Raw genomic sequence first — 113,812 nt, 5'->3', positions numbered from 1 at the left:
ATGTGAACATTTCAACAGGACGCTACTTAATATGCTTGGAACCTTGGATGCTAGTGGGAAGAAGGACTGGAAGAGCCATGTAGGTCCACTTGTACATGCATACAACTCTACAAGGCATGAGACGACTGGATACTCACCATTCTTCCTCATGTACGGTAGACATCCAAGACTTCCTGTTGACCTAGCTTTTGGACTGGAGATCGACCCAAGCAAGGCCAAGTCCCTGTCGGAATATACTAAGTCCCTGAGAGACCGACTGAAACAGGCGTATGAACTTGCTGCTGACAAATCCCAAACAAGACAAAAGACTAACTATGACGCTAAAGCTAGAGCTGCCATGTTGGACGTTGGAGACAGAGTGCTTGTAAAGATCGTCGCTTTTGATGGGAAACACAAGATCGCAGATAAATGGGAGGAGGATGTTTACGTAATCCTCAAACAGCCTGATCCTGCGATACCTGTGTTTGTGGTAAGAAAGGAAAGAGATGATGTGAAACAGAGGACTCTCCACAGGAATCTACTGCTCCCCATAGGATCTCTGCCACTACCAGTTCCAAAGGCACCTGTCCCTACTGAAAGACCCTATCAGAAATCCAAGACATCAAGTGCTCCATCCGGATTATCAACCCAGGATGTTACGGAGAACTTGTGCCAGGATCAAGAGGAAGATTCAGATGATGATATTTGTATTGGGCCCGTGACCTCATCAGAACCCTCAGTTTCAGCTGGTGTACCAGCTGATGGGCCACCTGAAGGTGAAACTGAAGTTGTTACAGACGTCGCTCTGAATGAGGATCACAGGTTAGACGACCTACAGAGAGCCAGAGATGACGTGGATGTGACTGTGGGTACTCCAGATGATGTCGTGGTTTCTGCACAGGAGAATGTGCAGATTTGAAACCGAAGCTCCTGGACCGCCCATACCACCTGTCGACTTGTTGCAAGAAGATGTCGATGCTTCTCAACAGGAGAATGTGCAGATTGAAGCCGAAGCTCCTGGACCGCCCATACCACCTGTCGACGTGTTGCTGGAGAATGTAGATGCTTCTGCACAAGAGGATGTGCAGACTGAAGCAGACACTCCTGAGCCACCACCAACAGTGACCACACCTGACGACAGACCTAGGAGGAGGATGCTACATACCCCACCACTTAGGAGGTCACAGAGAGAAAGGATGAAACCGCACTGGCAGACGAGTGGGAAGTATGTGATGGCGACGATAACAAAACCAAAGCCAGACTGCAAATCAAGAGCAGATTACCTTAGTTCACTCATAGCCACAGGAGTCGTAGCAAGCAGATGTGACCAGGCATCAGAAGCTCTTGTGAATCTGGTAACAGGAAAGCTATGATGACGAGGACGTCATTTGTCGAAGGGGGGAAGTGTGTGGCAGTGTCATTTCAATAATTTATCTGTATATATATGGTATTGGTTTTAGACAGTGTAATTAGTGTATTTTATTAGATCATGTACGGTACAAGTTTCCAGCCTGATTGCTCCAAGCTGAACTTGGGCTGGCAAGTTCTTTTGTTTATTGTGAGGGGCGAGAGTATTCTTTTGTCTTGCTTTTAGAGGGCAAGCTTCTATACTAACACAAGCACTAAGTCAGTCTACTATATACAGCTCTCTCTGGACAGTCACGACATGAGAGTCATATTTTGACATGTATTGTGCCCAGGACTTTTACAGCTTCATCTTTACTATAAATCTCCAAAGGTTAGTTTTAATACTAGATTATAAACATTATGTAGGATGTAATATTTGTTTTAGTACAGCATGTATAATTTAAACATTATTTTAGTGTAGATATACTTGTGTGATTTGAGTGTATGAATGTAATTTATGTCATAAGTACAGTAACGATAATAAACACTCCATTCATGGTTATGATTCTCTGATGTAATGTACTATAATATGTTTTTATGATAAAGGCGACAGATATAAGTATTTGTGTCCGCCATATTGTTTGCCATGAGAAATGTGTGTTGTTTATAATCATGAGCATATTACAGCACAGGTAATGTGTATATTTATGTAGGTTTATCTATGACATTCTATTTGAGATAATGTTGGTAGTAGGTTTAGATTGAATTAATATGGCAGTAGATTACTATGTATATTATTTTATGATATTTATATTAAAGTTAGAATGACATGTGTATGTTATTTATAGATGGATCTGAGTGACGAGTGATTTGGCCTACTATCACCTGAGTGCCATACATTCGGTAGGCATAATAATTTAGTTATTCATTGTTTATATTTCATGTATGTATTATATACATCTTGTATATTCAAGTGCATTGATGCAGTTGAAGTAATATGGAAACCATCATATAATATTGTGGTGAATGCATTTTAATTATTATATAAATAACGGTGATAAGTGCAATGTTTTAATGAGTATAATTATTTATTTATTATTTGTTCAATTATGTTCCAGGGTGAATATTGGTATGGAAAATAAACTTGTGGCTTTTTGGTCGCAACTCACCCCCAGCAGGCGTTGGTCTTAACTGTAATATTTGCACCACCCTAACCTGCTACAAACAAGGATTTTGTCTGAAAATATTTACGTGTATGTGACATGGGTGCATAATCAAAATTCGCCGTCATTCGCTTGCTGTTCAAACATGGCAGAAAAAGGCCGAGAAGAGCGGTAGCCACTTTACCAATCTCGCCATATTTCGCAATCCGTAGCATTGTATAAAGTATGAGTTATACGATGTTAAAGCTAAGATGATTGGGGTGATGATGGTTATAGTTTTGACTTTGCGCACTGAGTGTTAAATATCAAAATTCACAGTTTAAAAAGGGCATTTTCTCGGGACCGTATATGGTCCCCTGGCACTATGCGGGTGTGAAAAGTGAGGGACCATATATGGTCCCGTGGCACCAAGAGGGTTAAACCTACAATGGTCTTAAGTCTACAATATTCATGAGTAGGCGTGGCTTGTGTATGCACGTGACACTATCTTCCTCAAAGCTGTTGATGTCTAACGAACGCATCGTTGTCTCGGCTGTCATTGCGCGATACGATGTTTCCCTCACAATCTGTACATCAGGTATATAACATGTAGTTTATGTGTCTTTGAATATTGTGCTGGACTATATTTGCGAGCCTCGACTTCGGAAAGATCGAAAGTTCCGAGAATTACAGAGTCAACCCAATTCGCCTCACTCCGAAACATTCGGTGGTGTACATTAGCCCTGATCGAAACATTGACATGTCATGCTATTACTTGCAGATCCAACACATTAAAAACCTCTTGTCATCATGCTCCATACTTATACAATATACCTTTCTCTACTTGTTATATTCAAGAGCAAAGCAATCTCTGCGTGTGGCAAAAGTTAGTCAACTACAAGATGCAACTATATATTTTTTATTTCCGAAACCCTGTAAAGATTCCAGGGAGTATATTCACATGGTGTCCCAGAAAAAGAGTTATCATGCTTGTGATATAAATATATAAAATAAAATCCAAAAAGTGCCTAGAACAATGTTTATTAATCAGGCCCATGGCTCAGGCAATTAGGACTTGCCAAATCAGTCTAGACTTGAGTTGGCTCCCTTTCTCCATTTATTCTAATGTGTCTGAGAGACAGGTTCATGAATGTGCAATCTTCTTTCTGGATAGAAATAACCATATGAACAGATTCTGAACAGAAAATAAAGTAAAAAGTATGAAATTCAATTCCGTGTATTAAAGTGACACAACTTTAATCTCCAAACAAAAAATATATGATATGATGCCCTATTTGTATAAAATCTGTTTGGAATTTATTTTTCAAATTCAATATACATCTATGAATAACCATTTGGCAAATAATAAAATTAGATAAAATACATGATCAGTGATGATATTTTCCATTATTCCAGATAATAATAGATGAGCATCTAATTGGATCTTATTAGATATGAGCACATGCAGTTTAATGTTACTCAAGATGGAAGATCTGTCGAAAAGTATGAACAACATGAAAATTAAAAAACCCAGGTAAAATAGACATAACCGCATTGATCATGATCTGACATTTTCATCAGAAATAAAAACAGATTTGTTGGTATTAATCATTGCAGAAGTCTTTACTGGAAATTTCTAAGTCTCAAGTAACTTGAAATACTTTGACATAAGTTTAGTCCCAGTCAAGACTACTATTTTTGTAAAGGTGCAATTTTTTCATCTATATTGTTATTATGACATTCACTCTCTCTCCCATTTCAGCAAAAAATGGTGGCTTCCTTGGCGTATCAACGGAAACCCTTGAAGCTACAGAAGGTCTAAAGTCTACAATGATGGGGTGGCCCCTTAGTGGACCCCCCAGGCAGTCATGGGCTGTTGCATAGGCCCCTCCTGATCCCTTTGACCATGCAAAACCCCATCTTGGCTGAAAAATTTCATTCACTCTCTCTCCCATTTCAGAAAAAATGGGCGGCTTCCTCGACGCGTCAAGGCAACAGCCAGTGTACACCTCAGAGGTTCTTCCAGCTTGCCAGGTGAGCTTCAAACAGCCCAAGGCAACCTAGGAAACTGGTCAAAAATCAAATCCACCTTCTTTTGCTCTCTGTCTTTTTTTAAAGAGCTTGTGTAGACTTAAGACTTTCAGCAGGTTTAAGGGCAGCTTTAGGAGCCCTTAAAGCTGCTGAAAGTCTTAAGTCTACAATGATGGGGTGGCCCCTTCCTGGACCCCCCTGGCAGTCATGGGCTGTTGCATAGGCCCCTCCTGATCCCTTTGACCATGCAAAACCCCATCTTGGCTGAAAAATTTCATTCACTCTCTCTCCCATTTCAGAAAAAATGGGCGGCTTCCTCGACGCGTCAAGGCGACAGTCAGTGTGCACCTCAGAGGTTCTTCCAGCTTGCCAAGTGAGCTTCAAACAGCCCAAGGCAACCTAGGAAACTGGTCAAAAATCAAATCCACCTTCTTTTGCTCTCTGTCTTTTTTTAAAGAGCTTGTGTAGACTTAAGACTTTCAGCAGGTTTAAGGGCAGCTATAGGAGCCCTTAAAGCTGCTGAAAGTCTTAAGTCTACAATGATGGGGTGGTCCCTCCCTGGACCCCCCAGGCAGTCATGGGCTGTTGTATAGGCCCCTCCTGATCCCTTTGACCATGCAAAACCCCATCTAGACTGAAAAATTTCATTCACTCTCTCTCCCATTTCAGAAAAAATGGGCGGCTTCCTCGACGTGTCAAGGCGACATTCAGTGTGCACCTCAGAGGTTCTTCCAGCTTGCCAGGTGAGCTTCAAACAGCCCAAGGCAACCTAGGAAACTGGTCAAAAATCAAATCCACCTTCTTTTGCTCTCTGTCTTTTTTTAAAGAGCTTGTGTAGACTTAAGACTTTCAGCAGGTTTAAGGGCAGCTACAGGAGCCCTTAAACCTGCTGAAAGTCTTAAGTCTACAATGATGGGCTGGCCCCTTCCTGGACCCCCCAGGCAGTCATGGGCTGTTGCATAGGCCCCTCCTGATCCCTTTGACCATGCAAAACCCCATCTTGGCTGAAAAATTTCATTCACTCTCCTCTCATTTCAGAAAAAATGGGCGGCTTCCTCGACGCGTCAAGGCAACAGCCAGTGTACACCTCAGAGGTTCTTCCAGCTTGCCAGGTGAGCTTCAAACAGCCCAAGGCAACCTAGGAAACTGGTCAAAAATCAAATCCACCTTCTTTTGCTCTCTGTCTTTTTTTAAAGAGCTTGTGTAGACTTAAGACTTTCAGCAGGTTTAAGGGCAGCTATAGGAGCCCTTAAAGCTGCTGAAAGTCTTAAGTCTACAATGAAGGGGTGGTCCCTCCCTGGACCCCCCAGGCAGTCATGGGCTGTTGTATAGGCCCCTCCTGATCCCTTTGACCATGCAAAACCCCATCTAGACTGAAAAATTTCATTCACTCTCTCTCCCATTTCAGAAAAAATGGGCGGCTTCCTCGACGTGTCAAGGCGACATTCAGTGTGCACCTCAGAGGTTCTTCCAGCTTGCCAGGTGAGCTTCAAACAGCCAAAGGCAACCTAGGAAACTGGTCAAAAATCAAATCCACCTTCTTTTGCTCTCTGTCTTTTTTTAAAGAGCTCGTGTAGACTTAAGACTTTCAGCAGGTTTAAGGGCAGCTTTAGGAGCCCTTAAAGCTGCTGAAAGTCTTAAGTCTACAATGATGGGGTGGCCCCTCCCTGGACCCCCCAGGCAGTCATGGGCTGTTGTATAGGCCCCTCCTGATCCCTTTGACCATGCAAAACCCCATCTAGACTGAAAAATTTCATTCACTCTCTCTCCCATTTCAGAAAAAATGGGCGGCTTCCTCGACGCGTCAAGGCAACAGCCAGTGTACACCTCAGAGGTTCTTCCAGCTTGCCAGGTGAGCTTCAAACAGCCCAAGGCAACCTAGGAAACTGGTCAAAAATCAAATCCACCTTCTTTTGCTCTCTGTCTTTTTTTAAAGAGCTTGTGTAGACTTAAGACTTTCAGCAGGTTTAAGGGCAGCTATAGGAGCCCTCAAACCTGCTGAAAGTCTTAAGTCTACAATGATGGGGTGGCCCCTTCCTGGACCCCCCAGGCAGTCATGGGCTGTTGCATAGGCCCCTCCTGATCCCTTTGACCATGCAAAACCCCACCTTGGCTGAAAAATTTCATTCACTCTCTCTCCCATTTCAGAAAAAATGGGCGGCTTCCTCGACGCGTCAAGGCGACAGTCAGTGTGCACCTCAGAGGTTCTTCTAGCTTGCCAGGTGAGCTTCAAACAGCCCAAGGCAACCTAGGAAACTGGTCAAAAATCAAATCCACCTTCTTTTGCTCTCTGTCTTTTTTTAAAGAGCTTGTGTAGACTTAAGACTTTCAGCAGGTTTAAGGGCAGCTACAGGAGCCCTTAAACCTGCTGAAAGTCTTAAGTCTACAATGATGGGGTGGCCCCTTCCTGGACCCCCCAGGCAGTCATGGGCTGTTGCATAGGCCCCTCCTGATCCCTTTGACCATGCAAAACCCCATCTTGGCTGAAAAATTTCATTCACTCTCCTCTCATTTCAGAAAAAATGGGCGGCTTCCTCGACGCGTCAAGGCAACAGCCAGTGTACACCTCAGAGGTTCTTCCAGCTTGCCAGGTGAGCTTCAAACAGCCCAAGGCAACCTAGGAAACTGGTCAAAAATCAGATCCACCTTCTTTTGCTCTCTGTCTTTTTTTAAAGAGCTTGTGTAGACTTAAGACTTTCAGCAGGTTTAAGGGCAGCTACAGGAGCCCTTAAAGCTGCTGAAAGTCTTAAGTCTACAATGAAGGGGTGGTCCCTCCCTGGACCCCCCAGGCAGTCATGGGCTGTTGTATAGGCCCCTCCTGATCCCTTTGACCATGCAAAACCCCATCTAGACTGAAAAATTTCATTCACTCTCTCTCCCATTTCAGAAAAAATGGGCGGCTTCCTCGACGCGTCAAGGCGACAGTCAGTGTGCACCTCAGAGGTTCTTCCAGCTTGCCAGGTGAGCTTCAAACAGCCCAAGGCAACCTAGGAAACTGGTCAAAAATCAAATCCACCTTCTTTTGCTCTCTGTCTTTTTTTAAAGAGCTTGTGTAGACTTAAGACTTTCAGCAGGTTTAAGGGCAGCTATAGGAGCCCTTAAAGCTGCTGAAAGTCTTAAGTCTACAATGATGGGGTGGCCCCTTCCTGGACCCCCCAGGCAGTCATGGGCTGTTGCATAGGCCCCTCCTGATCCCTTTGACCATGCAAAACCCCATCTTGGCTGAAAAATTTCATTCACTCTCCTCTCATTTCAGAAAAAATGGGCGGCTTCCTCGACGCGTCAAGGCAACAGCCAGTGTACACCTCAGAGGTTCTTCCAGCTTGCCAGGTGAGCTTCAAACAGCCCAAGGCAACCTAGGAAACTGGTCAAAAATCAAATCCACCTTCTTTTGCTCTCTGTCTTTTTTTAAAGAGCTTGTGTAGACTTAAGACTTTCAGCAGGTTTAAGGGCAGCTATAGGAGCCCTTAAAGCTGCTGAAAGTCTTAAGTCTACAATGAAGGGGTGGTCCCTCCCTGGACCCCCCAGGCAGTCATGGGCTGTTGTATAGGCCCCTCCTGATCCCTTTGACCATGCAAAACCCCATCTAGACTGAAAAATTTCATTCACTCTCTCTCCCATTTCAGAAAAAATGGGCGGCTTCCTCGACGCGTCAAGGCGACAGTCAGTGTGCACCTCAGAGGTTCTTCCAGCTTGCCAGGTGAGCTTCAAACAGCCAAAGGCAACCTAGGAAACTGGTCAAAAATCAAATCCACCTTCTTTTGCTCTCTGTCTTTTTTTAAAGAGCTCGTGTAGACTTAAGACTTTCAGCAGGTTTAAGGGCAGCTTTAGGAGCCCTTAAAGCTGCTGAAAGTCTTAAGTCTACAATGATGGGGTGGCCCCTCCCTGGACCCCCCAGGCAGTCATGGGCTGTTGTATAGGCCCCTCCTGATCCCTTTGACCATGCAAAACCCCATCTAGACTGAAAAATTTCATTCACTCTCTCTCCCATTTCAGAAAAAATGGGCGGCTTCCTCGACGCGTCAAGGCAACAGCCAGTGTACACCTCAGACGTTCTTCCAGCTTGCCAGGTGAGCTTCAAACAGCCCAAGGCAACCTAGGAAACTGGTCAAAAATCAAATCCACCTTCTTTTGCTCTCTGTCTTTTTTTAAAGAGCTTGTGTAGACTTAAGACTTTCAGCAGGTTTAAGGGCAGCTATAGGAGCCCTCAAACCTGCTGAAAGTCTTAAGTCTACAATGATGGGGTGGCCCCTTCCTGGACCCCCCAGGCAGTCATGGGCTGTTGCATAGGCCCCTCCTGATCCCTTTGACCATGCAAAACCCCACCTTGGCTGAAAAATTTCATTCACTCTCTCTCCCATTTCAGAAAAAATGGGCGGCTTCCTCGACGCGTCAAGGCGACATTCAGTGTGCACCTCAGAGGTTCTTCTAGCTTGCCAGGTGAGCTTCAAACAGCCCAAGGCAACCTAGGAAACTGGTCAAAAATCAAATCCACCTTCTTTTGCTCTCTGTCTTTTTTTAAAGAGCTTGTGTAGACTTAAGACTTTCAGCAGGTTTAAGGGCAGCTACAGGAGCCCTTAAACCTGCTGAAAGTCTTAAGTCTACAATGATGGGGTGGCCCCTTCCTGGACCCCCCAGGCAGTCATGGGCTGTTGCATAGGCCCCTCCTGATCCCTTTGACCATGCAAAACCCCATCTTGGCTGAAAAATTTCATTCACTCTCCTCTCATTTCAGAAAAAATGGGCGGCTTCCTCGACGCGTCAAGGCAACAGCCAGTGTACACCTCAGAGGTTCTTCCAGCTTGCCAGGTGAGCTTCAAACAGCCCAAGGCAACCTAGGAAACTGGTCAAAAATCAAATCCACCTTCTTTTGCTCTCTGTCTTTTTTTAAAGAGCTTGTGTAGACTTAAGACTTTCAGCAGGTTTAAGGGCAGCTACAGGAGCCCTTAAAGCTGCTGAAAGTCTTAAGTCTACAATGAAGGGGTGGTCCCTCCCTGGACCCCCCAGGCAGTCATGGGCTGTTGTATAGGCCCCTCCTGATCCCTTTGACCATGCAAAACCCCATCTAGACTGAAAAATTTCATTCACTCTCTCTCCCATTTCAGAAAAAATGGGCGGCTTCCTCGACGCGTCAAGGCGACAGTCAGTGTGCACCTCAGAGGTTCTTCCAGCTTGCCAGGTGAGCTTCAAACAGCCCAAGGCAACCTAGGAAACTGGTCAAAAATCAAATCCACCTTCTTTTGCTCTCTGTCTTTTTTTAAAGAGCTTGTGTAGACTTAAGACTTTCAGCAGGTTTAAGGGCAGCTATAGGAGCCCTTAAAGCTGCTGAAAGTCTTAAGTCTACAATGATGGGGTGGCCCCTTCCTGGACCCCCCAGGCAGTCATGGGCTGTTGCATAGGCCCCTCCTGATCCCTTTGACCATGCAAAACCCCACCTTGGCTGAAAAATTTCATTCACTCTCTCTCCCATTTCAGAAAAAATGGGCGGCTTCCTCGACGCGTCAAGGCGACAGTCAGTGTGCACCTCAGAGGTTCTTCTAGCTTGCCAGGTGAGCTTCAAACAGCCCAAGGCAACCTAGGAAACTGGTCAAAAATCAAATCCACCTTCTTTTGCTCTCTGTCTTTTTTTAAAGAGCTTGTGTAGACTTAAGACTTTCAGCAGGTTTAAGGGCAGCTACAGGAGCCCTTAAACCTGCTGAAAGTCTTAAGTCTACAATGATGGGGTGGCCCCTTCCTGGACCCCCCAGGCAGTCATGGGCTGTTGCATAGGCCCCTCCTGATCCCTTTGACCATGCAAAACCCCATCTTGGCTGAAAAATTTCATTCACTCTCCTCTCATTTCAGAAAAAATGGGCGGCTTCCTCGACGCGTCAAGGCAACAGCCAGTGTACACCTCAGAGGTTCTTCCAGCTTGCCAGGTGAGCTTCAAACAGCCCAAGGCAACCTAGGAAACTGGTCAAAAATCAAATCCACCTTCTTTTGCTCTCTGTCTTTTTTTAAAGAGCTTGTGTAGACTTAAGACTTTCAGCAGGTTTAAGGGCAGCTATAGGAGCCCTTAAAGCTGCTGAAAGTCTTAAGTCTACAATGAAGGGGTGGTCCCTCCCTGGACCCCCCAGGCAGTCATGGGCTGTTGTATAGGCCCCTCCTGATCCCTTTGACCATGCAAAACCCCATCTAGACTGAAAAATTTCATTCACTCTCTCTCCCATTTCAGAAAAAATGGGCGGCTTCCTCGACGCGTCAAGGCGACAGTCAGTGTGCACCTCAGAGGTTCTTCCAGCTTGCCAGGTGAGCTTCAAACAGCCCAAGGCAACCTAGGAAACTGGTCAAAAATCAAATCCACCTTCTTTTGCTCTCTGTCTTTTTCTAAAGAGCTTGTGTAGACTTAAGACTTTCAGCAGGTTTAAGGGCAGCTACAGGAGCCCTTAAACCTGCTGAAAGTCTTAAGTCTACAATGATGGGGTGGTCCCTCCCTGGACCCCCCAGGCAGTCATGGGCTGTTGTATAGGCCCCTCCTGATCCCTTTGACCATGCAAAACCCCATCTAGACTGAAAAATTTCATTCACTCTCTCTCCCATTTCAGAAAAAATGGGCGGCTTCCTCGACGCGTCAAGGCAACAGCCAGTGTACACCTCAGAGTTTCTTCCAGCTTGCCAGGTGAGCTTCAAACAGCCCAAGGCAACCTAGGAAACTGGTCAAAAATCAAATCCACCTTCTTTTGCTCTCTGTCTTTTTTTAAAGAGCTTGTGTAGACTTAAGACTTTCAGCAGGTTTAAGGGCAGCTACAGGAGCCCTTAAACCTGCTGAAAGTCTTAAGTCTACAATGATGGGGTGGCCCCTTCCTGGACCCCCCAGGCAGTCATGGGCTGTTGCATAGGCCCCTCCTGATCCCTTTGACCATGCAAAACCCCATCTTGGCTGAAAAATTTCATTCACTCTCCTCTCATTTCAGAAAAAATGGGCGGCTTCCTCGACGCGTCAAGGCAACAGCCAGTGTACACCTCAGAGGTTCTTCCAGCTTGCCAGGTGAGCTTCAAACAGCCCAAGGCAACCTAGGAAACTGGTCAAAAATCAAATCCACCTTCTTTTGCTCTCTGTCTTTTTTTAAAGAGCTTGTGTAGACTTAAGACTTTCAGCAGGTTTAAGGGCAGCTACAGGAGCCCTTAAAGCTGCTGAAAGTCTTAAGTCTACAATGAAGGGGTGGTCCCTCCCTGGACCCCCCAGGCAGTCATGGGCTGTTGTATAGGCCCCTCCTGATCCCTTTGACCATGCAAAACCCCACCTTGGCTGAAAAATTTCATTCACTCTCTCTCCCATTTCAGAAAAAATGGGCGGCTTCCTCGACGCGTCAAGGCGACATTCAGTGTGCACCTCAGAGGTTCTTCTAGCTTGCCAGGTGAGCTTCAAACAGCCCAAGGCAACCTAGGAAACTGGTCAAAAATCAAATCCACCTTCTTTTGCTCTCTGTCTTTTTTTAAAGAGCTTGTGTAGACTTAAGACTTTCAGCAGGTTTAAGGGCAGCTACAGGAGCCCTTAAACCTGCTGAAAGTCTTAAGTCTACAATGATGGGGTGGCCCCTTCCTGGACCCCCCAGGCAGTCATGGGCTGTTGCATAGGCCCCTCCTGATCCCTTTGACCATGCAAAACCCCATCTTGGCTGAAAAATTTCATTCACTCTCCTCTCATTTCAGAAAAAATGGGCGGCTTCCTCGACGCGTCAAGGCAACAGCCAGTGTACACCTCAGAGGTTCTTCCAGCTTGCCAGGTGAGCTTCAAACAGCCCAAGGCAACCTAGGAAACTGGTCAAAAATCAAATCCACCTTCTTTTGCTCTCTGTCTTTTTTTAAAGAGCTTGTGTAGACTTAAGACTTTCAGCAGGTTTAAGGGCAGCTACAGGAGCCCTTAAAGCTGCTGAAAGTCTTAAGTCTACAATGAAGGGGTGGTCCCTCCCTGGACCCCCCAGGCAGTCATGGGCTGTTGTATAGGCCCCTCCTGATCCCTTTGACCATGCAAAACCCCATCTAGACTGAAAAATTTCATTCACTCTCTCTCCCATTTCAGAAAAAATGGGCGGCTTCCTCGACGCGTCAAGGCGACAGTCAGTGTGCACCTCAGAGGTTCTTCCAGCTTGCCAGGTGAGCTTCAAACAGCCCAAGGCAACCTAGGAAACTGGTCAAAAATCAAATCCACCTTCTTTTGCTCTCTGTCTTTTTTTAAAGAGCTTGTGTAGACTTAAGACTTTCAGCAGGTTTAAGGGCAGCTATAGGAGCCCTTAAAGCTGCTGAAAGTCTTAAGTCTACAATGATGGGGTGGCCCCTTCCTGGACCCCCCAGGCAGTCATGGGCTGTTGCATAGGCCCCTCCTGATCCCTTTGACCATGCAAAACCCCACCTTGGCTGAAAAATTTCATTCACTCTCTCTCCCATTTCAGAAAAAATGGGCGGCTTCCTCGACGCGTCAAGGCGACAGTCAGTGTGCACCTCAGAGGTTCTTCTAGCTTGCCAGGTGAGCTTCAAACAGCCCAAGGCAACCTAGGAAACTGGTCAAAAATCAAATCCACCTTCTTTTGCTCTCTGTCTTTTTTTAAAGAGCTTGTGTAGACTTAAGACTTTCAGCAGGTTTAAGGGCAGCTACAGGAGCCCTTAAACCTGCTGAAAGTCTTAAGTCTACAATGATGGGGTGGCCCCTTCCTGGACCCCCCAGGCAGTCATGGGCTGTTGCATAGGCCCCTCCTGATCCCTTTGACCATGCAAAACCCCATCTTGGCTGAAAAATTTCATTCACTCTCCTCTCATTTCAGAAAAAATGGGCGGCTTCCTCGACGCGTCAAGGCAACAGCCAGTGTACACCTCAGAGGTTCTTCCAGCTTGCCAGGTGAGCTTCAAACAGCCCAAGGCAACCTAGGAAACTGGTCAAAAATCAAATCCACCTTCTTTTGCTCTCTGTCTTTTTTTAAAGAGCTTGTGTAGACTTAAGACTTTCAGCAGGTTTAAGGGCAGCTATAGGAGCCCTTAAAGCTGCTGAAAGTCTTAAGTCTACAATGAAGGGGTGGTCCCTCCCTGGACCCCCCAGGCAGTCATGGGCTGTTGTATAGGCCCCTCCTGATCCCTTTGACCATGCAAAACCCCATCTAGACTGAAAAATTTCATTCACTCTCTCTCCCATTTCAGAAAAAATGGGCGGCTTCCTCGACGCGTCAAGGCGACAGTCAGTGTGCACCTCAGAGGTTCTTCCAGCTTGCCAGGTGAGCTTCAAACAGCCCAAGGCAACCTAGGAAACTGGTCAAAAATCAAATCCACCTTCTTTTGCTCTCTGTCTTTTTCTAAAGAGCTTGTGTAGACTTAAGACTTTCAGCAGGTTTAAGGGCAGCTACAGGAGCCCTTAAACCTGCTGAAAGTCTTAAGTCTACAATGATGGGGTGGTCCCTCCCTGGACCCCCCAGGCAGTCATGGGCTGTTGTATAGGCCCCTCCTGATCCCTTTGACCATGCAAAACCCCATCTAGACTGAAAAATTTCATTCACTCTCTCTCCCATTTCAGAAAAAATGGGCGGCTTCCTCGACGCGTCAAGGCAACAGCCAGTGTACACCTCAGAGTTTCTTCCAGCTTGCCAGGTGAGCTTCAAACAGCCCAAGGCAACCTAGGAAACTGGTCAAAAATCAAATCCACCTTCTTTTGCTCTCTGTCTTTTTTTAAAGAGCTTGTGTAGACTTAAGACTTTCAGCAGGTTTAAGGGCAGCTACAGGAGCCCTTAAACCTGCTGAAAGTCTTAAGTCTACAATGATGGGGTGGCCCCTTCCTGGACCCCCCAGGCAGTCATGGGCTGTTGCATAGGCCCCTCCTGATCCCTTTGACCATGCAAAACCCCACCTTGGCTGAAAAATTTCATTCACTCTCTCTCCCATTTCAGAAAAAATGGGCGGCTTACTCGACGCGTCAAGGCGACATTCAGTGTGCACCTCAGAGGTTCTTCCAGCTTGCCAGGTGAGCTTCAAACAGCCCAAGGCAACCTAGGAAACTGGTCAAAAATCAAATCCACCTTCTTTTGCTCTCTGTCTTTTTTTAAAGAGCTTGTGTAGACTTAAGACTTTCAGCAGGTTTAAGGGCAGCTACAGGAGCCCTTAAAGCTGCTGAAAGTCTTAAGTCTACAATGATGGGGTGGCCCCTTCCTGGACCCCCCAGGCAGTCATGGGCTGTTGCATAGGCCCCTCCTGATCCCTTTGACCATGCAAAACCCCACCTTGGCTGAAAAATTTCATTCACTCTCTCTCCCATTTCAGAAAAAATGGGCGGCTTCCTCGACGCGTCAAGGCGACAGTCAGTGTGCACCTCAGAGGTTCTTCTAGCTTGCCAGGTGAGCTTCAAACAGCCCAAGGCAACCTAGGAAACTGGTCAAAAATCAAATCCACCTTCTTTTGCTCTCTGTCTTTTTTTAAAGAGCTTGTGTAGACTTAAGACTTTCAGCAGGTTTAAGGGCAGCTACAGGAGCCCTTAAACCTGCTGAAAGTCTTAAGTCTACAATGATGGGGTGGCCCCTTCCTGGACCCCCCAGGCAGTCATGGGCTGTTGCATAGGCCCCTCCTGATCCCTTTGACCATGCAAAACCCCATCTTGGCTGAAAAATTTCATTCACTCTCCTCTCATTTCAGAAAAAATGGGCGGCTTCCTCGACGCGTCAAGGCAACAGCCAGTGTACACCTCAGAGGTTCTTCCAGCTTGCCAGGTGAGCTTCAAACAGCCCAAGGCAACCTAGGAAACTGGTCAAAAATCAAATCCACCTTCTTTTGCTCTCTGTCTTTTTTTAAAGAGCTTGTGTAGACTTAAGACTTTCAGCAGGTTTAAGGGCAGCTATAGGAGCCCTTAAAGCTGCTGAAAGTCTTAAGTCTACAATGAAGGGGTGGTCCCTCCCTGGACCCCCCAGGCAGTCATGGGCTGTTGTATAGGCCCCTCCTGATCCCTTTGACCATGCAAAACCCCATCTAGACTGAAAAATTTCATTCACTCTCTCTCCCATTTCAGAAAAAATGGGCGGCTTCCTCGACGCGTCAAGGCGACAGTCAGTGTGCACCTCAGAGGTTCTTCCAGCTTGCCAGGTGAGCTTCAAACAGCCCAAGGCAACCTAGGAAACTGGTCAAAAATCAAATCCACCTTCTTTTGCTCTCTGTCTTTTTCTAAAGAGCTTGTGTAGACTTAAGACTTTCAGCAGGTTTAAGGGCAGCTACAGGAGCCCTTAAACCTGCTGAAAGTCTTAAGTCTACAATGATGGGGTGGTCCCTCCCTGGACCCCCCAGGCAGTCATGGGCTGTTGTATAGGCCCCTCCTGATCCCTTTGACCATGCAAAACCCCATCTAGACTGAAAAATTTCATTCACTCTCTCTCCCATTTCAGAAAAAATGGGCGGCTTCCTCGACGCGTCAAGGCAACAGCCAGTGTACACCTCAGAGTTTCTTCCAGCTTGCCAGGTGAGCTTCAAACAGCCCAAGGCAACCTAGGAAACTGGTCAAAAATCAAATCCACCTTCTTTTGCTCTCTGTCTTTTTTTAAAGAGCTTGTGTAGACTTAAGACTTTCAGCAGGTTTAAGGGCAGCTACAGGAGCCCTTAAACCTGCTGAAAGTCTTAAGTCTACAATGAAGGGGTGGTCCCTCCCTGGACCCCCCAGGCAGTCATGGGCTGTTGCATAGGCCCCTCCTGATCCCTTTGACCATGCAAAACCCCATCTGGGCTGAAAAATTTCATTCACTCTCTCTCCCATTTCAGAAAAAATGGGCGAGAGAAAAAAAATGGGCAGCATCAAGCTGGACAGTGATTGTACATGTCTATGTTTAGTTCTCCATGTGATGTGATTAATATTAAAACTAAAAGTTTTAATGTTAGTTATTTCTGTGTTTGATTATTGATTTACTGCAGACTGAATGGATATTAAACACAATTGTCCTTGTGCCTTATAATGGTTCAGGTTAAACTTTACTTTATTAAACTATATATGAGGATAGAGCAACCTTTATATCTGAAAGACATGCTCCATTTGCTTTATCTGCGTGGTTGAACCTTGGCTCTATTAATATCAAAGTTGGCAGTGTAGCAGAGGCTGACATCAACCACATATTAGAATGGATCCCCTACTCTTTTACAATCCATCCACTGGTTTAGACAGAGGGGGGGTCAATTCTCTTGTGTATGATGTTTCTTTGTCCCAATTTCTCCGACAGATTGATTTTTTATTAATTGTGCATGTACATCTTTTATGCATGTATTCTGGTGAAAAATTTTGCAGAGTATTACACCCAGAGTGAGCCACCTTATCGCAAGCACAGTCAGCGATGTAACCCACTGAGTCTTCCACAAAATGAAAGTCCAACAACTGGTAGTCTGATTTCTTCCTTCATGTACACCCCCCACCCTATCACTACCTGTATTTGTCAGTTGAGGTATTATTAGATCTTACCCTGATTGTAGGAAAAAATGTTACAGGAAAGACAGTTACAGAAATAAAGTTACATGACCAGCATAGCCTGCTTGATACCCAACATGGAATACCTGTTTCCTGTGCTATTATGTTCTGTCAGTATTGGATGAAACACATTGTGTAGTAGTATGCTACCAAGAATGACTTCCTAGAAGAGAACTTAATTGTGAGGCAGTTAACATTAAGTATAACATTACATGCTAATTACTCACTCAGAACTAGAAATTATGAAATAACTTTTTCATGTTAATTATTGTGGAAAGTATCTTTTTATCTTTACATGAATATATTATGCCTTATTTCGTGTGGTTTCTCTAAATTCTTATATTCAAAACTACAGGGTAAATGTAGAAATAGAAATAAACTTTAAATTTGAAAAATAAATAAATGCCATTATAAATGCATTTGTGAATATGACACATGAAAAAGTTACATCCTTTTCACTATTTACCAATTTTGTCAAATCCTGACAGACTTGGTTCAAATATATTTAGATTTAAAAATGTAATTAAAAACACGACTTTATATCTTGCATGCCATTGCAGAATATTGTAGAATATCATAAGGACTGGTAATTTATATATTTATTGGGGGGTGATCATAAAGAAATTACACAGCAAATAATGGAACGGGTTGGGGAGGGCCGTTTTAATGACAACATGTAGGGGGTCACCAAAATTTATCACAAGTATATTTGGGGGAGTGTCTACGTACAACATAAATGACATGGTTCTGTATTATTTTCAATAAAAAGGTTAAATATTTCATTTGTTATATGTTATAAATGTCAATGAAAATGCAATCTGTATATATTGGGGACATAATTAATGCACATAAAATGTGTGTGTGTGTGGTTGGGGTGGGGGGGGGGGGGGGGGGGGGTGGGGGGGGAGGGGTGGGGGTGGGGGAGGGTCTCATCTAAATATGGTCCTAACCAGGTTGATAATTAAGGTCCTCTACCTCCTTCTCACACAGATACCTGTATATTTCCACCCCTTTATGTTTGTATGGTGCTCTCACATGGGGGCAATGTGTTCTTTCATTCAATACACAACATGCTTTTGATCTAATTAATACAGAGAGCTGGCATGTTGGTGTGTGTAGGATGCAACATTATGCAATCCTCAGTACCATGGTTTATGGTCACTGATCTGGTACTGTTCATTCCTCGTTTCTGTCAATCATGATGAATTAGCCAATGAAAACACTTGTTTCATTGAAAAGGCCAATGACCATCGCTTCCTGAAGTTAGTAGCTAAGAATATAAGATTGTTGTATGTGGTTGTTTATGGAATGTGAAGGACTTTTCAACTGTGCCAAGTACTAGTCTGTATCAACAATCCATGTGTGTAACATTGAATCATATCTCCTTGTTATATTTCTCTGTTGGATTGGCGCTACAATTATCTGTCCTGATGACAGTTAAACATTGCAGGTTAGTAATATCATTGCTTTAGGCACATACGTTTCAGCATATCTTTAATGATTGACATATCTCAGGTAATTAGCAGTGTTAATTGCCATGTATGATACTAACTTCCTCATATCAAATAATTCTTGTTTTGGTAATAATACATATTTTGAAAGTCTTAAAGAGAAGACCTCCAAACCTGAGTATTTGCAGCACCATGTTCATGGGATAGAAATAAAATGCGGTTTCGCAATTTGGACCTGTATTCTTCATTTGTTAAAAAAATATGAAAGTATCATATTTTCCAATGTTTCAAATTGTTTCTATTTGAAAGATTTGTAGAACAATTTAGGGGGTCACATTATGTAGAGAAATAATTGTAAAAAATTAGTAATGAAAATGAAACTGTTCAAATACTAGTCCAAATTTCTTTTCGATATGATCTGTGGATTAAGGGGTTCTTTACTTTTTATTGTTGTATCCAGCAAGTGATATCATTTGATTGATAACGGTGTTAGAACCTACACTGAAATGTCGCTCTTAATTGTAATAAAGAAGTTGTTCATCCAAAAATTCTTAACCTTGCTCACTATACAGTTTATATATTTTATGCATGTCATTATGTCATAAGAGTCAGTATTACACTAACAGTCAATATATAGTCACACATAGTTATATAATAATGGATAGCAGGGGTAAAGTAAACAACTGCATCATTTCTAGTTTGGTATAACTTATCTTGGTACATCAAGATTGTATTAAGTTTACTGAACAGAGTGCTTTCTATTTATAAATGAACAGTTTTTAAAAACAAATATTCATAAGACTGAAAATGCAATCTGTATATATTGGGATTATAATAAATGCACATAAAGTGTGTGTGTGTGTGTGTGGGGGGGGGGGGGGGGGGGTGAGGGGGGTGAGGGTCTCATCTAAATATGGTCCTAACCTCAATCCCATTTTAAATTACCCATACCTAAGGTTGATAATTAATGTCCTCTACCTCATTAATACAGAGAGCTGGCAGATTGTAAAAACCAATATTCATAAGACTTGTATACTTCATACTGATATTTCCACACTGAAGAGAGGTACTGCCAGGGACAATGGCAGGATGGGGACCCCAGAAACTGATAAATGGCGATCACATTACAAATGTTCTCCCTGGGTCTGGGCAAAAAACACAAAGCACACATATTCAACAATTGTCAACAATTTAGGAAAACTAGTTTCATGTAGTATCATTTGTTTGCAGATGAGATTCCTGAATATCTGTCAGAATGTCAGATGATTTGAGGAAACAGACACAGTCCAGTACATCCCAACCAATGGCAAGAGTAAGTACCAACACTATGAATTCATACAATGATATGTATATGTTACTTTTTTTAACTCTTTGTTTAGATCAAAGTAATTTGATTAGGTACTTATGTTTACAAGTTCTACTTACATTAGATATCTAATGTTTTGGTCATTATTGTAAGATAGGATTTGTAGGTCCAGAATAAAATATATTCCTTTCCATTTTGTAAGGCCTTGTAAAGATTACTGTCAGTACATCATTTACTTCAGTTCCCACCGGTTTGTTTGTTCAATATTATTAGAACTGACATGCAATGTAACTAAAACAAGTAATGCAAAGTGCATGGTGGAACCGGGCCTTTATTTCTTAGTCTGAAGAAAAGTGATAACTTAATTGTTTCATGTAACTACTTCGCACACAGCAATATTTAAAATTCGGCAATAGCTGAACTATTGTGTCATGATGACATCTTGATATGTTTGTTAAGAATGGTATAATTTGTTTGTTCAATAATCATTAGAACAGAACAGGTACTCATACATCTCATGTTCATCTATTTTTCTGAAGTAATATTGCTTAGCCTTTGTATGATGTGGTGATAACTTTCATGGTGTGACAATCTGTCCATTATACCATACTGTGAGTATGTACACCCAAAACAAGACACAAACTAAAGAGGAATCTTATAAGATAATCATTAGCTCACCCTGGGGTTGAGCTATGATGTGTACTTTTTATAGTGAGCATGACATTCCATTACAGTTCTGTATATCATAATCTAGTGTTTTAAGTATGAATACTTGACACTAAAATAGGGGCCATTTCTGCAAGTAGTAAACATTTTGAAAAGTTCTTTTCCAAGATGTGATTATGGGAAGGTTTTCCTTTCTTTCTTTACAATCATTAGGATAACCTGGTATTCTGAAAAACTGAAATACTGCATAGAATTAAGGGTTACGTGTTTACATTGCCTGATTGTCTTTGGCTTTATTTACCATATATATCACAATATGAACACATTTCAGTGAATCTTGTGATTTGAAAGGCTGATATGGCAGTCATTATGAAAACAGTTACTCTATATGCAGTTTATTTTAAGACTAGCACCAACTACCACATTCACAATCAATAAGAAAGAAATAGTTCTGAGTGTCTGTTTATTTAAATTTTCCTTAAATCCTAGAAATATGATTGTGGAAAATAGATTGTTAGTCATCATTCTTTTGTCAGCATCAGCAACCAAATATGAGGACATGTAGAAGAACGTTATCACAAAATTTCAATGAACACTCGAGTACTTATTGGGAATTACAGTATGTGTTTTGAACAAATCATGTACTATTTCTCTTCTCTGGCTCAGCCTAACATGTGACATGTACATTGCCCAATGAGGGTGAGTTTCTGTATCTTTGGTAATGTGTTTTTGTAGGATGACTAATGCACATAGTCAATAAATTTAGTAATATGAAAGAAAAGCCTGGTAAATATGATTATGGACATCATGTATGACATACAGTTGAACATGATGTAATAGGTTTGCTTTTAATGCATTTCAGGTAAAATGTTCAAGAAAAAGAAGTATTGGTGTGATTTCAAAGGAGAATTACGACTGCCTTAGATTAAAACTTGAAGGAGGTGACATTCCCAAGCAAGACTGTCAAGTTTTACCATGTCTGCCAGAAAATACGAAAGTTCAATTTATCTTTGACAGAAATTCACAACCCTGTCCAAGGTGAATATAGACTGGAGATTATTGATGGGGACAGGAAAATAGTGATATCAAAGTCAGAACTTGATAATGTCATCTGCAAATTTTACAATGAGTTGCGGGGTTCTGGAGCAAAGAAAATAAGAACATTGATAAACCAGTATTATGCTGGCATTTTTCAGGAAGCCATACAAGACTTTATAGACAGGCAAGATGACAGGCAACTGTTACATCCTAAATTTGTTAATGCTGCCAAACTAAAACCGGTGATCTCAAGAACACCAATGGGGCGACATCAGGTTGACCTTGTGGAACTAACTGGAATGCCTGCAGAAAATGATGGTGAAACATTCATTTACATCTTGTCTGTTATTGATGTTTTCACAAGATTCTTGTGGCTTCGGCCTCTTTCCAACAAAAGAGCCAGTTCAGTGGCATTGGAACTCCACAAAATCTACTTTGAGTATGGATGGGGAAATCCAAGAATCTTACAGTGCGATCAAGGCTCTGAGTTTAAGGGAGCAGTCAACCAACTCTGCATTGAAATGGGAACGAAGATTGTCCGAAGTCGGGCTCACCATCCCCAATCTCAGGGAAAGGTGGGTGACAAATTTCAATCAAAACATGCACACTATAAACGTTGAGATAATAGATGTAGATACTTAATAGTAAGAACATTAATGTTGATGTTATTTGGAACATGTCATCTTTAGGGCAGAGCCACACTTGCATGTGTGTGACAGATGACACCGGTGGTGCAGGATACACTAACCTTCGTGAACACCTGCTACTATCACTATTTTATGTTGATTCATAACACATGCTTATGATATTGATGGAATCATTCAGTGGACCCAGCTTTTAGAAGAGGCTTCTTATGATTATGGAAACTGTTTTTGTTATATATTTCATATATTTCATATACATGGTATTACACTTGTGCACACTTTTTGTGCCTGCCTAATCTGTTTACTATTTAGATGTTAATTTATTTCAGAGTGAACGATCACACCGGGATTGGAAAAGCCATCTGGAATTTGATCACAGCAAACATGGTGATGGAGAAAGCTTCAACTGGGTGGAAAAGTTGCCAGCATATGCTAGAATACACAATGAAAGCATTCATTCTGCACTTGGTAAAGTTTGAATATATAGCTTTAATTTAATGTGGGCATATGTCACAAAGTGTGAAGCACATAATGTAAGCTATACTTTTCAGACTGTAAGCATGGTAAATGTGGACGTGTGACATTGAATTTATTTTACGCACTGACCAACAAATAACCATTATGACACAGTTAAATGATGATGGCTCATTACAGAAGGTACAACAGTTTCATAGTTGACCAGGTATTGACCAAAATATAGTTGCCTGCACCCTTCAGGCTACTGCAAATTTATAGAACTCTGGAAATATCAATATTGCCACAGTGCAGTTGTGACATTTATTGTTGAAGAAGACATGAGAAACACAGGCTTGTATTTAAACGTAATTCCTATGTTAACAGGTTGTTCACCATACAAGGCCATGTTGGGCTGCCCTCCAGTACACTTCAAGAATTTGTTGAGAGCTGGGAGTACAGTTGATGCATACTCTTGCTCTGAAGAAGATGAGCTGTGCGAACTATCTGCAGAGAGTGATGAGGTATGGAGGATTTATGTCATTACGCATAACAAGAGACAAACTCATCTATATACCCCGCCCATTGTCTAGTTTTAAATACAATGATATGTGCAATCAAATGTGACATTGTAAATTATCAGTTTGTCTCACCTCCTTGTAGAAGAGGTTGAATACAAGAGCTAATATAACATCTCCATAAACTTTGTACATCTAAACAAAGGTTATAATCATCTTCAAGTTTGTGTAAGCTAAGAATATTTAGATATCATGCATGGTATTGTAGAGCATTGTTTTCAGGCAGGTATTGTTGCAGCCCTTTATAGGTACAAGTAGTTACCAGAGTAAGGTACATGGTACAGATAAGGTACAAAAGTTGTAAGCATGCTGACACCTCAAAACCTGGTGAATTTCTAATACATCTACAATTAATGCTTTTATGGATTTTGTTGCAGTGTCTACTGGTGTGTCATTTAATTAGAATAAGAAAATAAATCATATTTTGAAGTTTTTTAAAGAAAAAAGCTCTATAATAGCCATAGACTTATATTGTACAAAGTTTCATGAAGATATCTTGAACAGTTTTCGGGTTCTGCTCTGGTAAACCCCACTGCTTCCATTCAGTTCAGAGACTACGTCAAAATTTCAAAACTTTATACAAAATAAAAAGAAAAATTTGTAGGTGCAGGGGATAATAACTGTCATCGGGTCCTGTAAACCTGTGCAATAATGACAGTAGATGTGACAAGTAGAGACATGTACATAGAACTATTTCAATTGCAAGATATTAGAAGTAATGATATGTTTAGGTAAAACTACATGTGAAGTGGAAGTGATATTATTTGACGTTTATGTTAGATATGTGGATATAAAAACATGGTAAATGTAATACTTTATTATTCTTTAGGATACTGGAGACGAACATGGCATTAATGAGAGAATAGAAGCAATCACAAACCTCAGGAAAACTGTGCTGCAGGCGTCACTGACCAAATCATCAGAAATGATTAAAAAACACCACGAAAACAAGGACACATCAGTGTACAAGATAGGGGATGAAGTTCTGGTGAGGGTTCATGGAAAAGATACCAGAGTCAAACGAGGTGGGCCCAAAAAAGGGATGAAAAAATGCAAGGAAGGAACTATTGTCGAAATAGATTCCCAGAACTCCCAATTCAAGGTTGCCTATCCGAACAAGCATGTACAGTGGGAGCAGGTGTATGACATTACTTCTCGGACAAGAAAAGAAGAGAAGAGGAGAAGAATGTGGATATATGAAGGTACATATTTCCAGTAGTAGTTTATGAATAGTATGTAATTAGCAAGTATGTTTAATAATGTATTTTAAATGAAATAGTTCTTACAGAATAGATGACATCATCTATCTTGATGGACTGCAAAGACATGATGTTTGTAATGTATTTGCTGTTTTGATCATTTCCTCCACCCAAAGTAAGTGCAGTTCGAGATACAGAAAGGAGATCAGTGTGTCCATCTGTCACATTTTGTATCAAGAGCATTCAATATTTCTTCATGGACCCTCACAATTGGTGCCTTTTCCCATGCTGGAATGTTTATAATATTTCATTTGCATTTTCATGGCAACAAGTTGGTTCAAATGAGGGTGGGGTTTGTTTCCAGAGCACAATTCATAAACCATTGCATATTTCTTCATGAAACTTCATATACACATCAGGCAGGTTCTGTTATTCTGCTATTCAGTTTCTTTGGTAGACTTTTATATTTTGCATTTCTAAGAAAATACCAAGTTGGACAGCTAAGCAGAACAGTTATCAAAGATGATACAACTCATGTTGCTACTTCAGGTTGAAAAAGGTCTCCAGCAATACATGCTTGAGGTGACTAATTTGACCAGGTGATTGGGTAACTTGGTTTATTCTATGACATGGTACCCAGACAGTGTGGATGTTGCTAATACTGCAGTGTTAATTAAAAGAGAAGGAACAGTATCATAATTAAAATCAGGAACATACATCAATTAATGTTTTTGCTGTTGTGGAATTATGGTTCAGAATTTTGAAAGTATTATATGGATCATAGCAAATGTAATTACATGCCATTACTAATTCACGACTTTGCAAGGTATTGAAATAATTTGGTGTAGTCATTAATTGTTTTGTCATTTGTACTCAAATCTTAGGATTAATGTGGTATATGATACTTCCTGTGATATTATACATTACTTACAAGGGACATTCATTGGTTTGTCTTCTTGGAACGAAAGCTAACATTGACACAGGAGGTTAGGTGGTATACAAAACACAACTGATCAAGGGTCTGGAATCAAACTGCAGTCAATGGTTGAAGCATTTGTTGATTTTCAGTTCAGTTCAGTTCCTTAACCAGTTAAATTGGTCGCTCTGTGATATGTTGGTATGTGCAGAAGAAGGGATAAATGTGATAATTTTCATATATTTTTCTTACAGATGCTCTGCCAGATGCAAGAGAAGAGGGTAGAAAGCCACTCAAAAGGGGAAAAACACAGGATGAAAAAGGTATTACAATTTGAGACACCTCATAGGAATCTTCTGGAAAACATTAGGCATATGCATGAATACTTGCATGCATGCATGCACAATAAGAAGGGTAATCAATACTTGTACAAATTTTCCACCTTTCAGAGTACATTTACACATATTGAACACTTCAACGGAATAAATGTTTTCAAAATAAAATGAATGTAAAGCATTACTTTATCCTGAAGGTATATGCTTACACTTGGTGATGTATGTTTATACTTTTAAGGAAAGGGAGAACAACAGGCTCAAACCAAGAGGAGAGACAATGCAGTAACAAAAGGTAATATCTGAATACAGATGGGTACGATCAACAAGATTGATCAATCCTAGATGCATAATTATATCTGTTGGAAGGAGTACACAAATTCTCCATATGATGTTGTGTCAGTTGTTCATATGTCTTCTTGTATATCATGCACATCTGAAATGGCTCATTGTCTCAGCTGAAAAATACTACATCAGTACATGTATTGCAGAACATTACAGTTGTTTCCATAAAAACAATATACTAAGAGATATATTACAGGTCAATTTGTGTGACTTATATAATGTGTCTATGCAGGACACAAGAAGACTCCAACTATGAAAGAACTGGAGATGGAGGCCTCATTCTATGACCTTGACATTGTGGACAATGAAGGGGCTGGTAACTGCATGTTTATTGCATTGGCTCAACAGCTTCAAATACATGACATTGATATAATCAGCCATAAACATCTGCGAGAAAAGGTTGTGCAATATGTACAGGTAAGTAAATAATAATGCATACTTTCAATTTTCTTAGGGTAGGAATTTGATATAGTGAATAAAATGTGAAAGCCTAATTGGGCTGAAGCCATGTCCTATTTGTTTGGAATCATGTTATTCTTAGAAATCAGTGGACCAGCTGAAAATCTGGCATGCAAGTTTGTTCAGATTTTTACACCTCAATGGATTAAAAAAGTTTATATTTGTTATTATGAACATTGATATGCAGTAAGAATGTTTTTTACAATAACGGCAGTACATTTGATTTGGTGAATTTCAATTTTTATCCAGTAATGAATTCCACATATCTTTTTTTGTGTTACTGAAATTTTGGCTTACAGGACGAAACCTCAAAGCTTATGAAGCAAAGGTTTGCCTGAATGGTATTAGTTATTATTGTCTCTGAAAAGTACTCACATATTTTGGATCTTATGTTAAATATGTCAATGACAATTTGCTCTCAACCTTTCCATCAAATATATTTTCATTAATTCTTCTTACGTTATGTGAGCTAGAGAGTCATGGGGCTCTATTGGTGATGCCCTTGACATTGATTAAACTTCTTTATTTAAAACAAGATAAACGAATGGTTGTCCCAATGAAGGAAACATCCCTCAGGTCAGCCTGTTTAGTAGGGTATATTATTTTCAAATGTTTTGGATATATTATGAGACACCTCTTAATATTGAGAATTTAAGTTTCAAAATTGCATGACAGTTGTCAGATAAGGTGTGTAAAATAAGCTGAATATTCACTTTTATCTGCCACATATGTACATGTTAGCTACAGTTCTAATAGGTTTCATACTTCTGCAGCTGATTTTATATTACATTATAAAATTTGTTTTACTTTTGACCTCATAAAGTGTTATCAGGACCTTAAAAGACATTTATAAAATGTGATTGCTGAAATTTTGTACAGAAAGGCTGTATACACATTTCTACATGAGCAAGTCTAAAATTATTATGCAAAGTGGCTCTTTTAGGTTACAGTATAAACCACTGACTTTATATTCAGTTCGGCTGTATGAATAATTTCTGATGCTTTATGTTTACCCCAATGAATAGGTTCAAGTAAATTTTGAAAGGCATATAGATTGGGATGAGGTGAAATGGGACTAAACTTTGCATTTAAGGTAAATGCACTTATACAGCAAGCCAGTGAAATCTGTTTTTTCATTAGCTCATCTTGAATTTTCACTTTTTCCAGTTTTGGGCAAACATAAAAACACTTGACCAAATTCATGGAACCTGATGAATTGCACAATTTCAATTCATTATCTATGCATGTTGCATTTAACATAAAGATGCAAGTACCAATACTTCCCCATAGGGGTCATGCAAAATGGTATCTTCTGACAATGTGAGGTTTGTCACTTGTAGAGATTTTGTACCATTTTAGCTTTGAACTTAGATGACTATATAACACAACATTGAGTCATGTTTTTTGTTGTTATTTGTTTTTTTCATTTTATGTGTATTACATGTAGTATAAGAAGAAAGAAGAACAGTAACATTTCTCAGTCTCACACTAACTGAACATGTTTTAGGGCAAGCGGCATCTGTTTAAGGACTTCGTGGATAAAAACCATTATCCAACATTCAGAGACTATATCATCAAGATGAAGATGTTGGGGGAATGGGGAGACAACATCATTCTGCAGGCAACAGCTGACCTCTATAAGGTGACCATCAGGATCATTACAACAATTGCAAATGAGCCTACATTCATTCGTCCAGCTGAATACCGAGGAGACATGCCAGTACTAAGCATAGGCCACTTGTGGGAGCTGCATTATGTGACACTCATACCAATGTCCACAGAAGGAGGTTTGTCCTTTATTGATGGTACAGTTCAAATAATTATGGCAGGTCACCATGTCAAAGCATTCAGAACTTGTGTAGGTTTTTGCAATATATACCTATAACATTACATATTACTCAAAACAGTTGACTCTGTCTTCATGCTGAAACAAAGCCCAATAATGCTTAGCATTGTGCAAGTGCCAGCATGTGCATGTTCTTTAAGTTAAGAACTAAATTACTCTTGGACCGTGGCATGTACCTATTATCAGATATAAATTTATGACATCTCTGACCACAGAGATATCAGTATATTACTATATTGGTACTGAACATTTCATATATTCACAGACTCATTGGAAATTAAGGATAGAGAGCTAATATAAGTATACTTCTGACATTAACCATTTCATACTTATCATACACAGAAAAAACATTCTTGTGTTCATTCATATGCTTGTTACTTGTACAAGGATTACGCATACTGGTTCCACATCTCACATACAATCATGTTTCATTTTAAGAGAAAGAGACAGAAGCAGCTAATGACACCAAAATGGACACAGAAGATGAATCAGATTCAGATTCAAAGTATCCAATCAACACTGCTGTATGGGAACACAAGGCATGTCTAAACCCATTGCAACACCAAGAACAAGACATTTCCTTATTATTGTGTCAGTTGCTTAATGATAGATCCATTAATGTTTTCAGTATGAAATATTAACCAAAGATGATTTCAGATGTACTTTTGTTTTAATAAAAAAAATTCTAAAAATTCTATCTGAGTAAACAGTACTCTTGTATTACCTTCTTAAATGTTTTTGCCATGGTGCCTTCATATTTCACAATACATTATTTGAAAGTTTAGCTTAACAATTGTAAGAGGCACATGTCAGTTGCTGCGATTAGATACCTGATAAGAAGGTATTATTCACTCTCAGTAAGATGTTTTCTTAAACTTGTGTTAATGATGTTTCTCTTTACTAAAATTTATACAGAAAGAAAATGTAGTGGCACACCTGCAGAGAATTGCTGCAAGAGATGCACCGTGAGTTTTGTTGGCAGATAACTTGGAATGACTTTCAATCCAGATATAGTAATAACTGGGTTTTTATTCCAGTTGCTTTCTCATAGTTTTTGATTTACTCCTAACCTGTGTTTGTGGGTTTTACCAAAACGAAACAAGCTAAAACAATGAATTATTGAAGTACCATTAAAACACGAAGCACTAATTGAAGTCCTGAATGGATACTGTGTTAGAACTAGTCCCTAGCAACCTATGCTTATCAAACCAGGAGACTCAATGGATACTGTGTTAGAACTAGTCCCTAGCAACCTATGCTTATCACACCAGGAGACTTAATGGATACTGTGTTAGAACTAGTCCCTAGCAACCTATGCTTGTCACACCAGGATACTTAATGGATGCTGGGTTAGAACTAGTCCCTAGCAACCTATGCTTGTCACACCAGGATACTTAATAGATGCTGGGTTAGAACTAGTCCCTAGCAACCTATGCTTGTCACACCAGGATACTTAATGGATACTGTGTTAGAACTAGTCCCTAGCAACCTATGCTTGTCACACCAGGATACTTAATGGATGCTGGGTTAGAACTAGTCCCTGGCAACCTATGCTTGTCACACCAGGAGACTTAATGGATACTGTGTTAGAACTAGTCCCTAGCAACCTATGCTTATCACACCAGGAGACTCAATGGATGCTGTGTTAGAACTAGTCCCTAGCAACCTATGCTTATCACACCAGGAGACTTAATGAATGCTGTGTTAGAACTAGTCCCTAGCAACCTATGCTTGTCACACCAGGATACTTAATGGATACTGTGTTAGAACTAGTCCCTAGCAACCTATGCTTATCACACCAGGAGACTCAATGGATACTGTGTTAGAACTAGTCCCTAGCAACCTATGCTTATCACACCAGGAGACTTAATGGATACTGTGTTAGAACTAGTCCCTAGCAACCTATGCTTGTCACACCAGGATACTTAATGGATGCTGGGTTAGAGCTAGTCCCTAGCAACCTATGCTTGTCACACTAGGATACTTAATGGATGCTGGGTTAGAACTAGTCCCTAGCAACCTATGCTTGTCACACCAGGAGACGTAATGGATACTGTGTTAGAACTAGTCCCTAGCAACCTATGCTTGTCACACCAGGAGACTTAATGGATACTGTGTTAGAACTAGTCCCTAGCAACCTATGCTTGTCACACCAGGATACTTAATGGATCTTGTGTTAGAACTAGTCCCTAGCAACCTATGCTTGTCACACCAGGATACTTAATGGATGCTGGGTTAGAACTAGTCCCTAGCAACCTATGCTTGTCACACCAGGATACTTAATGGATGCTGGGTTAGAACTAGTCCCTAGCAACCTATTCTTGTCACACCAGGATACATAATGGATGCTGTGTTAGAACTAGTCCCTAGCAACCTATGCTTGTCACACCAGGAGACGTAATGGATACTGTGTTAGAACTAGTCCCTAGCAACCTATGCTTGTCACACAAGGATACTTAATGGATATTGTGTTAGAACTAGTCCCTAGCAACCTATGCTTGTCACACCAGGAGACTTAATGGATACTGTGTTGGAACTAGTCCCTAGCAACCTATGCTTGTCACACCAGGATACTTAATGGATATTGTGTTAGAAATAGTCCCTAGCAACCTATGCTTGTCACACCAGAGACTTAATGGATCAGGTGGTAAATCTCTATGACCCTGGATGAATTTATGACATCATACATTATGACTGTGAGAACTTTGCTCATAATATCAAAACACTATTTTGTCTTGTTGAGACACAATATAGTATTGATATTGCTGAGTGGGGCACTGAACAACAAACACTCATTTTAGATATGTTTTTCAGTGAGGAACAACTTCAAAGGCATGATGAGTTTGTCAGCGGCTTCCCAACACCAGACCGAAGAGTCAATTTTGCAGAGGGATATCTGTCTCAATATGTATGTACCTTCTCAAATGTGACAGTTGCCTCATATATTTTTAACAAACATCCTTCCAATCATTGCTCATGAAAACGTTACATGAACATTTGTGAGCTATTTCAATGCAAGACCATGCTTTAAGGATTGTGTACATGATACATCAGTCAAGCTGTCCATTCTTTTGATGTATAAAAATGGGTTCAATCTGTCATTGTATTCTGTTGAGAACAGTGCACAGATTATTGAACAAATACCCACCTGAAGGTTTTTGGTTACACCTACTGAGAAAGCATTACTACTTCCATCACCAAATGAGACTTGGTAAACTACAATAACATGACATTTCATGTAGGTAAGAAGATACTATGACAATGCATTGAGATAACCTGTAGTTATAGTTTTAAGAGTGAATAATTCATTATAGGTACTTTAGTACATTCAGGTTTGGAAACTGTGGCATAATAAGAATTGTTTTCCTATAAATAACACTGTAGACATAGAAGGAAGTAATCAACCAGTGTGAGAGCATGGAAGTCATACTGCATACTGCATTAAGTATATGTTTTGTCTGACTTCTAGTAACGTCTGTACCATTTTTATTTAGATAGTTTAGTTCATGCAATTACTAGGTTAATTGGAATAATTGGACCTTCTTGTTGGATCTGTTCCTGTAGTAGCCATGTGCTCAGGTCCTTGCCCATCTGTTTCTTTATGCATATGAATCAGAACTCCTGCTCGGATTGGCAAAATAAAAAACACAGGAATTCAGTCAAGAATTTTGACTTCAGATTCCTGTATATCAATGATCTGAAATTGTTCAATAATGTAAGTAGCCGTACCCTTCCACTGAACTGGAAATAAAAGTGACTAGTACATCTGTTTTATATTTTGGTCTATGCATAAGGATTCAGAGTGACAGTAAAGTATACACAAGACTAGAACAAATAGGATGACGTCAACTTTCTAGTACTCAACTATGCTTTTATGTCTGACAATTTTCAAACAGCTACAGCCTTTTAAGGTACAATTGAGCGTGCTCTTTCTACAAAGTTTTTCAAAGAGTGCCATACAACTCTTGCTTCAAACTTGTTTGATCAAGGCTACAATATTCAAAGCCTCAGCAAGCTTTCAAAACATTTCATGGTAGACATGTGGAAGCCATTTCCAACTTTAATGCATTAATGACCAAAATGATGTCCCATGCAATTCTTTTTTTTGACTTGTACCATATGTTCCCATATTTATTTAGGTGTCACGAGTCTTGCATGTGTTTGTGATTGGTGTCATAAGTGGGAAAGGACACCATCACCTTTCTTTGAACACCCTGTATTGACAGTTGTTCATAAAAACATGCTTGTGATATGGTGAAACTCGTAAAAAGACTTCCCTTTAAGCAGAAATTTCACATGATAATAAAAAGGGATTTGTTGCTTTTATTTTTTTATGTTTATGAAAATGTTTTTTCCACTTTTATTCCCACACACAGTATTTTTATCTGAAAGTGCATGGTGGTAAGTCATGAGGACATTGTGGTGCCCCTGTTGTCACAAGTACAATTTAAACACGTTCCAAATTAACTTGTGCTTTTAACTAAAACAAAATGTTATTAAAGTTGCTATATCTGCTTATATTTGCTTAACTACTTACTTCATTACATAACAAGACGTGTATTCCCTATATATTTTGCATACTTTTATTATTGTTTCAGATGCAGCAAAAAATGCTTCAGTACTTGATATCAGCTTTGACATTTACAAGACTGAAAGATACACGGTATTAAATATTAATATTTTGTGACACTTTGTGAAACAGGTTGTTTCAAATAATTCCTGATAACATACATTATATTTAAGTTTTGAGGTTATACCAGAGGAATGAGATAGATACCATGATTGGCTTAATGTTACATTTATTTGCATTTACTAAAAATGTATTGTAGGATTGGCTTTCGTTTTCATTCATGGAATGTCATGTAATTCCTGATGAAGTACTCTACACATGACACATATTGCCATCAAATAAGCAACAATGCAGGTAGTTAACTGCCAGACACACTGACATATAGACACTTCCACTTGACATGTAATAAACCAAGTCATCGAACCTGACCATCAGATAAATTAGGTTAGCATATGTTGTTATGGACCTATGTTCTGTCCCATTGGGTACTTACCCAACAGCTGACTATGATGAAATGATGGATTTCTTTGTTGATACAGGAGGATATACTCGGGGAGTATGCGACTGTTCAAGTGCAAGGTTGAAAAGAAGCTGGAACTTTTAACGCAAAAGCACATGATGTAAGAATACCTTTATGTTGAAAAAACACATGATTTACGCCACCGTGGTCTAGTGGATAGAGCATCCACCTGGAGAGAAGAGGGTCGTGGGTTCGACCCTCAGCCACGTCATACCAAAAGACGATAAAAGGTTGTACTTGTTCCTACCCTGTCTGGTGCTCGACAATAAGGGGCTAAAACAAGCACTAGTTGGGTCAGAGTCAGCAAACTGTATTAAAGGTTACACAATTTGCGTTAGCAATCTTTTAACGTCTTTTGGTATGACGCAGCCGGAGATCAAACCCTAATGTTCCTGCTCTCAGGGCAGACAATCTTCCTATAGTCCATGGAGGTGATCAGCTATTTTTCTTTTACTCTCCAAAAACCTTATTAAGGTATTGATAAGGAACATAAACTGTCATAATATGTAATGTTATAATGTCTTTCAACAATACACATGAGGAAGAGAATGTATGTATGTATGTATGTATGTATGTATGTATGTATGTATGTATGTATGTATGTATGTATGTATGTATGTATGTATGTATGTATGTATGTATGTATGTATGTATGTATGTATGTATGTATGTATGTATGTATGTATCTACCTGTTAGAACAACAAAAGTAATAAGATAACAAAGGTGGTAACTTAACAAGGGAAGCCAACTGATAATTGGTGCTGATAGGGGAAGCCAACTGATAATTGGTGCTGATAGGTGATTAGCAAAGAAAAAATGGAAGCCAATACTTAACAGTAAATTGGCACTGACAGGTAAAAGAATAGAATGTTGCTCATGGGGTACACAGTTCCAGTGACTGTCATGTTCAAATAACAAAAGTCAGTATGAAATGGTCAAATATTTTTGCCTGTCATTGTACCCAGTTAATGTCATGGACTGGTTATCTGTCATCTGAGTAAACATCTTCTCCTTCGAGGTGGTAGGGCAGCCTACTGGTTAAGCATTCACTCATCAAGCTGAAGACCCGGATTCGATTCCCCACATGGGTACAATGTGCGAAGCCCCTTTCTGATGTCTCTCTTCTCCTTAGAAACCACATTAACAATGACACTGAAACATCACATACTTGTTCCAGTGATGTCACGTGTTAACCAAATATTTCAGTAAGGCTGCAATTTCTGGATATATTCATTGCGTTTTCTTTAAATAGTTCTATGAAAATGAATGAATGACAATGCTTACAACAAATCCTGTTAGATGACTGGCTTTGTTGATATTTCAAACTGTTGCCTACATGTGTTGATGTCTTTGTGAGCTACAGTGCTTAGTCAATTGTTTTTACATAAACATATGTTTTTTCACACTTCAGAGCTGCCACAGATTACCTGATGTATGTTGGGGTAAAGGAAGCTATAATTCATATTCTGATGGATGTGCTGAATAAACCCTATGAAGAAGTCAACTAGGAATGTAAATCAACAGAATTTGATGCCAGTCAAGTTCCAGGGAGGGGTGTCCACATCACTGGGGATGACGAATAATGATGGCTTGGTTCACAGAGGGAGGATTAAAATGCCACTGTTATACAGGATGACTGACTTGCTGGATGTATTGTGATGATTGTGCTTGCACACTGATATCAACACCAACATATATTATCTTTACAAGAAAAGTAATTTGATGTACATGAACCACAGTGACATGTCATTTTGTAACATTAGTATTTCTTTGTATGACAATGTGTGAATTTATTAGGGCTGCAACGGGTAACTCGGGTACCTGGGTCGGGTGGGTACTGAGTAGGACCCGGGTACCCACATGACTGCCTGGACTCATGGTTAGTCATGTGATATATTGTTTAATGACAAAAATTATCGCGAACTCTATGCTTACACTAAAAGTTCGCATTTCTTTCTGACTATGCACCCATTCCTTCTGACTTAGGCTCTTCTTTTGGCAACTGACAGTAAATCCCATTTCTAACTTGTCAGCAGAAGATGAATGCTATGGGTCAATATTTCTAATTTTAAGAGATTTTTGACTATATTATTACTCAAGTCCCCTCGACCATATGGGATAACGCCTATAAACTTGACAAATAATGGAATCTGAAGATTTTGTTTTGACTACTGATAGTAAATGCCATTTCTAAGTTGAGAGCAGAATATGAATGCTATGGGTCAATGTTTCTAATTTTAAGAGATTTCTGACTATATTATTACTCATGTCCCCTCGACCAGAAATGGTATAACGCCTATAAACTCGACAAATAATGGAATCTGAAGATTTTCTTTTGACTACTTATAGTAAATAACATTTTAAACCTGTCAGCAAAGCCTGAATGGTATGGGTCAATATTTCTAATTTTAAGAGATTTTTGACCATATTATTACTCATGTCCCCTCGACCAGAAATGGGATAACGCCTATAAACTCGACAAATAAAGGAATCTGAAGATTTTGTTTTGACTACTGATAGTAAGCCCTATTTCTAAGTTGAGAGCAGAATATGAATGCTATGGGTCAATATTTCTAATTTTAAGAGATTTTTGACTATGTTATCACTCATGTCCCCTCGACCAGAAATGGGATAACGTCTATAAACTTGACATGTAATGGAATCTGAAGATTTTGTTTTGACTACTGATAGTAAATACCATTTCTAAGTTGAGAGCAGAATATGTATGCTATGGGTCAATATTTCTAATTTTAAGAGATTTTTGACTATATTATTACTCAAGTCCCCTCGACCATAAATGGGATAACGCCTATAAACTCGACATATAATGGAATCTTAAGATTTTGTTTTGACTACTGATAGTAAATACCATTTCTAAGTTGAGAGCAGAATATGAATGCTATGGGTCAATATTTCTAATTTTAAGAGATTTTTGACTATATTATTACTCATGTCCCCTCGACCATAAATGGGATAACGCCTATAAACTCGACATATAATGGAATCTTAAGATTTTGTTTTGACTACTGATAGTAAATACCATTTGTTACTTGAGAGCAGAATATGAATGCTATGGGTCAATATTTCTAATTTTAAGAGATTTTTGACTATGTTATCACTCATGTCCCCTCGACCAGAAATGGGATAACGTCTATAAACTTGACATATAATGGAATCTGAATATTTTGTTTTGGCTACTTATAGTAAATAACATTTCAAACCTGTCAGCAAAGCCTGAATGCTAAGGGACAATATTTATAATTTTAAGAGATTTTTGACCATATTATTACTCATGTCCCCTCGACCAGAAATGGGATAACGCCTATAAACTCGACATATAATGGAATCCTAAGATTTTGTTCTGACTACTGATAGTAAATGCCATTTCTAACTTGAGAGCAGAATATGAATGCTATGGGTCAATATTTCTAATTTTAAGAGATTTTTGACTATATTATTACTCATGTCCTCTCGACCAGAAATGGGATAACGCCTATAAACTCGACAAATAATGGAATCTTAAGAATTTGTTTTGACTACTGATAGTAAGTCCCATTTCTAAGTTGAGAGCAGAATATGAATGCTATGGGTCAATATTTCTAATTTTAAGAGATTTTTGACTATATTATTACACAAGTCCCCTCGACCATAAATGGGATAACGCCTATAAACTTGACAAATAATGGAATCTTAAGATTTTGTTTTGACTACTGATAGTAAATACCATTTCTAAGTTGAGAGCAGAATATGAATGCTATGGGTCAATATTTCTAATTTTAAGAGATTTTTGACTATATTATTACTCAAGTCCCCTCGACCATAAATGGGATAACACCTATAAACTCGACAAATAATGGAATCTGAAGATTTTGTTTTGACTTCTGATAGTAAGTCCCATTTCTAAGTTGAGAGCAGAATATGAATGCTATGGGTCAATATTTCTAATTTTAAGAGATTTTTGACTATGTTATCACTCATGTCCCCTCGACCAGAAATGGGATAACGTCTATAAACTTGACATGTAATGGAATCTGAAGATTTTGTTTTGACTACTGATAGTAAATACCATTTCTAAGTTGAGAGCAGAATATGTATGCTATGGGTCAATATTTCTAATTTTAAGAGATTTTTGACTATATTATTACTCAAGTCCCCTCGACCATAAATGGGATAACGCCTATAAACTCGACATATAATGGAATCTTAAGAATTGGTTTTGACTACTGATAGTAAATACCATTTCTAAGTTGAGAGCAGAATATGAATGCTATGGGTCAATATTTCTAATTTTAAGAGATTTTTGACTATATTATTACTCATGTCCCCTCGACCATAAATGGGATAACGCCTATAAACTCGACATATAATGGAATCTTAAGATTTTGTTTTGACTACTGATAGTAAATACCATTTGTTACTTGAGAGCAGAATATGAATGCTATGGGTCAATATTTCTAATTTTAAGAGATTTTTGACTATGTTATCACTCATGTCCCCTCGACCAGAAATGGGATAACGTCTATAAACTTGACATATAATGGAATCTGAATATTTTGTTTTGGCTACTTATAGTAAATAACATTTCAAACCTGTCAGCAAAGCCTGAATGCTAAGGGACAATATTTATAATTTTAAGAGATTTTTGACCATATTATTACTCATGTCCCCTCGACCAGAAATGGGATAACGCCTATAAACTCGACATATAATGGAATCCTAAGATTTTGTTCTGACTACTGATAGTAAATGCCATTTCTAACTTGAGAGCAGAATATGAATGCTATGGGTCAATATTTCTAATTTTAAGAGATTTTTGACTATATTATTACTCATGTCCTCTCGACCAGAAATGGGATAACGCCTATAAACTCGACAAATAATGGAATCTTAAGAATTTGTTTTGACTACTGATAGTAAGTCCCATTTCTAAGTTGAGAGCAGAATATGAATGCTATGGGTCAATATTTCTAATTTTAAGAGATTTTTGACTATATTATTACACAAGTCCCCTCGACCATAAATGGGATAACGCCTATAAACTTGACAAATAATGGAATCTTAAGATTTTGTTTTGACTACTGATAGTAAATACCATTTCTAAGTTGAGAGCAGAATATGAATGCTATGGGTCAATATTTCTAATTTTAAGAGATTTTTGACTATATTATTACTCAAGTCCCCTCGACCATAAATGGGATAACACCTATAAAGTCGACAAATAATGGAATCTGAAGATTTTGTTTTGACTTCTGATAGTAAGCCCTATTTCTAAGTTGAGAGCAGAATATGAATGCTATGGGTCAATATTTCTAATTTTAAGAGATTTTTGACTATATTATTACACAAGTCCCCTCGACCATAAATGGGATAACACCTATAAACTCGACAAATAATGGAATCTTAAGATTTTGTTTTGACTACTGATAGTAAGTCCCATTTCTAAGTTGAGAGCAGAATATGAATGCTATGGGTCAATATTTCTAATTTTAAGAGATTTTTGATTATACTATTACTCATGTCACCTCGACCATAAATGGGATAACGCCTATAAACTGAACAATTAAAGGAATCTTACGATTTTGTTTTGACTACTGATAGTAAGTCCCATTTCTAAGTTGAGAGCAGAATATGAATGCTATGGGTCAATATTTCTAATTTTAAGAGATTTTTGACTATATTATTACTCAAGTCCCCTCGACCATAAATGGGATAACACCTATAAAGTCGACAAATAATGGAATCTGAAGATTTTGTTTTGACTACTGATAGTAAGTCCCATTTCTAAGTTGAGAGCAGAATATGAATGCTATGGGTCAATATTTCTAATTTTAAGAGATTTTTGATTATACTATTACTCATGTCCCCTCGACCATAAATGGGATAACGCCTATAAACTGAACTATTAAAGGAATCTTACGATTTTGTTTTGACTACTGATAGAAAGTCCCATTTCTAAGTTGAGAGCAGAATATGAATGCTATGGGTCAATATTTCTAATTTTAAGAGATTTTTGACTATATTATTACTCAAGTCCCCTCGACCATAAATGGGATAACGCCTATAAACTCGACAAATAATGGAATCTGAAGATTTTGTTTTGACTACTGATAGTAAGTCCCATTTCTAAGTTGAGAGCAGAATATGAATGCTATGGGTCAATATTTCTAATTTTAAGAGATTTTTGACTATGTTATCACTCATGTCCCCTCGACCAGAAATGGGATAACGTCTATAAACTTGACATATAATGGAATCTGAAGATTTTCTTTTGGCTACTTATAGTAGATAACATTTCAAACCTGTCAGCAAAGCCTGAATGCTATGGGTCAATATTTATAATGTTTAAGAGATTTTTGACCATATTATTACTCATGTCCCCTCGACCAGAAATGGGATAACACCTATAAACTCAACAAATAATGGAATCTTAAGATTTTGTTCTGACTACTGATAGTAAATGCCATTTCTAAGTTGAGAGCAGAATATGAATGCTATGGGTCAATATTTCTAATTTTTAGAGATTTTTGACTATGTTATCACTCATGTCCCCTCGACCAGAAATGGGATAACGCCTATAAAGTCGACAAATAATGGAATCTTAAGATTTTGTTTTGACTACTGATAGTAAGCCCTATTTCTAAGTTGAGAGCAGAATATGAATGCTATGGGTCAATATTTCTAATTTTAAGAGATTTTTGACTATATTATTACTCAAGTCCCCTCGACCATATGGGATAACGCCTATAAACTTGACAAATAATGGAATCTGAAGATTTTGTTTTGACTACTGATAGTAAATGCCATTTCTAAGTTGAGAGCAGAATATGAATGCTATGGGTCAATGTTTCTAATTTTAAGAGATTTCTGACTATATTATTACTCATGTCCCCTCGACCAGAAATGGTATAACGCCTATAAACTCGACAAATAATGGAATCTTAAGATTTTCTTTTGACTACTTATAGTAAATAACATTTTAAACCTGTCAGCAAAGCCTGAATGGTATGGGTCAATATTTCTAATTTTAAGAGATTTTTGACCATATTATTACTCATGTCCCCTCGACCAGAAATGGGATAACGCCTATAAACTCGACAAATAAAGGAATCTGAAGATTTTGTTTTGACTACTGATAGTAAGCCCTATTTCTAAGTTGAGAGCAGAATATGAATGCTATGGGTCAATATTTCTAATTTTAAGAGATTTTTGACTATGTTATCACTCATGTCCCCTCGACCAGAAATGGGATAACGTCTATAAACTTGACATGTAATGGAATCTGAAGATTTTGTTTTGACTACTGATAGTAAATACCATTTCTAAGTTGAGAGCAGAATATGTATGCTATGGGTCAATATTTCTAATTTTAAGAGATTTTTGACTATATTATTACTCAAGTCCCCTCGACCATAAATGGGATAACGCCTATAAACTCGACATATAATGGAATCTTAAGATTTTGTTTTGACTACTGATAGTAAATACCATTTCTAAGTTGAGAGCAGAATATGAATGCTATGGGTCAATATTTCTAATTTTAAGAGATTTTTGACTATATTATTACTCAAGTCCCCTCGACCATAAATGGGATAACGCCTATAAACTCGACATATAATGGAATCTTAAGATTTTGTTTTGACTACTGATAGTAAATACCATTTGTTACTTGAGAGCAGAATATGAATGCTATGGGTCAATATTTCTAATTTTAAGAGATTTTTGACTATGTTATCACTCATGTCCCCTCGACCAGAAATGGGATAACGTCTATAAACTTGACATATAATGGAATCTGAAGATTTTGTTTTGGCTACTTATAGTAAATAACATTTCAAACCTGTCAGCAAAGCCTGAATGCTAAGGGACAATATTTATAATTTTAAGAGATTTTTGACCATATTATTACTCATGTCCCCTCGACCAGAAATGGGATAACGCCTATAAACTCGACATATAATGGAATCCTAAGATTTTGTTCTGACTACTGATAGTAAATGCCATTTCTAAGTTGAGAGCAGAATATGAATGCTATGGGTCAATATTTCTAATTTTAAGAGATTTTTGACTATATTATTACTCATGTCCTCTCGACCAGAAATGGGATAACGCCTATAAACTCGACAAATAATGGAATCTTAAGAATTTGTTTTGACTACTGATAGTAAGTCCCATTTCTAAGTTGAGAGCAGAATATGAATGCTATGGGTCAATATTTCTAATTTTAAGAGATTTTTGACTATATTATTACACAAGTCCCCTCGACCATAAATGGGATAACGCCTATAAACTTGACAAATAATGGAATCTTAAGATTTTGTTTTGACTACTGATAGTAAATACCATTTCTAAGTTGAGAGCAGAATATGAATGCTATGGGTCAATATTTCTAATTTTAAGAGATTTTTGACTATATTATTACTCAAGTCCCCTCGACCATAAATGGGATAACACCTATAAAGTCGACAAATAATGGAATCTGAAGATTTTGTTTTGACTTCTGATAGTAAGCCCTATTTCTAAGTTGAGAGCAGAATATGAATGCTATGGGTCAATATTTCTAATTTTAAGAGATTTTTGACTATATTATTACACAAGTCCCCTCGACCATAAATGGGATAACACCTATAAACTCGACAAATAATGGAATCTTAAGATTTTGTTTTGACTACTGATAGTAAGTCCCATTTCTAAGTTGAGAGCAGAATATGAATGCTATGGGTCAATATTTCTAATTTTAAGAGATTTTTGATTATACTATTACTCATGTCACCTCGACCATAAATGGGATAACGCCTATAAACTGAACAATTAAAGGAATCTTACGATTTTGTTTTGACTACTGATAGTAAGTCCCATTTCTAAGTTGAGAGCAGAATATGAATGCTATGGGTCAATATTTCTAATTTTAAGAGATTTTTGACTATATTATTACTCAAGTCCCCTCGACCATAAATGGGATAACACCTATAAAGTCGACAAATAATGGAATCTGAAGATTTTGTTTTGACTACTGATAGTAAGTCCCATTTCTAAGTTGAGAGCAGAATATGAATGCTATGGGTCAATATTTCTAATTTTAAGAGATTTTTGATTATACTATTACTCATGTCCCCTCGACCATAAATGGGATAACGCCTATAAACTGAACTATTAAAGGAATCTTACGATTTTGTTTTGACTACTGATAGTAAGTCCCATTTCTAAGTTGAGAGCAGAATATGAATGCTATGGGTCAATATTTCTAATTTTAAGAGATTTTTGACTATATTATTACTCAAGTCCCCTCGACCATAAATGGGATAACGCCTATAAACTCGACAAATAATGGAATCTTAGGATTTTGTTTTGACTACTGATAGTAAGTCCCATTTCTAAGTTGAGAGCAGAATATGAATGCTATGGGTCAATATTTCTAATTTTAAGAGATTTTTGACTATGTTATCACTCATGTCCCCTCGACCATAAATGGGATAACGTCTATAAACTTGACATATAATGGAATCTGAAGATTTTCTTTTGGCTACTTATAGTAGATAACATTTCAAACCTGTCAGCAAAGCCTGAATGCTATGGGTCAATATTTATAATGTTTAAGAGATTTTTGACCATATTATTACTCATGTCCCCTCGACCAGAAATGGGATAACACCTATAAACTCAACAAATAATGGAATCTTAAGATTTTGTTCTGACTACTGATAGTAAATGCCATTTCTAAGTTGAGAGCAGAATATGAATGCTATGGGTCAATATTTCTAATTTTTAGAGATTTTTGACTATGTTATCACTCATGTCCCCTCGACCAGAAATGGGATAACGCCTATAAAGTCGACAAATAATGGAATCTTAAGATTTTGTTTTGACTACTGATAGTAAGCCCTATTTCTAAGTTGAGAGCAGAATATGAATGCTATGGGTAAATATTTCTAATTTTAAGAGATTTTTGACTATATTATTACTCATGTCCTCTCGACCAGAAATGGGATAACGCCTATAAACTTGACAAATAATGGAATCTGAAGATTTTGTTTTGACTACTGATAGTAAGTCCCATTTCTAAGTTGAGAGCAGAATATGAATGCTATGGGTCAATATTTCTAATTTTAAGAGATTTTTGATTATACTATTACTCATGTCCCCTCGACCAGAAATGGGATAAAGCCTATAAACTGAACAATTAAAGGAATCTTACGATTTTGTTTTGACTACTGATAGTAAGTCCCATTTCTAAGTTGAGAGCAGAATATGAATGCTATGGGTCAATATTTCTAATTTTAAGAGATTTTTGACTATATTATTACTCAAGTCCCCTCGACCATAAATGGGATAACGCCTATAAACTCGACAAATAATGGAATCTTAAGATTTTGTTTTGACTACTGATAGTAAGTCCCATTTCTAAGTTGAGAGCAGAATATGAATGCTATGGGTCAATATTTCTAATTTTAAGAGATTTTTGACTATGTTATCACTCATGTCCCCTCGACCAGAAATGGGATAACGTCTATAAACTTGACATATAATGGAATCTGAAGATTTTCTTTTGGCTACTTATAGTAGATAACATTTCAAACCTGTCAGCAAAGCCTGAATGCTATGGGTCAATATTTATAATGTTTAAGAGATTTTTGACTATATTATTACTCATGTCCCCTCGACCATAAATGGGATAACACCTATAAACTCGACAAATAATGGAATCTTAAGATTTTGTTTTGACTACTGATAGTAAATACCATTTGTTACTTGTGAGCTGAATATGAATGCTATGGGTCAATATTTCTAATTTTAAGAGATTTTTGACTATATTATAACTCATGTCCCCTCGACCAGAAATGGGATAACGCCTATAAACTTGACAAATAATGGAATCTAAAGATTTTTTTTTGACTACTGATAGTAAGTCCCATTTCTAAGTTGAGAGCAGAATATGAATGCTATGGGTCAATATTTCTAATTTTAAGAGATTTTTGACTATGTTATCACTCATGTCCCCTCGACCAGAAATAGGATAACGTCTATAGACTTGACATATAAAGGAATCTTAAGATTTTGTTTTGACTACTTATAGTATATACCATTTGTTACTTGAGAGCAGAATATGAATGCTATGGGGCAATATTTCTAATTTTAAGAGATTTTTGACTATATTATTACTCAAGTCCCCTCGACCAGAAATGGGATAACACCTATAAAGTCGACAAATAATGGAATCTTAAGATTTTGTTTTGACTACTGATAGTAAGTCCCATTTATAAGTTGAGAGCAGAATATGAATGCTATGGGTCAATATTTCTAATTTTAAGAGATTTTTGACTATATTATTACTCAAGTCCCCTCGACCATAAATGGGATAACACCTATAAAGTCGACAAATAATGGAATCTTAAGATTTTGTTTTGACTACTGATAGTAAATGCCATTTCTAAGTTGAGAGCAGAATACGAATGCTATGGGTCAATATTTCTAATTTTAAGAGATTTCTGACTATATTATTACTCATGTCCCCTCGACCAGAAATGGGATAACGCCTATAAAGTCGACAAATAATGGAATCTTAAGATTTTGTTTTGACTACTGATAGTAAATGCTATTTCTAAGTTGAGAGCAGAATATGAATGCTATGGGTCAATATTTCTAATTTTAAGAGATTTCTGACTATATTATTACTCATGTCCCCTCGACCAGAAATGGGATAACGCCTATAAACTCGACAAATAATGGAATCTTAAGATTTTCTTTTGGCTACTTATAGTAAATAACATTTTAAACCTGTCAGCAAAGCCTGAATGGTATTGGTCAATATTTCTAATTTTAAGAGATTTTTGACCATATTATTACTCATGTCCCCTCGACCAGAAATGGGATAACGCCTATAAACTTGACACATTATGGAATCTTAAGATTTTGTTTTGACTACTGATTGTAAATCCCATTTGTTACTTGAGAGCAGAATATGAATGCTATGGGACAATATTTCTAATTTTAAGAGATTTTTTACTATATTATTACTCATGTCCCCTCGACCAGAAATGGGATAACGCCTTTTAACTTGACATATAATGGAATCTGAAGATTTTGTTTTGGCTACTGATAGTAAAAACAATTTCTAAGTTGAGAGCAGAATATGAATGCTATGGGTCAATATTTCTAATTTTAAGAGATTTTTGATTATACTATTACTCATGTCACCTCGACCAGAAATGGGATAACGCCTATAAACTTGACACATTATGGAATCTTAAGATTTTGTTTTGACTACTTATAGTAAATCCCATTTGTTACTTGAGAGCAGAATATGAATGCTATGGGACAATATTTCTAATTTTAAGAGATTTTTGACTATATTATTACTCATGTCCCCTCGACCAGAAATGGGATAACGCCTATAAACTTGACATATAATGGAATCTTAAGATTTTGTTTTGGCTACTGATAGTAAATGCCATTTCTAACCTGTGACCAGAATTAGTTAGTCACATGATATATTGTTAAATAACAAAATTTATCTAGAACTCTATGGTTACACTATATGTCACCAATGTTCGAATTTCTTTTCATATGGTTGAATAAAGATATATAACTTAAGTCACCTTCAGTGTATGCATGACCAGATTGTTTAATTCATGTATCTAAATACGTTTTGCATGTACTGTGGTAAAAAAAATCACAATCGGACATTTTGTATCTCTTGAGACCTTACAGGTCAGGTAATAGTGGGGTGGGGCCCCGGGTAGTAAATTTGGACTCGTCCCAGCTCTAGAATTTATGTACAATTATTTGAGAGAGATGGTTTGATATTTGTGTATGTTGGATGTTGCCATGTAATGACCATTGGAATAATAAAGTGATGCCACATTTCTAGTCTGTCTGAGTTCTGCTCATGACAGTAGATCATGAAGACTGCACCAACTCTATGCATGTCTGCCAAGGGAAGCGTTGGAAACTGTGGTTTTCTGCCACAACTCAGAAAGTTGTTGATGTGTAATTGTTATATATGCACAGAATGTCTGATGTGTGACATTATGCTGTACATTTTCATATTGTTATGTGTCAGTTTAATAATAATGTAATAATAATGTCTCACATTTTTACATATTTTGTTTCTTTGGACCATTTTCTGAAACAATTACTTTCTGGTAAATAACATGGACACTTAATACGAACATGGAAGGTAATACAAGTGGTTGTATGAAAGTTACTATTAAACCACTACACAAAGATTAATTACTTGGAGGATTATTCTTCACAGGAGTTTTTCAAAATGTTCCTCGGGAGTTGTTTTGGTAAAATGTCTATGAGACAAGACAAACACATTTGTGGTTACGCTTTGCAAGTAGGGGGTATTCATGCATTTATCAAAATTGTATATGCCTTCTTTATTATGTGTACTTGCTTTGTTTAGGCTTTGGTTAAAATTATTAAAGGTTAAGGTCTGTGTTCTGATATTTGCAAAACACATTTTAATTATTGTATGAGGCATGGTTTTCTCTGTAGACATGAAACTATATATGTACATCTTTACAAATACTGCCACATTAAATGTTAGTGCTATATATGTCAATGTTCAAGGTGACATTTGAGGTTATTGGGACACATGGTTGTATTAACTGTATTACTTGTGTAATGCAGAGACTGGGTTATATTTGGACGAAGAAATTGTGTGATGGTTTGGACTTGAAATACATGGTAGTTTGTTTAAGACATTTTGAGTAAATGGAAATGTTTCTGATTTTGCAAGTATTTTTAAACATTTGCTAGTTACATTGGTTTGCATTCTGAAAACATTTAATTCCCATGAAAATGATGTGTATAATGGTCTTTGTCATATTTATGTAACCTCCAGGTTTATGTGCATTTGATGTTAAGGAGCCAATGGCTATCATTATTCATCTGGCATTTCTTGTGTGTTAGAATATTTTGCTGACTTATTTCAACAGCCATAAAAATATATTTGTGTCTACCAAATTAAGCGCTTGAATACCACATATGATTATATTTAACATAATAATCATTTAGTCTACCTTGTTGCAATATGGTTTAGACCAGGACCCCAGCAATCTATTCTTGTCATAACAGGCGACTAAATAGATCTGGTTGTTAGATTTGGTGACTTTATTGATTGTGTGTCATCGTACCCCGATGGTGTGGATCGTTGCTCATAATAGGAATGACTGATTTGTCTGGTCTGAATTTGCATACAGGTGGCTGGAACATGGCTGAATATAGCATTAAACAAGAGTGAAAAAAATATCAACAAGTATTTGTCACAGAGTGACGAAATATCCCCCGCCTGTACACCATAGTACCAAATATGAAGACAATCCAGCAATTAGTTCTTGAGATATTGTGGCAACACCGTTTTCCAACTCCAAAAACAGATTTGCCTGCTGTGACCTTGAAAATGGGGTCAAGGTCACCAAATCTGACAGGTGTATGCGGTGTCTGTATATACACTATAGTTCCAAATATGAAGACAATCCAGCGATTAGTTCTTGAGATATCGCGGCAACACTGTTTTCTAACTCCAAAAGCAGATTTGCCTGCTGTGACCTTGAAAATGGGATCAAGGTGACCAAAACCGACTGGTGTCTGCGGAGTCTGTATATACACCATAGTTCCAAATATGAAGACAATCCAGTGTTTAGTTCTTGAGATATCGCGGCAACACCGTTTTCCAACTCTAAAAGCAGATTTGTCTGCTGTGACTTTGAAAATGGGATCAAGGTCACCAAAACCGACTGGTGTCTGCGGAGTCTGTATATACACCATAGTTCCAAATATGAAGACAATCCAGTGTTTAGTTCTTGAGATATCGCGGCAACACCGTTTTCCAACTCTAAAAGCAGATTTGTCTGCTGTGACTTTGAAAATGGGATCAAGGTCACCAAAACCGACTGGTGTCTGCGGAGTCTGTATATACACCATAGTTCCAAATATGAAGACAATCCAGTGTTTAGTTCTTGAGATATCGCGGCAACAAACAGGTGGGACGTACGGACGGACGTACGGACGGTCGTGAATACTATATCCCCCGCTTCGCGCTTTCGCGCGGCGGGGGATAAAAAGAAAGGCAGAATTCTTTTGTTGTTTTTCATAGGACACAATAAACATCAAATAAGTTACAAAACCATAATCATACTCCATAACAAGTTCATGCACACCAACCTGTTACATCTTCACCCACACCAGAAAGTGGTCAGTGAAGTATACTGGTACTGGGTCTGTAGGTTCCACACAGGTGCTGTTTGTGAATATCAGATCTAACTGACCTCCCTGAATGTGTGTACTTCTATGAGTTCCTTGAACAAGATGAAGATTAAACTTCATCAGCATGTCACACAGCTTAGTATGATTGTTCATATTGAAGTCTCCAGTCAAAACAGTAACATTATCTCTCCATGGAAGTTGAGAAAGAGCTTCATCCAGCAGATGGAGAAAGTTTCTCATTGCACCTGGGGGTCTATACACTGACACAACCAAAACAGGCTTTGTAGAGTCATTGATATGAATTGCAATCAGTTCCAGAGAGGTGTCACAGTGAAGATGAGTGAAAGTAAGTTCTGTTTTGATGAGCATTGACACACCATGTGCAGATACATGGTTCAGAAGTGAATGAGATGGGATTTGATTGTACCTGTGAATCATTTCCTGTTGAAGGTGGGTTTCAGACAGACACAACACTGACATGATCGTGGTAAACTGTTCTGTAAGGAGATGACTGTAGTGACTGTAGAAGCCTCTGATGTTCAAGTGTCCAACAAGAAGACCATCTGGGGGCATGTTGAGTATAGGTGGTAACCAATTAAACAAATTCTCTTCTCTTAGTCTATCCATTTCTTTGAGGGCATCCTTGTTGACCTTAATCTTCTTTGGATCAAAACCACGTAGATAAAGTCCTTCTCGAGATGTGACTCTACTGAGCATAGTATAGACAAGGCCCTGCATAATTGGAGTGTGTTTCTGGGTTGAGAGGTCCCCTACCATGGAGGTGTATGTACTTCCCTGAGATTTGTGTACAGTGACAGCCCAAGCTAATATCCCTGGAAACTGTTTGCGTTCCACTGCAACTATCTTAGTTTGTGCCACAAAGAATCTTGCTGTAACAGCCCTAATTGGAGTTGCATCTTTAAGGTTCGGAGGGTTTCCTCTTCTAGCTTGTGCTCCTGCCTGTTCATTATCAAACTGCACATAGATGACACCACTTAGCGGATCTCTCTGGGGTATATCAAGCCTGACGACAGTTCCAATTGTTCCATTAACAAGCATATCAGCTGTGTTTATATTCTTGGTGAGCATGAATCGTGCCCCTAATGCGACTGATAACACATCAGGAAGATTTCCAGATTCATGAATGTTTCTTGTCTGTATGAAAACATCTGACCGTATTATCAAGTCCTTTGATGAATCATGAGCCTTGATTGTGATGGTATTGTGAAACTGACTTATCTTGGATCTGTTGTAATCATCAGCCTTTTTGTTGGTGATAAATGAGCGAATGGCATCTTCTGGAGGTTCAGTTGTACACTCACAGTTTTTCAAGATGTTAATGTCCTCTTCTGTGATTGATCCAGTTCGAACCCTTGAAAGAACATCTCTGAACAAAGGGTCACCTCTCTGCCTGATCACTTCATTTAACTCATGGAGACTGAAATGTCTTTTCCACAAAGAGCCATATAGAGCTTGATAATCATTGGTTGATGATTTGAATACTGCTCTATCTCCGACTGGGTTAAGCTGTAGAAGATCTCCAACCACAAGAAGTGACAATCCACCAAAGGGCACTCTCTGTTCTGTAATGTCTTGAAGAGCCAAAGACAAATTCTCTAATGTACTCCCTCCCACCATTGAAATCTCATCAATGATTAGCAGTTTCAAATTAGCATATCTGTTGTGAAGTTTTGCTAAACGCTCTGAAGATGGCTTCTTGTACTGTTTGGCAAAATTGTCTCTAATTGGTAGTGGAAATGCACTATGCAAGGTTGTGCCATTTATGTTCGTTGCAGCCTTTCCTGTAGGAGCTGTAATCAGTACAGTTGGTTTGTCAGGGTCACTACCTGCCTCTCTTAATGTTCTAGTCACACAATGGCTGACCGCATGTACTAAATGACTCTTGCCAGTCCCTCCTTCTCCGCTCAGAAAAATATGGAAAGGTCTTGACGTTGATCTATGTTTAATGTGCACAGCCCACTCATATATGAATTGGAAGAGAATCTTCTGTTTTGGGTTGAGTGTAGTAATCAGAGAGAAGAAGTCAATGTCTGGAAGCATAGAGATATTTCTTTCAGTTTCATATGGTTCATGTGATCGATCTTGAGGTTGTTGATCAATGTTGTCAGGGTCAAGAGCAGCATAGTTTGGATCTGGCATATCTGAGTTCTCAAGAATATCTCTTTCACGTTCTCCACAAAACTCATTCCATATGTCTTCATCGGCCTCATTTGGGTCAAAATTCTGTACAACATCTTCCACCTCAGCGGAGAAAGGCTCATATTTCTGGATGGTGTCACAAATAGTATCTTGAACCTCTTTGAAGCGACTCTCGTATGTTCCATCTCTGTGTCGGAGGGATTCCTCTTCACGCCATGGGAAGTACAGGAGGAGAAATCTGTGGTAGTAGCACTCACTGGCTTTTTCTCTTGACACAAAGTGATATCTTAGTATAGAGGGTCTTTTTCTTTTCCTCAATTTTCCCAAGTTGTTCTGTAGAGTGATGGTTGCATTTGCCAGGTTGATGTCAATTTCAGGTTGTTCTGTTTCTTCTTCTTCTTCATTCCTCCTCTGACAGTTTGTATATGTTGTAGAAAATTCTGCTAAACATATGTCCTCCAGAATGTATGGTCTTGAAGCATATTTGTCATGTGTAGAAGCAACAAAGAGATCTTCATCATCCTCATGCAGTGAAGAAATGACAAATATTGGTTTCATGAGACGAGTTTGGTTTTCTTTGAGGTCAGTTGAAATGTAGGAAACATCCAGATCAGATTTTCGTAGACAGAGGGGGAGAAGACGTATTATAGCTTCGTGTGTTGATACTTCCCGAGATTTGAGGAAGATCTGACCAATGCTGAAGAGTTGTTCACGGACAGGTTTTGAATTAGATTCTTTGCTGGCTTTCTTCATAAGTTCAGACATGGCTCGCTCAGGCTTACACATGTATGAACACAGATAAGCGATACATGCCCATACATCTGTGATAAACTGAATGTCCATGTTACTTCTCATGGCACGAAGAATGACTTTGTTGTAGTTATTCACATTAGTGTCATCTGGCAATCTCATCATGACAACAGAAACCTTTTTGCATTTGTTATTGAGTGCAAACTGGTACTGGTCAAATGTAACTCCGGCTTCGTCAAGTAGATCTTGAAGTGTTCCAGAGAATTGTGATTGTAGGACATTCATCACTCTACTCAGAGTTTCTCTTGCCAAGTTTTCACCAAGCTTGTCTTCATCAGAAATCGATGTTCTAGTGACAAATGTCTTGCCAGATGGTGGCTTGGGAAATCCAAATCTGCAATGTTTCTTTTTATTTTTCTTACATGTTGAAGTATGATGATGGGTTTGTCGGGACTTGACAAGCTCATGAAGTTCAGGGTCTACAGTTTCATCTGGAAGAGAACTGCAGATGTGTTTATCAATGAAAGATGCAACTTCTTCATCTGATTGAACATCAAGTCTTGGGGCATCTTTTACATGTACTGCAGCATGCCAATGAGCTGTTCCGTGACCTTGCATTTCAATGCGACGATCATAATTTAGAATTTGACCAACAGGATGATTTCCACTCAATATGATTTTTCCCCAGAGCTGTTCAAAAATATAATCTATGTGTCGAGCAGCTGACACTGGATTCCGTTGCAGCCATGATCTCTTTGTCTGCCAAGACATTTCATTGACCTCTGCATCAGTGAAACATTGTCCATATTGCTGTGCAATCACTTGTATTACTTCTGTCCATTGGAATTCAGCAGATGATCCAGTTAGGAAGAAAGTGTATGGGCCCAATTGTCTCACCTTGGCCAGCATGTCCAATTGTAAAGCATGCCAATATTGTGGTGTGCCACGGATGTTCTTGAAGCTAGAGAATAATTGATCGTTTGAAATCAGTCTCTGTAGTCTTGATGGATCTCGGAACTGTCCAGCAGTTATGGTTTCGTTTGTTCTCTTTCTTTGAGTTATACTCAGGTTACTTTGCAGAGCCATGGTTTCTAACCAATGCAAGGACTGGAAAATGTATTCAGTGCTCTCTGCACATCTACTATCACTTGATAATAAACGGGCATTAATATACTTTTTTGCAGAGATTGGTACACTACGAGGAGTTGATGGGTTATTGAATGTCCCTTTGCCATCAGGAAAAAGTCCAGGAAATGCCATCCCCTCCCAGTTTGGCTCCTTTGAAACAGAAACTGGTTTATTCCCCTCTGCTGGGGCAATGTTCAACAACTCATTTGTCTCAATATCTGGTCCGAATGTTGGTGTCATACAGGTAATGTTGTTTAAGGACCGCTTATTATTTGTTTCAAGTTGCACTGCAATTGGGTTCTCTGCTTCCACTTCATCCTCACTGTCAGTTACATCTGATTCACAATGAACATCATTGTCTTGGTTCAGATCTGATGTAACAGCTGTCCAAGTATCAGGATCTTGATCTTGGCACAACTCTTTCCACATACCATTAACAGTGACATCTTGGTAGAATGCATTGTGTTGAAGGAGGTACTGCAGAGCCATGTTGACCCTTTCTGGGTTGATGTATTGTCTATGAACAGAATGTGCATCTGACAACCTTCTTTTCAACGCCAATGTTATCAATCCTGATGAAGAAAATGTCCTTGGAAGTGCTGTAGTGATTTTGCTAAGGTCTGCAGGTACTAACACAACAGAACCTTTAATGCCATGCTGAGCTCCTCTTGGCTTGGACACTATCTTCATAAATGGCAGGATTTTGCTTATCAAGTGACATTCAAGAAGTGATAGATCTTTCATTACATTTGGAATTGGAGACAGTTGTAATCCATTCCAGGTTGCTTGTGCAGGTGTTTTATTCTTTTTTAGTGATCCATGACATGACTTGCATATATACTGTACTTCAGTAGCATCTGTCTGATCTGGAAGTTTGTCCTTAAGGTTTCTTGATACTGAATATTGTCCCTTCTTGTATTTCACAACAGACCTCTTGTAAAGCAACCGTGAACAACAAACACATGGGTGCACAGGGCCCGATTTTATGGCTTTATGAAAAGCCACTAAATCGTTCATTACTGAAGGAGTTAAATAATCGAGTTGTCCAGGTTCAACTGGTTGATTTTGTAGTTTACTTTGTGCTTGTTGTCGGCTTGTCTTTCTCCGCTTAGCCTTGGTACATCTTCTCATTGCTCTTTCTGATTGGCTTAAGCTTTCATTTTGTTCCTGTCTGTATCTTTTAACACGGTCCTTTTCTCTTGCATTATTAGCCTTACTTTCAGTCATATTCTTCTTGGTTGATGTTCTGTGTACTTTTTTTCTATATTTTTCTTTTTCTAGCATTTCTGTTTTCTCTGGTATTGTCATTTTAGATTTTTGGCTTCTTCTTTGTCTTTGCTTACGGTCTTTTTCTCGTTCATTATTAGCAGTAATTTCAGTTTCTGTCATATTCTTCTTGGTTGATGTTCTGTGTACTTTTTTTCTATATTTTTCTTTTTCTAGCATTTCTGTTTTCTCTGGTATTGTCATTTTAGATTTTTGGCTTCTTCTTTGTCTTTGCTTACGGTCTTTTTCTCGTTCATTATTAGCAGTGATTTCAGTTTCTGTCATATTCTTCTTGGTTGATGTTCTGTGTTCTTTTAGTCGATATTTTTCTTTTTCTAGCATTTCTGTTTTCTCTGGTATTGTCGCTTTAGATTGTTGGCTTCTTCTTTGTCTTTGCTTACGGTCTTTTTCTCGTTCATTATTAGCAGTAATTTCTGTTCCCATCATTTTCTTCTTGGATGTAGTCCGTTGTTCTTTTTTTCTATTTCTTTCTTTTTTGTGCACTTCAGCTTTCTCTGGTGTTGTCATTTTTGCATACTGATTCTCCCTGAATTTCTTAATACGTTCTCTTTCTCTGTCAAGAAAAGCTCTTCTCTCAAACTCTGTCATCTGTTTCGTTTTTTCAATCCTGTGTTGTCTTTTACGTGAAGTGTTATGGCTTGGTAAATGTTGAGAACATGTCATTTTAGGTTCTTTTTCTTTCTGATGTTTGCTATTTGAACAATTTTCCTGAGGTTTCCGAGCAAAATATTTTTGCAAGCCTTCATTACCTGCAAAGAGCGAGGATAAAGATTTTGCCTGAAGTTCTGTAAAAGTTACTTCTGGAATAAAAACAGTTCCTGATTCATTGCTTGAATTCCTTGCATAGAGAGATACTGGTGTGCATTCAAATGGTGCATTAGGTACACCCAGTGAACGTCCAAGGGCTTTCAATCTCCCACAAAGAGCACTGAGAGTGTGGAATTTCATCACAATACTAGTACCTCTCTCATTACACAACCCTGATGGGCTCCTGGAGTGCGAGTCAAAGTAGTAATAGCAATTGTCCCCCACACCCGAGTTCTTTACTATTGCCATAGTATTTGTTCCCATCGTCAAAAACATAGCATTGTGAGAGGCAAAAATATCTCTTAAGGCATCTCACTCTCCTGTTCAAGGAACCACTTATTGCATCTGATGTATCAATGTGGAAAAATGTTTCTTTATACTGTATATTTGATGGTAGCTCAGTGATCATTAAATAGTCAGCTGTTCTTTCTATATCAAGATAGAGATATGATGCATGGCAGATGATGTTATCCATATCAGTTGGCCTCCATGATTGCAAGTTTCCATCCAGGATGAAGTTCAAGATGAACACTAAACTGGCACAAGTGCACTGTTTCCCTGCAGCAGAGACATACTTGGGATGTCCTTGGTGACATGTCCCACGAATAACACACTCTACACTTGTAGTAATCTGACGGGCAGCATTGCCTTCAGCACTCTGAAATAAAACAAACAATATAAATAAACATAGTTTGAAAAAGGATGCTATACGCAACAGTCACAGATATTCAAATGAATATTTTACAGTGCATATAGTTCTGATATAACATGCGAGCAATTTACTTTTAATCATAACCCAAACAAATCCTACCCTATTTTCTGTTGTAGGATTGTTGGATGTCTTATTCAAATATGTGCTGCTCTGGTAGGGTACATGTACATCATCTGACTGTAAATGAAAAAGGAAATACATGTATACAGTATGAAGAATAAATCCACAATCAATTTTCATTAAGAAAAATAAACAATTTTTTTGTCAAAGTTTTGAAAGATTTCCAAAACATATTAAGACATTAAACAGGTAAATGTAATATTTCAAACTGTGTTATATTTCAATTGAATATATAAATATTGACAAAATTATTTGTAAGAGTACCTTATCATTAGCACAATAATGTTCTGTTGTGTTTTTCTCCTTTGATGTGGGGGGCCTGCTTGGTGCATCACCTGCCTGCTTCTGTAATGAGAAAAATGAAACAAAATGAGTCTTATGTGTAGTTTGAGGACTATCACCACATTGTATTGTTGTATAAAATGGATAAATACCTTGCTATGGTGTTTCTGTCTCTGCTGTTCCCTCTTCTTTGCAGCACGTTTTGCTGGACTGTCAAACTTCATCCTCATCTTCTGTTATCTGTGGAAGAACCACTTTATTAATTTCAACATCAAATACATTGTAAGAGCAGTCAGGTATTGAATGTAAGGTGCTCTTACACGGGAGAAAATGTTCTCCAGAAATTGAAAGCAACATGTTTAAGGAAGATATTTAAAGATTAGGATAATTGCCACCTTACATTGAATGCATGGCTGCTCTTGTAATCCTTGTAAATTGACATGACATTCACATGAATTTCAGTTATTTTACATTTAGGAATTCAGACTGCTAAGAAAAAAGAATGTTATACAAAAGAACAATATATATTTATACATTTAATTTGAAAACAGTCTTGTGAAACAGAGATTTTTGAGATACTTGGAACAGTATCTGCTCACATATAATACATAACCATACATAATAGAGTTAATGGCAGTGCATAAATGGATATGTAAGTAAAGGCATATATAGTATGAAGTTAGGGTGAAGATGTTTCAGGTACCACTCACCAATGACGATAGCAAAGGTAAACAATAAAGAACAGACATAACAAATCACAGCAAACTATATCAAGTACAAGCAGTAGCAAAAAAACTATTAAGAAAGGGAGTATATGTAATGCACTAAAAAGAAATGTTCCCGTCAACATGTACAAGAAAAGTGAACCTAAACTAAACGTTATCTAAACTAAAATGTGAAAAAGGTGTGAAATAATGGACACAATAAGTGTAGCATGATGTTCATGCCTAATCCTTAGGAGCTAGAGCTGAAGTGTCCTTGTGAGCAGGAGCTGAAGTATCCTTAGGAGCTGGAGCGTCCTTGCAAGCTGGTGCGTGCTTAGGAGCTGGAGCTGGAGTGTCCTTGGCTGTGTTATCATCAACAACATCTAAATCCATATCGTCCCAGAGGGCATTTTGTTTTTTCTCTTTTTCAAGTTCATTTCGAAGGGATGATATGGTTTTCTCCCTTGCTTCGAAAGATTGTCTTAAGGAGTTGACACTTCGCCTCACATAGGCAATGTCATTTTGCATGACATTCTCCATCTTGCTTAATAGCATTACTGCAGACTTCACTTGGGGCTGTGGGAGTTCAAGAACCGCCCTTGTGGCACTCATGTAGTGTTCTAAGTCTTTGTGCAGCTGCTGTACACTGGCATCCATAGGAAGGCTTTTCCGTGGTGTGGTGGGGGCGGAAGAACATCCAGGGCTGTCAGCATCAAGACGTGGGCGCTTGGTAGGTGTGGAAGTGTTGTCAGACATGTTCACATATAATACATAACCATACATAATAGAGGTAATGGCAGTGCATAAATGGATATGTAAGTAAAGGCATATATAGTATGAAGTTAGGGTGAAGATGTTTCAGGTACCACTCACCAACGACGATAACAAAGGTAAACAATAAAGAACAGACATAGCAAATCACAGCAAACAATATCAAGTACAAGCAGTAGCAAAAAACTATTAAGAAAGGGAGTATATGTAATGCACTAAAAAGAAATGTTCCCGTCAACATGTACAAGAAAAGTGAACCTAAACTAAACGTTATCTAAACTAAAATGTGAAAAAGGTGTGAAATAATGGACACAATAAGTGTAGCATGATGTTCATGCCTAATCCTTAGGAGCTGGAGCTGAAGTGTCCTTGTGAGCAGGAGCTGAAGTATCCTTAGGAGCTGGAGCGTCCTTGCAAGCTGGTGCGTGCTTAGGAGCTGGAGCTGGAGTGTCCTTGGCTGTGTTATCATCAACAACATCTAAATCCATATCGTCCCAGAGGGCATTTTGTTTTTTCTCTTTTTCAAGTTCATTTCGAAGGGATGACATGGTTTTCTCCCTTGCTTCGAAAGATTGTCTTAAGGAGTTGACACTTCGCCTCACATAGGCAATGTCATTTTGCATGACATTCTCCATCTTGCTTAATAGCATTACTGCAGACTTCACTTGGGGCTGTGGGAGTTCAAGAACCGCCCTTGTGGCACTCATGTAGTGTTCTAAGTCTTTGTGCAGCTGCTGTACACTGGCATCCATAGGAAGGCTTTTCCGTGGTGTGGTGGGGGCAGAAGAACATCCAGGGCTGTCAGCATCAAGACGTGGGCGCTTGGTAGGTGTGGAAGTGTTGTCAGACATGTTCACAATAGGTGCAGATTTATCTGAAAAGGTTAATACTGTGATAGTGACAAACTAGATTAGATGATTAATAAACCCTCCCAATGACCAGTGAATGGCAGTGCATAAATGGATATATACATAAAAGCAGGTATATCTATATAGTAAGGGTGAAGGGTGAAGATGTATCAGGTACCATTCACCAATGGATGCTGTGAAACACAAAGCCTAGTGATGAATCTGTCTACAATGTCCATATAATTCCATATTCTAAAAATATGTGTAGGATTATGATGATAGCAAAGGTAAACAATAAAGAACAGATAGATCACTAAGCAATGTGTAAAGGAATCACAAGCATTAATATTAGGGTAAGCATGCAGGTGGACATCTATACATCGACAGACTGTGACGACTGACAGCAAAGCAGGAAGCACACTATACACATGCAGGGAGGAAGTCACATTTATATTACACATTACCATGTTGTTTCGTTGAGAGTTTATTTCCATGTCAAATAGACAATATCTGAAAAGCATAAACAATTATCATTAGAAAAACGTGGCTGATTTTGCCATGGAAAACTACTTATTTTTGTCTGTTCTATTCTGAAGATCTATAAAGAGACACAAAATACAAAAGATGTCTTTCTCCTCATTTAACATAATAAACATAATATAAGTTAATGCAGTAGTTGTCCATGTTGCCCGGTGGTACCACGTGGAGGCTCTGCCACATCAAAGATATCCATCTCATGGCATGATTAAGGAATTAGATAAATATGCAATTTGTAACTCTGATCAGTGACAAATATAAAATGCCAATCAACGATGTTTGATGAATACCTTTACAACAGTGCATTTCAAACAAATTCTGAAACAATCATTCCTTTAATGAAATTTAAAATTTTGACAATTGCAACTAAATCAATGAACAAAATAATAAAGTATCAAATTTAGAATTTTGAACATTGCAACTAAATCAGTGAACAAAATAATACATTGCGCATACATTTCAAAGAAAATATATCATTTTGAATTTGAAACTTGAAGTAAATGAAGTTGGTGGTAGGTTTGAAATATACTGCTACCACCTTATCACAAATGAAACAGAAAAAATGTATAAAACAAAGATACTTACCCTTTAGCTTTACTACATCAGACAGGACGATGTGCTTCGCTGACATATTGAACACTTGAACACTTCATGAATGTTTTCACGAGGCAACACCCGTTTTCCAACTCCAAAAGCCGATATCATCAAACATGGAGGAATCCAGAAATTAGTTCTTGAGATATCGCAGCAACACTGTTTTCCATCTCGAATAACAGATTTCCCTGCTGTTACCTTGAAAATTAAGTTAATGTTACCTTGAAAATTAATTTAAGGTCACGAAAACTGACTGGTGTCTGCGGAGTCTGTATATACACCATAGTACCAAATATGAAGACAATCCAGAGATTAGTTCTTGAGATATCGCGGCAACACTGTTTTCCAACTCCAAAAGCAGATTTGCCTGCTGTGACCTTGAAAATGGGGTCAAGGTCACCAAAACCGACTGGTGTCTGCGGAGTCTGTATATACACCATAGTTCCAAATATGAAGACAATCCAGAGATTAGTTCTTGAGATATTGCGGCAACACCGTTTTCCAACTCCAAAAGCAGATATGCCTGCTGTGACCTTGAAAATGGGGTCAAGGTCACCAAAACCGACTGGTGTCTGCGGAGTCTGTATATACACCATAGTTCCAAATATGAAGACATTCCAGAGATTAGTTCTTGAGATATTGCAGCAACACCGTTTTCCAACTCCAAAAGCAGATATGTCTGCTGTGACCTTGAAAATGGGGTCAAGGTCACCAAAACCGACTGGTGTCTGCGGAGTCTGTATATACACCATAGTTCCAAATATGAAGACAATCCAGAGATTAGTTCTTGAGATATTGCGGCAACACCGTTTTCCAACTCCAAAAGCAGATATGCCTGCTGTGACCTTGAAAATGGGGTCAAGGTCACCAAAACCGACTGGTGTCTGCGGAGTCTGTATATACACCATAGTTCCAAATATGAAGACATTCCAGAGATTAGTTCTTGAGATATTGCGGCAACACCGTTTTCCAACTCCAAAAGCAGATATGCCTGCTGTGACCTTGAAAATGGGGTCAAGGTCACCAAAACTGACTGGTGTCTGCGGAGTCTGTATATACACCATAGTTCCAAATATGAAGACAATCCAGAGATTAGTTCTTGAGATATTGCGGCAACACCGTTTTCCAACTCCAAAAGCAGATATGCCTGCTGTGACCTTGAAAATGGGATCAAGGTCACCAATATTGCGGCAACACCGTTTTCCAACTCCAAAAGCAGATATGCCTGCTGTGACCTTGAAAATGGGGTCAAGGTCACCAAAACCAACTGGTGTCTGCGGAGTCTGTTACCTTGAAAATTAAGTTAATGTTACCTTGAAAATTAATTTAAGGTCACGAAAACCGACTGGTGTCTACAGAGTCTGTATATACACCATAGTACCAAATATGAAGACAATCCAGAGATTAGTTCTTGAGATATCGCGGCAACACCGTTTTCCAACTCCAAAAGCAGATTTGCCTGCTGTGACCTTGAAAATGGGGTCAAGGTCACCAAAGCTGACTGGTGTCTGCGGAGTCTGTATATACACCATAGTTCCAAATATGAAGACATTCCAGAGATTAGTTCTTGAGATATTGCGGCAACACCGTTTTCCAACTCCAAAAGCAGATATGCCTGCTGTGACCTTGAAAATGGGGTCAAGGTCACCAAAACCGACTGGTGTCTGCGGAGTCTGTATATACACCATAGTTCCAAATATGAAGACATTCCAGAGATTAGTTCTTGAGATATTGCGGCAACACCGTTTTCCAACTCCAAAAGCAGATATGCCTGCTGTGACCTTGAAAATGGGGTCAAGGTCACCAAAACCGACTGGTGTCTGCGGAGTCTGTATATACACCATAGTTCCAAATATGAAGACATTCCAGAGATTAGTTCTTGAGATATTGCGGCAACACCGTTTTCCAACTCCAAAAGCAGATATGCCTGCTGTGACCTTGAAAATGGGGTCAAGGTCACCAAAACCGACTGGTGTCTGCGGAGTCTGTATATACACCATAGTTCCAAATATGAAGACAATCCAGTGTTTAGTTCTTGAGATATCGCGGCAACAAACAGGTGGGACGTACGGACGGTCGTGAATACTATATCCCCCGCTTCGCGCTTTCGCGCGGCGGGGGATAAAAATATATGATCATGTAGTTTGCATATGTTGTTGTTAGCTAACAATTTGTTATATGTTTGTTTGTTTGTTTCTTATGTGCCTCAGATTTGTCATCAATAATATACATAGGTTGTTTTGTATTTTTGTAATAAAACACCTTCAATGAACTTCATTTCTTTTGTCATGTGAAGTGAATACACCAACAACTAACCCCAGGAGGTGATGGATGTCTACAATCTGACTTCTCACACAATGTCAACCTTGACAAATGTACCTTGAACAGCTCATCTATGTTCAGCTACATACACTTTTTTCTGGTATTAAGTTATCATTGCATGAATGTCCAATCGTGTGTAACAAACTAAAAGCCAATGTGAAGCTTACACCATCTCTAATTACACAAACATTTTTTAGTTCCTACATAGGAGTATCCTCTTCTTTCTTCAGATTTGAACACACAATTTAACAGCAGACAAAATGCATGTATAAGTTGATGTAAAGAAGGTGTTCTATTCATGGTAACACACGTGCTTCACATCCTATGTATAGATGTGAGTGTAAAACTAATAATATACACAGATGTAGGGCACAGGTCCTGCTGACTGGTATGTGACTTCACCCCACCCACATGCAAATGTGTACACTTGGTGCCCTCTACAGTGATGTGACTGGCAGTATGCTTATAGCAGCATTAAAACAAACTACCTCACTGCTACCACACTTTACTTTATGTTTTCACGGGACGTCCCAAACACTTACATTAACTAATGATGTCTTATAAACCAACTGAGACATTTGTACTGTTTAATTTGCCTAACCTGTACAATGGGTAGCCTGTTACATTTGCACAAGTCTCGAAGGCAAAACGTATTAGTTTTAAATAATAATTTCTAGATTATGTAAAGAGTAAGAACATTTTGACGTTGGATTCATCTAGACTTGCCCACAATGAGTATAGAATTACAAGGAGCCATACTAGTAGCCTGTATACAATACTTCTAATGCATACCAAAAATGCAAAACTAAATTCCAGTTTATTGATTAAAAAAAATATGCTTTATCTGACCCTAACATGAACACCAATATAAACACCAGTTCCAACTGGTAAGACCTGCAAACAAAACAAAAACGAATTCAATATAATTTTTATGAATATACAATACTGATATTGATCAGTCATCTTGTGTGGGGGTGACACATCACTTTCTGGTCCTCTTCAAACTATCTGATGGGGAATGAAAACCACTGACATTTAACCATATTTATGTAATGAATATGAACACTTCCAGCCTGGATTAGAATTTGAATTTTGAATTTAATGTTATACTGGATATTTAGAAAGTTATCGTGTCCATATTTAGCCCATCCAAAAAAACCACATCTGAAAACGCTGAAGGAAACAGGGAGTGCACGAGAAGTAGTTGGTATGGAACTTGATATATACGTTGCTATACGGGAGTTATGACACACTGCTAACGAGAAGGAATATTTCCTATTTTAATGCCCATTTCCCAGTGTTTATTTTCCATGAGACAATGGCAAAGTGGAAGGTGATACTGGGAAGAAAATTCCTTAAAATTCCCCACTTGCTTACAAAATACACGAACGTTTTACAAACATTTTGATTTATTTCCTCTTAGTTTTGCATAAAATAATGATAGTTTACAGATTGATAAAAAGGAAAGTTTCTTCAGGTTCTGCTGTACCGCAAACAATGCAGTCTCACTGCACGCTGTGTGTTGTCACAACACGGCAGAAGTTCGATGCACTTCCGGGTTCAGTTGAGAAGCAGTGCGTACGAAATAAGTGTCGTGTGCATACACAAGCCACGCCCACTCATGAATATTGTAGACTTAAGACCATTGTAGGTATAAGGGCACAACATACGTCAGTCAGAATGCATACCGCTCAGCGCCGTACTTTGCAGACGTCGCGGTTACGAAAAACGTATACAGTGTATAAAAAAGTGTCACGTCCTCATTTCTTCACACAACGTTACAAAATTGTACGAAATAGTGTATCTTTATGATGTCTTTCGGAAAGTCTAAATGTCGTTGTAAAATGAATTTGTTTTTATTCTCATGCCATCGTTGAAAGTGTGAGAAGTCATATTTTTCGTGCTTTTCTTACCTTTATACATTTGTGAACTAAGTTCATGTCAACTTGTCAAGTTTAGACTTTTTCATTGTGTTTTCATTTTCATTGGCAGTTATCGATGCCATCATCGTCCACAAAGGCAAACCTGTCAATACAAAGTCCGGTTTTTGGATTCGGGTGGTCGAAAAATACATCACACAGCAAGCCCTCTAACACAGACGCAAACCAGGACTTGGTGGTGATGATCTTGGCGCCCTAGAAACAGTTTCTGGCAACATCAAAAATCTGAATCTTGGAACTTCAATCTGGCCATATGCAGTTTTGACAACAAAGACATTAAATGTGTTCAGAGGTTGAATTATACGAATAACTTTTCATGTCAGTTAGATCTCCGTCCGCTTTAACGAGGTCATTTACTTTGACAGGTCTCAAATGGCCAGCCATGTTTGTTTACAAACGGGGACGTAGTTTTGGTTTTTACTGTAAAATGAAAATCATGTGAAATAAAAGGAAAAACTGATAATGTGAAATCATGTTGTTAATATGAAACTATGTGTCTTGTCTTAAAAATCTCGAATCAGTGAGATTGTAGCACGTAAAACATCTGAAGGGAAAGGCGTGGATTTGTGAATGAATGGGATGAGAAAAAAATAGTTCCGTTGTCCAATGAAAATTGATCTTTGTTCCACTGACCAATCAGCTTCGAGAATCACTAATTGCACACTGTGCAAATATCAAAAAGTTATTACACTGCATATTTGAGCCCATATGGGTAATAAACAATATTACCCCACTCTCCAAAAGCCAATTTTGACGACAACTTCTTGTTGAGTTATGGTAGTAGATTATGTCATGTTTTGGAAGGGTAGGGTAATTGCAACAATGCTTAAAAACACCAGAATAGTAACATCATAAACACAAAAGTTTTTTGTATGAGCATTTAAATTTCAAGATGGCCACCATTTCGACCTGTTTTCAAAATCAAGATGTAATAACGTTGTTCAACATGGTCATGCACTATATGATATGAAATCTTTTACATGGTCTTGTCAATCATGTACACTATTCACTGACATCTTTGGAAAAGTTACCCCTACAAATAAAACAAATTATGTTTTGAAACCTATTTTTACTGGCGACACCAACCTACCTCCAAAGTCAGATTTCATTACATACACACGCACGCACGCACGCACGCACGCACGCACGCACACACACACACACAAACACGCACATACATAGAGCATAAAATAACATAACTAGGACATGCTTACATTTATACGAAACAGGATTAAGAGTACTTCAGTTTTACAAAATATCTAAGGTAAAGTTTCATTCCTTATTCTTTTGAGGGCTTCATAAATGCGTGGGAGGGGTATTTTGTCATGTAATTCCCGGTCATCAATTTATAGTATCGATAACAGTGTCTCCGTACTGTTCCTACATCCCACAAGAATGACTCGTGTATCTGAGATGTTTTTTGATTAGCAGTTTATGAAGCAAGCTCAGGAACGAGTGCATGTACAGATAGAACGCCATAACTGAGAGTATTTATACGGGAAGCATGGTCCCTTTTTCGCGTATTGTCAACTCAACATATACACAGGGGTAACGTATAACAAATCATTTCCGTGTAGAAGGAGGAACATATTGACTCTCTAGGCTTATCATTAATATGTTGTTTTCAAGACCTGTTTTCCTCGTCACCTGTTGTACACGTTCAGGACGCCGGGTGACTAGCTGGTTCAGCTGAAGGTTTCCCGACGACATGTATTCAGTAGTCACGCTTCACCTGCTCACTGAACCAGTACACGGGGTTACCGCCCCCAGAGAGAATCACACCTTGGAAGCCTCCAGTCCAGGGTATACTCGCCTGTCAGGTAATATTGGTTGTCTTTTTCATACTTGCTTATATTTCAGCCAAAATGTGTCCTGTTTAATAGGATTTAAGCTGAGGTGAACAGAAGTAATTCAGGAAACTAGATCAAGTGTCACTGGTTGGTATACCCAGTATACGCAATGGAGTGTGACCAAGGTATAGGTGTTTCTCACCTGTTAACTACGCGTTAAAGTGCCGGGTGAACGTATCGAGCGAGGTGTGTTTCACGGGTGTGTTCCTATGTTATTCTCTTCTTCGTCTCCTCTTGAGGTAATTATAAGGTATTAAATTGGTACCTAAGACCTAACAAATCGTTCCTAGAGCTTACAAGGATTCCAAGGATTTCCTAGGATCGATTGTTTAGTGTACATATTCCTCACTGGCGCAGATCCTTTGTAAATGGATGTAAATGAAATAGTTTTCCAAATCATCAGTGCCCAAATTTATATCCGATGCAATTCACTATTTTCACTTATAGCATATGTTTCCAAGTTTGATCAAGTGAACATTTGACTTGCCTTTGCACGTGTTTGTGACGGTAGTATAGGGAGGGTCAGGATAAGCACGCCTTTTCGCGAACACCTGGTACCATCATTCTTTCATAGTGATTCTTGCATAGTGAACACATGCTTACAATATAGTCGGAATAGTACACTGAACTGTACTTTTGGTAGATATTTCTTATGATATATTATGGAATGGGTTGTGTCGCTTTTATTTATTGATAGTTGTCACCAGACGTAATATTCATCCTCATGTAAAGAACAAAAGGACACACAACAATATGATTATTGATTTTGCCAAATATTCAGGGAACATTGAATGCCATAGCGGTCCGCTGGCTTTTCCCTCTCCCGCGTGTTTACATTTTCGATCAAAACCTGGTGGGTGTGTTTTATGCTTTTCATGCCATCTGAATCATCACTGAAGGTTGCCAACTCGGGTGTGAACTGTTATAATGGCGCTTTGGTACCTGTGTGGCAATGTCCCTGCCTGATATGGATTATGTTTATGGTACAGTGTGACATGAATGGCATCTATAGAAACATCTGTAAGCCAGTAAGCAATGCTCTCGGTAGTTGATATGTATGTCGTCAAAGCTTTGGTTGTACTTGCTTCAGACGTATGAATAACAGTAACCATCAGGCCAGGGTCATAGTTTAGTTTTCGAAATGCTAACACTGATTGTACTCATTAAGAGACAGGTGTTATAATACTCAGTTTTACACTACTGTGTGGATGCTACGCTGAAATAATGGCGCTTTTTGTTCCGTTTACCTGTCATGGACGTTGGAAATCCCAGAAACATCAGTGGAAGGTATAACCTTTGTACTTTTCTGATATTCTGAGCAAATTGAGATGCTTGTTTGGTTTCAAGTCAACAATATGGTCTGTGTTTCCATGTGGAAATTCCCGTTAATGACACGAAATTGTTGACCGAGTTACGTACTTACAATCACTCAGATCATAAGAAGTCCGAATAAACGGGTTTTGGTGTTATGCAGGTTTATAAAAAAAACAATAGTTACGTAAAAATGAGCCATTGTATTCGTTGATGCATTCGAAGCTTACGTATCTGAAATTAATCCGTAAATTAATTTCTCCCGGTTCTATCAGAGCTACGTATATACTGTTCTCTGCAACAAATTAAAAAATATTTTGGCCACCCAAAACTCATTTAAAAGAAAATTTAATACATGGCATATTTTATGAGACAAAACATTCTGCTGAAAATGAGATAAATATTCACCAGGAAGAGTAAATAATTGAAACCTTCACATGAACGTAACACTATGAGACAGGAATAACTGGGAGTGTATTTCCTATTACCTTCAACACGATCGTATTCAAATGATCACTAAGGAAAAGCATCACTGATAGACGTATACAAGAACAAGATGTACTTCTTAAACTACAGTAATCTTAGAGTGTCATTTAAAACATTCATTTCTATCAAAAGCAAGGTCAACTTCCTGATGCATACCGTGGGAATAATGGAGAGCGTGTGTATAGTTGTTATAAATAGCCACCACGGATTGTTCAGGGCCCTGTTTTGTTAGAAAGACTGTGCTCCCCGCTCTGATGAGCGCTGCCACTGTCGGTGCTGTTATCACCGTGTCTCAGGGTGTCGGGCTGGATGATAGACAAACCGGTATCCATGAAGAGCGAATGGTCGACAAACACCAAATTGCATGCAGTACCGGACGAGACACTGAGGCTAATCGTTACACTTGTCATAACCGCTTTAACTACAAAGTTTTATGAATTTGTTTATGCCAAAAGTACGTCGTGAATAGGTTTTGTGTCTTAAATATTTATGTTTGTATCTGTGTTTCTTGTTTTGGCTTGTGTTTTACCAATAATTGCGGTTGAATTTCCTTTGTTGTGGCTTTGTGTTTCGGTAATATGGTTTAGATATCCAATTCAATTTATTTTAGGTATTTTGGTTCACTAACCTGTTGGTAACATAGTCGGGCGGTTAAGGCTGGATTTTAGTCGAAATTGTGCACTTTGGATTAAAAGCACCAAACTTGGTACACTTATACATTGAAACATTCCGAACATTTCTGGATATGGATTCACCTCAGCACCGCCACCTGGTTGTAGAAAATCCAAGATGGCCGTCAAAATGGTTAAAATCTTTTATGGCGTCAATTTATATTCAATATATCATCATTATTTTGTCAATTCTAGTCATTTATATAAAATTAATTGCGTCGATGTTGTATATAATTCAAATCTAATATGCAGCGCCCACTGGTGGCGAAACAAATCCAAGATGGCCGTCAAAATGACTTAATCTTCAAAAAATGTCAAATGTTTGTCCACAATATCAGTATCATTTGCTCATTGCAATCATTTCAATCGAATATGGCTTTAAAGCAATTCCATGTAATGCTTTACTGAATGTATAAGCTTTTGGTACTAAAATTCATTCATTTGAAGCAAGATCTGTATTGCGTAAGGCAGATCTGGGGAATATATTTGACTGCATGAACTTGGTTAAAATTCGGTTACTGAACTTGGAATGTGATAAAGATATTGGACCACCACTGAAACATGCCTTTTTGATTCTCAATCATTAAGGCTAACTAAACGAACAACACTTATCCACAGACGTGATTTAAGGTTGAAACAAACTTTCAGAGGAACATTTCCTTCTGACTGCCATAAACAGTATGTACCTGCCTCTTTGAAAGCTCTAGTCATTATGAAATTTGTAGGACTAGGTATGAACAAAACTACAGTAAACTACGGTTATAACGAACTCAAAGGGACCACTAATTTTAGTTCGTTGTAACCGTAGTTCGTTATAAACATATATACACCATATATACAGCAAATGGCTTGAACCACAAAACCAGTTCCGCCAGTTCGTTATAAGCGTGTTCATTATAAACATAGTTTACTGTATCCCAGAACATCTTGTCTTCAAAGTGTGAAATCTCGGTGCACCAGCTCATCAACACAAAGACACCACTGAGACCGAGAAATACAAGTCCCAGTTTACATGCTATTAAACAAGAAAACGTGATCTTGTTGACACATTTCAAAATATGGTGTATTTGAACAGATATAGCACAGTTTGTCGTGTTTATGAAGACGAAGCTGTGGTATACCCACCAACATATCCTCAAAAGATAACATCTATCATAATCCCTGCTCTACAACAGCAACATATCCACTTCATGGTACCAACATTTCACTATTGCAGCAGCGTTCAACGGCTGAAGAGGAAGGAACATCACATGTTGTTCTTTTGGCTGAAGAAAGCACACAAACAAGGAAAACCATTTCCAAACAGCTCGGTATATACTAAAGTACCCCCATCCTGTTTTAGCAAGATGGGTAATTATGTGCCTCAATTAAAATTACCTTTCACCCAGGATGTAGTGTTAACACAATGCCTGACCATGAGTAAAACTGGTCATATCACGTGAAGGAAGTATTGGGAAAACAAACATAGCCTCCTAAAACAATTGCCTATATGCCAGTGTTCTAGAATGCAGAATCTTGTAGTCAGGGGCTGGGAGAGGACATGCAGTATAATATATAGATACCCAAGTGGACAACACTTGGTCAGGCACAAAGAAGTGTTATAAACTAACACTACACCTGCAAGAAGTCTTGCAAACCTTTGTAAACTTTACACTGCCTGCCTGTACAGTGCTATGTGATACTTTGAAGGAAAGTTTTCACTGTAAGTGAATTATAGAACCGTAAACACATACATTGAACCGATATTCCTGGTTCTACTTAAGTAGAAAGTAAGTTAATTTCATAGGTTCATGGCAATAATGTCAATACTACTTTAACATACATTCTTGTTTTTAAGATATGAATTCATTCCCAGATGAAAGATTTTGGGGTGATCTAATGTACACTGGGTGGAACATTTCTCATTGAATGAATTGACCAGAAAATTTTGATAAATGAGTATAAACTAAAGTCATTAGAGATTTCAACCATGTCGGCGGCCATCTTGGACTTTCATCACCACAAGGGGGTGCTGCATACTAGGTTTCAATTATAGACAGGATTGTTGTGATTACTCCTCAATACATTACAATGATAATTTGTATAAATTGGCCAGATACCTATGATGTGTTGAGTATAGACTGATATCATTAGAGATTTCAGCCATGCTGGCGGCCATCGTGGATTTTCTACCACCAGGGGGCGCTGCAAACTATATTTGAATTATATACATCTCTGCTGCAATTCATTTCGCATGCATTAATATGGATATATGTATAAATGGATCAGATAAGTATGATATATTGAGTATATATTGATACCATTAGAGAGTTCAGCCATGTTGGCGGCCATCTTGGATTTCTACCACCAGGGGGCTCTGCTGAGGTGGATCTATATCCAAAAATGTTCGGAATGGTTCAATGTATAAGTGTGCCAAATTTGGTGCTTTTAACCCAAAGTGCACAATTTTAGCCTTAACCGCCCCACTAATAGAGTGGACCGCGATCATTATCAATCGATTTTATCGTTGTTCAGAATACTAAGTGTCTGCAGTAACACGATAACACTGTTGTCGTTTAAGTCTTCACGTAGAAGCTACAGACAACTTGTGTGTGAACCAAATCTTTGCAATTGCTTGATTTTTTATACACCATCACATCTGAGTCTACATAAAAATGTAACTTGTACGACTAAATGGGGCACTGAGCCGAGTGAACTGATCACCTGGAATTTATACAAGCGTCGATGTTAAGACATTTTTGTTTTTCAATTTTCTACGGTTCGTTAATTTCAGCTGACAATGGTTTTCTTTCCAAGCCCGCCAACGCTTCATCTGTTCCTGGTGATGTCTGTCTGCCTGGCTCTACATGTGGACGGTATTGTATAACTTAATATATTATTTAGAAATTGTCTTGGAACAATACACCCGGAGGGGTTCCGGTTAGAATTGATGCCAAGCAACCTAGTCTTGTCGTGAGAGGCGGCTTAAATGGCTCGGGCGGCCATGTTCGGGGAGTTGTTGATAGTATGACATACAGGCCACCGTCATACAGCAGGAATATTGATGACAGTGGCGTGAAACAAAAACAACAACAAACAAAAGACAAAACACTTTGGCAAATACTACTGTTACACCATTTCGTGGTAATGTACGGCTACATCGTGTTGTAGTCTCCATGCATGCATTCCGACCTCGGACGTCTCAAAATGCGCTGTGCAGAGTTGCGTTCATTAAGTGTGCCGGACAACTATGACCGTTGGTTCCCCGAGTCGTCAACACAAACGTTTAATCCCAGCATAACGTCGGGTTTTCCTCTCACATCAAGCTGACACGCCTTGATAGAACTGAAATACTGTTAAAAGTGGCGTTAAACCAAACCCACTGACACTCTCGTAAGGAGTGTGTTCGTAAGCGAAGCCAACTTCCGGAATTTCGTGTAGGCAAAACAATGCTTTTGTCTTCTTCCCTACACCATTGCGATCCCCAGAGACACTATCCAGAGAATAATATTTTCTGAAACAACATTCCAATAAAAAGTTCCACCCTGAAACATATTTTAGGATAAGGTTGCAAGCAGATTTGGTTGGTTCGTTGCTGTTAACACCAGTAGAGTTGTATCACAGCGTACCATCTTAATGTGGAAGGAAAGCAGAGTGAAGTAGGTTGTAAACGGTTTAGTGAAACCCACAAGAACGTATATGGTAATCAAGGCGAATGTTGGATTCTCGGATCCGGGTACGGCTAAGGGTCGCAAATCTTCACAGCGTCTTGTGGCTTAAAACTTTTTCTACCACACGTTCCACGCAATAAGAAACTACTTCACCTGCACGCATTGTGACCTGCGACTATTCTTTCCCTATCCTTAGATGATAAGTGTCCCCCGGAATATATTCAGCTACCACACTACGATAACCGCTGCTTCTACATCGGCACTCCGACTACGTGGACGGACGCCTGGACCAAATGTCATAGTGACCTTGGTGTTTTGTACAGCTTTAATGATCTGCACACGAGGAGACCTTGGGACGCGATCTCTGCATACCTCAACACGAATGGTGAGTATATAAATGTTGTTATTTATAGGGCCAAATCTTGTTTTTCTTAAATGTTATGATGTGTATTAATATGGCAGTAACTGGTTACTCTTAATTCACAAGGACGATGTCACACATGTCACAAAATACAACACCTGGACTTTATCTGAAATGGGTACCAAAACTTAAAGAATAACACACATACCCTCGTAGACGATTTATGTTTCACTGACCTTCTCTTAACCGGGTACTAAATCCGGCCTTTTATTCAGTGCTAGGTTACACGAAGGCTGATTTAGATTGATGGACTAGGTTGTATTACAGACGGGTTAACCCAGACAGTGTTTGCTAAAAAGGCCAACCTGGACAGAGTGTCGAATAACAGACTAATGTTGTCAGATGGTCGGGTTGCAGATAAGCTGGTTTATACAATATCAAATGGATTAAATAAATGCCTAATCAGACTGAGCATACATGTACGACTCTGAAAAAAGACATTGACGATTTATACAGAAAAAGAAAGATAATCAAAACTGCTTTTACATCGAGGCGGGTTTACCGTAACGACAAACCATCCCTTGTTATCATGGAAAAGGAATTTGACTGTATCTACTTTGCTCATTTTGTTATGCTTACCTTGATTGTAAATTCAAAGAGGTTGATTTTCTTAAAGATAAGACGTTTATGGTTTAATATACCGTTTTAAGTAAGGTATCCACAAGTTTATGGTTGAGGGGGGGGGGGGGGGGGGGTGTAATTGACATTATTAAAGAGGTTCTCGTTTATAGATGTTGTCTTTAATTAATACACATAGGTGAGGTGGAACGGGGTGTAACGTCGCGTCCAAGATTATTGCACATATATAGCGACGTATATGTGTGTGTGTGTGTGTGTGTGTGTGTGTGTGTGTATCTGGCTGCCTGTACTAGTCAGGACTGATGCCGATTTATAGTGCTAGCACACTGATGTACCATGCCGCAGTTTAACATGAATACCCCAATCAGACACAGTATACTGACTCCGAGCAGACCAGTCCTTGTTTTAGCCCCTTAATGCCGAGCGCCAGACAGGGTAACAACAAGTACCATCTTTTAACGTCTTTTAGTATGACGCGGCTCGGGATCGAACCCCGGACCTTCCGCTCTCCAGGCGGACGCTCTACCATTATACCACAGCGGCGGTCAATTGATACGCATAACACTGAATAACACAAAATTCAATCAACAAATAATGCAGTTTGTTGTTTGCAGGTATCAATCGAACATGGACAGGCATATACATACGTGATGGAAAACTCAGAATGGATACACTTGAGGACCCTTATTTCGTTGAAACGAGGTTTGTAGACGCAATTCATTTTTTTCGATTTGCCTGTAATTTTAACTTCAGAAAAAGAAACTCCTTTAAGTAGAGAAACAAATAAATCAATAAATACAACTTCAAAAATGTAACTTTAGTGCTAACATATGTTTTAAGCAACTGTTGTAAACCAATATTTGCCGTGAATATTCTTAAAAGTGAATGTAAAAACTAATACAAATTAAAAGGCAACGCTTCGAAATGAATATTAAACATTGTTGTCCCCCTTCTTTTGCATCAGTATCCACTGGGCTGAAGGACAGCCGGACGAAGGACAGCCAGGAGACAGACTGCTCTGTTCATCATCACCTTTCCCTGGTACGGATATTCATAAGTCAGCCTCATCATTTGAATTATAATTGACATATATGACCAGTTCATGACTATATAACACATAACGTTAGAAGATAAAATCTTCATTTTATAATTGGAATATTCAAAGAACAATCTATGAGCGGTTTAGGGACACTGGTAGCCCAGTTATCTAAGCCACTGCAATTCGCTTATGGAGTTGTGTCCCTTAGTGGTGCCAGGAGCCTGTGACCAGGAGTATATTTATGTAACACGAACATTCTGCGTCTAATACGCTCTATATGAAGCTAAATAGTCCAACTTATGCCGACGACGTCGACGCATCTACGGCATCCATACGAGACATCCAGCCAGGAGCCAATCCTGACATCACAACATCATTGTCGACGTCTCCAGCAGTGCCGACAACAATTGCGGTGGACAACACGGCCCCAAGAAAAGGACTCAAATGTTGGTGATTGATGGAAATTTGAATGTTGTTGAATCCATTAGACACAAAAGGCAAATTAGCGGTGAAAATAATATGAATGGACCACTGAAAATCAGTGATGACACGTGGTGCTCGGGAAAAGTGTAAGCATATCCTGCCCTACCGGAATGCCAACCCACAGGCGCTTTGTCAATGTGTTGTGGACTTGGTGAAGCGAACGGGTCAGGCCTGCATCAGTGCACCAGGTGGACACACTCGCTGCGGCTTACCCCGTAACAACTACAGGCAACATGAACTACTACACGAAATAACTACACTGATTATGTAATCCCAACTCTATCTCATAATGGTCTGACTCTGGTGGAGCTACAGGCCATAAGAAATACACCCCAACCCAACTATTTGACTAAATCTCTATATTTTTGTTATGTAACAATTACTGTTTCTCAAAGAAAAAAGGCTGTTTTATCTAAGGGTCCGCAATTTCTTGTCGACGGTTGCGCGCCCCTTAGTCGTGCCAGGATCCGCTTATCGGATTTAAAATTCTCGGGATGATTTTTTAATATATTCTCTGGATGATGAAGTGTATGCATTGTCCTTATTTCAGGAACAATAAAGAGAAAAAAGCGACAGAGTATTTTTCCTCAAGGATCGGATTATACACCAATATCGCTCACCGACTGTGACGCGGAGCGCCTACCATACGTATGTGCAACCGAACAACTGTTAAAACCCAATCTTCAGAGAGGTACGGTTTATATGTTTCCACTGAGAGAATTGTGTTAACGAAAAGGGCAGTCTCGACAGAGCTATCGGTAAAAGAATAGAACTGAAGAAGTTAAACATGTGTAAATACATATTTATATTGCACCGTATCCATCTCCTAAAACACATGCTGCTACACTTTTGCACAAATTGTCATCGTCGTGGCTCGTTTTTAGCGCCATCAGTGGCTATTACGAGTTATGTCCCGTTTATTTCCTTCCTGTTGATCAGATTCCACCTATCATATCACTTGCATTTTGCTACAACCAAAACGCTGTCGCTCAGTCAACACTATGTGATTGATAATAAAGATCTTTATTGTAATAAAACGGGTCTTACCTCGCGAAGTGCATCAATAACTTGAGCTACTTGATTAAATACATGGAAAGATTTGTAAAATATTTGTTGATGCCCAGTTGGCGGTTCACAGATTCTGCATATCCTGCAATCGACCCAAATCTGTACCGGATGTCGATTTCGTTATACGATTTCGATGGGACTATCCATAGACTTTGTTAGTCCAGCCAAAATACAAGTAAACTCCCCTGCCACGGGAAGATGTTTGATGTAATGCATATAGTGTATCAGTACTGTTAACGCTGCTATGTAATGTACGCATATGATTTTGTTCATCCAGTTTCCACGTGTCCAAGTGGATATTTCGGCTCCCCGCGACTTCAGCAATGCTACAAGGAGTCGGGTGTTGCTACGTTTCAGGACGCAGAGAATCTGTGCACACAAGGAGGTGGACAACTGGCCCGAGTAGATTCATTGTTCCATCTGCACGTGGTCTCCCAGGGACTCACACAACTGAGAACTCTCGGTAACACGGGAACCTTTCTTCCTTTTGTAGGGGTATTTACGTGAACGATGTCTTCGATCATTTTATGTGACATTAAAGTTCCTGGCGTAGTTGGTATATGTTATAGAGCTCTGGTGGCCGTTGTCGCATTGCCAAAGTTCGATTTTGTCAGCCAAGATGATCTGTGATCTGTGGCGGCCCTGGCCAGGGTGAAGGACGTCCTTCATTAGGGTGCTAATGGCTCGGTTAAAATCATACCGAGAAATTTAGAAAGTTAACACATATACCTATAAATGCTGTATATTACTAAACATATATTATACATATATTACTGTATATTACCAGTGATAAAAGTCAATCAAAAGACCTCCGTTCAAAAAATGGGGAATGACTATACAAACATGCTTAATGCCCAGAATATGAATAAAGTAAACCTCGGTATTCAGAAAATAGGATGTTCTCAAAGAAAGGACACGAAGCACACTTCCAGATTACACCCGCACTTTATCTAACTCTTGTTCATATGAAGATGGATCTTTCTTTTTTCTTGTTGGAACAAACAAATTCCAAAGGGCGCATCTTAACATCATTGCGTGTGCCCCGTGGCACACTTTAAAACAGATACATTTATATCCCTGACGCTGTACCCCATCGCGAAGCCGCAAGACGTTAAGTTTCCCTTGACGAGACCAAGGTCGGTTCGTCTTCCAAAAGAGATGCCAAACATTTATTCCACTTGTAAATTGTGGGATGAGGTTAACAAATGAATTGAAATGGGGTTTAACGTTGCGTACAAGATTATTGTACTTATGTGACGCAGTTTAACATGAATATCCAACTCAGACACAGTATACTGAGCCTGCCAATGCCCCTTAATGCCGCGCGCCAGGCAGGGTCACAACAAATACCTTTAACGTCTTTTGGTATGACGCTGTCTGGGAACAAATCCCGGACCTTCCTCTCACCGGGAAGAAGCGTTAGACCACAGAGGCGGTTTTTGATTTTAATAGAGTATTTGTAACAATTCACCATCCACTGAATTTAGTACACGTAGTTCATTTTACAAATATGTATGAATTCCTGTGTGTTGAAAAAAATAAATGGAAACAAATAATCGTATACATCGTCTATAGGATATTGATCATCCATACTTAGTAGATAAATTATTCCATTATTTCTTTATTAGTAGTTGATGACACGAAGTTCTGAAGAAAAAAGTCCGTTCCCCCAAATGCTGGAAAAATTCTGGAAGTTTAATTTATGTTTATTTTTTCATGTTTACAAAATGAAATCTCTTTACATGTGAGATGATCTGAAAGTAACGTGTTGGGTAAAAGAAAAGCATGTCCACAAAAATGTCCACACAATACTACATTTACGGTTGATCCACACCGTGTCACTTTTTGCAGAAGAAACAGAAAAGCCAATAAGTGGGCCAACATGGGTAGATGCTGGTACTTCATGCAACGTCATCGACAGCCGCTTGACCAACATGTCATATCACTGGAACTGCAACGCAACATTGAACTATGTTTGTGAAACACCGGCTTTATATGAAGGTAACTTACAGAGCATACATCACACACAAGTTTGACATCTTGTTGTCATGTTTTTACGACCCGTTTGGAATCATGACTGGTAGTAAGACAGAAAGAGTGACTATTGTATCACGTCGCCTTGTTCTAGCAGTATCACCACGGCGTGTAAATAACCATTAGTGACCAGGCAGACCAGTGACGGATAGTGTGCCGAGAGATCCACGCAATCCGATCTAACTTCTGGTATGTGACGCGGGAGTTTGGGGGATGGGGGCATTTCGATATAAGAATACGTCACTTTCAACGGCCACATGCAAAAAATATTGTATTTTCTTATTACCTTAAAAATGAGTCTAGACATGTCGAATTTTGATTTATGATTTTTTTTCGATTTTCAAACAACTCCAAACTTAATTGACAATTTATATAAAATATAATGACATGAAGAAGTTTTATAAGTGCAAACCCCGTGACGATCCTGGTTAGTATAGGTCTTCAGGAATCCATTCTTGCCAGGCGTCTTGCTGACTTGGTTGATGCATGTCATCGTATCCCAATTGCGTGAATCGATGTTCATGATGTCAATGACTGGAATGTCTGGTCCAGACTCGGTTATTTACAGACCGCCGTCATATAGCTGGAATAATTCTGAGTGCGGCGTTAAACAACAAACAAACAACAAATCAAATGTGCAAAATGACATGCGGTATTGCTGGTGGTCGGGATGGGTGACGCCAAGAAGTGCAACTACGGAGAGCAAATGAGCCTTTAAATACGGACCCGGGACTGTACGTAGCATTGTCCAACAATAAGAACTTTATATAGAAAACAAAAACAGGCGGCGTTTTCTTATTTATTCATTACACCTATTGCTTCAGCGCAAAAAATGTTTAAATATTGTCGTATTTCAGAAAAGATTGACATTACTGCAACGGCAATAACAAAGTTCCCTGCACGTCCGATTGGAAAGTCTGGCGATGTTGAGATTTCTCTACCCAAACCGTCTGAGTCTGGCAAATTCGCCCAATTGAAATGCAGTTTCAAGGGGTTTAATTCTGCAATTAATAAAGTGGCATGGTACCGCAATGGCCGTGTGATGCCCATATGGATGTATTCAACAAACAGAGACGGAGTTTATCTGAACGTAACGTTGGGAGTTCGAGAGGCGCCTATAACAATGGTGGGATACTACTGGTGTGAAACCACCAACAGGAACAAGAAGAGGTTGGAACGTTCAAACAGCATCTTTCTACGACTTATTGGTAAGAATCACTTCTCACTTAACCATCCTCAAATCCACGTCATCTTTCCTTCAATCTTTAGTGTGTATTCATGCAACCGTTTACACCACATACATTGATATCTACATTTAATTAACATGGGTACAATGTGTGAAGCACACTTCTGGTGGGAGGGGGGGAGGGGGGGGGGTGAGGGGAGGGGGGGGGGGGGGTAAAACCACACCCACACTGTCTCTTATTAGCAGGTAAGGTATTTTTATTCGAAGTTTGCATATAATAAAGGAGAAGAATTAGGCCTCGATGATTTTTTTTTCAGTTTGTGTAACTGTCTCTCCACACCGAGAGAGAGTAAGATTGCATTGCTCCAGAATCAGCAATATTTAACCAATACCACGGCGGCCTGGATATATCGAAGCTGGACCAGGTCCACCATTGGATGTTGAGCAATGAACCACGCCGTCGGGTTCAAGGAAACACTAGCACACGAACACGACAAGAAAGCGTCGATAATGTGTCCTTAACATCAAGCCTGACATCGACATTTTACGGACGCTTTCCCTAATCAAAATCCAACTCTAAGGACGAAAACATATTCCAGGGTATCTATCAAAATACATACATGGCTTTGTACTGTTGAACAAAAAAGTGGATACATTTCATTAACAAATGCAAAAGGTTGTCCCTGGCCTAAGCTTTTTGTTATTTATTCAATCTATGTTTTCAGACTCGTTTATTTACAGAACGCCGTCTTATAGATGGAATACTGAGGGAGACAAAAATCAACAACAAATCTTAAATAAAGCAAATCAAAGTGACAAAAACATTTCCATACTGAAATGAAATACATGCTAAAAGCAGAGAACGTTGTACGATTCCGACTGCATCATAAGCATGAGTTTATGAAATTAGTGACGATACCAAAGTTAATGTTCCCGAAAAGTTGAGCGTATCCTGCAGCCATCACAAACACATGCAAAGCTAAGTCAAGTTTTCACATCAACAGATAGCAACATAATGTAACCTGTCCTGCTAAGGCTTTGAATGTTTGTAACCCTGATCAAACAACATTTGAGCAAGGAATGGTGTAGGCGTGTGGGATAGTGGTGCTCAAAGTTGGCGTATCATATCTTATGACAGAATTGAACATAGATATGAACACGAAACTGCTTTTAATTTGTTTTCAAGTTCTGTTCTTGTCTATTGTGTGTAACTGACAAAAAGACCAATACTACAGAGATCGGTGTTTCAGTTCAACAAACATTTCTTCTGCATACATGCTTTTGTTAACACACTACTTCGACCTTTACTCGTAATTGCGTGGACATGCAAATCACCTTTTCGGTTCTTTTGTGTATTTTTTGCAGATGAGGAACTGCATGCCGGAAGTATTGAGCTCGAGCAGCCGCAAAAGATCTTGACCAGCACTTATAGCAGGTTCAACCTCTTCGGGAACGTCACTTTGGCTATAGACACGATTGTGAAAGCTTATAATAGCACCACAAAGGACATACTCCCTACCTTCATACATCCACTGAGGTTTAGGTAAGAGAAACCAGTTTTTCCTACATTTTTATATGGACTGGGATTCAGAAAAAGAATCAAGGACCCTACGTTTATATATCTGCTGAGATATGGTTTTGTGAATAAGACGAATAAAATTCCAGAGACGGTTACTCTTTCCTCGATGGTGTGAGGTAAAGTGAAATATTGCACTTGCGCAGGGACGTGTTTGCACGAGTTTGTGTGTGGCTGCTTATGCTAGCCCACACTTATGTCGGTCTTATAGTGCTAGCTCACTGAGATAAAATGCCGCAGTCTAATATGGATACTCCACGCAGACACCTTATATTGACACGCTGTCATTCGGTCCTAGTTTTATCCCCTAAATGCCAAACGTCAGGCAGGGTAACAACATGTAGCATCTGTAATGTCTTTTCCTTAACGCGTTCTAGGGATCTAACGCGGCTCTAGCCACCAGTCCAGTGAGGCGGCCTTCCTCGTTCATATGCAGGCTCAGATTCAGATAAGAGGTGCAAGGTTTCCACATTGCATAACCTAGTTACGTTTACATCTGCTCAGTTTCAATGTTGATATACGTGTGTGATTCAGGGTCCATTTTCAAAGACACTTCAATAAGACCTAACATCACGTACAGTGGTTGTTGCATTGTTTACAAGTGGAACCATGTAGGTAATTTTAGCTTTATTACAATACTTGTAATACTACTCAGTGCAAATATCGATGAATTTGAAGCCGCTCTTGTACAAAGCAGTTTATTTAAAAAAACACTCTCACTGACTCAAAGTTTCATTGCAGCGCACAGAGCACTTATGCACAGTGAATGCCTCGCTATACAAATGCATAATTATATTATTATTCCCAAACCAGTATGCCAGCATTATGTACTGGGTACTGTATTGTAGCATTTACAGTGCATGTACGATACTGGCTATTTACATATACAAACATAATACATCGGGAAACTGATTAACATTATGTGTACCTGCCGTAAGGTGATTCCTTGAACTATACTGCTAATGAGAATTATTAATTTTCTCTGTTACTTTTCAGAAATAGAGGTGCAATCATGGATTTCATGTCATACCGCTCTTCAATCATGACAGACGACTTCATTGATCCGAACGATGTTTTGAAAATGACGGAAGAGTACTTACAGACCGGATTTATATTTAATAACGCCAGGAAGTATTTCAAGTCCAACACTCTCCGAATCAGAAGTATTGGTAATACATTAATTCATTCACCTGTTGTTTCAACCCAACTCAACTTAATGGTATTCACCACGGGTCTATCGTTATCAAATAATGGCAACCGCAGTCATTTCAATGTTTAATACGACGTACGGATGGCCAAATAGCGGTGCAGAGTTGCGTAACTTTGGCGTGCAAGGAACCAATGATTGCATTCGCCTTGATTATGTTTCTTCGTTTCTCAAACACCATGTTAATTGGTTTCACAAAAGTTGCAACCGTCTAAGACCACTTCATCCCTTCAGGTGTTCCTCCCACATTAAACTGGCACGCCTTAAATACTGTTCAAACCGACGTTATGCCAAACGCACTCAGTCACCCAATGGATAAAGTTCACGAGTGACACATAGAGCATCATACCAGTTCACTGAGAATAAGTTTGAAGCAAAACCATACACCATTCAGAAAATACTGGTACAACCATAAGCACATAAAACAATATTCTTAATAGGGATCTCCTGTGGATTTCCTGTCCCTATATGGGTAAGCAATGAATATGGGTAAGCGACGTCATTATCTGTGTCCGCAGATTACTGTTTTGACTTCAAACATGTCGTGGAGGAGACAGGCCGGGAGTTCCTGATCCCACGGACAAAGCTGGGCCAGACATTCTACTCTCCACAGCGCTGTCTTGTCAGTATGTATACTCTGCAGTAGTAGCAGAAGTAGTAATGAATACATTTTTTCGGATGACCGTTTCTCGCCGTCAGGTGGTTTTTCACAAGCACAGAAAACATTGTCTGAACGGGGTAATTTATTCATCTTAACATTATAAATATCCTGCAATGTGTGCGTGGCATTACTAGTTCCATTCTTTTGTTGACTGGCCATTTGCCTACACAATATACATTCATAAATATCATTTATTAAAAAGTCGTAATGATATTGTGAACATTATATAAGAAACCTAAGCGTTAAATCATAAAGAACATTGAAAAACGAAGCAGGAATACTATTATACTTAACCCAACCTTCCACTCGATCGCCATTATTCATTTCATTTGAACAAAAGGAATTTTTTCCCGAAGCTTAGGGTCCAACTTCAGCAACATTTAACATCACTTGTCGAACAGATAATCGGCCGTTTGGTGTAATGGAGTGCAAGGGGGACAAACTGTACGGTGCCTATTGGGGAGAGTTTCAGCTCAACGCCGCCTGTGACGTCCCGGATCTACCTGACTCACCAATATCCCCTTCACTGAAGACAGTGTCAGAGGTATTCCAAATGTGATGCTTCATCTACAGGGACCAAAAGGCATCCAGCATCCCATTTCCTCTCATATAAGAGGGATGGGATGGTCGATTTCGTTTACTTGTACTCCGATAGCGTTCTGTTTGCTTCAGTCTTAATAGTTCTTCAAATCAATTTTATTTAAATAATACTTTCCCTACATGTTTTAAACTTACCAGAATGGTGATCAAGTATTTTTGTAACTTCTTTCAGTGGCATTTAGAAGTTGGAGTGATGAAGTAAGACGAGTTCTATGAATGAACAACTTCTTTATTACAATTAGTGCGACGTTTCGGTGTAGATCCTAACACCTTTATCAAACAATAGATGATCTATTGCTTGATAAAGGTGTTAGGATCTACACCGAAACGTCGCACTAATTGAAATAAAGAAGTTGTTCATCCATAGAACTCGTCTTACTTCAAGTATTTTTGTGTTGTTTTTGTCGTTATTATTTTTCAATCTTGATTCTTTCTTGCCTTATCCCAGGTTGCGGTTAATGATGGTAATGTCGAGGAAGTCCTTCGGAATGCTTCCACCATAATCCGGAATGCGACCTTAACCGTGATTGACTTGTTGTATGTCACAAACATCATGGAGAACAGTGTGCAAGTATCGGAGATCACCACAAATGTAGGTCAACCTACAACTGTAAGACGAGTATCAGCTGTAATAATGTTTTTGGTTGGGAAACGTTGGTAAATTGGATTTGAAATCCAGATAATATTTTATCCGTCCTGGTGAAATTGATGCCACATTAGGCACCGTACTCATTAAGTATGAAATATATATATATACTTTAAAGAGAATGTTACCGCATTATGCTGTGTTAAACACGTGTGTTTCAAACGTAATTTCCGGGCATCAAACACCTGATGGTAGTTATCCTCCTCAAAATGAAAACAACTCTTCTCTTTAGTTTCCACAAAATGGGAACCAATGTGATTTGAAATATTATTACTGACTGATGAAGATATTGTGCTTATTTCAGGCTGCTAAAAACTTTCTCGAAATATACGAGAATGTTTTGGAAACAACTGACAATGTACTGGTGGATTCACAAATAATAGGCAAAGTTGCAAACAGGTTTGATTACTCGACACATTAAACACAGTATGATCAAGTACCTTTTTTCAATACGAAGATTTTTTTCTTTTACCAATACTGTTCTGAGTATTTCTCATTTACTCTAGTTTTGCCGCACTAATCAATATACACTGGGTTTAATATACCCCCTCAACTGATCTGTAAGCGGGGTGGAAATTGACCTGTTCATATAATTAATTTGAAATCACCAATGCTGTTGAAGCCTTAAATGATGTTTCACCAGGGTTTTAAAGGCAACAGACTTGGCGACGGCGAAATTGAAGATCCAACAGGCGGGCCACCAAAAAGTTGTTTCAGACACTTTGGGTACAGAGGCATGGGATATAACAGGAGTACCTGAATTGTATCTAAGAATTGGTCAGCAGCTCGTAGACAATGCCACAACGCTGAAGGATGATAGCCTGGAACCCATGTTCGCAAGTTCCGAGTTGAATCCCAACACATACGCCAGTATCTTTTTCAAGAAAGAATTCCTGAGATCTTTCCAAGGTGATATTGCTGTTGACACAAATCAATGCTTATATCAACTTAAATTCTGGATGGAACAATTATGAATTACATTCTAGATGATATAATGACACAGCCCGTGAGGACGTCTGGCCAGAATTGGTCACCAGCTATCTGTGCTTGTCCTAAGTAGGCAAATAGGGAATCGGTTGGTCAGGCTCAGTGACTTTGTTGATTGCGTGTCACATCGTACCGGAACGCGTGGGACGTTGTTCAGACCCGATTATTTACAGGCCGCTGACGTATTACTTTGGTTAATTTCAAGGCGTCAAGGCACGGGTGGCCCAGTCGTCTAAGGCGCCGCGATTCGCGTCCCTTGGGCACGCCAGAAACCTATGATTGTGGGTTCGAATCCCGGTTCACTCCGATTATGTTTCTAGGTTTGTCAGCATCATACCCGTGCTCGTGGGTTTCACCGAAGTGGTAAAAGTCTGAGCCTTGCATCACTTCGGGCTTTCCTCCCACATTAAGCTGACACGTCGTGATATAACTGGAATACTGTTAAAAGCAGCGTTAAACCCAACTCACTCACTCACTATAAGACACTTTATGGATATCGCTGGAGTGGATAACGGTGTAAGAATCACATCGACACGTCGCTGAATGCAATAAACCAGAAGTTGTTACAAATACGTTATGGTTTCTCATTCACTCGCCAACTTTAGAATGGAATCAAACAGTAAGTTGATTTATAATTGTTCAATGTCGTCAATTTTACAAATTAAGTGTTTATTGTCATTTTCAGCTTCCAATAGCGTTCGCGTTTCAGTGAATGTATATCAAAACACTAGATTGTTTGGAATCAGCGAATCATCATCTGGTGACGAACGTCAGTATCAACTCAACAGCAAGATCATCGCAGCGAAAATACTCGTTGACGGGCGTCCCATCACGGATCTGACAGACTCACAGGTCACCGCTGTGTTCCTGCCCAATAAGGTATGACTGAGTGAATGAGAAGGGTTTCACTCTGCTTCGAACAGTATTTCAGTTCTACCACGGCGTGCCAGCTTCATGTGGGCGGAAATACCAAAGTGACGCAGGTCATAGATCTTTACTACTTTGATGGATGCCTTGTTCAGAAGTGTATCCAAACAGAGAAGTATGATCGGGGCGAAACCGCGATTCGAACTGTCGATCAGTGGATCCTGTTACTGATAAGGCACAATAATCACCTGGCCACAGCTGGCAAAGGTACATGTATGGGAATATTCAGCTTCAAATGTAACTACATTGACACAATAATAACAACTTTAACTGATTATTGATTTCATATTTTAATTTGTTATTGTTTTGATATTTAATGGATATATTGTTTTCTGATATATTTCTTCACAATGGTGCAGGTCCTCCCAACAGACAAACGCAGTAATCTAACTACCTGTGGATATTGGAATTTCAACGGAAATGACGACCGCGGATCCTGGTCGACAGACGGTTGTCGTTATGTGCGAGAAGAATATGGCCGTGACGTCTGTGTTTGTGAACATCTTACGAACTTTGCAGTGTTGCTGGTAGGTTTCTTCGTTGTTCATTTCTGTAACATACCTGACCAAGTGTATCCATATGAGGTCAACCATGTTAGTATATTCCATGTAACATACCTGACCAAGTGTATCCATATGAGGTCAACCATGTTAGTATATTCCATGTAACATACCTGACCAAGTGTATCCATATGAGGTCAACCATGTTAGTATACATTGTATTCCATGTAACATACCTGACCAAGTGTATCCATATGAGGTCAACCATGTTAGTATACATTGTATTCCATGTAACATACCTGACCAAGTGTATCCATATGAGGTCAACCATGTTAGTATATTCCATGTAACATACCTGACCAAGTGTATCCATATGAGGTCAACCATGTTAGTATATTCCATGTAACATACCTGACCAAGTGTATCCATATGAGGTCAACCATGTTAGTATATTCCATGTAACATACCTGACCAAGTGTATCCATATGAGGTCAACCATGTTAGTATACATTGTATTCCATGTAACATACCTGACCAAGTGTATCCATATGAGGTCAACCATGTTAGTATATTCCATGTAACATACCTGACCAAGTGTATCCATATGAGGTCAACCATGTTAGTATATTCCATGTAACATACCTGACCAAGTGTATCCATATGAGGTCAACCATGTTAGTATATTCCATGTAACATACCTGACCAAGTTTATCCATATAAGGTCAACCATGTTAGTATATTCCATGTAACATACCTGACCAAGTGTATCCATATGAGGTCAACCATGTTAGTATATTCCATGTAACATACCTGACCAAGTGTATCGGTATAAGGTCAACCATGTTAGTATATCCCATGCAGTGAGGCGAGATATATAATAACACGACATATGACATAGTCTTTTAAAGTGACCCCGTGGTTCTCATTTCACAGTGCTAGCCCACTCGCTGGGATACCATGCAGTTTACTGTATACTGACTACGAGGTAGCCATGCTTTCATTTTGAATGGAGATCAGATATTGATTTAATTAAAACTATGAGCAGTCCAATCAATGGCCTTGAAACCACCATTCGCTTTGCTGAGTTGCGTCCCTCTTTTGATCCAAGATCCTCTGGTTGAGGGTTTGAATCCCAGATTCATACTTTTTATGATCCTTCGTTCAGAGCTGCAGCGTCACTAGAAAATATGCCATATTGATATATAATATCAGGGTATGTCGATGTGTTTGCTTGTGAAAACATTAGTTTTAAAGACCGACTCACTAGTTGTCGCAGACTACTTTACGTTCAACTCTAATACATTTACACCACAATAGCATAATAAATACCTACAATTACCTTTGCAGCAAAGAAGCAATGTATGATGTCAGTTAGTAGTTCCTCTGTGTACAATTCCAGGACTTTTACGGACAAGACACTCTCACACACTCCCTAGCTCTCGGCATCATCACAATCGTCGGACTCAGTCTCTCAATACTAGGCCTGTCGTTGACAGTCCTCACATTTATAATATTCAGGTGAGCGTCATAGTTTGAGTGTTTTTGAAAATTGAAACTTCAATTTGAATTTTCGTGATTGATAACACAATATTTTTGAACAATGTACTAATGTACTTACGTTTTGGGTCCAACAGGAAGTTACGTCGCAACCGTGTACAACAGACGCTGTTCAACCTTGCTCTGGCCGAACTCTTCTCGTGGATTGTGTTCCTGGCCGGAATTACTCAGACCCAGGACTATATTGGGTGCATCGCGGTCGCCGTGCTGCTGCACTATCTGATACTGGTGTCGTTCATGTGGATGCTGATGGAGGCTGTACTTCACTACTTTCAATTTGTCAAAGTGCTTGGTACCTATATCTCCAAGTACATGCTGAAGACGGCCCTGCCAGCATGGGGTAAGTATGGGCAAAGTGATTTGATTTGTGAAATTTCCAAACTGATCTTAACAACACAAATATATATCCTTGATACTACACGCTATTAGGTGTAGATGCCAGAAATGGCAGGGTGTTAACATATCCACATCAATGTAAAAGCGCGGCCGTTATAAGTTTGGATTCAGACAACCCTTTCATGCTCGTTTTCGCGATACAAAATTCAAATGTAGTTTCTGAACACTTCACTCTCTCGTAACAAGAATTAACCTCGATGTTGATTGGCTGATTAGAAAGGTCACCTGACGCGAACTCATATGTCGAGTTTGTCAGGTCTTAAGGCATAGAAGTATCGCATCATAGTAAAATATGTGATTATGTTTTAAGTATCACATCAATTTTTTTTACTCTTTTCCACATATCCTTATGATGGTTTATATTTCAGCTCCTTAAATGGAACTCATTTACCTCGACATATCGTTCAAGATTTAGCAAACTGACATGTCTGTTACCAGAAGAATATTTATCCGCTCAAGGGTCCAACCACGCCGCTTGTCGCGAACTTCGGCTGCACGTTCGAACTACACGTTCCAAACACTTAGACTTCGAGTTAATGAGTTTTAATTGTTTGTGAGAAAAGTGCGAGCACGGTACATCTTGATAGCCATCACCGTATGAACTAGAGAAAAACATTTCTTGTATACTGTTTCAAAGTTACGTAAGCATCCATATATTGACGGACAAAGAAGAGTGAAAACTGCACACACATGTCCACACATGTCCGTAACATTTTCCAGAGATCCTTGCTAGTATCAAATGGACGATTCACAATGCCTGACGACTGGAGCAGTCACCTGACATAAGCATGACTGTAATCTTGCTTCTAGGTATACCACTTCTCCCCCCTGTTATCATCCTGGCCATTGATCCTAGTCTGTACAGAGGAGGCGAACACTAGTGAGTAATTTCGTCGTTTGCTTAAAAAGAGTACTCTATCCACTGAGAAAAACTCAACTACGGTCCTTCATAATATCATTTCACAGACAGATTGCTTGAGATGCCTGGTTTATGGGTGAAAACTCTGAGTTGTGTTCCTTTGGCGTGCCAGGATCCGCTGGTCGTGTTTCGAATCTAGGATTTGATCCAATCGTGATCCATGGACAGTATCTTCACCAGGTCTCACAAGAGCGATAAACATTTACCCATCACTGGAGCTGGAAAACTTCATTGCACCAAACTTCACTCACATTACATAAGTGTATTCCCAATAGATGTCCAATATGTTCAGAATATGTAACACACGGAACGAACATTGTTCAAGTGAAGGCTTTTACAAAACGAGTGAAATATAAACGTTAATTTATTTTCAGTTGCTGGATGTCTTTAACTCCTTTCTACTACGGCTTCTCCCTCCCCGTTGGCCTCATCATCATCAGCAACATCGTCCTCTACATCATGGTGGTGGTCAACATCTGCAGGAAGTCGTCAGCCGCTGTCAGAAGCACCCAAGCAGATCGTGACAGAATGATAGTGAACGTCCGAGCTTCGTGCCTTTGTTTTTTACTTCTAGGTAAATAAATTGTGCCTCAAAGACTAATCAGATACACCCCAACCAGATGTGGCATGTGCATCATGTCAAGTTTTGTTTGTTATTCAAAGCCCCGTATTTGTGCCATATATAGAAACTGAATTCCACTTTTGTCTCAAGTCCCAATTCTACTCAAATTTCAGGGTACATGTACTTCCTAAATATTATTACATATGTCCAACTCTTGATAAACTAAAACAATTATATAGCTGCAACCTCTATATTATAAGAAGATGTAAGTATGTATTTCTCGCTCTCAAGATGTGCCAGTTCTATGCCACTGTAACAATGTGAGACTGATTGTTGTACTATGCCACTGTAACACTGTGAGACTGATTGTTGTACTATGCCATCGTAACAATGTGAGACTGATTGTAGTACTATGCCACTGTAACAATGTGAGACTGATTGTAGTACTATGCCACTGTAACAATGTGAGACTGATTGTGGTACTATGCCACTGTAACAATGTGAGACTGATTGTAGTACTATGCCACTGTAACAATGTGAGACTGATTGTAGTACTATGCCACTGTAACAATGTGAGACTGATTGTGGTACTATGCCACTGTAACAGTGTGAGACTGATTGTAGTACTATGCCACTGTAACAATGTGAGACTGATTTTAGTACTATGCCACTGTAACAATGTGAGACTGATTGTAGTACTATGCCACTGTAACAATGTGAGACTGATTGTAGTACTATGCCACTGTAACAATGTGAGACTGATTGTGGTACTATGCCACTGTAACAGTGTGAGACTGATTGTAGTACTATGCCACTGTAACAATGTGAGACTGATTGTGGTACTATGCCACTGTAACAATGTGAGACTGATTGTAGTACTATGCCACTGTAACAATGTGAGACTGATTGTGGTACTATGCCACTGTAACAGTGTGAGACTGATTGTAGTACTATGCCACTGTAACAATGTGAGACTGATTTTAGTACTATGCCACTGTAACAGTGTGAGACTGATTGTAGTACTATGCCACTGTAACAATGTGAGACTGATTGTAGTACTATGCCACTGTAACAATGTGAGACTGATTGTGGTACTATGCCACTGTAACAGTGTGAGACTGATTGTAGTACTATGCCACTGTAACAATGTGAGACTGATTGTGGTACTATGCCACTGTAACAATGTGAGACTGATTGTAGTACTATGCCACTGTAACAATGTGAGACTGATTGTGGTACTATGCCACTGTAACAATGTGAGACTGATTGTAGTACTATGCCACTGTAACAATGTGAGACTGATTGTAGTCAGTGTGTGTAACATGTGTTGGGCCCCGATCCACGGGCCATTCGTTGGTTATGATCGGCCTCAGTGACATTTTGTGCATCCGATGAGTGTTGACCACTTGTTCATGGCTTGCGGGCGCTTCGTGACTCGGTTGTCTAATGTAATAGTCAGCGCTCTGTATAGGTGAACTGATCAATCCAATGTACCTTGTATAATGGGCCGGTCGCCCCTTTACGGAATAAACTCTTTCATTCGCCTTTAAAGCCCCGCACAGAAATATTGCAACTATGTGACTGCTGTCTGGGCCAAACAATCCAGTGATTAACATCCTGAGTATTGATCCATGCAAATCAAAGACATGCAATCAGCCAAGTCCCCGCGTATGAAAACCATGTTGTTTAAATCTCTAAATGTTACCGGGCTTTGTAGGGTTGAATACACAGCACGGAATTTCAAACACGTATAGTGTTTCAGTGTCATCTACAAATGTATTCACTGTAAACCATTAAGATGTGTTTTATGAGTCTCCAACTCCCATCACAACATAGTTACCTCTGTTGCAACATATCCATTCCTCAGAATAACCTGATTAATTTAGCCGCCTCTTACGACAAGCATAGGTTGCTGGGCGCCTAATGGTATTACTCGTTATTGCCCCGAGTATATATAAGTGAGTGAGTGGGGTTTTACGCCGCTTTTAGCAATATTCCAGGAATATCACGGCGAGGGACACCAGAAATGGGCTTCACACATTGTACCCATGTCGGGAATCGTACCCGGGTCTTCGGCGTGACGTGCGAACGCTTAAACCACTAGGCTACCCGACCGCCCCTCCGAGTATATGTAAAGTGATATACAAATCTCATATATGTATGTGGTATTAGATGACGTTAGATGCTACATATTGGGTGGCGATGTTATTGTCCATCTTCCAGACATCGTGTATGTGTTTATAGCACGGAAACTGGTATTCGTTTTAAAGCAACTGTGGTGACATGCCATACTCACCAACTCCGGATATAACGGCTAACAAAGTCGGATATTGGCAATAATCGGATGTAATGAAGTCAACATTTATCACTGACCTCTAAACACATGTCACTGTCCATGTCAAAAATAAACTGAACAGAACGAAGTATTCTTTTAGTCTTCTGATTCTTTCATCAATGAACTGTTAACCCATTGCTATTTCACAATTTCAGGTTTGAGCTGGGTGTTCGGCTACATGGCCATTGCGGATGCCAGGGTGGTGTTCCAGTACATCTTCACCATCACAAACACCATACAGGGCTTCCTCATTTTCATCCTCTTCATAGCTCGTAACAAGGAGGTTCGAGACAGCTGGAGGGGGTTGTGCTGCAAGAAGAAATTAACTAAAGACAGTAAATTGAACCTGCACAGTATCACAGGAACAGCGAATACCAAACAATCTACACTTAACACCGACAGTAGTACTGACGGTCAGTGCGACACAGCTGTCAACTAAGTATCTAACGATGCGTTTCTTACTGCGAAGGAAGCTGGGAATAGTAACAATTCCTTGCGCGACACTACAACAAATGTATAAACAATAATACTCGTAGCTTGGAAACTGAAACCAATCAGTATGTATAATTAACAACATGAACAACGCCGATCTATGTGAACAACGGAAATATTACCGATAAGTGTAAAATTAATGTTCGAGATGTTGAGCCGAATCATCATCATATTGCTGCTTTGTTGTGAAGGATAGTTTACGATTTAACTTTATGTCTTATTTATGATGTCACCAATCTATACATTATTTCTTTAGAACAACATACTAACTACAGTGAAGTGTTTTCTCAGGATGTAATAAATAAACTTAGAAGTGCTCTGGTCCGTTTTATATATCGTTCTTACCAACATAGGATTGCATCAGGTAGAAATGACAAGGAGCCCAGAGAGGAAAAAGTGGTAGAGTTTGTAACCATGGTCAAATTGAAGACGAGGACCTTTTTATGTTCATCTGTAAATGTCACCAGGTTTCGAAGGGTTGAATACCATTACATAACACGGGGTTTTCAACGAGACAGAAGTATAACGTTTTAAGATTGACATTTTCATATGGTTTGTGATAGACAATAGCTGCGTATGAATGTGTGATTAATGACGACTAGAGTTTGTGACATGTTGCAATTATAGGTATATTCGAAGTAAATTGTATCAATGTGTTCTTCAATATCTAAAGAAGATCTGTGACACCGCTTCATATTTAGATCTAAGCAAAAGACTCAACTTCAACTTTCAAATATTCAACATTCCCTTTATGTCGAGCAATATACCTGCAGCTCCAGCCTATGGTGTTTATATTCACAACCTTCGAGGTACAATCGAGCATGCTCTTTCCACCAGAATTTCAAAGAGCGTTATACAACTCTTGCTCAGAAGTTGTATGTTCAAGGTTACAACATTCAAGGCCTAAGTAAAGCTTTCATGTTAGACATATGGATGTCTTTTCCAAATCTGTCGCATCAGTGACAAAAATTATGTCCGTCCGATGCAATTCCCTATTTTGACTTTTACCATATGTTCCAGGGTTGTTTTCAATTGACTTCCCTGTGTATGTGCCGCCATGATGCAGTATAAGCTCACCTTTTCGCCAACTCCTGATATCATCACTATTTGATAGTGATTTATAAACACATGTTTATGTTCTAGTCGGAATCGTTCAACCGTTTTTGGCAGAGATTTCTTATGAATATGGAAAGGGTTTTGTCGCTTTATTTGTACAGATGCATGTGAGATATTCCAACAAGGATTACCTTAATACCACTGTATGCTGCAGAGCTGTGGGGCATCAAATATTGTACGATCATCGAAAGGGTACAGAATAATCTTCAACATTTGTTAAGTTAAATAAATATCCAAGTAATGTGAGGGCACTGGCTAAATGTGAAAGCGTTCCCTTACAATGCTCATGTGTTAAAACCTATTATTGGTTTAGAATAATGCATTAGATGTACATAGATAGCCCTATCGGTGCTGTGTCATGCGTATGCCACTTCATGAGCCTGGTCAAACAATATGGGCATCTTGTATTATTAGACATATCTTAGGCCAATATGGTTTTGGAGTGTTAAAACGATCATGCCACCCGCTGTGAGAACCGCTTTTATAGTTTTGTTGGTATCACAACTAAGCCTTGATCATTTTGCAATTTTTTATACAGCTTGTTGATAAATCCATAACATACGATATTGTGACATGGGCCGTTGGTCTCGAATACTGAATTAGAAATGTGTCTGTCGGTATGTATTCTTGAAACCGATGTTAAAACCTATTTCACCTCACCTCACCTTGTTATAGTACTAGTCTTCTAAAACCTCCACATACCAAGACCCCTACACCGCAATTCCCCAACACTTAGATAAAACAACAAAGGAAATTTACCTTTTGTAACAATAGAACAGTCCAATGTACCCTTGAGAGTAAGGATACACTCTGAAAGAATGAGTCGAGGTTAACAATCGTAGTATCTGTTGGATGTGTATGACAGTAAGCAATTCATTGTGCTAAGGAAATGATAAACTGAGCAGAAGTGGAAACCATGCTTATTTTAATTCAGGATTTGTTATAATTGACATGAAACAATTACGTTGAGAGGATTGACAAAATATACTGTGGATATTTATGTGTTTACTAAGAAACAATTAGTCGAATCTGATGATTAAAATGTGCCATATAGTTTGTCATTAATGTACCTCAATAGGTTAATCTATATAGTTGAGAATTTTGGTTGGTTGGTTGGTTGGTTGTTTAACGCCGCACTCAGCAATATTCCAGCTATATGACGGCGGTCTGTAAATAGTCGAGTCTGGACCAGACAATCCAGTGACCGTTTTCATGACCATCAATCCACGCAATTCGGATCGATGACATGCATCAAACAAGTCAGCGAGCCTGACCACCCAGGCATTGGTTGCTGAAGACCTATTCTAACCTGGATCTTCACGGGTCTAATTGAGAATGTAACAGCAAGGGCATTAGATGTTAACTCAACTGTGAACTCTGTAGTGATAAGCTGTAGGTGTGTTGGGAGGATTCCATAGTACGACGCACAGTACTAGTAGCAGCAATAAAGTGACATTGATGAATACCAAAGTAATACCAGTAGCAAACGTTTAAACTAGTGGTGGTATTGTCAAGCTACCAAACTCTTGTGTACAGACTTTATAAACTGATCGATCTGTGAACGATATGCATCGCCGCATTCACAACTGATAAGTCGAGAACATCGGTATTGTCACACGGATCCTGAACTTCCTATCTCAAGGGGAATATGCCACTTAAGATGATCATTAAACTGTTACCTGTTTCTCCTGAAGTGTGAAAGATGTTGTTGTTGTTGTTGTTGTTGTTGTTGTTGTTGCATCGCGTTTAAACATGGAATCTCTCGCCTCCTATCACGGAATAGCACTGTTCCCCCGAGGCGCTGTAGACTGTTCCGCTAAGTCAGATGCCCTCGTTATCTATGGTGATATGGTGATGTGATATACAACCCAACTTAAGAACAAACTTTAAGTCACGTTCGGTATGTTATTATAAATACTTGTTAAATACACACATTTAATATATCATTTTCCCAATTGAACAGATGCAGTACATCCCCAATAATCCGGGCAGTCATTTTCTCTGTTAAATCAATCATCCGCAGTAACAAATGTTCGGATTGACAAATTCGTGCCCGGATAAATGTCTATCTTTATTCATATAGACGGTCACAATAGATGTCCAGAATACAGGGGCCCGGTTTAAACGGGTTCGAACTAACGAATCTTTCCTGTCCGCCATTGGCAAGGTACTCATATGTTTACTTTGCGTGATCTTAAACTAGATAATCATACGTATTGCATATACACAAAACATATGAATCTTATATAACATCAACATAACAATATTTACATAATTAACTTTTGCTGTTTATGTGAATATTTTCTGTTCAAATTCAAACTTGAAAACATGCAATCTTTTTTGTGTGAACATTGTATAGGTGAACCTTTTACAAAGAGTCAGTTTGATAAATTCTTCTGCGTTCCCTTTGAAACATCTGCATAAATGTGTTTCGTAATGATTTTTTTAAACCGGTGACAATAAAATGTTTTTGTTTTTCGCAAGGAAATACTTGCCATAGGGAACATAACACACATTACACCAGTTATTCGAAAGGTGTTATCAACTTGTTGTTTAGGTGTATGGGTCATTGTTCATGTCAATGTCTTGTCTCCACATACAAATAACTTTTAAACCTTACTGACACTGAAGCGGACATTTGCCAAACGTTTCGCTTGACTGACCGCAGCATCTGACCCGGACATCCCGGACGGGGTTATTAATAATCTGATGATAAATAAAAACGGGAGTCGTGAAAGGCTGGTATATATCCTGAGGGTTGTACATAACTATCAGGTGAGTGTATTGTACATAGTTGTACATTTCATGTCAATTTCAGTCCAAAAGGACGTAACACATACCTGTGTATGGATATCAACAGTCATACAACAGTGATGGGCAGGTTAGTGGCAGTGGTATTGCGTCGTTCACAAAGCTCTACACATGAAATATTTACACGGTCGTGCATAGCCTAGGTGTGTTTCGGAGGTTAATTTCGAAATGGAATGAGGGTGAACGTTAAACTTATCTGGGAAAATGTCAAAGGAATATAGAGTTACATATGTAACGATATATGTTCATGTTCACGCTACTGTCAGTGTTATACATTGTGTACATATCACAGAATGTTACCAGTCTTGTTGACTTACTTAACGTTCAACCTTGTTGATTTCGAAACACAGAGAGAGATATGTTATCATTTCTATTTGGGGCTGTAACAGACTTGACCCACTATTATCCTACAATTGGCCTCACATCTGTATAAACTGAAGCATCATTTGATGTATATACTTTAGACTCCTACCCGACGAAGGGCCATGTGATATTCATGAGTCATCTTTACGTTAATAAGCCATCTTGAAATGTCTACCTCGTCTATCAACTCCAGAGTGTGTGTTTCCTGTAAAGTCTTCACATACAGAGAAATGAGGGAAAATACCGTTCCCATCACCATAAGAAAAATCATCTAGCAGAGTCCACTGTACGATACCGACTTGTACCAGGCGTTGGCTGCAGTTATTACTCTTTCAGTCTGAATCCAGACGACCACACGCAAAGGTATTTACGTAAGGATTTGATATCAGATATCAGAGTCTCAGTCTTACAGATACATTAAACGTGTTTCTGCTGTCCTTCGAAATGTTACCATGATAATGTTGTGGAAAACACGTCTCTGCGATAAAATATGTCAAAACGTAACCTTAATAGTTCTAATCATCATACCGTAATATTATTTCATAAATGAACTTATTTCAGGTAACAATGGTCTTTTCAAGAGCATGGTTCCTGCTGATATTCTTACTGGGATGCCAAGCTAGTTATGAAGAAGGTATTGTCTGCAACCATTTCAGTTAACTCAAAACCAACTACTTGTATGGTCGACAGTTATAGTCTAGTATGTTTTATGACGACATCGGATAAGAACCACCTTTCAGTTTATCAAAAAATACCGCGGGTTCTTCATCTTCCGATCCTGTTTCTCATTTACACATTTATCATATCACATCCATACCCCTCCTGTAACACCTGTTGGTGTTTTCTATGGCCAGGTGCGCTATGCCCTCCGGGGTACCTGCTCCTGTCTTCTATAACAGATAGTAACTACGTCTGTTTCTACATCGGCAAAGCGACATCGTGGGCAACGGCATGGAGACGGTGTCACAGGGACTTAGGAATACTGTTCAGTCACGAGGATCTGTTCGAGTTTGCAAATGGCACTACCTTCTCTGACCAACTTATAAAGGCCGGTACGTACAATATGATGTGGATATTTTTGTCTCGTGAATTTATTTGTTTTACAATATTATTGAGATATACATTTTCGCATGTAATTTCGTTATATGTTGTTCCTGACAAAACTACACTATACATTTTGCTTTTAAAAGTATCAAACCCAAAAATGATGCATCGATACATGTCCGAGGTATTGCATTCAATAAATCGAAGCACACAATTTCGAAAGAAAATGCTCAATGGATCGGGGATGTGGTGATGGGTGATGGATGATGCTTGTTGTGTATATTGATGTCAAACTTACCTGCTTATTTATAGTATGCTCGTTTATATAAACATGGATATTATTGGGGCCACGAGACTCGATTAATGCGTATGAGCCCTATTGTGGATGCATATTGCCAGAATGATTTATTCAGGACGATTCCCAGGGTATCTCATACGACCCGACTCGACAAGTACCAAGATTTGTACGATTCTTACACCAATTATGAACTATGGATTACGTATACATGTGCATGCACAGGGGTAGGACATATTTGCAAAGATGTCCCCATTTATCACTTATGTAAGATAACAGATGGTTTCATCGATATTTCCGTGTATCGTGGCGATGCTTGAATTCTGAGTGACATTGATTTGAATTGATGATTCGCTTCCGTAATGTCTATGTGGTTGTCTCGAAAATGCCTATTTCTTTAAAGGCGAATGGTACTAACAATGTGTTAAGAGATTTTCTTTTTGCAATGGTAAAGGTATTCGACATACTTGGGGTGGTGTTTATGTCCGAGATGGCAAGCTTAGGAAGGACACTTTAGACCGCCCAGGCATAACAACAGACGGGTAGGTGTATATTTACCTTTGAACAGATCTGTGATAAAGACATGTCTACTGAAGGTCGCCACGCCATATTTTATGTTATTTATTTAAAATAGGTTTATGGTACAAAATCGGCAATACAGTCATTACACTGTTTTTATAACCTTTTGATATGACCTAATTGCCAATTTTATTGGGAGCTTTATCACATTTACAATATGATCATCGACAAAATTTGACTATCACAGAATTTGAAAGTGACCGCAACCCTAATGGCTCCAGGACGTATTCATCTAAGCATTGTAATTCACAACAATTTCGTTGATATATATTTTTACTTTGACCCATACATTGTTAGTGACGGTTCCGATTGATGCTCTGACCTTTTAATGTACGTGCATGTATGAATGTTCTAAATCATTTGGCGGCTAATCATCCTAATACTGATTTTCGATCATGTGTTCAAGGCCATGGTTTTGGGATGCAGGGCAACCGACAAACGGACGACAATGTGGTTCCCTTATGTTGAACAAAATACCAGTCAAATTCCGTCCAAGAACTACTCTCTCCGGAGTCGTCACGGCAATGACTGAATCCGGTTTTGGATCTGGATCTGGTTCGGGCTCAGGTTCTGGTTCTGGTTCTGGATCTGGATCGGGCTCAGGTTCTGGTTCTGGTTCTGGTTCTGGATCTGGATCTGGATCTGGTTCTGGTTCTGGTTCTGGATCTGGATCTGGTTCTGGATCTGGATCTGGATCTAGTTCTGGCCAGGAATCAATCCCTTCCACTACGTTTGATCCAGTCCTGGCGTATCCTACTCCTATTGGTTTCCTCTCTAGTTTTACAGGTATCAATTACAGATAAACTATTTATATTACAAACTATAATGCCAACAGATTATCAGATGACGATAAACGCTATGTTTTTACTAGACCAAGTATATACTTCAATCCTTGATAGGATATTTTTTCATCCTGTACTTATCGGAAACACCACTCCATATTCATTATTGTGGGTGGCCAAGTCGTCTTAGGCGCCGCGATTCGCTGTGCAGAGTTGCGTCCCTTGGGCACGCCAGAAACCTATGATTGTAGGTTCGAATACCGGTTCACCCCGATTGTGTTTCTAGGTTTGTCAGCACCATACCCGTGCTCGTGGGTTTCACCGAAGTGGTAAACGTCTGAGACATCACTTCGGGCTTTCCTCCCACATCTAGCTGACACGCCGTGATATAACTGGAACACTGTTAAAAGCGGCGTTAAACCCAACTCACTCACACTCACTCACCATATTCATTATACACTGTGCATAAGACGTATAGTCATGTGTTATAATGTTTCAAATGAAGAGTCTGACTCGGGGAGTGGACCAGAAGGTGGCTTCATGGGGCAGGAATTTGAGCCAAAAGGGGAACTTCCTGACTCAGGCGGAGTATCAACACTATCTCTCACCGGATGTGATACCATCCTCCCTTATATATGTGCTGTTAAACCTATAGTGGAATTGTATGTAAAACCAGGTAGGTATTGTTGCACAGCCATGGTGCTCAGCTATATTGAATCAAACTTCATACTTTGATTATTTTAATATTAATCTCAACAGACGTTTTGCTGGATTTGGATGTTGAGTAATATGTCATGAAGTCTTAACATGTGAAATTATGATTCGCCACATAGTACGAATTCCTTCTAACCGGTATAACTAAATTGATGTTATTATGTTTTATTTTCTATGACTGTTTTGTAATCATCATTGGTTGTGCATGACCACAGGTGCCTTATCCTATACAAAACATTGCATGGAAGACACCAGGCATTATGGGTAACCAAACACACATCCTGAAACTGTGTCGCATTATTTAGATTTTAATAAAATAAATCTTGTGTTTATCTTATGCCGCTTTATGTGTTCCGATCTCTATTTCAGTTCCCGTTTGTTTAAATGGAACTGTCGGGTCGTTCCTAATAAAGACTTGCTACGAGGTGCCTGAAGACATTGCAACATTCCCCGAAGCAAGGTATAGGTGCAAGGCAAAAGGCGGACAATTGGCCAGATACAAGACACTGTACGACAATAGGATGGTTACTGAAGCCTTGAACTACTTCAGATGTGAGCAGTTCAACGCCTCTTCTTTTGTTTAAGTTATACCCTACGGTAGTTAAAACATTAAATTAATACCAGCCCTGTCCTATTTGAAATATAAATGTAAATGGTTGTGTTACAGTAGACAGTAACGGTACGTCAAAGTTTGTCAGGACATGGGTAGCTAATGGCAGTAGCTGCAAAGTCATTGACGACATCCCCTCCAACATGCCACATCAATGGGATTGCGACGCAAGGCTGTCTTACGTGTGTGAAACTCCAGTCACATATGAAAGTAAGCGAATTCACCTAAAATCTTTCCTAAACTTAAACATGTGATTTAAGTAGGACCTTTTCTTATTTCATATTTACTAAGTTACATTTTCTACACTTATGATATATACGACACATCTGTTGATATGGTCCTAGATGGAGATTGACTGTGACAGCTTGCTTGGATATGTTGTCAAACAACTAGTATTAGATATTCCAGCGTGGAGATTTCCTTGTTAGATCCCAACCAGTCATTCTCCTCTGAGGCGCCTAAAAACAGCGGATGGTAATACTCGATGGCGTACGGCGTTTCTCATGACATCCAATTCTTTTTTCTTCAGACCCAGACTGCGGCATTGAACAAAAATATGAATAGTACATATATACCACTGAAATTTAGTTCCGTTCTGTGTTGATGGATCACAATATTTTAAAAGTATTTTATGTGAATTAATTACACAATCTTGTGAAATGAGCGTAAAATGAATTTGTGAAATGAGTTTAAAACTAAAACACATTTACAGAAAAAAGCTGTTCGTGCTTCAGATAAAATGGAACTAACCGCCAGCGCAGTGAGTGCTGATTCGGTTAGGCGGCTCGGAAACTCTGGAGATGTGGAGGCGTATATATCAACGGGCATAACTCCTGGTCCTAGTCCACTTCTGACATGCAAGGTAAAGGGTCTGAGTACGCCAATAGAGCGGGTCACGTGGTACAGGAACGGGCGTCTAGTCCCCCCGAGGTGGTATGAAGCAAGCGGAGAAGAAGTGTCTATTACCTTCCCAGAACACATGTACAGAGAACATGAGCGGAAGATAAACATTGTCGGATACTACTGGTGCGAGGCAATGAACATGAACACGACGCGACTTCACCGCTCGAACCTCATATTTGTACGGCTTGATGGTAAGAGCTGTTTTTGTGATACTGGGTAGCTGGGCACTGTAGTTTGGGGACGTGTTTGTAAAAACCGTTTTTGCTTTTTGAGATAGTCCTTTTCCCAATGGGAGATGAGGTAGCCTTGCGGTTACATCTTTCACTTTTTATGACACTCTTATGACTCATATTTTATTCCCACAATCGAAATAGTAGTAGTAGTAGTAGTAGCAGTAGTAGTAATAGGAGTCGCAGTAGCTGTAGTAGTAGAAGACGAAGTAGCAGAAGTTATCAGGGTTGTATCAGTAGTCGTAGCAGCAGTAGTAATTGTACCAAAAGCCGCAGAAGCATGTCTGTCGTAGGGTGTGACGTACACAGCAGCACATTGTGAGGTATACATATTTGTATCCTGTATAGACTTGGCGCTGCATGCGGGGAGCATTGAAACCCTGGAACAAAGTAGAAGGCCAGCCAGGATCTACACCAAGTTCAACCTCCTTGATGCCTTAACCCCAGACATAGAGACACTCGTCACAGCATATGACAACTATCCCCAGAATCAATTCCCAACCAACATATATCCGCTGAGGTTCAGGTATGTCTAACACAGCTTTCTATGTCAGCTTTTTCTCTTTAACAACTTCACACCTTGTCGTTAGTTTCAAATATAATAATGCAAGATTATTAAATTGTATATGGCAACATAAGGTGCTGTGCAAACTAACGCTTAGTCTCTTAAAATTTATATTTTTGATAGACTTCATTTAAATTCAAAAAGAAGCCCCAGTGAGATGGGAGATTCAGAACATTGGGAACATTTAGACTTGCTGTATTTCGTCGTATTTAATATGGTTCAGGGGCTGTGAGACAGATTACGGTGAGACCTACAAGTGCAAGTATGACAGATTATGGACTATGATCAGGTTAACTTTGAATTTGAAACCCCAAGTTGGGAATCCTGTTTTCAGATGAACACAAATTGACGTGTAATGGAATAGAAGTTCATTGCACCTTCCCAGCACCGTTATGTTTGTGCCTCTGAAATTGTGCTATCACGTTTAGTTATCACTGATGCGTATATGGATCTTACCGAAACATAATACTCCCCCATCTTCGTTTCCAGAAAAAAGGGTTCCATTATGGATTTCCTATCCTACCAGTTTACACCCAACTCATTGAGGAGAGTGGAAACTGCTGACGATTTATACAATAGAGCACGGAATGACCTGAAGATAGGGTTTCACTCTGACGCTGCCAAGAAGTATTTTAAACCAGACACATTGATACTGATGAGTATTGGTAAGCAGTGGTCGAGTTTGGATTGAATTCTTGGACCACTAAACCTTCCTTCATTCTGTCGAATGACTTTGACAATACATTTTCTGGAATCCGCAGCATTGGTGGTCAGCCTCGTGACTTTGTTGATAGCGTGTCATCGTACCCCCAAGGCGCAGATCGTTGGTCACAAAATCAAACACTGGTTTAACTCGAGTGTACCCACGCCACTGCCATGTAGCTGGAATATTGCTGAATAGGTGTAAAACAACAACAAAAAACAAACAAACTGGAATCAATGGATAAACAATTTTGTTTTTTACTAGTTATAGCTTAGACAAAGGCGCTCACTTTACAGCAAAGCAAAAGTTTTTCCTGATATTACAATTATGTATTAACGTTTATGTATGTTTTGTCAAACACGTATAAACAAACTTGACAATTATGCCCAGATTTAAGACATGTAATCAAATACTGTGTAACTTTATCCATGTGTTCTTATTTCTGCTACTGCTTTATTTAACTCCTTTTGTCTGAAGTTGTGTAATCTTTTAGATTAAATTCCAAACGTTAACACCAGAGAATAATCAGTATCCCATATCTGCCGAATTTTTAAGTTGTAAAACCCCAAATAGTATTGACAGTAAATGATCACTCAACAAAACCAGTAATGACACCGGGCGTTTGCGATATTGGCAAGTATGTCCTTGTCTTCGGGCAGCACCAGCCATTCACACACTTATCTGTTATAAACGCCTAAGTAAGTAAACAGGTAAGGGGTGTCAAAACTCGGTCATAATGAGAAGGTCACAGTGTGGGACATCATTACAAGCGACCTCTCATGTAAAGTAATTTCATTTGAATGTCCACCACGAAATGTCTGGAAAGACTCTAACAGGATTTTTGTGTTGACATTAAACAAATTCAAACTTCCTCTAAAAATCCAGTTAATGCTATCACAGTTTATGATGTGGAAAGACGAGTTAAGGTAAAACCGTGTTATGCTACACTGGCTTGTCTTGACAAGAGTTTTTATTCTGTATTCAGATAGTTGATTGCAAACCATATGGTCCTCATATTTTTTAAAATACATACTCAGATATCAATGGCTCTATTGTGACAGATACCTCTGACTTTATGATCATTATTCAAAAGACGTAACCCGTCTTTGATACACAAGACACAAAATAGGATTGATATGGTTTATAGGCATATACAGATACTCCTTTTCTTTCCAGATTTTTGTTTTGAATCCATCCATGTAGGCAGGGAAAGAAACCAAACATTCCGTTTTCCAACGAGCGTGATCGGAAATACTTCCTATACCAAAGAGAAATGTGATGTCAGTATGTAGTTTATGAACATATTTCTAGTTCCATTACCAACAGAATCTCTCTGATATGAGAGAGTGAGTATTATTTCACGTTACAGTCAGATATTTCCAGATATGACTCTGTCACATGGAACAAATCGAGTACGCAAATCTGTGACTGACCCATTCCATCGGAGCGGAATGCCATGCAATCAGTTACATCATTGGACCTGTTAAGATCCGGGTTAGACACGGTCTTCAGCAATCGATGCTTGTCTTAAGAGGCGACTAGGCTGACAGAGCCTGACAACCCATCCAGTTTAGCGCCTTCAACTACAAGCAGTCGAGTGCCGAAGACGCATCCGGGTGTGACATGATGCATATTTGGATATATCTTGTCTCGATATTTGTAAAGTCATGTTGAAGAAACACGAAATACTTGATGCTAAAGGACCTTGGGAAGCACGAGATGGACGGGTAGCCTTGGGGACAGTGCGTTCGCTTATCACGCTGAAGACCCCGTGGTCTATTGCTGGCATTTTCAGCGTGATGTCCTGTGAATATTTCTGTTCTTTCTGGCGCAAAACGACACTCACTCAGTCAATAGAAAAGGTGTGCACTACATACATACGATAATGTTGAAAAGCTTAGACCGTATGTTCAGGTGATTGGATCTTTTTAATGTTTGTTGTATCTGAGTGTTATGTCTGATTGGGTAACTCCATTATCGAGAAGTAGTATAATAATTTCAAGGAAATAACAAATTGCCATCGAGTGATTTACTCTTGCTATATGACAAGTAATTATTCACTTCAACGTGTCATCACTTTCTTATTTGTAATACACAGATAACAAGGCAATCGGCAAAAGGAAGTGCAAGGGAAGCAAGCTGTATGGGGCCTATTGGGGAGACGTCGAATTTCAGTCCGACTGCGATATGTCTGATTTAAATAACTCTGTGATATCACCCACACTAAAGAAACAGTCCCAGGTAATTGGCCGACCGAATGACATCCTATGAGTGGGATTGGCAATCGTTTGGAAAATAATTTTACATAAATAATAATAATAATATAAATATTTATTATATAATAGCAGTGATGTTATTTGTACAGGATCTGGGATGTCGCCGATCTGTCTTTACAGTACATAGTTTATGGAATTGTTTGAAGGCTGTTACCTGTTTTGAATATACAATTCGCATCTAATTGCACGAAAGTACATGGTATATCTGTTGCAGTTACGTCTTGAAAATGAAATGACTTATGTCTTGACTCATTGTTCTGACAATTGTTGTACAAACTGTGACAGATTCATGTGACAGACCGCAACGCGGACGACGTTCTGCAGACGACCCTGACTATCATAAACGAGACGACCCTGAGTGAGACTGACCTCATCTATATAACCACCATCCTGGAAAACGTTGCCAATATTCCCGAGATATCAGCAGAGGTATGAAAGCACAATCTGTTGTGCAAAGACGCATGTATACATAGTGGGGTATGTTTATACCAGACATCTCTTGAAATGCCCATAGAAAACTCTCGGTTATGTCAGTTTCCTGAAACCTTTCGAAGCACGTCATGTGACAACACCGTCGAATCTGTGAATTTCCAGATAACATTGGCATTAGAACATAATGCTGTTGATTCGATGTGTATGTTATGAATAATCGAGTCTGGATCAGACAAACCATTGATTGATATAATGAACAACGTCTCACACCTTCGCGCTTACGCGATGACAGTTAATGCTACGTATCAAATATTTATATCTATTGCTTTGCATATGAATCTGAACAGAAGACGCTTCACAAGTATACCAGTATCTACTATTAAAGCCTCTGACTCGACATGTATCAGACATTTTCTGTGTCGCGAGTATTGGTCAGTGAGACGGAAGATGTGGGCAAATAGATAACTGGTAGAATATCAACAGACCAAGCAGGCTGTTGAGCGCTAATTGGGTGCAATATTGACTCATCAAAATATCATTTTATCCCATGAGCAAATTGCTGAATATTATGATTACAAAACTTGACTCATGGCGTCTTGAAATGGACAGTAATGCTTTAAGTAACTCTAAAGCTCTAAAGCTATCAGTGACTAGCATTGTACTTCCAGACTTTTCAGAGCATGATGAGAATATACGATAGCGTACTGGACTCGGGAGATGAAGTCCTGACAAAAGCAGAGAGACGAGGCAAAGTTCCGAACAGGTTGGCATTTTCACAGTTTCATAAACATATATGTATACGAATAATGAAACATGTTATATTGTTAATGTGTGTAGCACACGATACGCATCAGTGGAAGTAGAAATAACAGAACCCCCAAAGAAAGTTAATGTCATCATTTATTACAAAGGGATACATACATACAAAAATACATAATACCCACTAAATTCTAAATACCTAATCCGATTACGCTACTACTAGTACTAAACTCATGCTAAACAAATTACTAATGGTGATACTAAACTAATTTTAATGCTACTATTACACTACTACGAGAGTGTGAACTAGTTGGATCAACACAGCAATGAACAGTACTTCAGTTCGGAGCGTCAGCATGACCTGGAAGAAATGTCCCAGTTCCTAAATATTTACAATTTTGATGACACGCAAGTGGGGGATTGGTTCTGGCAAACCAAGGATCATAATTAGGTCGGCCTTGGCTAGTGACTATCATTTGATATTCTGGGTGTCTAAGGAGATTTTGAAAAGAATAAAATGTGTCCGAGGTAATATTATTTTGGTAAAACATGTTTGCTTGGTATGCAGGGTGTCCTGAAAGAAAAGTTTGTTTTAATGCAGATTTTGTCGGCCCCTTCTTTATTTCCACGAAGAAATGTAGTCTTGATTCGGTTACCAAAAATATGTAACAAAGCGGAGAGTAACCGCTACAGTGTAAAGGAATAAAGGCTACATACATATTTGAAAATTATAAGACAGTATATACCAGCAACATCCTATGTCTTCTAAGAACGTGTTTTGTGCGAATGTTGTATAATATAGCATTTTACCCCTATCTTTGTGACCTACAGAATCCTGAGTGTTGTTGACATTGCTACAGGCAAGATTAAACCAGAGCCATCTGGCCACCGACGGATACTCTCAGGCAGTTTTGGCACAGATGTGTGGGACTTGACAAACCCATTCCAGAAAGATATGGCAATTGGTCTTCAGTTTTCTGAAAAGGAGTACCAGAAAACTACAAAGAACGAAAGCTTAGTTTCTTTGTTCGCTCTCTCGGAACTAAAGTACGGGGAGACCCAAGCTGCAATTATATTTCCCAAGAATTACATCGAGCGAATTGTAAATGGTAAGAGTTAGTGAGTGAATGTGTTTTGCTGCAGTCAGCAACAATCTAGATGTCATGGCGGCCTGTAAATATTTGAGTCTGGGACAGGCAAGCCAGTGGTTGATTACATGAACAACTGTCAGCTAGGAAACTCACTGTTACCACCAAATAGGTATGATTCGTCTTTAACGATCCTTATGGTAAAAACTATGAATCTCGTATACAAATGTATATTAATATTTAAGTGTTGCGTTTAGGTAATTGTATAGCTGTCATCTGACAATGTAAATATTTTACACGATGATTTCATCACATACTTTGTTAGAAAGCCAATTTGGAGGAAGGAGGTGTTGCTAGCATGAAGACTAGTGTCCTTTGATCAAGAAACTGTTGTGATTACGTACATATATTTCAGATTCTCATAGTCAAAACGTGACTATTATACTGAGTGTGTTCAAAAACACTCGCCTGTTTACTGCGAGGGAAAACACGTCAAGACAACCAATCAAATACTCCTTAAACAGCAAGGTCATCGCAGCTAAGCTTCTCATTGGTGGACGCCCAGTCAGAGACCTGTATCAATCCAACATAACAACTGTCTTCATGCCGATGAAGGTACAAATGCTATTCGTGTAGGCTGTCAGGAATTTGAGACCGGATATTAACCCGGATTGTACCGTTCAATATGAAAGCGTCCACACGATCCCATTTTCGGTTCCTGCTCCGGGATACACAGCAATGTTGCTTTGTTAGTGTGTACGCGTTCTCCGCAGTAATTCAGGGAGACATGCCTCCGGCGAAACAGGGTCAAGGTTTCACTGTAAATTTACTTCCAGTCTCATTATTCATTATTAGTTCAAGGATAATAGTACACATTAGTCATTTGTACTGTTTATTTAAGTTTTTATTTGATTTGACACATTTTTCGGCTTGACAGTCCCTTGCTTCAGACGCCCGCCTATATCGCACTTCCTGTGGGTTCTGGAATTTCACCGGAAATGACGACTCCGGATGGTGGTCGACGGACGGTTGTCGCTATGTGAGAGAGGAGAATGGACGGGATGTCTGTGCCTGTGATCACCTGACAAACTTCGCTGTGTTACTGGTACTGCTGCATTTTACAAGACTTTGAAACTTCATTAATAGTTACAATATTGTGCAAATCTTAAGGATCTACCAATACCCATGATATATTTAACACATAAAAGATTTCGATTTAGACCGGTCAAATGATGTCGACCGCACTCTGAAGAGCTAAAATTGCACTTCGTGTAATGGTGTTATTATATCTTTATTTTGGAAATATCTTAAGGAAAAAGTTTTAAGAGGTATAAGGACAGTATTTTTGGATCTGAAGTATGGAAGGTATCATATACACTGCCAGGCAAAGGAAAGTGTACATTTGAAAATCGGATTGGTCCAAACACTTACAAAAGGTTATCAAGCCGTTCCTAGGCTGAAAAATGTTGCTGCAACCCTAAGGTCACAAATACCACAATGATATCCGTGTCAAATACTAGTACATTACCATCGAATAACCATATTTGTTTGTTTATTTACAGCCACCATCAAACATGGGTGCATACATTCTTTTGCCCCACAGTATATCTCGTATGATAATGAATCTTACTAAAAGGCAAAATAAGATAAACACATATTTATTATTTATATACATTTCAACATAAATGTCTGAATATTGACATAACATCGAAACTGTCGAGCAAAAGCCATTCTCAAGACATATGATGAAATTTAAGAATTACCAAATTATGATAGATCATTTCCAAATGACAAACATCGTGATCCGTCATCGGCTGCCTGGTTCATACCATTTGTTATTCCCCCAGGACTTCTACGGCCAGGATACTCTGAAACACTCCCTGGCTCTCAGTATCATCACAATCATCGGACTTAGCCTCTCCATATTCGGCCTGTCGTTGACAGTGCTGTCATTTGTAACCTTCAGGTGAGTACTAAATCCATGTATTAGTACGTCGTCATAAAATTCTGATGCTATTAATGTATGTCAGGATTCAATCAGAATTACAGGATCATGCAAATTTTGAAAGCCATGCACGTTAAAATGGGCCTTTTATAGATACGACAAGCATCACTTATCGAAAATTAAATTTGACAGTCATGCATTGTTATAGGAACATGGGAACATTGTAAAACCACACACAAATGCATATATGCGCTCGCAAGCATACATGCACGCACATAACGTCGATATGCTTTGCGTGAATGAGAAGTATCATCAAAAGCACTACTTAATAAACTATTCATTTATCGTGAAATTTTAATTCAGGCATGCAAGCGCGGAAAGAACTTTTCCTATAGGAGTCGTGCATTAATGATTAGGCAATTCGCGTTCAGTAATCGTGTGATTTTGTTTAGAATATCACCAAATGAATTAGCGTTGTGTCCATATGTATTAATGATAAGTACGTGTAAAAAAAGTTTGTGTGCGTATGTGTCTGAGCCTGTATGTGTGGAGGTGTGTATGTTTGTAGATCTGTGTGTGTGTGTGTGTGTGTGTGTGTTTGTGTGTGTGTGTGTGTGTGTGTGTGTGTGTGTGTGTGTGTGTGTGTGTGTGTGTGTGTGTGTGTGTGTGTGTGTGTGTGTGCCTGTGCCTGTGTGTGTGGAGGTGTGTATGTTTGTGTATCTCTGTGCGCGTGTGTGTGTGTGTGTGTGCCTGTGCCTGTGCCTGTGCCTGTACCTGTGCCTGTGTGCGCTTGCGCGCACAACCCTGCAACTACCCCATCCTTGTCTTGATCCGTGTATGACAGAATATCCTTTTTCATACTCGGTCAATCAGGAAGTTACGTCAAACACGTCCCCAGCAAACGATGTTTAACCTGGCTCTGGCAGAACTCTGCTCGTGGATTGTATTTTTGGCTGGCATCAATAAGATCGGGGACCACAATGGATGCATCGTGGTGGCGGTGCTACTGCACTACTTCATCCTGGCGTCGTTCATGTGGATGCTGGTGGAAGCGGTGCTTCATTATATCCTGTTTGTCAAAGTCCTTGGCACCTATATCCCCAGGTTTATGCTGAAGACAGCGATACCAGCTTGGGGTAAGTGTTGAAAAACTACTTCCATTTGTGAAACCTATTCACAAAATCCAAGTTTTCCATGTGTATGTCTAAACGTACAGTTTAATACCTTTGATTCGAACACACACAACTCGATGTACAGCCTACCTAGATGTACCAGTCTGTAATGTACATTTCTGCCAATAACTGAAACTTGAGGGGTTGTATAATGTCTTGAATGACAAATGTTCAGAATTGGATACTTCGATTTATGTGGTTATTTTGTGTCGGAATGCCTTTAATGTGGGTGTAGAGAGGATTTCGTCCATGTGTCATTTATTGTCAAGTATACCAGCATGGGTCGACTAGTCACAACATTTTGTTATGACATGTTTTTATCAATTTTGCTGCATCAAACAACGGGAGACGGGAAACCTGTTCGTCGTCATTATGTTGGTTTGGAATGAGAAATCATGTTTTTAAAATATACTTCTCTCAAAACGGATTTGTGCAGAGGTATTCACTGTGTATATTTCCCCTAGAACGGATGGTGGTATAAATGATAAACTGATAATCTTAAAGGTGACTTTTAGACAACAACAAAATCGTCACTAGATGAGTAGGCAATCGTGAAACTGACGTTCATAAATGTATCTTGACGTTCATACGTTTGTCACCAGGCTGTGTTCTAGAATTGAGATCAGCATTGATGGACTTCAACATTCCTTGGAAAATTCCTCAATGCGTAGTGCCTAGTCAACAGTATTCTTGGGTGCTCTATAAATGTATAGATTCAAACGATTCAGCAGTGATGATTAAACAACAGTGCCACATCGCCAACACGACGCCATATTGATGTTCAAATGTACTTGTAACTTGTACAAATAACATATTTGACCTTGTGAGATCATTCAAAATCGCGATGCGTCCCAAGAGGAACGTACTCTCAAAAGTATGGACGTCAGCATGTGTTATGTAACGCTGACATCCGACTCACTGTGTTTGCCGACTCTGGTATGTCATGGGTTCCAACAGTATGACCGACCGTAGTTGACGCTGGAAGGTGGCGTTGGCGCAAGTGAGAACGGGCGATAACCCTGTCTTGACGTAATGTCGTTACACGTTGAAGTCCGCTTCTTGGGCGACCTTGCGGACCCGTGTTGCCGTCACACCAGCTTTACTCATGGCCAATGCTCATAGAGAACTGACGAACATTTGTTGCCACATTTCACTTTTCAAATATGGTATTCAAGTTTAATTAATCACATTATGACCTACACATGTAACCTTACATAATTCTGATCGATTACAAACATGTGTTTTTAATTCCCTCTTTTTCTCACCAGTGCGTGTTTCAGTAAATATACGTTCCCGTTTGCTTCTAGGTATACCCCTGCTGCCTCCAATTGTCATACTGTCCATTGACCCCGACCTTTATAGAGGGGGAGACAATTAGTGAGTAACATCATGGAACATTTTCCTTTTGTTTGGGTGTGAGGTGAGGTGAATGGGGGTTTAACGATATAACGACGTGCATGCACGTGTGAGTGGGTGGCTGTTTGTACATTCCGGACTGATGCCGATTTATTGTGCTAACCCACTGAGATACCATGCCGCAGTGTAACATGAATATCCCACTCAGGCACAGTATACTGACTCCGAGCCGACAAGTCCTTGTTTTAGCCCCGTAATGCCGAGCGCCAGACAGGGTAATAAAAAGTAACATCTTTTAACGTCTTTTGGTATGACGCGGCCGGGGATCGAACCCCGGACCTTCCGCTCCCCGGGCGGACGCTCTTCCTCTAGACCACGGAGGCGGTTCCATTTTATTAAGAATTGAGTGAGTTTTAGTACGGATTTTCAGTTTGATGTGAAACGAGATACCGGAACGATCACAGTATCTGCCAGAGTAATTCATGCAGCAAGTCCGTTTACAGATACCTTAGTGACTGACGTGATTGTCAGCCAGCAAGAGACTGGTTGTTCCGTCCGATATAACGAGATAACAATAACATGTCGTACCTGAGTGAAAACTAAGTTGACTAATATGATAATATCGACTTACAGTTGCTGGATGTCTTTAAGTCCTTTCTACTACGGCTTCTCCCTCCCCGTTGGCCTCATCATCATCAGCAACATCGTCCTCTACATCATGGTGGTGGTCAACATCTGCAGAAGGTCGTCGGCCGCTGTCCGCACGACTCAGTCAAACCAGGACAGAACAGCAGTTAACATCCGGGCATCTATTTTCTGCTTTATACTTCTAGGTTGGTAGATGAAATAAGAGGCTTAACGAAGTGTAGTTCAGCAAAGACTTCAAGTGACATTTAAACCTAGATATACCCATTGATGAAAACATTCTCACATTTCTACATGGACTCCTAGATTCAGGTTCTATTTCATTCAATACCCCCTGATAACCTGCATAATATAAATATTAACTATATAAAGATGAGATGGATGATATGTCAAATGGTAACTATGTAAAGAAAACACTGTTGTACTGATCTACCTTATTAGTTTCATGTTTACGGTATTATGTGATGAGAAAGAAAGTTACAAAACTGCCTGGCACATCTCAACTGCCGGGGGGAAAGCACACACTTACAATTGGATTTAGCCAAACACTTACAAACGTTATCTAAACGTCACTAGTCTGCAAACAGTCGCTGAATCACAGAATCAAAGTCCAAAACACAACTTAGATACCCGTATCAAATACCATGTACACCATCAAATAACCATTTCTTGTGTTACATGTTTAGCTGCCATCAACCATTGATGTATACTTCCAGTTGCTGGCAGTCTTTAAGTATTGCAGACCAGGGATAATGAGACAGCTTACCATAACATGTGTCAAGAGAACATATTTTCAACTGAACTAATGATAAACATGGTCTAGGTCTAAGCATCTTGAATCCAAGTAAACGCGAACACCACTTAAATCTCCAGAGAAAAGTGTTTTAAGTTAAGATTCTAAATATCAAAATAAAATGCATGAGAAACATAATTTACGTTATTCGTGTCTTTGAGTGAAGCAATGTTTGTTCCCTTGATGTATTGATTATTTCATCATCATAATCATCATCATCATCATCATGGTATTAACAAAGTAATAAAATATGATCTGTGAACTAAGGTTAGGCAGTGATTGTCCGTGATGTGTTTGTACATTCAGTAAAAACAAATCGACAAATCAGCAACATCTATCGTACTTTAAGTTATCTTTCATCAATGAACTGTTAACCCATTGCTATTTCACAATTTCAGGTTTGAGCTGGGTGTTCGGCTACATGGCCATTGCGGATGCCAGGGTGGTGTTCCAGTACATCTTCACTATCACAAACTCCATACAGGGCTTCCTCATCTTCATCCTCTTCACAGCTCGTAACAAGGAGGTTCGAGACAGCTGGAGCGAGTTGTGCTGCAAGAAGAAGAAATCACCGCACGCCGGGAAGGCGCGCCTATGCAATGTCTCTCAGAACCATTCTAGTTCCAGTGATCAACAGAACCGCACTACTGACACCGGAGCGTCTAACGAGGCGTACCAACATCCACAATTTCAGTTGAAACATTCCAGAAATGGGCTCAGCTTAAACCTGAAATAGTTATAAGTCCGATATTACTTTATCATCAATTCATTTCAATATTGTCAAGAAAATATGTTTTTATGATGCAAAAAATCCAATAAGGATTATGGTTTGAAAAATGAGGAAATGTTCATTTTCATGTTGCGCTTACCTCTCGGTGAAATGCAATGCACCTTTTTTGTGTTTTGATAACAACTAGCCGGTGGAAAGACTGTGATACAGGAACCCTTATGTCACGACAGATTCGCTTTCACACAATCGACCACAATCGGCAACACGTGGTTAGAGCGACTTCACAACCTCACGAATGCCCAGTTACTT

The 113,812-nt window shown here is 39.2% G+C and overlaps 2 protein-coding genes and 2 pseudogenes across 2 annotated transcripts; 3 read left to right on the top strand and 1 right to left on the bottom strand.

The window, feature by feature from the left end:
- Positions 1-16,827: 16,827 nt before the first annotated feature.
- Positions 16,828-34,785, top strand: LOC139473484 (uncharacterized; annotated as a pseudogene).
- Positions 34,786-48,448: 13,663 nt separating this feature from the next.
- LOC139473423 (uncharacterized) lies at positions 48,449-58,823 on the bottom strand. Its single transcript, XM_071255991.1, has 6 exons — positions 58,521-58,823; positions 55,886-55,973; positions 55,716-55,796; positions 55,431-55,508; positions 54,936-55,277; positions 48,449-53,209 (listed from the first exon to the last, which is right to left on the bottom strand). The coding sequence occupies exons 2-6, from the start codon at positions 55,961-55,963 to the stop codon at positions 48,449-48,451; spliced, it is 5,340 nt and encodes a 1,779-aa protein (XP_071112092.1). The 5' UTR covers positions 55,964-55,973; positions 58,521-58,823.
- A 6,334-nt stretch (positions 58,824-65,157) lies between these two features.
- On the top strand, positions 65,158-91,866 carry LOC139473467 (uncharacterized; annotated as a pseudogene).
- Positions 91,867-96,449: 4,583 nt separating this feature from the next.
- Positions 96,450-113,566, top strand: LOC139473521 (uncharacterized). Its single transcript, XM_071256141.1, has 23 exons — positions 96,450-96,516; positions 96,737-96,934; positions 97,676-97,763; positions 98,207-98,421; positions 98,500-98,586; positions 99,088-99,258; positions 99,666-99,848; positions 99,964-100,116; positions 100,641-101,000; positions 101,388-101,565; positions 102,094-102,269; positions 103,484-103,591; positions 104,406-104,548; positions 104,869-105,012; positions 105,684-105,778; positions 106,606-106,883; positions 107,278-107,477; positions 107,800-107,967; positions 108,710-108,828; positions 109,681-109,943; positions 111,287-111,356; positions 111,969-112,168; positions 113,172-113,566. Exons 1-23 carry the CDS (start codon positions 96,450-96,452, stop codon positions 113,507-113,509), a joined length of 4,002 nt encoding a protein of 1,333 aa, XP_071112242.1. The 3' UTR covers positions 113,510-113,566.
- Positions 113,567-113,812: the final 246 nt, after the last annotated feature.

The sequence above is a fragment of the Haliotis cracherodii genome, unplaced genomic scaffold, assembly GCF_022045235.1.
Source record: "Haliotis cracherodii isolate W230 unplaced genomic scaffold, xgHalCrac1.p SCAF_29, whole genome shotgun sequence".
Classification (NCBI taxonomy): domain Eukaryota; kingdom Metazoa; phylum Mollusca; class Gastropoda; order Lepetellida; family Haliotidae; genus Haliotis; species Haliotis cracherodii.
The sequence above is the reverse complement of the archived record's forward strand: the minus strand, read 5'-3'. Positions and strand labels throughout refer to the sequence as shown.

Coding starts and splice junctions, on each gene's coding strand:
- LOC139473423 (XM_071255991.1), bottom strand. CDS start 55,963: ATGAGGATGAAGTTTGACAGTCCAGCAAAACGTGCTGCAAAGAAGAGG. Junction 55,797..55,885: donor GACAGAAACACCATAGCAAG/GTATTTATCCAT, acceptor TTCTCATTACAG/AAGCAGGCAGGTGATGCACC. Junction 55,278..55,430: donor ATCCTACAACAGAAAATAGG/GTAGGATTTGTT, acceptor GTTTTATTTCAG/AGTGCTGAAGGCAATGCTGC.
- LOC139473521 (XM_071256141.1), top strand. CDS start 96,450: ATGGTCTTTTCAAGAGCATGGTTCCTGCTGATATTCTTACTGGGATGC. Junction 100,117..100,640: donor AACTCCAGTCACATATGAAA/GTAAGCGAATTC, acceptor TTCGTGCTTCAG/ATAAAATGGAACTAACCGCC. Junction 109,944..111,286: donor GACAGCGATACCAGCTTGGG/GTAAGTGTTGAA, acceptor GTTTGCTTCTAG/GTATACCCCTGCTGCCTCCA.